This window comes from Peromyscus californicus, unplaced genomic scaffold (genome assembly GCF_007827085.1).
Source record: "Peromyscus californicus insignis strain IS unplaced genomic scaffold, ASM782708v3 Scaffold_6__1_contigs__length_162567912, whole genome shotgun sequence".
Lineage (NCBI taxonomy): Eukaryota > Metazoa > Chordata > Mammalia > Rodentia > Cricetidae > Peromyscus > Peromyscus californicus.
In genome coordinates this window covers 74,994,591-75,096,254 of record NW_026294584.1, presented here as the reverse complement: position 1 = coordinate 75,096,254, position 101,664 = coordinate 74,994,591, and the positions used below count along the sequence as shown (strand labels likewise).

Sequence of the window (101,664 nt, the reverse complement as noted above, 5' to 3'; positions counted from 1 at the left end):
CTTGTCTGCCCGTCTGCTGCCAAATCCTTCCCACTGTGACTGTGATGGACTCTCTTATCCCTCTGGGACTATAGCTCCAAATAAACCCTTCCTTCTATAAGCTGCCTTGTTTGTGATGTTTTATCATAGCAATAGAAAAGTACTAATACAGGGGGCTTATATGCACTGATTATGTGACTCACTTTGAATATAGAGTGAAAGAGACAGTGTAAAGTAAAAAAAAAAATGTACAGGTCAGTAGGTCACATAGAACAGAACTGGAAAGTCAGAAATAAGTCCAACCACACATGGACAACCAAGACCTCCTTTCCTTCCACCAATGAGTAAAACCTAGAACTCTGTACATGGTAGGGCAAGTAGTCTGCCACTGAATTATATGGCCTTACCCTTGGTAAGAGCACAGGCCTGTATCTTTCAGCCAGATCCTACAACCTGAATCAGACCACACCTCCCTGAAGCTCTCTCTGGGCCACAGAGTGAGCATGTAGTCTGTGCTGTGGCCTAACAGCAACTCCTGATTTATGGTCCCCACCAGTCAGTACCTGGCTTCTCCATGCTTTTTTTTTTTTTATATCACATACACTATGCTAAACTAAACCCCAGGGTGTAAAACTTCTACCCCTAAACAGTTATAAAAAGTCAGATGTTTCCTATTTTCTGGGGATTGAGCTGATATGCTTAAGGAAGATTCTCTGGGAAAGGTTCCCCGAAAGATGCTCCCTGAAGAGGTTCTTTTGGCCTCTGCCATTATTCTTTTCATGCTCCCTACTTCTACCTATTTTGTTAATGAAGTTCCTCTCCAGGTTTTCTCATCTTCTGACTTTAACTATTTCTTATTCTCTCTCTCTCTCTCTCCCTCTCTCTCTCTCTCTCCTCTCTCTCTCTCTCTCTCTCTCTCTCTCTCTCTGTAGATATGCATGTATCTATGTAGGTATGTGAGTGTATTTGGATGTGCATGTCTGTATAGGCCAGAGGTTGAATTTTAGTGTCTTCCTCTACCATTCTCTACTAACTTTTTGAGACAGGGTCTTTATTGAACCTGGACTTCTCTAGAAGTTTCATCTAGTCTGGCTGGCCAGTGAGGTCCCAGAATCTCTCTGCTCCCCCAGCAGGCTTACAAACACACACCACTGCACCCTGGCTTTTCTGTGCGTGTTGGGGATCCAAACACAACTCCTCATACTTAGATAGCAAACATTTTTGCCTATGAATCCATCTCCCCAACTCTGAATTTTAGCATTTCTGTATATTTACAATAAGGTCTATTTATCATAAACGGCATATAGTAGAAGGGTAATTGGTTTTGTTTTAGATTATAACAAACTTTGTGTATCTGTTGTTTTTTTCTTTGAGAAAGAGTCTCCTATTTTTGTGCAGACTGGCCCTGGACTTCTGGGCTCAAGAGACCCTCTTGCCTCAGTGTCTGCGTAGCTGCTCCTACAAGTGTGTACCACCACAGCTGGCTTCTTTGAAACAACAAGTCTTTATTCTGGGAAACTTTAGAAGACTTTCCCTTAGTTTTTGATCTTCTGGTAGTTTTACTATAATGTTCTTTGGTTTTATTTCTATTTAATTCTTGCTTGATATGTTCAGTTTTGAGGAACATTGGCTTTTTCTAGTTTTCACATCTAGGTGAGTGCTGTTTTCCAGCAGGCTCTGGGTCTACCCTCTGGGACTCTAATTACATGTGCCCTCTCCAGCCTGGAGTTGTGTGTGCTCTTCTCGTGTTCCATCTTTGCTTCATGGAGTTTTCTGACACCTTCCGGTCCTCTAACCTCTTCAATACATGAGGTTCTCTGCATTTTTAACTTTGGTTGTTACATTTTTTAAGGTGTAAGTTTTTAATTTCCTCATGAGATTTTCCATATTGTCATTTTGTCTGAACTATTGATCACACTTACCTAATTTTTTTTTATTTTTTAATTGGCATATGTTACTTGTATAAAGTAATGGATTTCATGATGACACTTTCATAAATAGAAAATAGATTTTGATCATATCCAGTCCCTCTATTATCTTTTATTTTATTGGCTTGAGAGTTGGCTGGGCAGTTAAGAGTACTTATTAATCTTTCAGAGGACCTAGGTTTGATGCCCTGTACCCACATGGCAGCTGACAACCCCTTGTAACTCAAGTCCCAGGGAACCTGGTGCACTTTTCTAATGTCTCTGTGCACCAACCATGCACATGGTGCACATGCATACATGCAAACAAGACACTCATATACATAAAATAATAAATCTTTAAAAAATTAAATTTCCTTCTTACTTCCCCCTCTTTATCCTTTGTTGCCTATTTTACTTCCACGTTCTTCTTTTCACTCCCTAAATCCCATATATTAGAAGGAACATGTCACTTGCCTCTGTGAGGCTGGCTCATTTCACTTGGCATCATCACATGATGTGGTCATCATTTGACATGTCTTTGTTGTTTTCTGTGTCCCTTTTCATGGTATACTGAGTCATCAATGCAAATCTACACCTACTGAGGAGAGTTGCAGCTTTAAGGCTCAGTTCTTCCCAGTGTGCCTCCACACCTCACCTGTGGCTTTCCTGGGATTGACTCAGTGACTTTGTCAGCCTCTTACTCTGAGTCCTTACCTTTGAGAAGCAGTTATCTTCTTCTTATTATTTTTATGAATCACATGTATGTTGGAAGACACTCAGACTTGTACGGAGTCTAGTTCTGAACTCTTAGACACCTGGTCAGTCTTCTTGGAGTGTTGTATTCTCTCTGTTCGGTAGCAGATTTATACTCCAAGGAATTTATTTCTTCCATGTCTGTCTTACACCTTACATACTTTTTCTTTCTGTTTGTCTTTTCTTCAGAAGAATTAAGCACAGTAGTGTGGTTATACTTCCCATAGTTTCATTTGATGTGTAGCCTACCCACAATCCAAAAATAGTAAACAAAAATAAACATCTTATACAATTTAACATCCTAAGTAGTACGGTGTAATCAAGTGCCATCTTAATCTGTTTCATCCGAATATAAGCTATCTTCTAGTTTTCCACATTGACAGGGAGGTATCACAGTGCTTGTGTTCAAATAACAATATGAGTAGTGGTATGGGCAATTTTAATATATTTAAGTCATAAAGCACTTCCTTGAAGTAAAATTTAAATGTTTATAAAAAGTGTGCATGCATAGGAAAATACAACCTATATACAGTTTCAGACTATTGACATTCTGAGGCCTCTATGGATGCCTTTGAACACAATAACCTATAGATGAAGGGTGCTACAATATCCTGAACCAGGCTTCAAGATGCTTGAAGGCATGGAGGCCATGGCAGTGTCAGATTTTTATTTTAATACCGTCCCATTGTAATGTTTATTGTAGATTCTGCATATGGGCCCTCAAGAAAGTATTTTTGTGAATAGATGTTCACTTTTTAAAAGGAAATACTAAGCCAGTCAGTGGTGGCACATGCCTTTAATCCCAGCACTCAGGAGGCAGAGGCAGGCAGATCTCTGCAAGTTTGAGGCCAGCCTGGTCTACAGAGCGAGATCCAGGAAAGGCACAAAGCTACACAGAGAAACCCTGTCTCGAAAAACCAAAAAAGAAAAGGAAATACTAGTGTTCATGGGAATAGATCATCCAGTTATTTTTGTTGTTGTTGTTGTTGTTGTTGTTGTTTGTACAGGAACTGACAGATCACCAGTGAAAGGTTTAAAGAATATAGGACTAACATTTTGCTGTCCAGATCCTAAATATTTGAGTCCAAAGTGGGGAGGAAGCCTAACCATAACAACAACAAAAATAACAAGACTCAATAAACACTTCTCATTGTTAACTCTCAATATGAGGGTCTCAATTCCCCAGTAAAAAGACACAGACTAACCAATTGTATTAGAAAACAGAACAGTATTCATTTTTCTGTCCCATCCAAGAAACACACCCTAGCCATTACCTCAGTATAAACGAATGGAAAAAGATATTCCAAGCAAATAGACCCAAGAAGCAAGCAGGTATAGCTATCTTAACATCTGACCAAAAAAAAAAAAAAAAAAAAGACTTCAGACCAAAACTAACCAAAAGGATAGGGAAGGAAAGATACTACATACTCACCGAAGGAAGAATCCACCAAGAACATAAGAACATATTGCAATCCTAAACATTTATGCACAAAGTTAATAAAAGAAACACTACCACAGCTAAAATCACACGTTGACCCTCACGTAGTGATAGCAGGTGACTTAATCATCCCACACTCACTACTAGACAGGTCGTACAGACAAAAACTAAACAAAAAAAAATTCTGAAGTTAAATAACATCATAAAAAAATTGGACCTGTAAGACAGCTATAGAACATTCCAGCTAAACACAAAAGAATATACTGTCATCACAGCAGCTTGAAACTTTCTCCACAATTGACCACATACTTGGACATGAAACAAGACTCAACAGATGTAAGAAAACTGAGATAACACCCACAAGTTATCTGACCATAATGGATCAGCTATCGAATATCAACAGTAAGATTACAAATTCATGGACACAGAACAACTCACTACTGAATGAAAAATGGGTCAAGACACAAATTAAGGAGGAAATTAAAAACTTTTTAGAATTGAGTAAAAATGAAAACACGCCATACTGAAACCTATGGGACAGAATGAAGGAAGATCTAAGAATCAAGTTCATAGCTAAGTGCCTACATCAAAAAAAAAATTGGAGAGACTTCATATTGGTAACTTAGTAACACACCTAAAAGCTCAAAAACAACAGGAGAAATAATGCCCCAAATGACTAGATGACAAGAAACAATCAAACTCAGGGCTGAAATCAATGAAATGGCATGGGGGGGGGGCAGTGTTGGAGGAGCTAGGAAACAAAGAGTTGGTTCTTTGGGAAAATCAACAAGCTTGATGAACTCTTAGCCAAACTGATTAAAAGACTGAGAGAAAATAACCAAACTAGTAAAATTAGAAATGAAAAGGGAAGCCGGGCGGTGGTGGCGCACGCCTTTAATCCCAGCACTCGGGAGGCAGAGCCAGGCGGATCTCTGTGAGTTCGAGGCCAGCCTGGACTACCAAGTGAGTTCCAGGAAAGGCGCAAAGCTACACAGAGAAACCCTGTCTCGAAAAACCAAAAAAAAAAAAAAAAAAAGAAATGAAAAGGGAGCATTACAACAGATACCAAGGAACTCCAGAGAACCTTACAGACATACTTTAAAAACCTGTACTCCACCAAACTAGAAGACCTAAAATAAATTGGTAGATATCTTGATATATGTGAACTACTGAGGTTAAATTAAGATCAGATAAGCAACTTCCACAGAAGCAGATCCAATAGTGGAATAGAAACAGTAATTAAAAGCCCCCCCCAAAAAAACCCCAAGGAAAGATAGATTAAGTGCAGAACTGAACCAGACCTTCAAAGAAGAGTTAATACTGATACACCTGAAATTATTCTGCAAAATAGAGACTAAAGTAACATTTCATAATTCTTTTTACGAGGCTACAATTACCCTGATACTAAAACCACCACAGCAACTCAACAAAAAAAATTATAAACCAATATCCTTTATATATTAGTCAGGGTTTCCTAGAGAAACAGAAAATACCTTACAGGCATGCCCAGTCATTTAGGTTTTAGTAAATCCCAGGTATAGTCAAGTTTACAACCAAGAATAGCCATCATGCCTTATAAGTATAGATGAAAAGTTTCTCAATAAAATATTTGTAAACCAAATCCAAGAACACATCAAAAATATCATCCACCATGATCAAATAGGTTTCATGTCAGTGATGCAGGGATGGTTCAACATACTCAAATCAATAAACTACCCAACACATAAAAAAGACTGAATGATCACATGGTCATCTCATTAGATGCAGAAAAGGCCTTTGATAAAATCCAATATTCCTTCATGATAAAAGTTCTGGAGAGCTGGGTGGTGGTGGTGCATTCCTTTAATCCCAGGACTTGGGAGGCAGAGGCAGGTGGATCTCAGTGAGTTTGAGGCTAACCTGGTCTACAAAGTGAGTTCCAAGACAGCCAGAACTGTTACACAGAGAAACCCTGTCTTAAAAAAACAAAAAAAAGGGGGTCTGGAGGTACGAGGGATACAAGGACACAAGGAACATACCTCAACATAACAACATAATAAAGGCAATTTACAGCAAGCCCACCCCATCCTAAAAGAAGAGAAACTCAAAGCCCTTTCACTCAACTCAAGAACAAGACAAGAATGTCCACTCTTTCCATACCTATTCAATATAATACTTGAAGTCTTAACTAGAACAATAAGATAACTGAAGGATATTGAAGATAAACAAATAGGAAAGAAGTCAAAGTATCTTTATTTATATATCATTTGTAAATGATATGATTTTATACATAAAAGACCCTAAAAACTCCCCCAGTAAACTTCTACAGCTAATACACAGTTTCAACAAAGTAGTAGGATACAAAACTAATGCACAATCACAGTCATGTAAGAAGTAGTCTTCTGTACCCACGATGTCATGTAAGGGATAGTCTTCTCTAGCTGAAGCCACTGGCATCCCTTTTGTTACCGCTATTAGACTTACATTGCAGTTAGTTAAAACAAATCAAAGACTGAGACTTAGAAAGATGGATATCTTAGTCTATTTCCCACTGTAATAATGAGTATCACCAACTGGGAAATTTATAAACAATAGACATATGCTTGGCTTATGATTCTGAAGACTAAGAAACTCAAATACTTGATGGCAGCATCCAATAAGCACTTTCATGTTGAGTCATAACATGGTGGCTGGACAAGCTTTTAGTCAAGACAAGAACACCAGGGGGAGTTACTCCTTCTCCTGGACAATTTACTCACATTACTGAAATGGCATTAACCCGTTCCCCAGGGCAAAAGGCTTGGCCCACAGTCGTTTCAAGGAGTCACCTGGTTATATTCTTCCAATGACAACAGATTTTCACCACCAGTTTTCCATGAGACATCAAAGCACAGCCTGGTTTTATCAGGTTGTTTTAGTTGTAACAAGAGAATGGAACATAAATGAAGGTTAAAAATGGTAATCAGGAAATGTGACAGATGACAAAGATAAGATGAGAGTTTCTGAGACAATGTTGTGAACACTGAAGTTCCTGTGTGCCCATGCAGGAACACCCCCTTTGACTGTTTAGAAATAGAAGCTCAGGCTTGGACTACTTCAGTTCCTACTTCACAAACTAGGACTTGAGTTTAAAACTCTGGAATCAACTGAAATTCATTTCTCTGTCCTATGAAAAGATTGATGAATGAAGTATCATTATTTGACCTATAATTAAATAAAGACTACAGCTTGTAAAATGAAAAAAATTAATGCACAAAAATTAGTAGTCTTTCTTTATACAAATGACAAATTTACAGAAAAAGGAATCAGGGAACAATACCTTCATAATAGCATCAAAATAAAATAAAATATTATAGAGTAACTCTTACAAAGAAAATAAAAGACTTGTATAATAAAAAAAATTAAGAATTGAAGAAAGAGCCAGAAGGAGGCAGGTGTAGTGGCTCACACATTTAATCCAAGCACTTTGGAGGCCGAAACAAGTGGATCTCTATGAGTTCAAGGCTGTCTTTGTCTACATAGTAAGTTCCAGAACATCCAGAGGTATATAGTGAGATCCTGTCTCAAAAAAAAAAAAAAGAAATTGAAGAAGATATCAGAAGATGGAAATCTATGCTCATGAATTGGTAGGATTAATATGGACATCCTACCAGAAACAATCTACTGATTTGATATAATCCCCATCAAAATATCCAAACAATTCTTCACAGAAAGTGAACACACAATTTTCAACTTCATATAGAAACACAAAACTTCCATGATAGCTAAAGCAATCCTGAATAATAAAAGAACTGCTGAAAGTATTACCCAGTTGTACTTCAGAACTGTAGAAATAAAACACTTTGGTATTGGCATAAAAAGACATATTTGTAGCTGGAGTTTTCTCTCTGGGTCCCACCAAGTCCCGGCAGTTCGACAGCCCACTTATAAAATTAATACACAGACGCTTATATTATTTACAAACTGTATGACCATGGCAGGCTTCTTGCTAACTGTTCTTATATCTTAAATTAACCCATTTCTATAAATCTACACCTTGTCACGTGGTTCATGGCTTACCGGCATCTTCACATGCTGCTTGTCATGGTGGCGGCTGACAGTGTCTCCCTTCCTCAGCCTTCCGCTTCCCAGAATTCTCTTCTCTGCTTGTCCCACCTATACTTCCTGCCTGGCCACTGGCCAATCAGTGTTTTATTTATACAGAACGATATCCACAGCACACATTGATCAATGGGATTGATTTGAAGACCCAGACATAAATTTACACACCTATAGACACATGAACTTTAACAAAGAAGTCAAAAATGCACACTGAAACAAAGATAGCATCAAATGGTGCTGGTCAAACTGGGTATCTGTGTGTAGAAGAATGCAATTAGATACATATTTATCGTTCACACATAACTCAACTCTAAATGGATCAAGGACCTCACCATAAGACCAGATACCAGCCGGGTGGTAGTGCACGCCTTTAATCTCAGCACTTGGGAGGCAGAGACAGGAGGATCTCTATGAGTTCAAGGCCAGCCTAGTCTACAGAGCAAGATCCAGGGCAGGCACCAAAACTACACAGAGAAACCCTGTCTTGAAAAACCAATGCTCTGCTTGCTCACCAACTCAATATTTATATGTATAATTCAGCTATTATTTGGCTTAAAAGGGCTTTTTGAGAAGTGTTATCATTTTTACTATTTTCTACAGAGAAAATATTTTCCAGTTTCAAATAACTCTGGACTTTGGAATTATAATCTGTTTTTATGTTAAAAAAAAAAACCTTTAAGTGGAAAATGCTGAAGGACCACTGAACTCAATGTTGTACTTACATATCTATATCTGTATAAAATAACAATTATAAATGTTTGTTTAAAAAGGTGAAGTGTGCCGGGCGGTGGTGGCGCACGCCTTTAATCCCAGCACTCGGGAGGCAGAGCCAGGCGGATCTCTGTGAGTTCGAGGCCAGCCTGGGCTACCAAGTGAGTTCCAGGAAAGGCGCAAAGCTACACAGAGAAACCCTGTCTCGAAAAACCAAAAAAAAAAAAAAAAAAAAAAAAAAAAAAGGTGAAGTGCAAATGTGAATTTAACAAGAAGTTGTAGATTTTCAACACTGTACACAAACTCCTTTGTTACAAATAAATATTTATGCTTCTAAAAAAGAAAGAAAGAAAAAAACCAGGTACTCCTGAATCTGGTAGGAGAGAAGTGGGAAATAGTCTTGAACTCATTGGCACAGGAAAGGATTCTCTGAATAGGACACCAATAGCACAGACACTAAGAACAACAATTAATAAATGGGACCTCATGAAACTGCAAAGCTTTTATATGGCAAAGGATACCATCAATCAGGCAAAGTGGCTGCCTACAGAATGAGGAAAGATTATTCATCTAATAGGGGGTTAGTTTCTAAAATAATATAAATAAAATACATAAAGAACTAAAAATTATGAACATCAAGAAAACAAAAAACCAAATTAAAAACTGGTACAGAACTAAGTAGAGTTCTAAAAGATGAAACACAAATGGCTGAGAAACATTTAAAGAAATGTTCGAAATTCTTATTCACTACAGAAATACAAATTAAGACTACTTTGAGATTTTATCTGTAGCAGTCAAATGACCAAATCAATAAAACAAATGACATCACATAAAGGTGAGAATTTTGAGTAAGGGGAACACTTACTCATTGTTAGTGGCAGTGCAAACTTGTGTGGCCACTATGGACGTTAGTGTGGTGGTTCCTCAGGAAGCTGGTAATAGATTTACCTAAAGACCCACCCAGAGAATGCTTCATACTACTACAGAGACACTTGCTCAACCATGTTCATTATTGCTCTATTTATAAGAACCAGAAATTGGAAACAGCCTAGATAGTCATCAACTGATAAATGGGTAATGAAAATGTGTACATTTATATGATGAAATTTAAATATAAATATAAAAACATGTTAAAAAAAAAGAAACAACGAAATCATGAAATTTTTAGGTAAATGTATGGAGCTAGAAAAAAAATCATCCTTAGGTGACTCAGACCCAAAAAGACAAATATTGTATGTTTTCTCTTATACATGGATGTTAGCTTTTAAGCTTTCAGTATATGTGCTACAATAAATAGCCACAGACAAGGTACCTAGTAAGGGATTAAGGGGGAAGAGAGGATCCCTCAAGGAAAGGTAAATAGAATATACTGTTATGGAGAGATAAAAGGGAAATTGGAATAGCAGAATTAAATTGGGAGGGGGATGGGGAAGAACTGTAAAAGAGGGACTATGGGGAGGGACAATTAACACTAAAGGGCATTTGAAAAACCATATGGAAACCTGTTACTAGAGAAGCATCGTAAAATATGTACACATAAGAAATAAATATAAATGGAGTCACCAAATAATAGGGAGTCAATTGCCACAACTAGACATCATATGGCACCAAATAAAACCTCCAGTGCCAGAAATAGGTACATCTTGTTGATTCATTGGCCAAAGCGACCCATTAGAAAGGCCCTGTGGGGGTTTGAATGAGAATGGCCCCCATAGACTCAAATATTTGTGTAGACGAAATTCTAAACAGTCTTATTAAATAAGAAACACAGAGCCAAATACACAGTTAAAAGCCCAAGAGATCAGAGCACTAGCAAATAGCTTTTAGCTTACCACTTGCTGTTGTCCTTCGAGAGAGAGAGAGGAGAGAGAGGAGAGAGGAGAGAGGAGAGAGGAGAGAGGAGAGAGGAGAGAGAGAGAGAGAGAGAGAGAGAGAGAGAGAGAGAGAGAGAGAGAGAGAGAGAGAGAGAGAGACCTTCTCCTGTGTGGCCTGTCTTTATTGTCTTTCTGTTCTACCTTCTCATTGGCTCTAAACCCAACCACATGATTTCCCCGTCACTGCCTGTTTATACAGACCTCCAGGTCTCTATGGTTGGTACTGGGATTAAAGGTTAGGGTCACCACTTGGCTGTGCCCTTGACTACTCAGACTCTGCCTGCCATGTGATTGGATTAAGGGCATGTGCCACCACCGCTGCCGGACTTCTGCTAAATGGCTTGCTTTTAGCTCTGATCCCCAGGCAACTTTATTTATTAGCATACAAATAAAGTCACATTTCAGCACAAATAAAATATCACCATATATTTGAATGCTTAAGTCCCATTTAGTGGAACTTCCCATTTGGGAAGGATTAGGAGGTGTGGCCTTGCTAGAGAAGGTATGGCCTTATTGGAGGAGGTGTCACTGGAGGTAGGCTTGGCGGTTTCAAAAGTCATGCCAGGCCCAGTCTCACTCTCACTCTTCCTGCAACTTATGGGTCAGGTGTGAGCTCTTAGTTCCCTGCCCCAGTGCCATGCCCGCCTGCCTGCTGCCACACTCCCCACCAGAATGATCATGGACTCACCCTCTCCTCTGAAACTATAAAGAAGGCCCCAATTAAATGCTTCCTTTCGTAAGTTGCTTTGGTCACGGTCTCTCCTCACAGAAATAGAACAGTAACTAAGACATGCCCAAACATCACAGGCTCTTGGCTGCTATCTATAATGGGATGGTAAGGTTCTATTTATGAAAACACATCACTGAAGAACACAGAGAAGCTGAGCTGGTGCCTAATTAGAAGCTTCGCCCCTAGTGACTAATGTTCATGATACTGGAAGGTACTCTGTATACCTGGAATAATCACGAACAACTCTCCACTACAAACCTGGCAACCTACAACAACCACCTGCCTGCAAGATATATGGGTACAATAGCGCCACCAATATGGGAGAGACCAACTGCTTTCTGCTTAGATTTAAGGGCACTCCATGAGCTGGAATCCATACCTGACACCACTAAAGTGGCCCAGACCCTGAGACTAGATAGGTCATGGGCTTATGGGAAAACCTAAGACTATTATTACACTGCTAAAGGAACACAGCTATAAAAGAACTCCTCATGGCATCCTGCTATACCCATAGATCAGTGCCTCATTCAGGCCACATCAGAGAAGCTGCTTCTTTCAGAAGATGGGGACTGATACAGAAACTCAAATCTGGGTAGCATGCAGAGAGTCGGGTACTTTGGAGTCCTCAGTCCTAAATGGGATGTCTTCATCAGAGTCCTCCCTCAAGGCTCAGGGTTCTATGCAGAAGATGAGTGGATTGATTTGTACAAACCAGGGGTAATGAATGACTCCAAGGAAACAGTGTCCTCCAGACACGGCAGATCCTATGCACATAGGAACTCACAGGGACCATGGCAGCACACATAAAACCCGCACAAGTTTAAGCCAGAAAGGGTCCCAGCACTGACAGGGGCAAGTAGGCACAGGATACTTCCACAACCAAGAAGCCATCTGTAATTGATATCCAGTGGCAAAGGAAAAATCAATTTTTTTCCAAGGGAGTCTCACTGGGTATGTTAACCAAACTTTTGGGCAAGCCCCATACCCAACAGAGATAACCAACACAAAATTAATTCAATGGCATTCTTGTAGAGTTTTTGTTTCATTTTGCTTTGTCTGAACAATTTTTTTTTATCTTATTGGTCCTTTGCTTGCTTATTTAGATTTCCCTTTTGGTGTTTTTGTGAGTTATTTTTAAAGCAAGTATGTTTGTAGAATTGATTATATTAACTTTTTGGTTTCTGATTCTCTTCTGTGCCACTGTGAGTTCAAGTTACCCTCTGTTATCATTTGCTTGCTCTAATTACAGCTTTGCTCACATCTACTTCCCACACAGTTAATAGTAAGAGTGTTATATTATAACCTTCCAAAAGAGTTATATATAGTTTTGTTTTTTTTATAAATTTATTTATTTCTTTATTTTACATCCCCGCTGCAGTTTCCCTCCCTCCTCTCCTCCCATCCCCTCCCCCACCCCCTCTCCCTGTATATAGTTTTCTACAGTTGCCCGGTAAATCAGTTAGAGAAATGTATGTGTATGCTGTCTTTGATAATTACACAATTACTCTGGTGACCTTATCCTCCCAGGAGCTTCTTTAACCTTTACCTGAGAACTCATAGGGAAGGAGTTCTGGGTTCTTGGCTACATCCTTCTATAGTAGCCATTAGGTGGAATTCAGGGAATCCTGCAGAAAAGGGGGAGGAAGGATTGTAGGAGCCATAAGAGTCAAGACACTACAAGAAAACCCACAGAATCAACTGGCCTGGGCTCATAGTGGCTCACAGAGACTGAACTGACAACCAGGGAGCCTGCACGGGACTGACCTAGGCCCTCTGTATATATTTTACAGTTATGTAGCTTGGTCCTCTTGTGGGACTCCTAATGGAGCAGAGGTTGTCTCTAACTCTTTTACTGGCTTTTGGGACCCTAGTTCTCATGCCGGGTCACCTTGCCCAGCTTTAATATATGGGGAGGTGCTTTGTCTTACTGCAACTTGATATGCCATGTTTGGTTGATACTTACGGGAGACCTGCCCTTTCCTGAACAGAAACAGAGGAAGAGTGGATTGGGAAGTGGGAACAGAGCAGGGTGGGAAGGAGGGACCAGGAGGAGAGGAGGAAGGGGTAACTGTGGCAGGGATGTAAAATAAATAATTAAAATTAAATAAAATAGCAAACTTCTAAATACAATTAGAAAAAAAGAATTAAATGAGTTAAACATGGTGGCACATGCCTTTAACCTTCACATTCAGGAGGTAGAGGTTAGTGAATTTGAGACCAGCTTGGTCTATATAGTGTATTTCAGGATAGCCAGGGCTATCCTAAAATAGAAAAATAAATAAATAGACAAATAAATAAATAAATAAAATGATACTGATCTCTCATGTTCCCATCCCCACCCATCCTCAATCCACTCGTGAAATCTCTTCTATTTGCCCTTCCCAGGGATATCCTAGGCATTACCTAGTCTCTCTGGGTCTGTGGACTGTAGAATGGTTATCCTTTATTTTACAGCTAGTATCCACTTGTGAGTGAGTACATACCATGTTTGTCTTTCTGAGTGTGGGTTACCTCACTCAGGATGATTTTTGTTTCTAATCCCATCCATTTGCCTTCAAATTTCTTAATGTCGTTGTTTTTAACAGCCAGTTAATACTCCATTGTGTAAATGTACCACTTTTTTCTTTATCTATTCCTTGGTTGGGGGAATTTTCACATGTAAATTTCAACTTGATCCTCACAATATTTAATTTTGTGTATGTGTGTGTGTGTATGTCATGTATATGGACATGGCATGTGGACTCTCATCTGTGCCTAGGTACATGCATGCGGAGGCTGAGGCCCGTGTACGGCCTATGCTATCACTGTCTTATTGCATCGAGGCAGTCTCCACTGAATCTGGAGTTAGGCAGTAAGGCGCTAACTTCCTGTCTCTGCACTCTGAAGTGTTGGAGCTACAGCGGTGTAGGGAACTATACTCATGTTTTTAATGTGGGTTTAAGAATTTGAAATAAGGTCCTCGTGCTTGAGAAAGTACTTTACCCACTGAGCCATCTCCCTAACCCCACAACTTTATATACGCAGAAGGTTTTCTAGCTCTCAAGATGAACCTGAGATGTTAACTGGGCTGAAATGATAAGATTTCCTGGTAAGTTGCTCATGCTTATTCAGGCAGCACTAATTGAATTCAGTGGGTTATTTTTTAAAAAGAGGATATGAAGGTGGGAGGACCATGTGTTGAGTATATATGATCAAGGTACATGATATTTATCTATCTATCTATATATCTATCTTCTATCTATATACACACATATATGAAATTATCTAAGAATAAATAAAAACACTAAAAATTAGTAAGACTTGTCTGAGTCATGTGTTTGCTCAGGAAGTAACTGCCTGTTTTGTACTAAGAATTATTTTAGAAATGTCGTGACAGCCAGGCGTGATGGCTCGTGTCTGCAATCCCAGCACCCAGGAGGCAGGGGGAGTTGGATGAGCTTCAGTCTGAGCTTAGAGGCCCTGCCTCAGACAAACAAGAGGGTAGGAGAGATGCCTCAGGATTCAAGAGCACTTACTACTCTATCATAGGATCAGAGATTGGGTCCCAACAGCCACACATTGGGTGGTTCACATACACCTGAAACTCCAGGTCCAAGGGATCCAATGCACCTTTTGAGCCTCCATGCCACCTGTACACACATGTGAGCATATACACACAGATATGATAAATAAAATACATATTTAAAAATAAATAACAATGATGTAATGGTAATCTACCATACACAAGGCACTGGGGTTCAATTGAGAACCCAAAGGAAAGCAAAATTTTGGAACAAGAGTTTACTGCCTAGACCAGTGGTTCTCAATCTGTGGGTCATGACCCCTCTGGTCAAACAACCTTTTCACAGGGGTCCCCTAAGACCATAGGAATACACTGATATTTACATTACAATTCATAATAGTAGCAAAATTACAGTTATGAAACAGCAACAAAAATTGTATGGTTGGGGGTCACCACAACATGAGAAACTGTATTAAAGGGTCACAGCAGTAGGAAGGTTGGGAACCACTGCTCTAGATTGAAGACAAAAAGCAGGCAATCATACTACAATTATAATACCAAAATATAAGGTGCCTTTTAAACTGACACAAAAAATCACATACTTAAGGGGCATAATACATGTATGCATTGTACTATGATCAAAGAAGGAAACTAATTTTCCTCTCCGTGAACATTTTGTTGTTAGGGATATTCCCTGTACTTTATCAAATGCCATGAAGTTTAGTCACCCTAATGTGCCACAGGACATTATTATTTACATAGCTCATAACTGACACATATGGTACTTCAGACAGTAAAAACTCTCAGCCTAAGAAATTAGAGTCTATGCATTTTTGTTACCTTTTTTTTGTAAACAGAAATTTGCTCCAAAGGAAGAGGCATGTTAGACAGTAGTGAAGAAAACCAAATCTGACCTTCTGGATTGCTGCATTTCAGTCTAATGAGTAGATGCTATTTTGATTAAGTTAGGGGTTTTTTCCCAATAAATAAAATTTTAGTAGTCAAAAAAAAAAAAAAGGAAAGAATGTAAGCAACATTTTTGGACCTCCAGTTTTAGTCATGTAGCCATGCTACTTGAAATCATTTCTATTTCTTTCCTTGAGATCAAGCTGCAATAACACCCAGAAACCTGAATTAAGCATCCTTTGTGTGTTCCTTGTCATAAAATGTAAGAGGGATTCTGAACTTTGTTTGAACCGGATTTAAAGATAGAAAAGACAGGACAAATTAGAATACCATGTTAATGCTAATACCGAACATCTGGGCTAGTGTCGACAGATAAGAACAGCGGTTCTCAACCTTCCTAATGCTGCGACCCTTTAACATAGTTCTTCATGTTGTGGTGACCCCAACCATAAAACTACTTCGTTTTTACCTCATAACTTTGGTACTATTATGAATCGTAATGGAAATATCTGATATGCAGGATATCTGATCTCCAACCCCAAAGGGTCATGCCCCACATGTTGAGAACCACTGGGAAAGAATGAACACAGAGCATATTAACTTCCATGTAGCAACACAGGCACCTTAGCAGACATAAACCTGTGCTGTCCTGATGACTATTATTTTTGCAAAACATATTTTCTGGTACTGAATCCCCTGTGGATATATGCAGAATGTTTGTGAGAATGTAAATATATCTCTCACACTGAGAATTATGAAGCGATAAGATTTTCACTAAACACACAAGGATTACCATTAATGAGACAACAGCCACACTTTCTAGAGTTAACTTAGAGAACATTCTCCCTGATGTACAGGTGTAGAACACTAAGTATTTTTGTAGGTTATGAGGACAGAAATTCATCTACCCTGTTTATCACTTCATCGTATCATCTGTTTTACAGGGGTGCTCATTATTTGAGAAAACCCTCAAAGATTCTCACAGCCTATCCAGAGCAATAACAAGAAATCCCCTTCTCCCTTTCCAGTGGTTATGTATACTTGCATCAGATTTTAATTCTCGTGACATTTTTGTTTTAGCAAATACTTACAAAGGGCTAATGGTGAAAAATAAAAACTTTCCTGACTACCAAGAAATAAAATCATATGTTCACACATGGTATTCATTTGATGTATCTGTTAGCCTACCATTGTTATTTTTTAACTTCTAAGGCAGGGCTCATTGAGGTCTTGTTAAACAATGAACAGTGCCCTAGGTTCCTGAGGTTCTCAGAGGTCTTCCTATCAAGGAGCCTGAATGCCAATGATTAGAGGAGCTAGTTTGGGTTAGGAGAATTGGTTAAGGAAGCCCCTATTATCTCCGTCTAGTCTCAGAGTATGAAAGAATAGAATACTCAGGATTTTTAGTTCATTGGTTACATTGTTTATCACTTACATCTTCTTAGTCACTTTTGACAGTTTTTGAATAAAATATTAAAAATAATTTTAAACTGCTTACTACTGGGGCAATAAAACCATTTGAAAATCATCATAGTATTATTTAGAAAAATTATTGAATTTAATTACACCATTGTAGATGGTGTAAAAATATTTTTATTACTTGAACATAAAAGGCAACAGGCTACTCTGTGGTTATTAATGGCCCAGCCATTATCTTTATTAGGTTAGCTTGAATCTTTTTTTCTTAGAGAAGGGTCATGTTCCCCTACAAGTTTATTCAGACACATAGAAAACAATAAAGGGAAGGTAGATAGATGGGTCTGGTGTTACCCTGTGTTGGGTAGTTTTATGTCAACTTGACACAAGCTAAAGTCATCTGAGATAAAGGAACCTCAATTAAGAAAATGCTTCCATAAAATTGGGCTGTAGGCAGGCCAATAAGGCATTTTCTTAATTAGTGATTGATGGAGGAGGGCCCAGCCCATTGTGAGTGGTGTCATCCCTGGACTGGTGGTCCTGGTGGTTGAGCAAGCCATGAGAGTAATGCAGTAAGTAGCACCCCTCCATGACCTCTGCATCAGCTCCTGCCTCGAGGTTCCTGTCCCGTTTGAGTGGCTGTCTTGGCTTCCTTTGATGATAAACAGTGATACAGAAGTATAAGTCAAATAAACCCTTTCCTTCCTGTCTTAGTCTATGTTCTATTACAGTGACAAGACACCATGACCATGACAACACTTATAAAAGGAAAGCATTTAAGTGAGGCTTGCTTGGAGTTTCAGAGGTTTAATCCATTATCCTCATGGCAGTGAAGCATGGTAGCGTAGAGGCAGACATGGTAGCTGAGAACTCTACATCTGGATAGAAGGCAGAAATCTCAAAGGCTTCAAACTTTGTAGGTTTGACACACTTCCTCCAATAAGGCCACACCTACTAATCCTTTCAAATAGCACCACTTCCTGGTGACCACGCATTCAAATATATGAGCCAATGGGGGCCATTCTTAGTCAAACCACCACACTCTCTAACTTGCTTTTTGGTCATAGTGTTTCATCATAGCAATAGAAACCCTAACTAAGGCAAGTTGGTACCAGGATTGTAGGGTATTGCTGTGACAGACCTGACCATGTTGTTTTTAGGAGTGGGAAAATTGTAGAAGAACTTTGGAACTTTGGCCAAGAAGAGCAATTGAGTGTTCAATGCTTGGTGAACTGTTCTGTAGGAACTTGGGAGATAAGAATGTTGAGAGCAATGCAGATGATAGAGGCCTGGCTTGTGAAGTATCAGGGGGAAGTTTAAAGACTCTATCAGGACTCATTTGTTATTTTGAATTGAGATTCTGTGGTTCTGGTCAGCTGCAAGTAAAGAATCAGCTGTGATTAACAAGATACCAGAACCACTAAATGGAAACCTTTGCTTTGCTGGGCTACTTGATGCTGGTTGGCTGGACCTAAAAAGTTAGTGGTGATTAAGAAGACACCAGCATCACTGAGGTGAAATCTTTGGGAGAAGTTTTTCCTGAGACAGTCAGCACACAGAAGCTGTGTTCCAGAGGCAGCCAAGGTTGTACCTCACACTGGCAGCTGAACTTGATACTGTGAGAATCACCCAGGCAGTACTGGTTTGAAGGTATAAAGGGGCAATGAAAAGCAGCTGAGGCTTGGCACTGTGAGAGGTCAGGAGAAGCCATTGGTGAAGGTACAGCCTCAGTTGAAGGTCCAGGATTGAAAGGGTCATGGAAAGTTGAGGCTTGGCATCACGAAGAAAGCCAATGAGAGGCTATTGGTGAAAGTGGAGCCCAGTTGCAGCAGAAGACCCTAGCGTTTTGGAGATATCAATACCATGGGATGACCACCAAGAACAGCAGCTGTGGAGTGAAGCCAGTTGGAGCCTAGAAGACAAACTGTGTATGCATAGTGTAGAGGGTAGAGCCAGAGAAGTGACCCAAGTCCTTTGGAGGAGTCCAGAAGATTCTGAGTGAATCCCAGACATTGAATATAAAGTTTTCACTTTTGGAGTTTTGTTTTGCTTTGATTTGGTTGCGACTGTGCCCTGGTTCTTCCCTCTTGAAGTAAGAAAGTATTTTTTATTTTACAGCAGCCCACAGCTGAGAGACTTTGAATTTTAAAAGACATTAGTTTTAAGAGATTGGCCATTTTAAAAAGACTGAATTTTTACATGTTTAAATTTGTAAAGACTGGGGATTTTTTAAGTTATTTGTATTTTTAATGTGAGATCGTATGGATGAAAGAGAAAGGAAGGGGTGTGGTTTAACTGTGATGTGTTTGTGAGTCAAGCTGACACAGGATCAATTGTGCTGGATAGTTTTATGTTGACTTGACACAAGCTAAAGTCATCTAGAAGGACAGAGCCTCAATTAAGAAAATGCCTCCATAAGATTGGGCTGTCACCGGGCGGTGGTGGCGCACGGCTTTAATCCCAGCACTCGGGAGGCAGAGGCAGGCGGATCTCTGCGAGTTCGAGGCCAGCCTGGACTACAGAGTGAGTTCCAGGAAAGGCGCAAAGCTACACAGAGAAACCCTGTCTCGAAAAACCTAAAAAAAAAAAAAAAAAAAAAAAAAAAGATTGGGCTGTAGGCAAGGCTGTAAAGGATATTTTCTTAATTATTAATAATGGAGGGGGGCCCAGCACATGGTGAATGGTGCTATCCCTTGCTGGTGGTCCTAGGTTCTATTAAAAAAGCAGGCTGAGCAAAGCCATGAGAACAAGTCAGTAATCAGCACCCCTCCATGGCCTCTGCATCAGTTCCTGCCTCCAGGATCCTGCCCTGTTTGAGTTCCTGTCCTAACTTTTCTGATGATATACAGTGATATGAAGTATAAGCCGAATAGACCCTTTGCTCCCTAAATTGCTTTTGGTCATGGTGTTTCACGGCAGCAATAGAAACCCCAACCTAGACACACCTACCAACTATTATTTTCTGAGTACTTAGTAGCACATATTAATTGTGCAAAATGGACTTCATATTTTCATCCATGTATATAATGTATTTTGATCATGCTTATCCCAGTACCCTTTTAACCCCCCTCCCACTGACCCACTTCCTCTTCCCCATTCTCTTCAACTTGCTTTTCTTCTTTGGTGACCCCAGGAGCTTAATTAGGGTTTTGATAAAGGGTTCTCTAGCTCAAGCTGTTGATTGAACTCCAGATTCTGCCTGCACCTCTCAAGTCCAGAGGAACTCCCTGGCTCAGGTCAACACTGATATGATTGTTTGCCCATCTGTAAAATAGTGCTACTACCTCCTCTCTAGGTTCCGAGATCAAAGACTGTGTACTATGCCAATAACCACACCTGTGGTAGTTTGTACAAGTAGACTCCCTCAGAGACAACCTGTCAGCTTCCTAAAATGATTAAGTTAAAAAAGCTGCAACTGACTTATCAGATTAACACCAGCTTCATCAGCAAAACTGTTCATTCACATTGCCCAGTTTCCAGTTGGTTAAGTGTGAAATTCAGGGTTAAAAACTCAGCTCTGTGTTGTGACTGGATAATTTAAGAATGTGACTTATACTTAGCTATATTGACAATACAATAGGAAACATATGACAGGTTGTAATTTCCTCTTGACAGGAAGAATCACTGTAAATCTTTTATTAAACTACTTTAGGATGCTGGCTTATTATGAATCAATTAGGGGGCCAGGGAAATGATTCAGATGATAAAGGTCTCACCTCCAAGACTGGACACTCGAGTTGAAGCCCTAGTATCCACATGGTGCAAGGAAAGAATCAACCCCACAAAGCTGTCCTGTGATTTCTCCCATGCTATGCCCCTATCCCACATAAATATAGATTAGTAAATTAGGGGTAGACTATTTCTGTGGCTGCACACTTGCCTAGCATGCACAAGGCCCCGGACTGGGGTGTGTGTGTAACCAATTAAATTTATAACTAATTCTTAAGTTTCTTTAAGGTAAGGATTGAAACATTCATGCCATGCTTCCAAGTAGATACCGCATCCTCCTTGACCAATTCTGTTCCAGTTCTAGAAAACATAGGCTCAGTCCTTTAGGACTTATCAAATTTCCCAGGGCAAAAATAACTGAGTGTACCTTGAAACATGCCTCTAAACTTAAATGGACATAATTGGCTTCCCATTCCTGACCTTACCAACTAAAGGTACCTCACTTCTGAGAAATTATTCTCTTTTGAATATTAAGTGCCTCCGAAATAAAATGTAGTTACATAAAGTATTTTCACATTTTCTCTTACTACCAGACTCTTGAGACAAAAACATTCATTCAAACAGACACCCTCCCACTCCAGCAAACTGGGTTTTGTAGTAAACTGTCAACATCTTATTTTATTATTGATGTAAGCATGTGATTCCAAAGTGATGAAGGTAATTTTATACACTCAGAATTTTCTAAGTACTTAAGCTTACCATTGACCTTGAAACCAAACAAACATTTCAAATTACTAACTTTTAAATGAATGGGATGAGGAACAGGCCTCAGCGGATGACCGAAGCTGTTAATCTGCACTGAGATATTTCGCTGATATGCTTCTTCGGATACAGCAGTTACAAGTGAGAATCTTCAAAAAATGAGGACACAAAAAAGCTTCCACAGCCTGCGTCATAGTCCTCAGTCTGAAACAAGACAAGTAAATCTTTTTGTAAACCAAAGGGGTTTGTGTGTAGTTTTCAGATACTGCCTCAGACCTCTTACTAATGTATACGTCATTCTGACTCTGGCTACACTAACTATGCTTACAGAGTTTTAGACCCAACTAGGTCCGAAGGTGGAAGATCATACACACTGGCATGGTAGTTGGCAAGAGCAGACTGTAAAAGCAAAGCCTGGCTGTGCGGGTGCAGCCCTGTGGGAAATTGTCCTCCAGAAAGCATCTCAGAACAGTTCTGCTAATGAGAGTAGTGGAAGAACAGTCTAGCAGACAGACATGAATCACTGTTCTTCCCCAACTGCCCTTCCCTGTCTTTAAGGTCTACAGTATTAGAGAACTCAGCAGTTATGCTTTTAACAATCATGGTCTAATGCTGCTCAACCTCTTCTTGCTTCTTATTTTGACGTGTTGTCCTCGCTGCCTGCGGTATCATATTCGGGATCCCATCAATGATTGGATAGGCTATTCCCAACTCGTCATTAATCAGTTCATTCGTCGATGCTTCGTATCTGAGGGAGAAAAAGAACACAATGAACTATGGGAAATCAAAGCTTTAGAAGAGCTTGATAATCAATAAATACACCAGCTATCCAATTCTTGATATAGAGTTACTCTTCCAGTAGTTTTAGTCTTAAATGCATTAAGCCAACCCAACCACTGCTCTTAGAAAATCATCTTACAACTTGTAATTATTCCGACTGGAATCAGTATTTCTCATATTATCTTTTTTATAACTTTATTCCCAAGTTATGCCTTAACCTTTTCACACCAGTTAGAAAAGATGTCTACATTTCATGCCAGAATTCCTTCCTTGCTATGGTGAACCCCAAATCATCCAAAAGGAAAAACAAAAAACAAAAAGTAACTTCCTCTGTTGATGTAAATGCTAGAGAGACTTATATGAGACAACAGAAAGAAAACACTGAGAATCAAAACCTGCAAAATAAAAGCCTGGAAGATGAGAGAGCACAAAGGAGGAACTCTGGAAAGCAGCAAGTCTGCAGTGAGCTAGCTACACAGAGACAGTAAAGCAAATGGTGATTTCAAGATTTAAGAAAACCAAGTAAGTTCTTCACTATAGAGACCAATCCAGAAGGTGAAAATGAGAATAAAAATTGTTAGTAACCTGCTACCCAAAGATAACCACGTTTTATCGTTTGTTCATTTTTGAATATTAATGGTGCTGCCCATTATTCTGTTTCTGGAGTCTGGAACTGTGGATGTATTTTCCCCAAAACCCCCTGAAGGTTAAAAATGTGATTAAAAACCAGCTAGCCCACAACTGAAAGCATGAGACAATGCCAGGCATCGGGTGTAAATGTATAGCACTTCACAAGACTCTGGAAGCTACATATATATATATATATATAAATTTTGTCTTGAAGAGTGAATAGCTCTGGATTTGTCCTGTCTTTGTGGTTTATACAGGTGGCAGAGCACTGGAAACAAGAAACCAGGGGGTGGTAGTTCATTCTTGTAATCTTCTGCTCTCAGAGGGCTGAGGCAGGACGTACCACAACTTGCTAGACTGGGCAACATAAAGAGTTCCAGGGACGGCCAAACCAAATATGGAACCCTGTCTCAAAACAAACAAACAAACGCAAAGATGAAGACAAAGGCTGGGAAGATGGCTAAGTCAGTAAAATGTTTGCCCTGTAAACGCATGGGTCTGAGTTCTGATTCTCGGTAAATATGTAAGCTTATTCCTGAGCAGTGATGTGAAGCCCCCCAGCTCAATTCGCTCTAGGTCCTGTGATCCCTTCCTAAAATAAATTGGGGAGCGATTGAAGACGACAATGCACGGTGACTTTTGGCCTTTGGTGCCGCGCATGCACTCTTACACAGCAAAAAAAGAGAAAGAAAAAAGAAAAGTCCTGAGGCTGGCCCTGACACTGTGGTTCAACAGGCTCTGGAGACGCCAGTCTGAGAAACCCTGTCTTTCTTGAAGCTCTCTGGGATTGATGGTAAAAGGTAGCTACTGGAGAGCCCGAGAAGCACCCCGCTCCCGTCGTGGGCGGGACTGATCCCAGCAAGGAGGACGGCCTGGCGGGGTCGCTGGTAGGGAGTGGGCTCCGGACCCAATGGCTGTAGCCACTGGGTCACCACCACCTTCCCCGGGGAGAGGCGGCTGGTGGCTCTCACCTAAGCGGCTTCTTGGAGAGCGGACACACCAGGAACTTCAGCAGCGCCGGGTGGAAGGTGCGGGGCTCCTCCGCCCTCTCGCTCTGGTCAGCAAAGGACCTGACCCCAGGCGCCAGCAGATACCTCCTGGCGACGGCGGACGGTGAGCGCGGACCCCGCATCGCCGGGGCGAGCCTGCGGCACGTGGCGCTCAGCATGGTCGCTCCGAACTCCTCCACCGCTTGCCCGGACACCTAGCCCCCGGGTCACCCTGGCCAGGCCCGGCCCCGCCCCCTCGGTGCTCGGCCGAATGCAGCCCCAGTACAGCCGGCGTTGGCATTGTGGTTCCGGGAGCAGGACTGACGTTCCGGGGTCAGTGGCTGCGCCATCCCTTTTACGAAACTAAACGCAACCAGTGCTCATTCGGGTGTCCAACTTTTCATCAAGGCTAATCACCGGTGCCAAGGGCCAGACTCCAGTCGCAGAGCGCTAGGCTTCGACTTGCGTGGTTATTTTCAGAGTCTTCAAACACAGGCATATTGAGTGTGTTCGAAGCAACAGCTTGTTTAATGTTAATCGTACAGTATCAGTTTCTGTGACTTTCTCTGGACTCCGTCCCCCATTCAAAAAACTAAGAACCTTGAAAGAATGGCTTTGTTCTCTTATTCTGTAAACTTTTTTTTTTTTTTTTTTTTTTTTTTTTTTTTTTTTTTTTTTTTTTTTTTTTTTTTTTTTACTACTTAGACTTGTTAATTGGGAAAAAGCAAGGCTGTAAGCCAGAGATTCTCAACCTGTGGGTCGAGACCCCTGTGGGTCGAGTGGCTGTTTCGCAGGGGTTGCCTAAGACCATCAGAAAATATATTTACGTTACGATTCAAAGTGAAATTACAGTTATGAAATAGAAATGAAAATAGTTTTATGGTTGGGGGTCACCACAGCATAAAGAACTGTATCACAGGGTCGCAGCATTAGGACAGTTGAGGAACCACTGCTGTAAGTGAACCTGAAGGCTGTCTCGGAAAGTAATCAGACATATGTCCATTAGTCAAATGGTCCACTTGGATAATTCAGAGGGGTTTTGATCCCAACTTTGCATGGAAGTCATGCCTGTTTGATTTCCTTATACAGCAGTGAGGTAGATAAGAACTTGGGCCTAGACAGTTAGTTCCACATTTATAAGCCAGACAACTCAATTTCCTTATTGGTATAATAAAATAATTCAGTTTCCTTACTGGTTTAGTAAGATTAATAATTGTCCCAACTATGAACTGAAATTGGGGTGGGCATAGGGGAAGCTTTATTTATTTTAAGATTCTACAAGACTAGCCTGGCTTGGTGGTACACACCTTTAATCCCAGAACTCAGGAAGCAGAGGCTGGCAGATCTCTGAATCTGAGATTCTACAAAGCTGATTGACAGAACTCTCCATGATTGTGGAGAATTGGGATGTTACAGGTCCAGAGCCAGATTATCTTCAGTGCCTTTAGATGCCTTAATAGCCATTCATTGTCTACCTCTGTGTCTGACCTAACATCTTTGTGACTATTGGTAATTCCTTTGGGAATATACTAACAAGCCCCTAGCAGCTAATGTGAAAGAGAATTCCTGGAGAAAAGCTATGTCTGCAAAGACTGAGTGACTGGTTAGCGCTTCAGTGATGTGGAGAAGTTGGAAGGCCTCAAGTTCAGAGCCTACATGTATTGAGCATCTTTAGCCCTCTTAGTAGCCAGTTATTACCCTCCTCTGTACATGACCTGACACCTTTGTGGCCAAAAGGTAAATCCTTTGGAATATATGAACACACCCCTAGTTTCCACTGATCAGAAGGATGCTGTCAGATACCAGCTAGGGCCTATCACAACGCTCCTTGCTGTGGTGTAGCCTGCCTACCTACCTAATGTACCCACTGATATATGTTACGTGTTATTTTATGCCCTTGTAAAAGATATAAAAACGTAATAAAATTGCTACTGCGAGAGAATTGGAGAGGCATAGGTAGGTAGGGAGATGGCTCCCTAAGATGGTGGCTTCTTGTTCTGAGACAAAAATGGAATGCATAAGAGTATGAATCTAAACAGGATCAGTAGAGAAAAGGGGAGAGAGAGCCCAAGGGAGAACACCCAACTGTCTGTTTAGCACATTCCCAGCTTTGGGGCTTCTCTGTCCCAAAGGGAGCTGTTGGCAATAAAGCTGTCACGTTTGCTTTCTCCACAGCTCAGTCTTGTTTGTTTTTCCCTGACATTCAAATTATTTGTTGCCCCATGGAACGAACTCAGAGATCCCCTAAATGATTGCCAGCACCCCATTACATCTCTTGGAGGTTCATCTATGATTTGAGAAGACCTCCACTAAAGATAGCTATACCTTACTAAAAATCACAAAGGACTCAGAAGTGGCCATGATCTTCTGGCACTCCAAGGGCCTTTTCGGAGTGAGGGAACCCTGTGACCAGGACAAACACGGTTTGAACCCCAGGCCAGCCCCCGCCTCTACTAGGAATAAGGAGAATAGGGGATCTGGCTCTGATAGAGCAAACAGCACGCTTGGATCTCATATGACTAAATGGAGATTTCTTCTTCAAGTACTAGGGCAGGACTTCTATTGCCACTTAAGTCAAGTGATGTTGCAAACTGGACCCTAAGAAAACAAACATCTTTCTAGGGAAGAAAGAAGCAAGAGGGCAGATTTCTCCCTTGGTACACCTGGAAAGGCCAGGAGGGAAAGTCACACCGCTTGATTGATTCACGCCTGGCTTTTAAGCCCCTGAGACGGAACAGCTAAGTACAGGCACCTGCAGCTAGGCTGCCTGAGGGAAGGAAAGAGAACAGGAAGCTGGGTAAGGGAGACACTGCCAGCCGCCATCAGGACAAAGAAGATGTAAAATACCGGTAAGCCACAAGCCACGTGGCAAGGTATAGATTAATAGAAATGATTAATTTAAGCTGTAAGAACAGTTAGCAAGAAGCCTGCCACGGCCATACAGTTTGTAACTAATATAAGTCTCTGTGTTTATTTGGTTGGGTCTGAATGGCTGTGGGACTGGCGGGTGTGAGAGAGTTTGTCCTGACTGTGGGCCAGGCAGGAAAACTCAAGCTACAGCTAAGTACAGGCACCTGCAGCTAGGCTGCCTGAGGGAAGGAAAGATTCACTCAGTTTTCTGTTTCTTGATGCCTGGGGGAAGGAAAGACTCACCTTGAGCCACTCTAGTATGTAAGTGAAACCTGCAGTAGTCTTGAATTTATAATGTGCTGAAAAGAAAGTGATGCCAAGCTGGCTTTGGAGGTGGGGTGTGCCTGAAATTCAAATAGAGGCAGCTAAGAGTGAGCTAGTGTGTAGGAAAGCTTCCCTGGGGGCTGGCAGTCCGAAGGGGCCTTAGCTGTCTGTTGGGAACCCATACGGCTGCTGGAAACTTGTCTTTGCTCTTCCTTAGAGCTCTCAAGAAGGACAAAGTTTTGTCACTCTATGTGACATATGAGGGGAAGGGACATGGGTGTCAGGAACAGGGCTTCCCTTAGTTGGACTGTCCGGCAAATGACAACTCTGACCTTACAACTATCCCCTCCGCACATACCCTTCCTCCAGCCCAAGCTCCCCCATGTCCCTGAGCGTGTGTGTGCGACGCTCTCTGCTGTCCTTGCAAAAGACACTGGGCTCAGGAGGTTCCCCAGCTGAGGTGGGAGCGGGGAAGGAAACAGCAAGGAAAGTTAACAGTAAGGCTGTGGGTGGGACTCAGCAGAGGGCTTGCCTAACATGCCCTAAGTCCTGAGTCTAGCCCCAGCACTGAAATAAAACAAATTGCAGCAGAAGTCTCCACAGCCAGGAGCAGGTCTGGGTGTAGTTTGAGAACTAACTGAACTGGTTTCTTGCTTGGTGAAGCTTACTTGGATGCTGCAGGTCCCTGTGTTGCCTGACTGTTGTCCATAAGCGAAGCAATTTCAGAGCATCCCCCAGAAGCAATGGGGTTGGGGTACATCAGTTGTAGCAGAAACCACTCACTCCTCAAGGCTAAACACAGGGGTTAGGCTGGGTGTGGTGACGAATGGCTTTAAGGCCAGCACTGTGGAAGCAGAGGCAGGAGAATCTTTGTAAGTTTTGAGGCCAGTCTAGACTACAGAGCAAGTTCCAGGACAGCCAGGGCTATACAGAGAAACCCTGTCTCAAAAAACCAACTCCACCCTAAAACAAAACAAAAGAAACAAACCAAAATAACAACAACAAAGCCAAAACAACACTGGGGATAAGCACTCTGAAGTCAGACAGCTGTGTTCAGAGCATCTGGGATGGCTCTCCCTCCATGTGCTCACTTTCCATGGCGAAGGAGGGGGTGGGATCTAGTTTCACTACCTAAATTGTTTCTACTCTGCTCCTCATGCCACCTTCCCATCTCAAGCCTGACTCCTTAGCCTTCCCAGCCTGGTTGCTATGGCCAGGGAAAGTTGGAGGATACTGTTACCCTAGTGGCCAAGAATGCCCTAGAAGTTGACCACTGGCTGTACCGTGGGTCCTTCTATCCTCATGACCCTTAGGACTCTGGCCACTTTCCTCTCAGTTAGATACCCCCTACTATAAGGGATGGCACTAGGTCTTTCCCTGTTGAGGATCCACCCTCTCTGTGACTGATATGCTTCTTGCAAGAAATTAAATGTCAAATCTAGAGTTTTGAGGGATGGTGGCATGAAAATTATCTTGGATATAGAGGTATAGGGGACCTAGATTTGAATCCCTACAGGCAGGGACAGGAGAGTAATGTGACCCAAAGAAAAATGAAAAAAGGAAACTAGGAGGTGACCGGAGACTGAGCCATGGGTCGATGTGGAAATCCCACTACCTGGTCTGGCCTCTACCCTGGACAGACTAGGTTGCACTCAGTGCTCCCTGTTAACAGGTGGTCTAGGTAGGGAAAGGGCAACCCTGGCCCAAGACATCTCTATCTCTCCCCCTCCATCTCATTGCAGACGGGACAGACTGGTTCCAAAATTCCTCCGATGCTTCCTCTCAGCAACCTTCTCAAACAGTGCTCAGAATTAGAAACTCGGACATTCAAAACCTCTGCATTTATTTTGTCAGAAGGCATGGCTCTGAGCGGATGACAGGAAAATGGCCACCTCAATGGACCCTCAATTCTAATACTATCCTTCAAATGGGTCAATTCTTCAAAAGAAAGAGAAAATAGGCCAATGTCCCCTATGTTCGACTTTCCTTTTATCTTCAAGGCCAGCCCAAATTGGGTCACAATTATCAACTAGATCCCACTATTTTGATGGTCTATGGTTCTGCTTCTCTACCTCTGAAATAAGGCCATCACATTCATAACCATATAACCCTGCCACCTGAGTCCTCTCTCTCTGGCTCCTATAAAAACCATATATTACAGTCTGACCACCCTGGCTCTCCTGGAGCCCTAGCCACCATACACTGAAGGACCTTGGAGAATTCAACCCAGAGCTCCCAACCTCACCTCCAGAGGTCCCTGGAATGCTGCCTTTGTAGGAGATGATGGGACAATTCAGACCCTCCTATGGCAACAGTGTCTTCTCATTAGCAGAGCTTAAATAACACAAGGAATGCACTTACCAAGCCCTGCTCTGGTATTGCCCATGCAGTTCCTCTCATATGGCGACCCATTACGGACTACTTCCAACAACTCAATGATGCACTTACCAAGCCCTGCTCTGGTATTGCCCACCCAGCTCTGATTTTCTTTGTATGTCACCAAGAGAAAGGAACTTCCCTGGAAATTATGATCTAGCTAATAGGACCCATGACACAAACACTGAGATACCTTAGCAAAGAACTGAACTACTGGCTAAGGGATGGCCAGGATGCCTAAGGGCAATCAAAGCCACAGTGTTCCTGGTCCCTAGAGCATATAAATTAACTCTGGGAAATCACCTCACTGTATATACCTTCCATAACATTGGGGACATACTTAACTCAAAAGGACACTCATGGCGGTTGGACAACAGAATAGGGAAATATCAAGCTCATATAACCGAAGGATCAGAGATGACATTTCAGGTCGGCTCCTCCCTCACTCTTGTTACTTACCTTCCTGATGGGGAACATCTTGAGCATTTATGCCAGGAGGTTTTGCTAGAAATCTATGCTTCTAGACCTGACCTTAAAGACCAATCTATAGAAAACTCCATCGTCCAACTGTTTGCTGATGGGAGTTCATCCATTCAGAATAGAATTAATAAAGCAGGAAATGAATGTTGTAACAGAATACTAAACTCTTGAATCCAGCACCCTCCACGTCAATACTGCTTGTCTAGTACAGAGTTCTAGAGTTTATATTCCTCCAAAACAAACAAACAAACAAACAAACAAAAAACAGTCTGGTTCTTCACAGCAACAGTAACACTAACTTCTACATTAGTTATTTTTATATTGTTGTGATAAATCACCAGGACAAAGGAAATTCATAGGAGAAAAATTTGGGGGGAGGCTTAGTTCCAGGAGGGATAAGAGTTCATTATGGTAGGGAAGTAAGCTAATAAGCAGCTTTCCTCCATGGTTCCTGTTTCTGCTGTTCCTTGAGTTCCTGCCATGATCTCCCTTTAGGGTGGACTGTGATTAGGACGTGTAGCCAAATGAACCCTTTCCTCTCCAGGTTGATTTTGGGCATGGTGTTTACCACAGAAGTGGGAAGCAAACTGATATTTATGTATATCTGGTACTGTACACTCACACAGCTATCCGGAAGAAAACAGATGTTATTAACAGTCCTCGTGAACCCCATAAAACATTCCAAGAAAATTCTAAATCTAATACAGGCAGTTCTGCTACAGGCTTTATTATGTTGTCAGGCTTCTAGCAGATTATTATCCAAATGCCAGAGCTCTGAAAGTTACAGGCATGAGGCTTTTACACATTTTCGCTTCTCTGTATATGGCTACAAACATTCTGATTGAACATTTTACAGTACTTAGCAGTAATGGCTAGAGGGATGAGGGCAAAGGAAGAGGACTGCAGGAGGGATGTGGTCAGTCCTCTTAGGGAAACTGACCAACCTGAACTTACACATGGACACTGGCCAGCTTACATGGCTGTTTCCCATTTCTTTCCACTTAGTCCTCAAAAGCCCTCTCTTCCCCTTAACACATTCCCTCATTTGATGCTCAAACCCATCTTCGTATCAAATAGCATCATTTTGGTTCGAATTTTTATACCATCATAATGGGTGGCCATATTTTTTCCCCACGGCCTCTATAAGGCTGGAGAGAAACCTTTTTGGCTGGAGAGAAACCTTGTGCCTACAGAAACTTGTGGTGATACTTTGTTTGTGCTCTACCAAATAAAACTTGCCTGGAGATCAGAGTGTGGAGATATCCACTAGTTAACCATAGAGACCGGGCAGTGGTGGCACATACTTTTATTTCTAGCACTTGGGATCTCATGCATTTGATTCCAGTTCTTGGGAGGCACACCCCTTTAATCCCAGCACTTGGGAGGAGGAAACAGGAAGTGATATGACTTGGTAGAGAAAGGAAGTGATAAGGCTGGGTAGAGACAGGAGCTTGCTTCCTTTTAGGCTGAGGAGCTGGTGAGGTAAGAAGTGGCTGTGGCTTGCTTCTTTGTCTCTCTGATCTTTCAGCATTTACCCCAATATCTGGCTCCAGGTTTTTATTATTAAGATCAGCTAGAATTTGCGCTACAGAAACTATGTAAGGTAAAATCAAGCATCCTTCCAGAATTGAAAGCAAGTAGTCATTTAGATTTTATTTATGGCTCCACATCCATCAAAAGATAATATTGGTTGTCCTGATTAATGATTTGTGTTGAGGATATGATCACCCTCCTTCTTATGGGTCCTCTAGACTGCTTGATATTTTATTTGAGGGGGTATTATGGGTCAAAACATATGTATTGTCATCCTTTGTTGTTGTAACAGAATACATGATTTTATTATGTATGCCTACTAGTTTTAGAACCCTTTCCTCATAAGAAAAATGAGTATGGTGAAATCCTGTCCTAACAGAGTGATGGAATGCATGAATAATAGGAAGAGGACTCTGACATTACAGAAGGGAAACACTCCGTCCACAAGTCACCATTACTGGATAAGTTACCTGATCCTTTTCCCATCCCTCCCACATCCCAGCTCATAGCCATATGCATACTCACAAGCCTAGCTCTAGACCCCAGGCCTGTGACCCCTCTTTGATTGTGAGTCACCTTTTCTGGGCCAGTCACTTCTTCCCTTTCCTGTAATCCCTATCTTGTGGCTATTTCCACACCTGCAGGCTTAACTCTAGACGCACAGCTCAAGAACCAAGTTTGTCCAGGAGCTGCCTTTGCTTGGTAAGTCATTTCTTCCCTTCTCCACCATTCACCTCACTTGCTGCCATCTCCACACCCACACACTTAGTTCAAGATTACTGTATAGCCTCATCAAAATGGGTAATTATACTCTATCGGTTAAAATATTGAGGCAACTCCACGTAGTTAAAAGGGAGGTTTATTTTGTGGGGTAACTTACAAGTGAAGGGATAGGTTACAGGGTCTGGGAAAAGTGTAGCACAGTCTGGCGTTGTTCTCTGGAGAACTCTGCTTGGTCTACCCCCAGCGTCCAGGGTCCAGGAACCAAGAGAGCCAGCCCATCTGGATCTCGGGTCTTCCGGGGTCCTCTCTCGGCTCTGCCTTGTAGGTATGACAGTTACTGAAGCCTCAATGGGGGTGGTACTTCCAGATCAAAGCTGGAACTGCGGCTACCCACTACAATACTCATTTGGGGGAATGGTATGTCCTGCGAGGCTTTGGTGTTCTGGAATACAAAACAATGACTTATCTTTATGCTTCCAGTCTTTAAGAGGGGTGAGACAGGTTAGATGGGGTCAAGAGCAGGATATCTGAGAGGAATTTGGGGGAAGGTCCAGTGATGATGGTGTGCCAGAGGGCTTGAACCAGACGAATGATTCATTGCAATGAACATTTTGTGGGTGGGGATGATTGGACAAAAGGGCATACTGTGACACACTACAGCACCCAACACCACTGGGATGAAGAGGTAAAGATGGAGGAGGTAGGTTTTTTCTGTTTGGTTTGGTTTTTAATTGATTTTTTGTGAGGTGGAGTTTCTTTTGGGGTGGTGCTGCAGGGGTGAGGGGAGGATATAGATGGACTGGGAGGTGAGTGGGTGAGGGGAGGATATAGATGGACTGGGAGGTGAGTGGGATTGGGGCGCATGATGTGAAATTCCTAAAGAATCAATAAAGAATTACGTTATAAAAAAAGAAAAAATTAAAACAACAACAACAAAACCCCCACATGAACTTAGAAGGGAAAAGTGGGGTGCGGGGGTTGGAGGTGAGAAAGCAGGGATATGCTACTTTCAGACTGAAAGACAAAGTTATCCATTTGCAAGACTCCCACATGGATATTTAAATAGTCAAATGGTAATATATTCAATCCTGTTCTCCCAAATTAATCAAATTGTGATTCTTTAAACATATCCTATATAGATGTTATAAGTTATGTTAAAAATTAAACATAATTAACAAAAAAGCGTGAAAACTGGGAGTAGATAATGAGGAAAAAAACGTCAATCACCACCTATAAGCTCTGGGGTATGACATGGTCATCAGATACCCAGACAGTGATAGACAAAATTATGACAATTAGGGGTACTTATATCTGAACAACCACAAAAGTTAATAGCATCTTTTTAATATTGAAGCAAACACATGCTTTATTTAAATACTATTTTGAAAACAAACCCAGATGTAACAACAGCATAAAATACATGCAATCTTAGGACTTTCCCCATGAGTCACATAATAGAGGAAGGCTGAAACCTGGTGTCAGCCAGAGGAAGAACTGTCTCCCAGTGATTTCACAGTTGTGAGGACTTGTCAGACTACCTTGCTGAAGACAGAGAAATAGATACTATGATGGGCTAGTGATGGGCCAGACCACACCTGGATCTGGGCATGCTTAATAAGGCATACAAATTTCTAGTCTACTCTTTAAACCTAAGCCTTGGGTTAGGATCTGAATAGTTGGGTAGAGGTGTGTGTGTGCGTGTGTGTGTGTGTGCGCGTGTGTGTGTCTGCCTGTCTGTCTGTCACTGGCTCTCTTTGTCCTATGGAGGATCCCAGGCTGGCTGTCCCGGTAGTGGGTAAGTCTGTCATTTTAGCTGGTACAGAGGCCACTTGATCTATATGGTCAAATGTATCCTTCTCAGATCTCTGTGATGGCCTTGATGGAGGGCCCTAGCCATGTCAGACAGTTTAACAGCCCCAAGAGGACCTCAACCAGCCCCTCCCATGAGGCTACACTGCCAGGTCAGTCCAGTCAGAGCTAAAATGGAACACTCAATTCCAAATTCTCACAGACAATAACAACTTCCGCCACTTCACAAGCAAGTGGTCCCCCAAATCACTTACATCTTGGCTTTCTCTACTCTCCACTCTTGAAAATCAAGAGCTAAAAGGTCTGTTTTCACCTTAAAAACACATTTTGGCTTTACAATGAGTTTGGGTATAAAAGACGGCATGTTAGTTGATGATACAAATTTTAAAAAAAAGTGTAAGATGTTTAAATTACTTAAGTCTCTTAAACAAAAAAAGTTTTGTGGTTTTGTGGCAGAGGCTCAATCACCTTCCTGCCTACCTACAGATCTAACTAGGTTTCATATGTAAAAAATCAGGTCTTGCTTTGCCTCCTCCTGACCCCCAGCCTTCCCCCACAACCAACTCCCCATTCCCACCTCCTCCAAGGCAAGGTCTCCCATGGGGAGTCAGCAGAGGCTAGTACATTCAGTTGAGCCAGGTCCAGGCCCCTCCACCCTGCACTAAGGCTGTGCAAAGTGTCCCACCATAGGCACTAGTATCCAAAGTGCCAGTTCATGCACCAGGGACGGGTCCCGATCCCACTGCCTGGGGGCCTCCTAAACAGTTCAAGCTAAACAACTGTCTCGCCTATCCAGAGGGCCTTGTCCAGTACCATGGGGGCTCCTCAGTTATTGGTCCATAGTTCATGTGTTTCCACTAGTTTGGCTAGTGGTCTCTGAACATTTTCCCATCATGATCTTGATGTCCCTTGCTCACAGAATCCCTCCTCTCTCTCTCATTGACTGGACTCCTGGAGCTCCACCTGGCACCCAGCCGTGGATCTCTGCATCTGCTTCCATCAGTCACTGGATGAGGGCTCTATGATGACAGTTAGGGTATTCAGCCATCTGATCACCAGAGTAGGCCAGTTCGGACACCCTTTCCATGACTGTAGGGTCTGACTTTCACAACTCTGATCTAAACTTTCATAATAAGGCTCTTGGGGTGTGTGTGTGTGTGTGTGTGTGTGTGTGTGTGTGTGTGTGTGTGTGTGTGTGTGTGTATTGCATGTATGACAAAGGACAGACATGAAAACCTAAACCTTCTCCACTTTGCTCCATTCTGAGGCTGAAGGCGGGAGTGACTGAAATCTTTGCTGTTTGGTAGTGTTCCATCATGTCACTTTTGGCATTATATCAAACATGTACCTTGCTTGGACTCGAAAAATTACACAGTTAGGCTGCTCTTGATTCTTGGCTTTCTTGCGTACTAACTTGATTTCTCCAGGGGGCAGAAACATTTTGTTATCAAGTACCAAAGTTTATTAAATGAAATAGAAATGAAATAAGATATTTCCTTTCAAATCATTACACAGATTTGGTCCTAGGTAAACGGTGCAAAACACACAGAACCAGTAAAGGCTGTGACTTTACATATTGTGGTTATAGAAATGCAAAGATCTATTTGCTTGTGTCCGGTTTGCCATCCATGTTATTCTGCTGGCCAATTATGTGAATCGCGTGATTATGGGATTCTCTGGTCTATACAATATTTAGATGATTAATAAACCTTCTTCCATATGAATTCTCCTTACCAAAGATGTGCATTTACTCAAAACAAAAAGAATGAAAATAAAACATAACAAAACAAAACAAAGGCCTGTGGCTCCTCCTCCAAGCAACCCCCCTCCCAGTGGTGATGAATGGGAGGGACTGTATGCCCCCTCCCTCGGGAGGCTATCCTTTCCCTGTTTTAGGCCGTTTTGAAATTCTTTTCTTTAGAAGAGATATTTTTTTTTTTTAATCAAACAAAGCAGCGGCTGTTCCTGTGATTGGCGCACGACCAGGGGCCGAGGACACGGACGGGTGGCAAGGCTGGGCTGGTGAAAATGCAGTCCGTTTGATGCTGGAGCCTCCGGAAGATGCGCTTTTCCCTGGTCTGCGAACCGCTCACACTCTGAATGAACCCATCTTTACAGGCTTTCCCTACCGGAACGTGAGCTTCGCGGGGCGAGCGGTTTTCTCTAGAACCTCTCGGAAGGACACAGCCGCCGGAGAGACGACGGTCACCGGGAGACTTTGCGGTTCAGCCGGCCGGTCCGGCAGGCTGCGAGCAGCTGCCGGGAGGGCGTGACGGGCCAAGGCTGGAGGAGGTTCGGCTTCTTCGCGCCGGCGGCCTCCAGATGTGCAAGCCACCGGCCGCCAGGCAGGCTTCGCCGCGCAGCCCCGGCCCAAACGCCTTCCAGGAGGTTTGTCCCTGCCTGCGCGCCGTGCCCTGAAGCTCTCGGGCAGGGAAAGCGCGCGGACATGGGCGAGACCATGTCAAAGAGACTCAAGTTGCACCTCGGAGGAGAGGCGGAGATGGAGGAGCGGGCGTTCCCCAACCCCTTCCCCGACTATGAGGCCGCCCTCTCCGCCGCGGGGCTCGCCGCTGGAGCTGCGGAGGAAACAGGCCGTGCTTGCCCTCTCCCCACCACTGAGGACCCGGGCCTCCCTTTCCAGCCCAACGGGAAGGTGAGTCGGCTGCCAGGGCCCGGCCCAGCAGCGGTTGGGAGGGTGAGGCCACCTCCGCCAATGGTAGCGTCCGGCGGTCACGCCCTGGGGTGCGATGACGTCATCGGCGTGCGTCCCGCCCGGTGTCGGTCCAGCCCGAGAGGCTGGGAAAAGGCGGCAGGGCAGCGCGCCCCATCTGATAGACGCTACTGGGCTCTTTTTGTCACTGAACCACTCTGATGGAGCACTTTGATGTTTCTTGGGACTAAAAAGTGAATTTGTTGTTTGCCGTTAGTTAGGTAGATTTTTTTTTTTTTAATCACACCTGCCTGTGGGCACGCCCTTACTTGGAGAAAGGCTAAAGTCACACCTTATTCAATCTTTTAAATTAATCTTGTTCTTTAATACTCTCATACATGCATTTAATTCATTCTGGTTGCTCCCACCCCACTGTCTCTCATCTCCTTAACCCCTCTACAGCTACCTCCCCTACTAATTGCTCCCTCCACCTTTATGTCCTGTTTGCTTCTGTCTGCCTGGGCTTGACCAGGACCGTCTGTGTGAATTATCCTTTGGAACCCGGTGGGTTCGCTAGGGTCCACAACTGAAGACAATGGCTACTTCTCTTCCAGAGTCGGTCTGTAGCTAATGCATTAAGGGTTAGGGTCCCATGAGTCCCTCCTCATTCATGACTGACTGTTGGGAGGGCTCTTCTTGTTCACTTCCAGTGCAAATAATTATAACAGTTCTGAGCTCTTGGCTACATTGGCTTCGTCGTGTCTTGGAGGCCAGAATTTTCCCGTTCTTCTTCCCTATCTTCTGGCTCTTACATTTTTTTCTGACCATTCTTCCTCAGCGTTCCCAAATCTTAGAAGGTGTAGTACACATGGCTTGTTTAGGACCAAGCTCTCACCTGTTACTTATAGTGATATGGAACCTCTGGGTATATGCCCAGGAGTGTTATGGCTGTATTAAAGCATTATTTATTTATTTTTGAAACAGGGTCTCTCTATGTAGCCCCTAGCTGGCCTGGAATTCACAGATATCCACTTGCCTCGCCTCTGCCCCCTGAGTGCTGGGATTAAAGATATGCTCCATCATGCTCAGCATATTAGGTATTTTTATTTCTAACTTTTGAGGACCCTCTAGATTGATTTCCAAATTGGCTGCACCGGGTTACACTCTCACCAACAGAGTAAAAGGATACCCTTTTCTCCACAACCATGCTAGCATTTGTTATTTGTATTGATGATGGGCATTCTGACTGGGATGAGATGGAATATTAAGGTAATTTTAATTTGCATGTCACTCATTGCTGAGGATATTAAACCCTTTTAAAATGTTTACTATTTGTAGTACTTGTCTTGAGAAACTTTTTTTTTTTTCTGGTTGCATAGGCCCCTCCACCTTAAAAAAAATCATTTTGTGAAAGTGTTTTCCCTGCATGTGTACCATGTGCATGCCTAGTACTGAGGAGGTAAGAAGAGGGTGCTGCATCCTCTGCAAATGTAGTTGTGGACAGTTGTGAGCAACTGTTCGGTTGCTAGGAACCAAACCTGGATCCTCTGCAGGAGCAACAAATGCTCTTAATTGTTGAATTATCGCTCTGGTCCTATGTAGCCCATTAAAAAAAAAAAATGTCTGTTTTCTTGATGCCTAGGATGATTTTTTTGTTTTGTTTTGTTTTTTAGGTCTTTGTATATTCTAGGAACTAGACACAAATCTGTTGAGTGTGTCGCTAGAAAAGATTTTCTCCTATTCCATGGGCTGCCTTTGAGATCCATCCCATTTGCTGACTGTGGCCATGATGCCTATGCTACAGGAGCCCTATTTAAAAAGTCCTTACCCATGCCTATACATTGAAGTATACTGCCTGCTCTTTCCTCTAGTAGTTTTAAAGTATCAAATCTTACGTTGAGGTAGTTTTGTGCAGGGTGGCAGATGAAGATCTAGTTTCTTTCTTTTGAAAGTTGATACCCAATATTCCCAGCACAACCATGACCTGCACAGCTTTGGGATTGACCCGATGGGGCAATGGAGGAATGAAGAAACAACAGACATACTACGGAAAAGCCGGTATCTGGTGAGCTGTTTTCAGCAGCCCAAACTCAATGCATTTATTATAGAGCTGAGTGTGGAGGTGGGTTATTACATTCAGCTGAATGAGGAGGTGGGTTGGCTAGTCTTTGTAGGGATTCTCTGCCAGGGAACAATCTCAGGTTGCAGTCATTCAGGGAGGAAGATATTGTTGATCTTTGCAATACTATCAGCATCAGTACTTGGAATAGGGAAAGCTTTGCTAGTTCCTTGATCCTGACCTGGGAAAGGGTGTGCACTTTTCGTGATCTGAATCACTGGGGTCTTTGACATGGCCATGCTCATGACAATAATACACATTCACTCTGGACTTCATCTGCTCTCCACATGGCACCATTTGTTTAAGAAGCCTTCTTTTTTTCAGTGAGATTTTTGGCATTTTTGTCAAAAACAAACAACAACAACAAAACCCATGTAGATGTAGTAGCATGGATTTATACCTGGGTTCTCAATTATATTCCATTGACCTACATGTCTGTTGTGTTCAGGCATCATGACGTTTCTATTAATATGGATCTGTAGTAAAACTGAAATCAGGTGTGGTGTTGCTGCCAGCAGTCCCCTTTTTGTCCAGGATTGGTTTGGCTGTCCTGTCTTGTTTGTGTTTCCATATGAGATTTAGCATTATGTTTTCTATTACAGTAAAGTATTGCTTGCAATTTTGATAAGGATTGCATTGAATGTATAGATTGCTTTTGGTAGGATGGCCATTTTCACAATATTTATTTTCCCAATCCATATGCATGAGGGATATTCCCATTTTCTAGTATCTTCTTCAGTTTCTTTCTTTGGGGCCTTAAAGTTTTCACTGTAGAGGTCTTTACTGCTTGTCTGAATTTATTCCGGGGTATTTTGTACGTGCGTGCCTGTATGTGTATTGTGAATGAATTTCATTACCTGGTTTTCTTTTCAGTACTTTTGTCGTTGGTACACAGAGAGGCTACTGATTTTCCTATGTTAGTTGTGTATACTGCCACATTGCCGGAAGTGCTTATCCGCTCTGAGGAGATTTTGATGGAGTCTCTAAGGGTCTCTCTTGTGTGGGATTTCATCATCTGCTAATAGAGATACTTTTGACTTTTCTTAATTGGTCTCCCTTTGTTTTGTTCTTTGTCATTTTACTCCTAGCTAAGAATTCAAGCACTCTGTTGAGGAGGACTGTAGAACATGGGAGTCTTTTGTCTTATTCATGTTTTTTGTGGTTATGCTTTGAGTTTTTCTCATTTAGTTTGATGTTGGATTTAGGTTTATCATATATAGCTTTGAGGTTTCAAAAGCTCAGGCCAGGCCCAGTCTCACTCTTTCTCTGCCTTCTGCCTGTGGATTAGGTTGTAAGGTCTCAGCTACTTCTCTAGCACCGTGCCTGCCTGCCATGCTCTCTGCCATAATGGGAAGCCTACTGAGCTTCTGAAACTGTAGCCAACCCCCAGTTAAAGGCTTTTATAACTAGCCTTAGTCATGCTGTCTTTTCACAGCAATAGAACAGTAATGAAGACAGTGTCATACCAGTGTTGTGATTATGTGATTAGCTAAAGAAAAAGTGAAATGGAAATTGTGTTGTCTTTGAAAATGAAAAGGAGACATTCCAAGGGGATGGGTCCAAATATTGTGAAAGCAGTGATCTGATGTAGTAGTGGTTTCTCTCCGTTACACTTTTAATACTTATCTTAACAGCCCTTTATCTGAAATTGCTGTGTCCATTCAGTTCAGAGTTACTGAGCCCAGCTCCAGGAGCTGGGTTATGGTAAGTAATCCAGTAGTTGTGACGTGTAGATGGTTATTTAACTAGCAGCATCAGTTTTATGTGGCATTTTGTGAGGGTCCAATCAGAGAAGGAAAACTACTAAATTTGATAGAGGAAAATTAATGTAAAAGGATTGTTATTAACTGTAATGAGAAATGTCTCATAAGAAGTAAAGAGAACTCCAGAGAATATAGGAATAGCAGCTATGAGGAACAGGCTGTACAGCTAGAACTGAAAGAGCACTTAAGGACAAGGCTCTGGGTAGTAGCTGTCCAATGCTGGATAATAAATTACCCTGAATTTAGCTACTTTAAAACACTTATCTCACACAGTGTCAGAGGGTGAGGAATCCAGATCCTCATAATATTGCAGTTAGCCGTATGCTTCTGACTCAGGGTTTGTCATGAAAATGCAGTCATTTCAGAGCTCAGTGAGGTAAAGATAATCTTCTCACCTCCTTCACATAGTTGTTGGCAGGCCTGACTAGCTCCTGGTTGGAGGCTTCAGTTAAGTTTTTTTTTCCCTTTCATATTTGTGCATGTGTGCGTGTGTGTGTGTGTGTGTGTGTGTGTGTGTGTGTGTGTGTGTGTGCGCACGCGCGTGTGCACTCACACACACATACATGCATGCGTCATGGTTCTCTCCCTTCCATCATGTGATTTCTGGGAATTGACTTCAGGTTGCTGGGTTTGGCAGCAAGTGTCTTTACCAGCTTACCCCTCTCACCATCCCAAAGGGTTCAGTTTCTCACCACAGTAGGTCTTGCCATAGGGCTGCCTTCATGACACAGCAGATAGCCACCCTGTCCTGACAGTCAGTGGTCAAGGAGACACAAAATGTTAAAGCATGTTCTCACAGAATTTGAGACTGAAAAGGAAATAGGGCCAGTTTTGAATGACTTGATTAATCTGAAGAAAAAGAAATGAAATTAGAGAAACTTTTTCTTTGTATTTGTAATTTGACCATCTTGAACTATTGGTAATGATTTATTTTATGGTTACTTAATTTCCATAGCTTAAAAAATTGATGGATTCTCTTTTATTTCAAATGTATTTGACATCTTAACGTATTATAATAATATAAAGAAATCTCAATTGTCAAGAGAATGTAATTCATTCAGAATGAACAATTGGATACCTGAACCTCTAGCTACCCAAGCAGCTGAAGCAGAAAGATGGCTTAACCTCAGGGTTGGAATCCAGCATGAGAAACTTAAATGAGATTCCACGTCTTAAAGACAAATAAATTGAAGTACAAAGTGAACAAGAGTAGTGTGTGGGTGTAGGGTTATGGATGGAAGGATGTCATCTGCAATGCTTGTCAGAGTGAGGTTTATGTGTCAAGGACACTTCCTGGATACCTGTTAGGAATGCAAATCTCATTCCAAACCTAGTAAACTACAATCTCCTTAATTATTCTTGCGAGGCACATAGGAAAAAATAATATCTTGAATCCTTTTCAAGTACATAACCGGGATGATTTGTATGCTTAAGCGCCATACAAGTCTATATGTCCATCCTACCTCTATCCCTTTTGATACCATCAAGGTGGTGTTGATCAGGATTGCAGGAATGGGTTTTTTCCTTTTACCTATTTAAAGAGTAAAACTCAGCCACATGCTATTGAAAACAGAAACACACATGCATATACATAGTCCTTCACACATGGCAAAGAGACAGACTCTCCGGAGTGGGGAGGTGTCCCAATTTGGAAAATCAGAGCTGTTCTGTTGGGAGTGGAATAGCTTCCTTTTTTCCTCCTGAATTGGCTGGTTTGGGCTATTTTGGGGAATTGGATAATCCAGACAAAGAAAAGGAAGCTAATTTCTTCCTACCACAAGAGCTCCACCCACCCTGCCCCTCAATGGGAGACTTGAAATTCCCACAACATTTCCTTTGGTGGGAAAAAGCCCACAAGGCTTCCATCTTGAAGAAGGAGAATAGTCCGGAAATTGGCCATTTAAAGTGTTTTAGTAAAAATACATCAATCTGCTCAGATTCTTTTCCCCTTGTCTGTGTGCCAGGAGTCTCTCTGACTCCTGGTTCCTAGCCTTTTTCTGCTGTGGAATAATCTTTTTGTACACTGTGAAGATATGTCTTTGCCAAAGCGCCTTCTGATTGGTTTAATAAAGAGCTGAGTGGCCAATAGCTCGGCAGGAAAAGGTTAGGCGGGACAGAGAGAGAGAGAGAGAGAGAGAGAGAGAGAGAGAGAGAGAGAGAGAGAGAGAGAGAGAGAGAGAGGAGACAAATCGAATCTAGGTGCCAGAGAGACAACAGAGGACGTGGAGAGGAACCAGGAGGTGGAAGATGGAAGAGAGGTAAAAAGCCACAAGGCAAAATGTAGATTAATATAAATGGGTTAATTTAATTTATAAGAGCTGTGGGACAAGTCTAAGCAGTAGGCTGAGCTTTCATAATTAATAATAAGTCTCAGCTGTGGATTTCGCTCTGTATAAATAAAATGCTCATTGGCCAGTAGCTAGGCAGGAAGTATAGGCGGGACAAGCAGGGAAGAGAACTCTAGGAACAAGAAAGCTGAGAGGGAAGCCGCCGCCAGCCACTGCCATGAGTACCAACATGTAAGATACCGGTAAGCCATGAGCCATGTGGCAAGGTATAGATTTATAGAAATTGGTTAATTTAAGATATAAGAACTAGATAGTTAGAAGCCTGAGCCATTAGGCCAAACAGTTTAAATAATGTAAGAGTCTGTGTGTTTGTTTTATAAGTGGGCTGCGGGACTGCCGGGTCTTGGCGGGACCTGGAGAGAAGCTCTCCAGCTACACGTCTCTGTGTTGTTTTTTTGTGAGCTGGCAGCCCAAAGAAGTCCAGCTACATTTCCCCCTTTTTTTTTCCTATCCCTGTCTCAGCCTCCCCACCCCACCCCCTGAATTCTAAGATTCATTACTCTGAAAAAACACTAAGAGAATGAGACTAAGTGACTCTTGCTTTAAGCATACACTATGTGTCATATGACACCAGGTGCAGGTACACCTTGGCCATGTGCACACACTGTGCATCATTTGTTACACCAGGTGCAGGGACATTTTGGCCATGCGCACACACTGTGCATCATTTGTTACACCAGGTGCAGTGACACCTTGGCCATGCGCACACACTGTGCATCATTTGTTACACCAGGTGCAGTGACACTTTGGCCATGCGCACACACTGCATCGTTTGTTACACCAGGTGCAGTGACGCCTTAAAGGAGTTTTCCAGGGACTGATTGTGTTTTTCTTTTATATCATGGCAGGAGAATAGGGAGACTGAAACATCAAGATTAACATATGAATAAAGCCAGTTTACAGAGGAAGACTGGAAGCCCTTTGCCTGGGCTTCCTCTGAAATAGACCATGAGAGAGAAAAACCTCCAATATACAAACTTGAGGGAGGCCAGTGTTATATAAATGTCCTAGAAAGGGTCTTGGCTGCATGGCCCAGTGCATCTGGAACTCTTTTGGATCTTTACCCCATTTCCATTCTTGGGAGTACTTTGACTGTCTTAATCATATCTTTTTTCTAACCATGTGCCCCTGGTACAGTCCTTTGCCCTGAAACACAGGAGTCTGGAATCAGTGCCCTCTGAACTCAGATCCACAGCTTTGCACTTGACACCATGATGTGTAGGGGTTGAGGTACCTGCCCTCAGCCCCTACCCAGGGTCTGCTGAGAAATGCTTCCCAGGAGCGAGGGAAAAGCGAAAGATTTCTATAACTTCACACACATGGGCCAATGCTCTTCATTCTATGTGCTCTTTATTGTTGTGTTCTTTGTTTCTTCCATCTTTATTCTACTACATCTTTATTCTATGACATCTCTATTCTACTACTCATTACAAATTCCCAAGCATATATGTATCCATTCATTAACAATTGGTTAGTAAAAACTACAAGGCAAACTTTCAGGGACAAGCATTCTGATAAGAGTCACACTTGGCAAAGACTTGGTTAACTTAATTGGTTGCTGACAACAGCTGTAGGTTTGTAAAAAGTTCTGGCTATCTCTTAAAGGGATAGCTACAAGGGTTCCAAGGGAAGAAACTGAACCAGTGGGAGATCTAAGGAAGAAGCAAAGAATACTTGTGCTATTTTATGTGATTAATAATATCAGGACATGGTTAGTCAGTTAACAGCCTTTTTTCTGTTAATCACCTGAATCTCAGGACCTATACATAGTTAGTCTACTGAGCCTAAAATCTTGCATTAAAAACTGGTGCAGAAATAAATACAAAGTGTTAGTTGTTTTTGAGTCAGAGTTGGGAGGTGATGGTGGAGGAAGCTTAGGGTAGCAAAGGTGCTATTGATCTCTTGAAGGACTGAGATATACCAAGGCCAGACACCTGCACTGCCACTTCTAGTTTGTTATAATTCTTCTGAGGGGTTTTGATCTAACAAAGCCAGGCACCTGCAATTCCACTCTGTGAAAGTTCTACGAGGACACTTTGGCCAGTTTTGCCTTGTCAGTGCCTAAGGATGGAGAACAAGACCTCTAGGTGTCTACAGTCCACATGGAACAATAGACCTAGTATAAAGCATACTTTAGTATGTTTCTATTCATAAAAATTGTACAGTTAAATAAGAAATCATCATCTTGACTATCCACAATTATGTGTGTCCATAAGATTGAGATGTAGCCAGGCGGTGGTGGCTCACGCCTTTAATCCCAGCACTCGGGAGGCAGAGGCAGGCAGATCTTTGTGAGTTCGAGGCCAGCCTGATCTACACAGAGAGATCCAGGAAAGGCGCAAAGCTACACAGAGAAACCCTGTCTCGAAAAACCAAAAAAAAAAAAAAAAAGAGATGTAATCATGAGATTACATGTACACATTATGGTAAATGGGAAGATACCATAGCTGTTCTTAAGGAAGGAATGCAGTTTTTAGGAAGAAATGAAGTGGCACAGGAGAGATACACAGACAAGGAGCAACTGGTCATTTATAGTCAGTAACCTCATGGCCTTGCCAGGTGAGGCTTCCCATCAAAGAGTCATTCATTTGGTGGGTTGACATATGAACACTAGTTATCACCTGCTGTATACTCTCATGGCCCGTGACAATGGTGTGAACTGAAGTTCCCAGAAGGAGAAAAAAGGAAAAGAAATGTGTGTGGGGGAGGGGCGGGGGCAAATTAACTGCACCTGGAGAGAAAAGCTGCACCATTGTTCAAGATTCTATAAGGCCAGATGAAATGATTGGACTTTAAGATTATGGAGAGTTAAGATGTTGCAGACAGGAGACAAATTATCTTGGGCTATTTTTAGTCCCTTTGAAAGCTGCTTAGAGTTCACGTCTGTGTCTGACCTAATAATAGCCTGTAACTATCAAACCTTACAATAGCTTTCACCAGTTCAAAAACTGAGAATGTCAACAGATAGTGTCTGAACCTGACAGAGTTTTCCCAATTTTGCTGTAACCTGCCTACCAGTGGCTCCCACTAATGTATTTGAAACTGCTTTCATTTATAACTTTCTTTATTATATACCCAAAAAAAATCTCGTGTAACTACTTTCACAGTGAAACATGATGTTTGGGGAGACCTGAATCCATGTTCCTTGTCCCTGGTCACTCACATTTGGCAGCAGAATAAATGCTCTTTTATTCTCTTTGAGGTGAGAACTTTGGTTTTGAATCAGTAGTTATGGTTCCCAGATGTGGGGCCCCAAGGACAATCCATTTTTCATTGGAGGAGTTACTGGGCTTGGTGTCAGAGACTAATATGAGGTCCTATATTTCCAAGTATCTGGCATGCCTCCTCAGTTGAATACTGGTGCGTTCTTCATGGGTGATGGGATACTGGTGAGTTCTTCATGGGGCTCAGCTCTCCCTTGTTTGGTTGATGGTCCGTGTGTTTATTGTGAGATGGTGTAGGATATTGTTGAATACCCTTTTGGTTTGCCTTCAAACTGTTTAATTGAAGGAATTCATTTTATTTGATTGCTTTGAAAGCCTTTTAGTGTCTGGCCATTCCATTTTTTATGTTTTCAGACCTCTGAAATCATGCTTGTTTGATAATTTGCTGTAAGTCTTCCCCACCCCACCCCCACTGGACATTCCTCCCATATCTAATCTGAAGAAAGGAGAGACATGTCCAGAAAAACGGATTATTTGTTATACTAGCTGAATTTGATAAATGTTTTAATTCAACTCACAATTATTTTTAAAGGGAAAATCTAATTAAAGAAAACTTGAATTTATATTTCCCTTAATGGGTAATATTAACTGTCTCCAAATTGACTAATTTTGCACATTTTAACAAGCTTTCCTAGGCAGTACAATTTTTAAAAATGTCATAAATGGGCAGAATGATTTAATTGGAATTTAAAATCATCTAAAATAATTAAACTTGGTAATTTACAAAAATTAATAGGACCTCTGCAAGTACATCTAAATTAAAAGATGTTAAATACAAAAGTAATTAAAATTTTAAGAGATTATGTCAGAATTAAAGAAAAATGCTAAGAAATATATTGTCGAAGCTCTTATTCTCTTCTGCCCTTCTCTGCCCATGTCTCTTCCTTGTTTATTCCTAAACAGAAGAAAATTCTGTGTCAAAGAAAAGGGTTGTTCTGGCTTGTTCCAGGATAAAGCCCAGAAGCAATCCCATTCTACATTTAAAATTCCCATTTGTAATGACAACTCAGGTGATTAACTCTTAAGCAGGGATGATAATCTAATTTAAATAACAGACATTCTAGTTGCCTTTCTGTCATGATAAAACACTCTGATCAAAAGCTGTCTGGGGAGGAAAGTGTTTATTTAGCCTATATTTGCAGGTCACAGTCCATCATTGAAGGAAGTCAAGGCAGGAACTCCAGCAGGATCTTGAAGCAGTAACTTTGACGGAACAGCTGTTTGCTAGCTTGTTCCCAGGCTCATGCTTGGCCAGCTTTAATACCTGCCCAGGGAATGGTGCTGCCCACAGTAGGCTAGGCACTTCTGCATCAGTTAACTGTCAAGATAACCCTCTGTGGATGTGACCACATGCCAGTCTGGTTAATCTTTCAGGTGAGAGACTCCCTTCTCTGGTGATGCTAGGCTGGGTCAAGTTGCTAGTTAAAGCTAATTATGACAGCAAGCTTCAGCTTTGATCCCCGCCCCTCCTCCCACAAGCTTTCTTATGTCTTAGAAATAAAATGATGTGAAATTTCTTGCTTTGTTTGACTTCATTCTTGAGAGAAGGTTTCACTGTGTAGTCTTGGCGGACTTAGAACTCACGCAGCTCAACCTGCCTCTTGAATATTGTTAGTGCTGTGATTAAAGGCATGTACCACCACACCCAGATGCTTTGCTTTATTAGAAATTACACTCTAAGTATGTTGAGAGTCCCATGCGTTACCATTTGAGCTAGCTGCGTACCTTCATGGTGACTGTCTTTGTCATCTTGTATCCTAAGAAAAAACCGAGTAACAAAATCATTTTTGATAATTGCATATTTTCAAGGCTCTTGAGCACTATGAATTTAAGATATGTGTATATGTCTGTATATTTATTATTTCATATATATGTGACTATAAGCATTTTAGCATTATTTTTCACTATTGCTACCTCTTTTGAAAAATAAGTTTTATAAGGTCCTTATATTTGACAAGCTGCAGTAGATACAGTTCTAAAACATTATAGAGAAAAAGGTGATTTTACACCTGCTTAAAACCTTACAAAGCTCATCCTAATGTGTCTGATTACTTTAAAAATATAACTTTTCTATTGCATGCATTTGTGACAGCAGCTTACATAAACAGATGACCCAAAAGCAAATAAGATACAGCTATGCCTGACTTTAATTCTGCTTTTTGGTTGAATTGTGGACTCAAATGAAAGGTCAGTGAATTTGAAACAAAGACAGTTTCTAATTGACTGTCATAATATGACTTAACTCTTTAGAAAATAATTTAAATTTAGTAAAAAAAAAACAAACATAGCACTGCCAACGAATTGTATCTGTTGGATATTTAAGAGGTTATGAGCATGCTCTCTGTGTTTCTGATATAATTTCCTTAGTTTTTGTTTGAATATAATTATTAAAAATACTTTATAAGTTTTATTAAAAATACAGAAAAGGAACCATCAAGTAAGAAAAAGATATAAATGTAGATGTATCCAACCTTCTTATTAAATAATAAACACAGAACCAATGCAAAGAAGAAAGCCAAGAGGTCAGAGCTAAGAGCTAAAACCTTACCCTTCCTCCTGTGGTGGTCCTACCTCTCTGAACCAGAGCTACCCCTGTGTTAAAGTCTTTATATAGAGTTCCTGTCCTGCCTTCTCATTGGTTGTAAACCCAACCACATGACCGCCTCCTCACAGCCTGTCTGTATAGGCCTCCAGGTTTTCCATGATTGGTATTAAGATTAAAAGCATGTGTATCCAATAATGGCTGTATCCCTGAACACACAGAGACTTACCCATCTCTGCCTACCAAGTGCTGGAATTACAAGCGTACGCTACCACTGCCCTGCTTTCCTATGGCTTGCTAATAGCTCTGACCCCCGGGCAACTTTATTTATTAACATACAAATAATATTTTAATACAAATAAAATATCACCATATATAAAAGTTCTAAAAATATTTTTGGTAAAGTCCTGGAGAGACTAGAGACTATAAAGGCAGTTTACAGAAAGCACATAGCCAACATCAAAATAAATGGAGAGAAACTCAAAGCATTTCCATTAAAATCAGGAACAAGACAGTTCCTGATTCACTCTCTCCAAATCTATTCAGTATAGTAGTTGAAGTTTTAGCTAGAGCAATAAGACAACTGAAGGAGATCTGGGGGAACAAGTAGTAAGGGAAGAAGTCCAAGTGTCTGTATTTGCAGATGATATGATAGTATACATAAGTGACCCTAAAAGTTCCACCAGGAAACTTCTGCAGCTGACAGCAAAGTAGCAGGATACAAAATTAACACACAAAAATCAGTAGTCTTCCTGTATACAAAGGACAAATGAACTAAGAAAGAAATCGGGAAACCACCTTTTATAAAAGCTTCAAAAATTTAAAATATCTTGGGGTAACTAACCAAACAAATGAAAGACTTGTATGTAAAAACTTTAAGGCATTGAATACAGAAATTGAAGAAAACATCAGAAGATGGAAAGATCTTTCATGCACAGAGATCAGTAGGATTAATATAGTAAAAATGGTCATACTACCAAAAGCAATCTACAGATTCAGTGCAATCCCCAACAAAAATCCAACACAATTCTTCACAGAACTTGAAAGGATAGTTTTCAGCTTCATATGGAAATACAGAAACAAAACAAAAAGCCCCAACAACACATAGGATAGCTGAAACAATTCTGATAAAAGAACTGCTGGAAGCATCTCCATTACTGACCTCCAGTTGTGCTTTGGAGCTATGGTATGAGAAACAGCACAGTATTGGCATCAAAATAGACCATGTTGATCACTGAAATTGAACTGGAGACCCAGACATAAAAGTCCACATACCCATGGACACCTGAGATCTGATAAAAGAGCCAGAACATACACTAGAAAAAAGACAGCCTATTCAGCAAATGGTGCTGTCAAACTGGATGGCTGTATGTAGAAGAATGCAAATAGATCCATACTTGTCACCCTGTACAAAGCTCAACTCCAAATGGATCAAAGATCTCAACTTAAGACTAGATATACTGAATGTGATAGAAGAGAAAGTGGTGAATAGTCTTGAACTCAGTGACACAGAAAAGTACTTTCTGAACAGAAGAACATCAATAGTACAGGCACTAAGAATAACAGTTAATAAACAGCATCTCATGAAACTGAAAAGCTACAGTATAGTAAAGGACATCATTTTTAGACAAAGCAGCAGGCTGCAGAATGGGAAAAGATTTTCTAACTACATATCTGATAGAGGGCTAATATCTAAAAATGTGTGAAGAACTAAAAAAAAAGTGCACATTAAGAAAATAAATAATGACACTCTGAACCTTGCTCAGCCATTATTAGAGACTCCTCCTCTTGCAACAGATGGGAACAAATACAGAGACCCCCCCCCAGACAAACAATATGCAGAGAGTGAGAGACCATGACACTCAGCCCTAAATGGAATGTCCCCATCAAATCCCACCCCTTGGGGCTCATGGGAATTTCACAGAAAGGAAGTGGAAAGAGTGTAAGAACCAGAGGGGTTGGAGGACATCAATAAATCAAGGCCTTCTAGACACATCAGGAGTAGTGCACATATAAACTCACAGAGACTGAGGCAGCATGCATAGGTCCTGCATGGGTTTGCACCATATGGATCCCTAGAGATTAAAGGAGAAATGGACAGATACATGGCTCCATCTCTAACCCAGAGTCTATTTCCAACTGATAGCCACTTGCAAATGAAAAATTAGTTTTCTTCAAGGGAGTCTCATTAGGGAAACAAACTACTGCTAAGGGTAGGCTGTATGCCCGGCAGTAGATGCCAATGCAAAATTAACTCAGCAGCATCTTTGGAGGTTCTTTGTCTCATAATGTTAAGTCAGGGCTTTGGAGTGGGGCACTTTACAGTTCCTTTGCATACTTATTATGGCTTTTGTTTTTGTGGTTTTTGGCGGATTCCTGTGTGTATGAACGTGTGTGTGTGTGTGTGTGTGTGTGTGTGTGTGTGTGTGTGTGTGTGTGTGTCTGCATATATATGTAATTTCTTATGCTTTTTTCTTATTTGGTTGTTTTGTTCTATTCCAATTGTTTGTTTTTGTTTTATCTTATTGTATTTCATTATTATTCCTTAGATACCTGTTTGTTTTCTAACAAGAGACAGAAAGGGACTGGATCCACATGGGAGATAAATGGGGAGGAAGTGGGGAGAAGGGAACTAATTAGAATATATTGTCTGAAAAAAAATCTATTTTGAATAAAAGGAAAACAATAACCCAATTAAAAATGGGGTACAGATCTAAACAGTATTCTCAAAAAGAGGAAACACATATGGCTGAGAAACAAAGAAATGTTCAACATCCTTAGTCATCAGGGAAATGCAAATCAAAACTACTTTGAGATTCCATCTTACACTAGTCAGAATGGCCAAGATCAATAAAACAAATGTCAGCTCATGTTGGCAAAGATGTGGAGTAAGGCGAACAGTCATCCATTGCTGTTGGGAGTTCAAACTTTTACAGCCAGCATGGGAATCAGTGTGGCAGTGCCTCAAGAAGCTGGGAATAGATCTACCTCAAAGTCCAGCTATACCACTTTTGGGCATATACCCAAAGGATGCTTCATCCTTCTACAGAGATACTTGATCAACCATATTCATTGCTGCTCTATTCATAATAACCAGAAATTGGAAAGAGACTAGATGTCTGTCAGCAGATGAGTGGATAAAATAATGTGATATATTTACACAATAGAGTATTACTTAGTTAAAAAATGGAATCATGAAATTCGTAGGTAAATGGATAGAACTAGAAAAAAAAATTGTTCTGAGTGAAGTAACTCATACCCCAAACACAAATATGGTATATATTCACTTATATGTGGATGCTAGCTCTAAGTCTTTGATAAGCAGGCTATAATGCATATAACCACAGAAGTTATATATAGAATAGGGGACTAGTGGGGGATTGGATCACCCTGGAAAGAAGAAATAGTTATGGATAGATGAGGGTGGGATGGGTTAGAAGAATCAAACAGGGAGGGGAGGGATGAAAGGGGGAGGGAGGGATTAAGTGAGAGACAGTTAAAATTAAGGGCCATTTGAGGGGGTGTATGGAAACCTAATATAGTAGAGGCTTCCCAAAATATATGCATATATGTTAGTGATCTAAATGAAACACCACATAAAGGAGATGGAATCCCAACTGGACATCTCTTGTCACCAAAAGAAGCTTCCAGTTCCAGGAATTGGTTACATCTAATTGAGTTGTTGGCCAAAAGGGCCCCATGGCAACCCCCTAATAATCCAGGCTATTGCCAAAGTTATTTGTTGCTCTTCATGAACTGATGTCCTATAGCTGAAGACCACACCTACACAACTTACTGAAGATGGAGAAGGTGCCTGTCTAGAGCCTTCACCCCTATGGACTAGTTAGTGTTCATAGTATAGAAGATAGTCTGCATGCTACCAAAGGAGAAAAGTACACAAATGCCAACCCAGCTACAAAACCTCTGATCTACAATGGTGGCCTGCATGCAAGTACATCAGTGCAGTAGCAGCACAAAGCTCATGGGACTAGCCTCCCAATGTCTGATTCAAGGACCACTCCATGAGATGGAACCCATACCCAAATCTGCTCTAGTGGCCAAGAACACTAGGGCATGGCCCAAGGGGAAAACTTAATACTACAATTCTGCTAAAGCTTTGATTCTCAACCTGTGGGCGAGACCCCTTTAGGGGTTGAATGACCCTTTCACAGGTGTCACATATCAAATATTCTGCATATCTGATATTTATACTAAGATTCATAACAGTAGAAAAATTACAGTTATGAAGTAGCAACAAAATAATTTTATGGCTAGGGATCACCACAACATGAGGAACTGTATTAAAGGGTCACAGCATTAGGAAGGTTCAGAACCACTGTGCTTAAGAAATCTAGTAACTAAATGATCCCTAACAACATTATGCTATACTCATAGATCAATGTATTATTTATTGCTCAGCCATCATCAGCTTTTTCCAGCAGTAGATGGGAATAAATACAGACTCAGAGCTAGACAATGTGTAGGGAATGAGAGACATTAGAACACTTGGTTATAAATGAGATGTCTTCATCCATTTCCTCCCCACAGAGCTTAGGTTCCGGCCTTAAGTGTGTGCCCCAACTTCCCTTCATGATGGACTTAAAGGCTGTAAGATAAACCCTTTCCTAACCAACTTGCTTTAGGCCATGGTGTTTATCACATCAGCATAAACCAAACTTAATACAATATGTTTTTGTATTGGGTAAAGCTTTCACTTACTATATTACTACTACATTAACAATAGAAACAAATTGTATTAAAATAATTCATACCAGAGGCATTACTGCTAAATTTTGTAAGAAAAAAACCTTATTTTATTAAAATTATTTAATAATCACAAACTTATTCTGTGGGACAAATATTTAGATCTATACTTGGCCCATTATATAAAAAAGTTACACTGTGATTCTGATGATCTTCATTCATGTAAATTGATGACTAAACAACTACCACTAATTATAAAAGTCAACTCAAGCCTTTGACCTCCTCGGCCTAAGATATTTCTATTAGTTCTTCTAAATCTGAGATATAACACTTTTAAACAATATTCTTATGTCTATATGAAGTAAGCACTAAAGCTATTTTAAAATTTTAAGTAAAAAAACTACATGAGAGGGGCTGGAGAGATATTGGGAGCATTGGCTAGAGAACCTAGGTTCAATTCCCAGCACCCTTATGGTGGCTCACAACCACCTGTAACTCTAGTCCCAAAGGACTGGTTGCTCTCCTCCAGACTCTACAGGCACTGCACAGACACGATGCGCAGACATGCAATGAAGCAAATAATTATATAGGAGCCATCTCTATTAAAGGGAGACGAATACTATTATAAGGGTTGTTTTTAAATGAGATAATTAGAAGTTAAAATTGGTTACAGTGTTTCTCCATGGGGAGCTCCCAAGATGAGAAGAAAACTAGGTGATTTCATCAACTGAAATCAAAGATACCACAGCCAGGACTCCATTCAGCCAGGAGGAAAAGAACTATTACTAGGCCCTTCACTTGAAATTTGTGTCATCTTCTGAAGACACATTCCTGTGAAATTCAAAAAAGTTGGATGGCACTCATCTTCCACTACATTGTATCCCGTCACTAAACTTTTCCAACTCTCACTTTGCATTTCTTAATTTTTTTATATTTATACACTTTTGGAATTTAAGGTAGTTCATATTTAGCTTGGTATGCTCCTAAGTAATAAAAGTAAGACTAATCTTGATTTTAGTAATTTTACAAAATGGATACTATTATGTCCTTTTATTAAACATGTTTTTGTAATTACTGTTTGTTTACCCCAAACCCCTACCTTACTTGAACTTTTCATGTTAAAAAAAAAAGATTCTAATGCTTTCACTGCCATTGTAAAAGAAATTTCTCATTATTCAGTATAATTTGGATAAGAGAAATACAGGTTTTAAGTAGACAAAAACATGTTTTATACCCCCTCCCAATTTTGAGAATACCTATATTAATTTTTTTTAATTTTTACTTATTTATGTGTGTGGGTGTTTTGTCTGCATGTATGTCTGTGTACCATGTGTGTGCCTGGTGCCTGCAGAAGCCAAGAGAGGAGGCTGAGTCTCCCCTGGGAATGGAGTTACAGAAGGTGGTGAGCCATCATGTGGGTGCTAGGAATCAAACCTTGGTTCTCACAAAGAGCAACCAGTGCTCTTAACTGCAGAGCCATCTCTCCATCCTTGGATATCTATATTTTAAATCCACCTTAGACAAATACACCTTTTTTCCTTAAGGAAGAAAAGAAAAATTATTGGGTCTAACCAATTACAGGATTGCTGTGTTTCTAATAATGTTAAAATACTAAGATGCAGTGAATTAAACACTGTTAATGGCATTTTAACATCCTCAGATGTTTGATAAAGTTAAATAGTTAAAACTCCATTTATACTAGTTAGAGATGCTGAAAGATTTAGGTTAACTCTTCTTATCCAAATTATATAAAAGACACTGGTATCTAATAGTATCAATATCTGTGGTGTTTAGATCTTAGGAGTTGATAGTTCTTGATTGAATATTTAAACTGTTCTATAGTACACTTAGTAAGGGTTTAAATATTAATTCAATAAATTCATATTTTACTACAAAAAGGTAGAAAGAAACTATTAGGATAAAAATAATTTTTATTTATGCAGGGCCTATAAAGTTAAGATTTCTAGAGGTCTGACCTACTTTCTACTACTGTTGGTCATGCTTAGGACTTGGGAAAGACAATTTTGTTAAAAGAAAATAATTCTAAATACTGTTTTAACTTAATTTCTCCTGTGATATAACTGTCCATTTACTTCCTGAAACTAAAATCTTCTGTAATAGCAAGGTAATAAAACAAATCAATTTAGTACCCCAAAGTAGGAATTATAATAATGTAGTATCAAGTACCAATTGCTCATAAAAATGAAAGCTAGCCACTCCACGTGAAGTTATAGATATAAAATCATACTGGGCAACAGAAAAACTAATATTTAAAATAATAAGTTCTTCCAAATACTCCAAACAAATAAAGTCCTTGATAAGGTACAGATGACTGTAGACATGGGGGAACTGAGCATGCATTCTGGTGAAGGAGTATGTAACACATACAGAGGGTTGGCTGTTGTTAGCTATGCCCCTCATGCATTACCTCTACTTTCTTAGGCTATACTGTGTTTTAACTTGATATATAAAAAACACATATTATATCTCGCATATAAATATTATGTCAGATACTGCTGTGGAACAGTCCTTTTCTATACTATAAATATGATGTATTACTATCATTTGCTAATAAAAAGCTGATGAAGAGTTTGAGCACAAGTATGGTGATATTTTTTTTTGTGCTGAAATGTGATTTTATTTGTATATTAATAAATAAAATTGCCTGGGGATCAGAGCTAAAAGCAAGCCATTTAGCAGAAGTCTGGTGGTGGCACACGCCCTTAATCCGATCACATGGCAGGCAGAGTCTCAGCGTAGTCAAGGACACAGCCAATCAGTGACCCTAACCTTTAATCCCAGTACCAACCATAGAGACCTGGAGGTCTGTATAGACAGGCAGTGATGAGGAAATCATGTGGTTGGGTTTAGAGCCAATGAGAAGGTACAACAGAAAGGCAATAAAAGACAAGTCACACAGGAGAAGGTCTCTCTCTTAGGAGAAGCGACGGCAGCAACTGGTGAGCTAAAGGTAGTCTTGGACTTTGCTAGTGGTCTGATCTCTTAGGCTTTAACTCTATATTTGGCTCTGCATTTCTTATTTACTAAGACTTTAGAATTTCATCTACACACAAGAGCCAGACTAGGGGAATTCTGAGAACAGAAAAGGTGGAGTCAGAGAGTTGCTGACAAACTCAGAAAAGCAAGATGAGAATGTCATACTGAGAAAAGATACCAAGTCACGTGACTAAACATAGATAAGACTTATGAGTTACCTTAAGTGTAAGAGTTAACTAGTAACAAGCCTGAGTAATCAGCTGAGCATTTATAATTAATATAAGCCTCTGTGTGGTAATTTGGGAAGCGGCTTCTGGGTATTTGAGAACAGGTAGTCGGGACAGGAAACATCTGGTTACAAGATATAGAGGAAAAAGTAAAACCTCATATCTTGATCATTATGTCCTGTAGATTTGATGATAGGATCCAGGGATTTTTCTATTAAAGCTTTTACCAAATTTTTCTCTCTGCTACTGTCTACTTCCTTGCCCAATCATCATCACCTCTACCTGACCCTAGATGAGCCTTCCTAGTACTGTGGGACACTAAGCAGTATTTGGCCTTTACACATACAAACTGTGATGCCTAGCTAATATGAAAAGTGTGAACTGAAGTTTACAGCAGGAAAAGAAACCTTACAACATGTTTTTTTTGCAGACCACTGGCTTTCATCAATCTAAAAGCTAAGAGTTTCCCCCTCTTTATTGTAACCAGTCTGCCTATGACCTCTCCTCTGAGGTGTTTGATAAATACTTTGATTTATAACTGTGTTCTGTAACTAATAAAAATCCCACATTAACATTTCTGCAGTGGGACATAGTATTTGAGGGAACCTGAAGCTGTGTCCCCGGGCCATGGCCACTCATATTTGGCTCTAGTATAAACTATCTCTTACTGTTTTTGAGGTGAGAACTGTGTTTTGTGTTGACGTTGGGCCTTCTTGCTGTTTCTCTGACCTGTATACACAACTTGAAAGACATGACTTTCACCCTATCTCCCCTGCTCCTGGTCAAAACAATGGTATCTGAACTCCATTTTTGGCTCTGTAACACAGTCTCACAGCAGATTCCCTGTTCCTCTGGCTCTTACAATGTTTCCTTCTCTTATCCCATGATGTTCCATGAGCCTTAGGTACAGGAGTTGGGATGTGCATATCCATGAGGACTAGGACTTCATAATCAGTTATTCTTTACATTTTGACCAGTTACAGTTTTATGTAATGCTCTCCATCTGCTTCAAAGAAGCTTCTTTGATAACAGGTGAGAGCTATCTGTGAGTGTAAGGATAAATATTCAGAATGCAGTTAGGAATTATGCTCGTTTAGTAAAGTGGTCTCTCTCTGAAGATCCATGACTTCACTATTCCCAAGTAGTTGCCAGGGTTTCCAGTACCAGTCATGATTTCCCACCTGTTGAACAGGCCTTAAGTTCACTTAGACAACTGTTGGTTACCTCTAAAATTTGAGTGCCACTATTGCACCCCCTATTTCTAGCTCTATCCACTTATCTGCAAATGTCACAATGCCATTTTTATTTATAGCTGAATAGTATTCCATCTTGTATATAGACCATTTTATTATCCATTCATTGGTTTAAGGACATTTGAGTTGTTTTCATTCCCTAGCTATTTTAAGTAGAGTGGCAATGAACATGGTTAAGCAAGGATCTATAGAGTAGGATGTGGAGTCCTTGGGGCATATGCCAAGAAGTGGCCTAACTGGGTCATATGGGAGATTTATTGTTAGCTTTCTGAGATTTCTCCACCCTGATTTCCATAGTGGCTGCATCAGTTTGCACTCCCACCAGCTGTGGTTGAGGGTTCCTGTTTCCCTACATCCTCTCCAGCATTTGTTGTAGGTGGTTTTGTTGATGTTACCCATACTGACTAGGGTAAGATGAAATCTCAAAGTTGTTTTAATTTCTATTTCCCTAGTTGCTAAGAACAATGAACATGTTAAAGATATTTCTTTGTCATTTTTATTTATTCTTTTGAGAACTCTATTCAGATCCATAGTCTATTTTTCAGTTGATTTATTTTTTTTATTCTCTGTATTTTGTAGGCAGAGTTTTCCTGTGCTGGCAGCTGCTCTTGAATAACCACTCAGAGTCTTAATATTAATTATAAATGCTCGGTCAATAGCTCAGGCTTGTTACTAACTAACTCTTACATTTTAAATTAACCCATATTTCTTATCTATGCTTTGCCACGTGGCTTAGTACCTTTTTTCAGTACGGAATGCCCATCTTGCTTCTCTCTGAGTCTGCTGATGACTCCTGACTCTGCCCTTCTTCCTTCCAGCATTCTCAGTTTGGCTCTCCTGCCTAACCTTATCCTGTTCGGCTATTGGCTTTAAATTATTTATTAAATCAATCACAGTGACATATATTGACACAGTATAAAGAAATATTCTACAATATTTAGTTCTTTGTACATTCTGGATATTAATCCTCTGTCAGCTGTATAGCTGGCAAAGATTCTTGCCCACTCTGTGACCTTCTTTATTGTTTGCTTGCTTGTTTCCTTAACTGTCCAGAAGCTTTTTAGTTATGTGATGTTTCTCTTGTCAGTTGTTGGCCTCAATTCCTGGGCAAATGGAGTCCTATTCAGAAAGTCCTTTCTTACACCTGTTTCATGTAAGGTAGTGCCTATGGTGTTCGTTTGTTTGTGTGTTTTTCCCCCTAGGAGTTTAAGTATTTCAGGTTTCACAGTGAAGTCATTGATCCATTTGGAGTTAGGCTTGTGCATGGTGATAGATAGGGTCTAATTTCATTCTTCTACATGTGGACATCCAGTGTTCCCAGAACCATTTTTGGAAGATGCTATCTTTTCTCCAGTGTATGTTTGTCAAATATCAGGTGGCTGTAGTTAGTTATGTGTACACATACACTATTTTGTTTATTGGTCTGTATGTCTGTTTTTATGCAATAACATGATATTTTTATTACTATGGCTCTATAATATAACTTGATATCTGGAATGGTAATCCCTCCAGCATTGCTTATTGCTCAAGATTGTTTTAAGTAAGTCTTACATTTTTCTTGCATTCTCATCAGCATCTGCTATCATTTGTTTATTGATTTTGGCCATCAGACTGGTGTAACATGTAATGTGATTTTGATTTGCATTTCCCTGGTGGTTAAAGATGTTGAACATTTAAGTGTTTCTAGGTCATTTGTGTTTCATCTTTGAGAAATCTCTGGTTAATTATGTATCTCATTTTTTAATTCAGTTGTTTTCTTAATGTTTAATTTTTCTTTATATGTTTTAGATACCAACCTATTAGATGAATAATTGATAAAGATATTTTCCCATTCTGTAGGCTGCTGCATTGTCCAAATGCTGTGCAGAAGCTTTTCAACTTCATGAAGTATCATTCATTGTTATTCTTAGTGCCTGTGATATTGTGTCCTGTTCAGAAATCCCTTTCCTGTGCCAATGAGTTCAAGACTATTTGCCACTTTCTTCTCTTCTATCAGGTTCAGTGTATCTGACCTTATGTTGAGATCTATGATCTATCTGAAGTTGAGTTTTGTGCAGGGTGATAAGCATTGGTCTATTTGCATATTTCTACATGCAGCCATCCTGTTTGGCAAGCAACATTTGTTGAAGATGCTGTCTTCTTTTTGCACTGTGTACTTCTTTATCAAACCTCAGATGTCCATAGGATTCATATCTGGGTCTTGATTGTCCATAGGATTCATATCTGAGTCTTCAATTTGATTCCAGTAATCAACATGTCTGTTTTTATGCCAATACCATGCTGTTTTTATTACTATATCTCCATAGTACAGTTTGAGGTCAGGGATAGCAATACTGAACAGCAGTTCTTTTATTATTCAGGATTGTTTAGCCATCCTCAATTTTGTATTTCCATATGAAGTTAAAAATTGTTTTTTAAGTTTCTGTGAAAAATTATCTTGGAATTTTTATAGAGAGTGCACTGAATTTGTAGATTGCTTTTAGTAGGATGGCCATTTTTACTGTATTAGTTCTATCTACCTATGAGCACAGGGATCTTCCCATCCTCTGGTGTCTTCTTCGCAGCTGTTTTTTTGCACTGGGACTTTTACTCGGGAATTTGTTATTTGGTTGTTATTTGTTAGGTCTCATTTCTTCTTTTAGGTGGGTATGTTTGTAATGAAGACTAGTTAAGTTGTCATTTTCCATATTCAGACCATATTCAAGGTACCATGACGTATCACTAGACCTTCCCCTAGGGTAATTTACTGACTCCAGCAGTAGGACCCCTGATTGCTTGGTTTTACCTGACATTCTGCATATTCTTTTTTCTACTTCCTAGAAGTCTTGACTCACTGCCAGGAGTTCCTCTGTGTTGGATGGTCTCATACTTATATTCTCTATTTCTAAGGACTATTCTGGATGAGTGTCCATGTTGTGTTCCATTTCTGGCCCTTACTCCTGATTTGGTTTTGGCTCTGCTCTGTCTTTGGTTCAAACTTTTTCTGGGTGGTGCTTCTATTTGGAACTTACTCTGCATGTGGGTTCCTCTTACCTTTTTTTTTTTTTTTTGGTTTTTCGAGGCAGGGTTTCTCTGTAGCTTTGCGCCTTTCCTGGGACTCACTTGGTAGCCCAGGCTGGCCTCGAACTCGCAGAGATCCGCCTGCCTCTGCCTCCCGAGTGCTGGGATTAAAGGCGTGCGCCACCACCGCCCGGCTTTTTTTTTTTTTTTTTTTTGGTTTTTCCTCTTACCTTTTTGAATGAGTTCCTGGCATTTCTGTGTTCAGTATGTGTTTGTGCTTTGTGTTCTTTGTGGACTTAGCTTCTTTTGGCTTGGTTAGGTACTATGTAAAATTAAGCTGTAGAGAAATTGTGGAGTGTTTACTTGTAGGTAAGTAGCTGTAGTTACAACTAAGTGATCTTGCTTAGTTAGTTGTAGAATAGTCTCGAACCTCAACGGAATCTTTGTTGATGGGGCACAGATCAGTGTGAGCCAGGGGACAGGTTTCTTTTCATGGGGGTGTTTCAAGGCTCGATGGATTGGGGAGACTCCGGGTGCAGGCAAGCATTTCTGGACTCACAGGCTTGGTCTGATGGGATGTGGGGGTGGTGGAAATTAATAGCTGTGTGGGTACATTATCTGGTCTCACTGGGATATCCCAAGTGCATGTGTGAGCTGGTGGGCATACAGTCTCTGACCTCACTGAGGTTGTCCAATGGCACATGGGTTGAAAGGACCTTGAGGGTGTGTGGGTGTGCAATCCCTGACCAAAAGGGGATAGTCGGACAGTGGATGGGACAGGAGGAGCCTTTTATTTGTTTGTTGTTTTTAATTTGAGGCGGGGCCTGGCAGAGCCCAGGGTAGCCTTGAACTTACTATATAGCTAAAACTGGCACTGAGCTCTTTGTCTTCACCTACCACGTCTGGCTTTGTTTGCTATTTTTCTTTAAGAGTCATGGCAAGAACATGTTACTGGGAGAGTGATAGTTTGAGATGGCTTGTCACATTGAGTCCTCGGTCACAGAGGGAGAAGAATGCTGGCATTCAGCTGACTTTCTCCTTTTCCCTTTCGAACCTAGTTATGGAACCTAGTTCCTGGGTTGGTGCCACCCACACTTAGGGTAGGTTTCCTCTCACTTAAACCTGTTTAGAACTGTCCTCACAGACACACTCATTGGCATGTCTCCTAGATGACTCTAAATCAAGTCAAGTTGGCGACCTGAATTGCTATCACCCAGTTTTTCTTATGTTCTTTATATGATCAAAAATGTTTGTGTAGTCAGATCTTTTGTTCCTTTGCTTTTCTTTTCTTCTCTGTCCTTGATTTCTGTAAGTTATTCTTTATGATACTATTTGTGAATGGTAATCCGTATGTGGCATTGTTTCATTAAAACATTAACTCCAAAAAGCCAGAATAGACTCTGGGTACCTGAGATGTGCCAAATAAGGCCATTTTCTCTGTTGTGTCCAGAGCAGCTTTCCACTGCTTCCATGAAGTTCTCTTCTTGTACAATTTAATTTATTTCTTCCTTTAATTTTTAGATTGTTCCTAACTTCACAAAGCGTATCCAGACCAAAATCAAAGATCTTCTTCAGCAAATGGAAGAAGGACTGAAGACAGCTGATCCTCATGATTGCTCTGCGTATACTGGCTGGACAGGTGGAGTACATTATGTTCCATTCCTGAACTAGTGTATGCAAGCTGAGACTTTGACATTTTCTTCTACTTTAAAATGGTGACATTTATACCCTTGAATCATTAGACAGTTTTATTATGAGCTGTTTTATAATTTTGTTTCTGAAGAAATACTGTCTGAAGGTTTGATCTTTAATATGTAGTATATTTTTATAGCATTATTTAACTTCATACACAGCTATGCAAATGTGTGACAAGAAAAGGTCTACCTTATGATTTGCTTTGTTGGGTCTGTCATTATATTTTTCTTTCTGACAGGTTGTGATGAAATGGTATCTGGTGTGCTTCATAAATAATTACCTTGTTGGTTATACTTAATTTGATTCAAATAATTTTAATTAAATTATTTATATACATAAATATTTTATTTTAATATTAGATTTGTTTATTATATCATTTAAACAAAAAGTCATATAATTCAGAACAAAAAAAGTATGATCTCAAAATTAACTTGCCTTAACTAATTTTACATTTTTGCTGTTGTTCTAACACTGGGATCTTTTCTTCCTGGTTCCCATGATCTATGATGAAGGAACTCAGATGAGATACACAGAGCATGGTTTAGGAAATAGCAAGTATTTATTACAGATTAAAGCGGAGCATGTTGTCAAGGGCTGAAAGTGGATAGTGGCCACAGGAATCACTTTGTAGTATAACCTATTGTTAAAGGGTCCGAGTGAACAATGGACAAAGTGGTCAGTGTGCAACCTGTGTTTTAGGCCAAATTTACACTATTTCTAGAACAGATAGCTTTTTCTGAGTGCCTTTTCACCTTCAGGGTATTGGCAGTCTGTTTGGAGAAAGGAGACTAGTGGAGAAAGGGACATGGGGCTATTTTTGTCCTTTATGAGGATGTCCAATAGCTAGTAATCCTACTAGGTTTAGGACTCCTAGAACAAGGTTTAGATAATTATCTGTTAATGGTATGACTCAAGTCTCATTCTTTTGACTAATAATTAGTTTTAGACCTTGATTGTACAAGTTCTAAATTAGGGAGTGGGCAGCTCCAAGTGCCCCAGGCCTATAATATCTAACGGGCTACTTCACACTACCAGGTAGTCAGAACATTTTCATAGCTATATATGAGGTATGTAAATGAACAGACCTTGTTCTCTGGAATTACAGGAAAGGCTGACAATCATGCTAGTAATTCACATACAAATTTAGAGACTTTCCTTGTTAGCTTTAACATAATATTTTTACTTATTCTTTGAGAATTTTATACATGCATACAACATATTTTGATCATATATACCCCCTACTTCCTCTCTCCAACTCCCCAGGACCCCAAACCCATCTTCCTCCCAACTCTGTGTATTCTTTTATATTATTAATAATAATGATAATACCCCCTGAGTCAAATTCATGTTGAGTATCTGTGCATGGGTTCGGGGTCAACCATTAGGGCAAGGACAATCTACCAGCAGCCACCACATCTGCAAAGTGACCCAGGGCAGCCCTTCCCCGTCTATCAACCAATCAACCAGCTGGAGTTTGGGCTGGTTTCATCATGTAGAGATGTTGTGCAGGCGACCAAAGCTGCCCTGAGTTGCTGTATGAAATAGCCACGTCATCTCCAGAAGACAGCATTTCATAACTCCTCCCCATCCTCTAGCTCTCTAGCTCTTACATTCTTTCAGCCTCATCTTCTGTGATGTTTCCTCAGACATGTAAGGGAGGAGTTTGCTATAGATAACCTATCTCAACCTGAATGCTGACAGTTACTTATTCTCGGCACTTTGATCAGTTACGAGTTTCTGCATTTTTCACTGCAGATAAATAAACAAAAAGCTTCTCAATCCAGGTTAACATCAGCACAGATCTATTTACACAAACATAAATCTTTATAAGGCACTTTGAAAATATGACCATCCAGTGAAATCAAAATAGTACATTATTCCTAGGGCCTATAGCCTTCCCATTCATGGTCTTTTGACTGAGTTTTTAGTGGGGTATTGCTAATGTTTTCTTCTAGCAGTTCCAATGTTTCAGGTTTCACATTAAGGTCTTTGATCCATTTAAAGTTAGATTTTGTTCAAGGTGATAGATACAGGTCTAATGTCATTCTGTTGCATGTGGATGTCCAGTTTTTCTAGCACCACTTCTCTTCGGCTTATGTTTTTGGCATCTTTGTCAACTATAAATGGCTGAAGTTACATGTACTCATGTTTGGGTCTTCGGTTTTGTTTCATTGGTCTACATGTCTGTTTTTGGACCAGTATCATAATGTTTTGTAATCCCTTCAGAATTATTCTTTTTGTTCAGGTTGTTTTGGCTATCCTTAGTCTTTTGTGGTTCTAGTTGAATTTTAGGATAGATTTTTTTCTGTTTCTGTGTTGAGTGAGATAGGGATTATATTGAGTCTGTAAACAGCTTTTTAGAAAAATGGTCATTTTTACAATATTAATTCTATAAATCCGTGAACATGCCTCTTTCTTCAGCAGTTTAAAGTTGTTTTTTTTTTACTTTATTTTTATTTATTCTTTGTGTCTTTCACATCATGTGTCTCAATCAGATTAATTTCCCCCTGATTCTTAGTATCCACCATCTTCCCTTGCAACCCTCCCCCACAAATAAAATAAAATTTAAAAGAAAAAAATGGAAAAAAGGAAAAATCTCATCATGGAAGCTGTGGTGTAACACAGTCATGCAGTAAACCCTTTTGTCCCTATATCTTGCAAGTGTTCAGTGCAAAGAGTCATTGGTCTGCTTTGAGACCTCTAGTTTCTGCTACACTATCAATGCTGGGCCTTCACTGGGACTCTTCTTGCATATCCTGTCGTTGTCCTGTGTCATGGAGATCCTACAGCTTTGGGTCTACAGAAGTGGCCCCTTCACATGCTCCTGCAGATCATAAATGGGGTGGATGTTGAGGTGGGCCAATTCATAATCCTGGTTCTGGGCCTGGATAGTTACAGAATTGGCCAGTCTGCCAGCTCTCCCCTGTCTTTACCACCAGGGTGAGGTCTCTAGCATTGCCCTGGCTAGGTCACCCTTGTAGCAATGAACAAGGGACAGGGCCAGTTCTCCTGCTTTCACACCCCCAGGGTCGGTTCTCCCACACCTAGACAATCAGTGCCAGCTCTACTTTGTTGCCCAGGCAAGGTGCAGTGGCCATTCTCCCAAGTGCTGCATCTGGTGCAGGGGCAAGGACAGCTCTCCTGCTCTTGTGACACAGGTGGTGAGGGGGATATCTCTCCCCACCCACACCATCATATGGCAGATGAGGGGCAGGGCCAGATCTATGTTCACGGTCTCAGAGGTGGTTCACCTGCACCCCTGTCAATAGGTTCAGCTCTGCTGTGCTGCCCAGGTGAGGTGTAGGGCCCACTTTCCTGAGTGCTGCAGCTGGTAAGGGGGAGGGTCAGCTCCCTTGCCCATCACAGGTGGCAGGGGCAAGGTGGGGAGGGCATCTTTTCCTGGCTCTCTCCACTACATGGCTGATGAGGGGGTGTGGCCAGCTATCCCACTCTCACACCTTCAAGGCCAGCTCACCCCTGCCTCTGTCAACAGGGTCAACTCTACTGTGCTGCCCTGGTGAGGGCCTGCTTTCCTGTGTGCTGCAGCTGGTAAGTGGGAGGGTTGGCTCCCTCATCTGTTGCAGGCAGAGAAGGGAGAGGGGTAAGGGGTACATCTCTTCCTTGCCTATACTGCCACATAACAGACAAATAGTGGGGACAGTTCTCACAGCTTTGGGGCTGGCTCACCCACACCTCCAGCAACAAGCAAGGTGCAGGGCCTGCTCTCCCAAGTGCTGCAGCTGGTGAGGGATGGGGCTGACTTTGTACAGTCCTATATTTTCAGCCTTTGGTGTTATCAGGAGCCACCAACATCAACAGAAAATGTGGCTGCATCAGGGCCATGAACCCAGACATGGGCCCCTGCAGCAGCCCAGGCCCAGACCTCACTATGGCCCTGGGTAGCAATCAAGCCACCCATGTCAGCCCCTTCCTCACCACTTTCACCTCTTCTGATATGTCTGTGTCCATAGGACAGGAGCCATTTTGTCTCTTTCTCCCATACCACACCATACATTTGCTTATCATAATAGTGCCATTCTGCCTGGCACAGCAAGGTGCAGGGTGGACTCATGTTTTCTCCTCAGAGCCCATGGCAGACCACCCCAGACCTGCGTGTGGGTCTCCTTGTCCCACTCAGTCTGTCACGGCACTGGATAGGACCATGCTTCCTCCTCACAAAGAGATCATAATAGTGCCCAACTGCCTGGTACTTCTGGGCTCCTGGTTAGTGGGCAGGTATTGTTGGAATCCTCTCAGGGGCTTGGGCTAGAAAGCCTGGTCTACATTTGGTTGAGTTCCACCAGCCCTAGCTGCATGGTGTGGGATGGAGCTGTTGCTGGAGCTCTCTTACCTGAAGTTTTCATTGTAGAGGTTTCACTTCTTTGGTAGGTTCAATCCTAGATACTTTATTTTCTTTGAGGCTATTGTGAATGGTAATGTGTCCATGATCTCCTTCTTTGTATGTTGTTGATGTATAGAAAGGCTACTGATTTGTTCAAATTGCTTCTGTATTCTGCCACATTGCTTATTTTTTTTTGTCATTTCTAGAAATTTTCTGGTAGAATTTGTGAGATTTTTAATGTATAGTCCTTACCTTCTGAAAACAGGGATAGTTTGACTTCTTTATAATTGTCCATTTAATTTCCATTTTTAATGAAATTGGTTGCACTAAAGTTTGGTGCATATATGTTGAGGATAATAATTACTTGGTTAATTGTTTCCTTAATTATAATGAAGTGTCTTTCTTTAACTTTTCTGATTAATTTTAAATTGAAGTCTATTTTGTCAGACATCAGGATAGCAATGCCTGCTTATTTTCTAGACATGTTTGATTGGAGTACATTTAGCCACCATTTTCTCTTAAAATTGTTTCTGTCTTTAAAGCTAAGGTGTGTTTCTTGTAGATAACAGATACATTGATTTTGTTTCTTGGTCCATTCATGCAGCCTATGTCTTTTGATTGGAGAATTGAGTCTATTCATATTTAAAGTCAGTATTGAAATATTTGTGTTAGTTCCCATCATTGTGTTGCTGAGTTTTGGTGTTATGTTTTCAGTGGTACTTTTGTTTTAGTAATTATGGCATCTTGTATCAGTCTATGGTCTTTCTCCTTTGCTCATCCCTTTCTTCAGCCTGAATTCAATACTGCTTGTAATTCCTTTAGGTTTGGTTTGTTGGACATACATTTGTTTAGCCTATTTATATCATGGAAAGTTTTTCGTTCTTTCACCTATAACAGGTAGTTTTGCTGGGTATTACTCTAGGTTGTCTGTCATGGTCTTTTATGACTTGGGATGTGTTGCTTCAGGCTCCTCTGACTTTCATAGTTTCCACTGAGAAATCAGCTGTTATTTTGATGGGTTTTCCTTTATATGTCTGTGGTGATATATTGTGTATCAAATGAAGCTTGCCTGAGGATCAGAGGACAAAGCCAGCCACTAGATTAAACATAGAAGGCAGGAAATGGTGGCACATACCTTTAATCCTAGCACTCGGGAGGCAAAGATCTGTCTGGATCTCTGTGAGTTCAACGCCTATAGATTCAGTCTAGGAGAGAAATAGAGCCAGGCAGTGGTGGCACATACCTTTAATCCCAGCACTTGAAATCTCATACCTTTGCTACCAGTATTTGCACTAGGAAGGAAGTGAAATATCTGGGCAGAGAAAGGTATATAAGGTGTGAGGAGACAGGAACTAGAAGCCCTTTCTGCTGAGGACTCAGAAGGATTCAGTCAGAGGATTTATGGAGATAGGATCTCGACCTCCAGTCAGCCTGAGGATTTGGTAGTGGTGAGAAGTTTCTCTAGTGGCTTGTTCCTTTGTCTCTCTGATCTTTCAGCATTTACCCCAATATCTGGCTCAGGGTTTTTATCATAAGACCATTTAGGATTCGTGTTACATATGTCATTTGTATTTTTTCTCTTGAAGCTCTTAATATTTCTTTCTTTGTTCTATATTATTAGGGTTTTAACTATGATATGCTTTGGGGTGTTTTTTTTTCTGGTTTTGTCTATTCGGTGTTCTATGTGCTTCTTGCATGGGTATATCTTTCCTTAGATTGAGTGAAATTTTCTTCTGTGATCTTACTGAAAATCTTGCCTATACCATTGATTTGGGGTTGTTCTCCCTCATTTATTCTTGTCATTTGAAGGTTTGCTCTTTGCATGGTATCACACATTTCCTCTTTGTTCCTTTCTATGTGTTTTTTAATTTTTTTATATTCTTTGCTTTTTGAACTAGATCTTCTGCTTTATCTCTGAGTCCTGACAGTCTGTCTGCCTTCTACTTGATTCATTCTACTTGTAAGGCTTTCCTTTGAATTTTCTAGTTGAGTTATGGGTTGTCCCATTTCATCTTCATTTTGACTTGAGTCTTTTTCAGTGTTTCTATCTATTCACTGGATTCTGTTTTAAAGTCCTGGATTGTTTTTGTAATTTCCCATCAGCCTTATGTTTGTGTTTTCTTGGGCATCACCAGGGCATTTATTTTCCTTATGTTCCTTCTCTTTAATTTCATTGAGCTGTTTCATTGTGTCTTCTAATACTTAAGGCAATCTCTTAACTTTAACCCCTTGTAAAAGCAAAAATCAGATCACATCCTTCCAACATACAATGACATAGAATATGTATTCCTATTCCAAAAGGGGGAGAAAGGGGGCATAGTGAAGAAACACTGAATCAAAGAAATACTGAAACCCAGCAGGGCGAATTCCAAATTCTGTGTCTCTATATCTGATATCTAGAGGCACTTATGACTCTTCAGATCTTCCACTCCTTCCAGCTTTACTGACTGCAACACACTTTTCTTTCTGGAGCTGTATCCACTTTCTGTATTCAGTTCTCCTTGGCAGTATCCCATGGCTCTGGCACCTGCAACAACTTGGGGTCTCCAATGTAAGTTCACAGCTTCATGCCTCTCTGGGCCTCCATGCCGGGACTCCTCTGCCACACACCTGACTGTAACTGTGGAGGAAGATTCCAAACCCCTTTACACTTGTATCCTTAAATCCAGAATCATTTAGCCAAGCAGCCAAATTTGCTGCTTTCTGGGGCTAGAACATTGCCTCCTTTTTAAATGACCTTTGCATAAGCTTTGACATGTTAATATTTTTTAGGCTGGGGAAATCCCTTGGCCTTTTCATGTCATAGAAAACAGGATAGCCTGGGTGGGATTTCACCCCGAGGGCACAACTTCATTTAGCTTCAGGCATTTCTTTAAATTTATCTCCTTGAGCACAGAATTTGGTCCCAATATTACATCCCCTAGTGCTCTTTTTCTCCTCAAAGTAGACATTTTATTGTTTCTATTTGCCTGCTTACTCTTTTTCATTACAGATCTGCATAAAAATGGTTACTAATAAGCATACAACAGTCAATACTAAGTTGTTTTGAAATCTCCTCTGCCATTGCTATTACTCCAAAACTCTTCAATTTGAACTCTGGAAAATTTTTAGAACAAGGCCAAAAAGCAGCCAAATTTTTGCCAAAATATTCCAAGCATGGTTTGTAGTCCAGTTGCTATTATTCCCATCTGAAACCTCTTGAGCTGGGCCCCCATAGCCCAAAATGCTGTCACCACTACTGCCTTCTAAACTCCTTCTAGGGTGGCCCGTTAAGACCTACTTACAGTGTTCAACTGCCTTCCTAATCCAAAGTCCCAAAGTCTTCCACAGTCCTCTAAACCAGTGGTTCTCAACCTTCCTAAGGCTGCAACCCTTTAATACCGTTTCTCATGTTGTGGTGATCCCCAATCATAAAATTATTCTCGTTGCTACTTCATAACTGTAATTTTGCTATTATAAATCACAACATAAATAAATATCTAATATGCAGGATATCTGATAATGTGACCCCTGTGAAAGGGTCGTTTGTACCCTCACAGGGGTCACCACTCATAGATTGAGAACTACTGCTCTAAACAATAGCGTGGTCAGTATTGTCACAGCAATATCCCAGTCCCTAGTACCAACTTCTACCTTAGCTGCTTGTGGCAGGGTCCTGTGTTGTTGTTCCCTTTGGGGGAGGGGGCCAAGTAGGCAACACAGACTCTGGGAGAATGTTGAAACAATAAGCTCAGTTTATTCAGGAAGAGTCAAGCCTTATATACCCTCCACCCCACCCTGGGGGAATGTCTGATGAATATGCACCTGCTGGTGTGACATGGCTGCCTCTCATTGGTCCAGGTCATCTCCAGATCATGTCTCAGCTACTGTTGCTAAGGCCCTTAGGCAGACCCAGGTTGGCTCTCAGAAAGTATCTTTTTTACTGGTTTGGGCCAGCTGGCCCTCAAGCTTATTAGGGATGAGTCATCCCACAGCTGTTGTTCTTTTGTCAAGAGACCCCACGACCAAGGCAACTTATAGAAAGAATCATTTAATTGAGGGCTTGCTTATAGTTTCATAGGGTTAGTTCATGATCATCGTCATAGGGAGCATGGTGGCAGGCAGGCAGGTATGGCACTAAAGCAGAGGTTAAAAAGCTTACATCCTGATCCATAGGCAGGTAGTAGAGAGACAGTGAGACTGGGCCTGGTATGGGCTTTTGAAACCTCCAAGTACACCCCAGTGACATACCATCTCCAACATGACCACATGTTCTAATCCTTCCTAAACAATTCTACTAACTGGGGTCCAAGCATTCACACAGAAATTGTGTCAGCTTGGAGATTCTCTCTGGTGATCCTTAGAAATCTGTAGAGAGCTCACTGGATTCTACAGGTTCTCCACAGGGGTTAGTCACAAGTGGAGGTGGTTGTGGTAGAAGCCAGATTTGGTGACTTATTAGGGCCAAGGACTCAGAATGCTACATTGGTCCTGGGGATTCTTGGTGGGTGCGTTTATAGACTGTTTCTGGGGTCTTCTACCTGGAGTTCCAGGTCAGATTTCACACAGTTGGTTCTAGTACCACAGTAAGTAGGATGGCTGATAGGTAGGCGGTCGAGCAGAATGTGTCTGGGGGTCCTATTTGGAATTCTGGGTCAGAATTCATGCAAGACCAGTGCCAGGTGAAGCTGTGGATAGGTGAGTAGAAAGCAGGTGGAGAAATGGGTCTGTGGGAACTACCTGGATTTTCAGGTCAGACTCCACATGGTACCAGGTGGGGTGTGGTTAAAGTGACTTCCTGGAGTTCTAGGTCAGACTGCATGAAGTGTCATTGCTAGGTAGGTTGGTGAATGTGGTGATAGACAAACAGGCAGGCAGGCAGGGGAATGTGTCTGGGGACCTATCTCTCAAATTATTTTTATGTAGGCAGTTACCACTAGAAACTTCCCTCTTAGGACTGCCTTCACTTTGCCCCAAAGAATTTGGTGTGCTTTGTTTTAATTTTCATTAAATTTTAGGAATTTTTCTATTTCTTTCTTGATTTCTTCAGTGGTCTATTTATCATTCAATAGTGTGTTGTTTAATTTCCATGAGACTATACTTTTTGTGGTTTCTGTTGCTGTTGATGTCTAGCTTTATCTCATTGTAGTCAGTGGGAGTACAGGATGTTACTTCAATTTTTCTATATTTATCAGTAATTGCTTATGTTCAAATATAGGGCCATTTTTGGAAAATGTTCCATAGCCTGCTAATGAGAATATATATTCTTTAGTGTTTGGGTGGAATGTCCTGTAGAGTTTGTTAGGTCCATTTGATTTGTTATTCTATTTAATTCCAGTGATTTTCTGTTGTTTTCTCTGGATGGTTTGTGTGTTGGTGAGAATGGGGTATTGAAGTTACCTACTGTATGTGGAATTTTCTGTCCCACCAGCCAGCTCCCAAATAACCACACAGAGACTTATTATTAATCATAAATGCCCAGGTGATAGCTTAGGCTTGTTACTGACTTGCTCTTACAACTTAAATTAACCCATTTTTATCAGTCTACATGTTGTTACATGACTCGGCTTTTACCTGCCCTCTTGTATGTCTTGCTTCCTGTCTTTCTAGCTGGTGACTCTGCCCTTCTTCTTCCCAGAGTTCTTTCTCTCTGGCTCTCCCACCTATACCTTCTCCTGTCTAGCTATTGGCCATTTGGCTTATCAACAGTGAGATATTTTCATGGAGGCAAGAAAGATGGATTATATTTCCTAATCCAGTACACTAACCTCTTTTGAGAGTGGGGTGGATTGAGACCATTAATGTTAAGGGTTACTACTGAAAGATGTGTACTAATACCTGCCATTTTGTTGATTTTATGGTGGTTTTCTTTTTCTCCTCCTTAGATTAACCTCTTCTGCTTGGCATTGCAGAGCTTCTTCAATTTCAATAGCTAGTTTTGTTGAGCATAGTAGTCTGGATTGACAGTTGTGGTATTTCAAGATTTAGAATACATCTTACCAGGACTTTCTGGCTTTAAAGTTTTCTGTCTAATAATCAAATATTATTCTAGTGGGCTCAACTGTATAAGATACTTGACCACATCCTTCTCCCAGCTTTCAATGCCCTTTCTTTATGTTTTTAGTATTTAAGCTATAATATGTCATAGTGAAGTTTTGTGTTGTTTATTTTCTGGCCTGGTCTCTGTGTGTATGTGCCTGTTTTTCTATGGCCCTGGTGTTCTATGTGTTTGTTATTCCTGGATAAACATGTTTTTCTATAGATTTGGGAAATTTTCTTCTCTAATTTTATTACAATTAGCTTCTATGGCTTTGGTATGTATTCTTCTTCTTCTTTGCCCATAATTCTAAATTTTCATGGTGTCCCAAAGTTCTTCCATGTTCCATTCACATTTTAAAAAAATTATCATGGACCTTTGCTGAGTGATCCAATTCCTCTACCTTGTCTTCCAGTACCAATACTGTGTTTTCCACCTGATTTATTCTAATAGTGCAATTTTCCACTGAGATAATTTGATTATTAAGTTTTTTTCATTTCTAGCTTATTTCAATATAATTTTCCCAACAATTCTATTTCCTTATTGAATTCTGTTTTCATATTTTGTAGTGATTTCCTCATTTTATTAGTTCTTTGTTTTTGTTCTCCTGGGCTGTATTCACATCTTTTCTGAGTTGTTCAAGCAGAGCTATAATCATTCTTTTGAATTTTTTGCTGAGATTTCTTCCAGTTCGTTCTCATTGGGAACCATTACTGTCTTATTAGTAACTTTTTGAAGTGATATGATGTCTTGGTCTTTCTTGTCACTTTTGTTTTACTGCTGGGACTTGGTGTCATTTATTGGTAGAGTTTTTCTTTTCCCTTCCTTCCTTCCTTCCTTCCTTCCTTCCTTCCTTCCTTCCTTCCTTCCTTCCTTTTGTCTTTCCTTCCTTTCAAATTACCCTCTTTCTGTGGAGGCTGTACAACATTCAGGGGTGGATTATGTTATAGATGGGTTGGGATGTTTACTTCTGTCCTTAACACTCCCCTCCCTAGAAAGGAAATATTCCTAGAAGGGATGGTATACCCTGAGAAGAAACTTTTATGAGTGAAAAGTTGGCAAAATAATGTTCAGAGTGGCAGAGAAGAAAAGGCAAGAAAGTGTGTAGAGAGCAGCATACAAACCTCTTTATAAGGCATTACTAAATAGGAGAGGTTGACCTGTGAGGAGAATTGGTATTATAAGCCCACCATCTCAGATTCCATGCTTTCCATAGGCATCAGGTCACAGAAATTGGTAAAGCAAAATGGAGTCATTTACTGTTTGGGCAAGGTGGGTGGTCTGATTTATTACCCACTCTCCTTATCTTACAATTTATAGAAATCTGTGAGACAAAGGTTAGAACTGTGTCTCTTCATCTGTAAATGGTTCTTTCCTAGGGATAATGGGGCATGGGCCAAGGCTACCCTCCTTGTGTCCATTTTGATATAGAGTTGGCTCTTCTTTGTAGTTTGGGTAAAGGAAAATGAGATCTTACAGATCCCCTAGTTTTTAAATTGGCATATAGTCATTGTAATTTTGAAATAAGTTTAAGATAAACTTGAAGGTGTGAAGTACCCTGAATTAACTACTAAAGAAATAAGCCACTAAATATTTAGAGAAATTTAAAAATTAAAATAAAAGGAAGAAAAATCAGATTATTAGGTAAATTAGATGAAGTCTAGACTATTAAAGAACCTCAGTTTTAGATTAAGTGAATGTCTTATTTGACCTAGTTACTGTCAACATTTATTTCAGTACACTCTTGTACAGTGTGCTTTATTTATATTGTTTCCTTTTTTACTTAGCTGTCATGCTGACTTCTTTTTTTACTAACATATATTAATTGAACATATTAATGGGGTTCAGTGTGACCCACTGCATGCGCTGATCAATTCAAGTACTCTTTGCCCATAGCTCAGGAGTCAGAGTATGCTTTCAGAGTGAGTCATTCTCCAGAGGGTTTCTCCAAAGAGCTCTCAGCAGAACTCCTGGCTCTCGTCCATTGTGAGGGAAGACTGACAGAGAATCTAGTGTAGCCTGCTCTGGCCTCAGAGTCACTGTCATATAGCTGCGAACATCTTTGAATTCCTGACACTGCTGTGTCCATCTGCCAGATGCTGGGATCACAGACATGAGCTCCCACACCTGCTCCGGATTTCTATTTCTGTTTTAGAAGAGGTTGGTGACAGGCTGCTCCTGCTGTCCCGGTTCTGCCAGGTCATGTGATGTTCCCTAAGTGTGGGTCTGACTTACTGGTTAGATGCCCAATTGCTTGATGAGGAATGAAAAAAAAAAATGAAACACTGTAGAAAATATAAAAATGAGAAAGGAGGCAGAAAATCCATAAAGATAATCACTTACTGTGGAATCACATAGAAGGACATGACTGGAGGAGAAGCAGAGAAGAGTTCCATTAGCTTGACTGAGGATAAGCTGGGCATGAGCAAGACCTGGGAGGAGAAGGAGCAGTAGTGTGTCTGTGTCTTCTTTTCTAAGTGGAAGTTGCTGACTCACCACGTTGGGCTAGTTAACAGATTGATAAATTTTAACCTGTTTCATGGCCTTTTCCACCCTAATTTTTATGTCTTTTCAGCAGTTTCAATTATGCTTTTTGTTGCTATTGTTTCTGTTGTCCATTTCTAAATACATAGTCTTTGTAGAGGATGTTTTGTGTAATTACAGATTACACAAATTACAACCCCTCCCTGAAGGTAAAAGGGAGGTAGTAATGCTTTTCTTTTGGGGCGGGCCTCCTTCCAGGCATAGCACTTCTGTACCTGCAGCTGTCCCGGGTCACTGGTGACCAGACCTACCTGCTGCGATCCCTGGACTACGTGAAGAGAACACTCCGGAACCTGAGTGGTCGCAGAGTCACTTTCCTCTGCGGAGATGCTGGGCCCCTTGCTGTGGGCGCTGTGATATATCATAAACTCAAAAGTGAATGTGAGTCCCAGGAGTGCATCACAAAGTGAGTTTTAAAAATTGAGAATGTCTCCAAATGTTTTGCTGAAGAATTACTGAGCAAAGATGTTCAACGTTTAACTTATTTTCTAATTTGCATTTTCTAACAGGTCTCTCTGAAAAGTGAAGTATGTTTGTCTTAGTGGTGGGATCATGTGTTCTTTTCCTATGCATGCATGAGTGTGCCTTAATTTCAGTAGGACTTTAATAATCATTCTAAACAAGTTTTGATTGCCTTCAATGCATGAAAGTGAGTTCACATCCAGGAAAATAGTTTGAGAATAACTAACCCTGAGTTCAGTTTTTAGCTCTTAGTTTCAGTGAGGAGGGAATGATGATGGACTGTGAAGGTTTTTACAGTGGTTAGTTTATAATCTTCTTGAACAAGCAGGAAGCAAGGTCCCTTCCTTGGATATGGTAGAGTATCTGGCACATGAGGACATTGATGTTTTTGAAAGATGGAGTGACTGAGTCTTGCCTAAGCAGTAACTGTCTCTCAGCTCCATCTTAGATTTTCCATCACTTTCTTCTAATACTAGATTGTAAAGTGTGAACTCTGTTTGTATTGTATTATTTAGAGCAATAGGGAGGTGGACATTTGGAGCTGAAAGAATTTTTTTCAGAGCTGGAGATTGAATCCAGGACCCCATATACTTTTTAACACTGACCTACGTCTCTAACCTGGATATTTTTGTTCTTAATTTTGTTATTTGAAACAGGAATTAGTAGAGAGGTTTTGTTTGTTTTATGAACTTGGTGTTATTTTTCAGTCATAATTGATTTTTAGACATTTTCTGGGATAATCCTTTGTCTTGTTGGTTAGACTTCTACAGATGCATAGAACTGTTGTCTGTCAAGAATCAGAGCTTCCTGATGAGCTGCTGTATGGGCGGGCAGGTTACCTGTATGCCTTACTCTACGTGAACACAGAGATTGGCCCCGGCACAGTTGGTGAGACAGCTATTAAAGAGGTATTGTGGGCCTACTGGACCTACTGATGTTCAAAGCTAGCTGACAGCATACAGTTGTATTAATACCCAGCCTCTGCTTCTAGGTGGTACTGATTTTTTAAAAAGTATGTCATAAGATGTTTTTTAGGAAATCCTACTTTTCTTCTCAAACGTATTTTAAAAATCAGTGATACATATTGGTTAGGTTATGTTTCATTGGAACTACATAGTTGAACTTCCAAAGGTTAAAGTAAGGTGATGGTAATTGGGTACCCATACTCATTTCGTTCTATTCTGCTGTCCTCTACATATACCCTATCCACACAACCAAACGTAGTTTGGCACCCTTAGCCTGCTTGGAAAGGGAAAAGAAACAGCTTCCTTTGTCAGGGTTCCATTTAGAAGGTGTCCACCTCATGCCTGCTCCTGTCTCATTCCCACAACTTAGATGACTGGCAGAGGGCCGGATGCTCATTTAAAATGCAGCACTTTACTAAAGTGAGTCTTTGCCACTGAGTCATTCCATTAGACCATAACACAGAAGACCACATTTCCTCATCACCCCTTCATCAATGAAGCTAGTGTGTATACACTGTCTTAGAGATGTACTTACTGCCTGTTAGAGAAAATGTCACAGCTTTGAAGCAAGTAGATATTTGGGATAGTTTTTAATAGGAAGGCTCTATAGAATTTAGTCAACTTTTCATACTAAGAACTTCAATTCCATAAGTAGACTTCTTAACATGTTTTCTCTCAAGCATTACTTCCTGATTTCTCTTTGATTGAATTTATTAAATGAAAGTAATTGTTAGATGCTATGGAACAATCTTTTTGTACACTATGAATGTGTATTATTGTCATTGTTAATAATAAAGCTGATTGGCAGGCAGGAAGTATGGGTGGGACAACCAAACTAAGGAAGGGAATAGAAGGGTAGAGTGAGAGAGACGCCAGCCACCCAGCTACCAAGGAAGCAAGATGTGTAGAAAGTGAGGTAACAAGCCACGAACCACATGGCAAAGCATAGATAAGAAATATGGGTTAATTTAAATGTAAGAGTTAGGTAGTAACAAGCCTGGGATATTGGTTGAATATTTGTAAGTAATATTAAGTTTCCATGTTGGTTATTTGGGAATGGTTGCACAGGACAGGAGAGAAATTTCAATTTACAGTTAGATAATGGCTGCTTAAATTTTGTTATTAAATAATATCTCTGTGTTCTCCCCCACACTAATGTTTTTAGAGTAGATTAAGATGCTTGTAAATTGTTTTGATTTCCGATGTCTCCTTGTCTCTATAGGTAGTCGCCGCTATTATTGAGTCAGGAAAGACTTTGTCAAGGGAAGAAAGGAAAACTGAGCGCTGCCCCCTGTTATATCAGTGGCACAGGAAGCAATATGTTGGAGCAGCCCACGGCATGGCTGGAATCTACTACATGTTAATGCAAGTATGTAGCAATTCTCTGGGATAATAAATATAATGACTGTATTACAATACATTAGACCAATATGAATGGGGCATTAAGTTCTTCATAGAGACCAAAGAGGCTGAATTGAAGGTTCCACTTTGACTCACAGATAATGAACTTGGCTTCACGGCAGTGAATTCCTAAAAGGACATTCTGTATATAGTTTGTACCAGAATAGTCGCTTGTCACCCACAGCTTCCTTCTGTTCTTGTCCTGCTGATGAAGCAGGAACTCTGATGGAGGTTATGTGCTTCAAATTCACACGCTTAGGTTGATTTTGTTCTTTAAGAGAAATACAAATTATGAAACCTTTACTTCGCTCTTAAGGTGAAGTACATAGAAGCACTATTTAGTAACTGCTGTTGAGAAACATGTGTCAGCTTTTACAGACAGTAAAACAGTTTAAGTAGTGAAACGGTTAAGAGCTGTATGTACATATCACATGACCACTGTCATGCCATCTCTCAGTTGTCATTTCAAAGGTTGTTGGTATAGTCCATATGAACACGTTTTCAGTTGCGTTTGAAAAATGGGAGTCCGTTTTTGCAGCAGTGGGACAAAGACAAAGTTCCCATACAAATCCTTTCTAAATAACAGGAAGAACAAAACTAGAAATTCCAACTGTTTGAGGACCCCAAAAAGAAAGGTATAAACTGAAAATAAGTGTACAAAATGGCAAGTGACCTGCAGGACAGACGATCACACAGAAATGCCAAGGAGGCTGTCAGCAAGACACGAGCCGCTTTCTCCCGCAGAACCGTAGAGCCGGGGACTTAAGTGACAGGTGCCACAGAAGCTGTACCGGGCACACATCTGTGTCGAGATGAAGCCAGCGTAGTGGAGGAAGGGGCTTCTTCACACATCCCTAAGGAGCCTTCGGATCTGTTAGACTCTTCCTTGCAGCAATTCCTACAAGCAACCAAAGGAAGTGGGGCTTGAGAAAGAAACCATCTGTTTTGATCAGAGAAGGCCAGGCTAAGAAGAGAGCAGAGGGACTTAAATTCCACATGGCACGTGGGAACACCATGTTGCACTACTGGCCTCAGACACCTCCACCTCTCACAACAATGGGCAATACATCCTCTACCCCAGGGAAGAGACTAAATTCTCCTTTTGGAGACACTGATTTTGTAACTTTTTGTTAGTTGTTGCTGTGACTCTGGGCTCTCACTCTGGACTCCCTTCAGTTCCCAAAGTCTTTGTGATCTGTTGAAAACCTTCAGATGACGCACACACAGATGTAGTATAGATAGATTATTTCAGAGAGGAGAGCACACTGGAGTTGTAGAGTGATAACAGGCAGAGGGACCATCTTCATTGTAGGTAGGTTTTATACTATTTCTGAAGTCTCTGAGACAAGCAGCTTTCCCGGGGCCTTTTGTCCTATTCAAGTGGTTAGCCCGTGCAGGAGGGAACAAAGCTATAGCTTTGTTATTTATCAAAAAGGTTCCTGTTAAACAATAATCTTATAAGGTTTAGGGACCCAGAAACCAGGTCTAGATAGATATCAATCAGTGAACTCGAGGACAGTTCAGGATGCCATGTCTGTTCTCAGGGCCAGAAATTTGACTCAGATCCCATTCCTCTGACCAGTTACTGGAGTCCTGAGGTTCTAGTTCTTAGCTTTACAAGCTGTGATTACGAGGGAGAAGTCCAGCCTTGATGTCCTAATCCTGCTTATATTTAACTAGCAGCTGTGATAAAAATTCCTGCAAAAAGCAACTTAAGGGGAAAAGGACTTATTTGACTCCCGGTTCAAGATGATACAGTCCACTGCAGTTGAGTAAAGCACGGTGTCAGGAATAGGAGGCATCAGCAGTCAGAGCTCAGGCCAGAAACAAAGCCTGCCTGCCTCTCTGTGACCCACTTCCTTTAGCGAGGGCACACCTCTTAAAGGTCCCAGGACTTCCTAAAACAGCACCACCAGCTGGGGGCAGATGTATTTCACATTCAAAACATGATACCTATCTCAGGTAGAGGATATGTAGACAACAGGTGTTTTCAAGTCCCCATTAAAAGCATTGGCTAGGCATCTGAATGATTCATTTGATGTTTACGTCTGCCTGAGCCATTATCCTGGACATTTCCTTGAGGTTGTTTTGAGATGAGATGAGATGAGATTTTGATTTAAATTGCTTCACTTTGAGTAAAGCAGCTTGTCCCTTATAATGTGGGTGAGCCCAGCTCGTCAACTGAAGTCCCTAATACAGCAAAAGGTTGACATGGGGTAAGCACAGGGTGTTCTCCAGCAGACTCACTGGACTTGGATAGCATTAGCTCTCCTGGGGACAGGGCAGACTGCCTTCAGCCTTGAACTACAACTCTTCCTTACATCTGCAGCCTGGTGGCCACCCCAGTCACATGTTAAGCTTGTAGAATATAATTTAGCAACCAGTTCCTTAATATCAAGCAGTAGTTGCATAGTTTAGTCTAGAAAGAACACAATAAGTAGGAATATAACCAAAAATGGTGAAGAGAAAATGATCTGGGGCTGATTAGAAGAGGGAAAGTGACCTTATCTGCTGAGCAAGGGAAACGCAGTGAAGTCTAAAATCCGTAGTTCAGGATGTAACGGTATGTGTTATTTAAGTCTGAAATCAGTAGGTCAGGACCTAACTGTGTGTGTTATTTAAAGAATAGTGAGGAAATCACTAAAAAAGAAAAGGCCATTTGTGTCTCATGAAGGAACATAGTTGTTGTTTTGCATAATACATTTTCTAAACATTATGCTATGTGTTTTATTTTATTTTTTAAGACAAGATCTAATGTAGCAAAGCTAGCCTTGACCTCCCTGTGTAATCAATAATAGTCTTGTACCTTGTTCTTTCTGCTGTGCCTCTGAGTGTTAGAATTAAAACCATGCATACTTAAGAATTTAGCTATATAAAAAATGATTTTCTAAGCATAATTTAGTATTTTGAAAATAAACTTCATAAACTGTAGTTAGAAAAATACCTAACACATTCTCTAAATGTATCTCAGGAAAACACCTAAAGGTTTTCTAATATGTAAATGTTTTTAAATATTAAACTAACTTTACCTCAGCAAATTTTAGAAGCAAGTGTATTCCTTGTCTTTTACTCCATGCTTAACAAAATCTTTTAGATAAGGAGATAAGATTTTATCTTACATAATAGTTATAGCTATAATAGGATAATAGCAATTTCAAAGCAATATTTCTCTTTAGTCACAATAATATTTATACCTCATCTGGAAGTTTGTTCTAAGAATCAAATGAAAATTAAGTCAACGGACAGAGACTTCTTTAGCCAGACTTTATCAGTACTGCAGATCTGTGAGGGCTTGCTAATGTGTCACAGCAAACACATTCAATTAGCCTCACTTGCACTCGGTTGCTGCCAGTTTTTTTTTTTTTTTTTTTTTGGTTTTTCGAGACAGGGTTTCTCTGTGTAGCTTTGCGCCTTTCCTGGAACTCACTTGGTAGTCCAGGCTGGCCTCGAACTCACAGAGATCCGCCTGGCTCTGCCTCCCGAGTGCTGGGATTAAAGGCGTGCGCCACCACCGCCCGGCCTGCTGCCAGTTTTTGATGAGAATCTGTATAGCATCTTGAAACCATTCGAATGTTTTATATTTCACTACTTTTATAAAAAACAAGAGTCCCTCAGAATAGTAAATATATTCCAACTGTTTGTAGTTCTAACTCTTTAGTAAAACTTTAACACAAATTTGATTCATTCTACAAGGTAACAGCTAATGAATGTTTTCAGTAATAACCATTGTACAAATTACTGAATGAAGGAGATAAGCATATACTTTTCAACGGGAGCTAATTATTCTGATTACCTTGTAAAGAAATTACAGTTCAATAATTTGCCCATAGTGGAAAAGCCAGTTGATAGATTTGGGAGGTGTGTTGTACTTGGCCTTTAGGAGGAGGCAAGAGCCACGAGGAGGAAATGAAAGGTTAGTATTTAGACAGCACACACACACACACACACACACACACACACACACACACACACACACACACACAAATCTTTCATAGTTCAGGGTTCAGTAGAGTCCCTCAGCTCTTCTCACTACTTTGTAGGATGGTTGATTTCAAGTGTTGGTCACAATTCATCAAAGAATAGAAAGTTCAACACATTGGAACACTAATACATTCGAGATTTTTGAAGAATTGAAACAAACAAAAAAGGTATGTCTGTAAAAAAAACCCCACAAGATTGAATTCTAATTTTGTATCTTCCTTAGTGTTGTGGATAATTAATGCTTTATTAGATTAGCCATGCTACAGTAGTTAAAAAAAAAAAAAAAAAACAGAAAAAATAAATTGTTTTCTTTTTGTGCCTTTAAAGCCAGAAGCAAAAGTGGACCAAGAAACCTTAACAGAAATGGTGAAACCTAGTATTGATTATGTGCGCCACAAAAAATTCCGATCTGGAAACTACCCATCTTCATTAAGCAATGAAACAGACCGATTGGTCCACTGGTGCCACGGTGCTCCAGGAGTCATCCACATGCTCTTACAGGCATATCAGGTGAGTGCTCCTGTGTCCAAGGGTAACCACAGTCTGCACCACCAAGCTCTCGGGTTGCTTCTGCAAAGCCCATGCTAGTGTACATTGAAGACTAGTTTTAAATTTTGATCTCTGTGTTAGTGTGAGTACACATGTGCCAGGTCCTATGTATAGAGCTCAGAGGGTGTAATCTCTGTGTTCATGTGAGCACGCATGTGCCAAGTGCTGTTGGTCTTTGACTTCCATCATGTCTGAGCAGGGTCTGTTTTTCTGCTGTTGTGCGTGCTAGGCTAGCTGGCCTGTGCACCTCTGAGGATTTTCTTTCCCTTGCTTCCTTTCTCCTGATAGGCGTGCTGAGATTATAGATGTGCATTACCACAGCCACCTTCACATGGATTCTGGGGGTCTGAACTCAAGGCCTCATGTTTATGCAAGAGCTTTAACTACTGACCCATCATCCCCACCTCCCTTTCCACCTTTTAATTTAATTATTTGTGTATCTGTGTACATTGTATGATCATGTATGTTTAGGTACATATGTGTATTTAGGGGCTAGTGGTTAGCCTTGCAGTACCATCCATTCGATTTTTTCTGGATTTCTCACAGCCCTGGAACACACTGACTGGCTAGACTGGCTGGCCAGTGAGCTCCGGGGGTCAGCATTTCTCCACCTCCCCAGCACCGGGATTGCAAGCCAACAAATCTCACTTATTGTTTTAATTATATATATAATTTTTGAGATTATAAAATAATGATATTATTTCCCCCCTTCCCTTTCCATACTCCAGTATCTCCTATTGTATCCCCTAGCTTTCTTTCAAATTCATGGTCTCTTTTTCCTTAATTGTTGATATATGTATATATATTCCCTAATATATAAGTACAATGGGTTCACTCTATGTGACGTTACTTGTAAATGTGTTTTAGGGGCTGACTATTTCATATCACATAATCAACTTCTGTGCTCTTCCCTGAGGAAGACTATTTCTCTTACTCTCAGCATTCCTTAGTTTAAAATCTGGAACAAGGCTGGGCATAGATAGAGGTGTACTCCCTTTATCCCAGTACAAGGGACGCAGAGGCCAGGAGATCTCTGTGAGTTCAAGGCCAGCCTGGTCTACATAGTAAATTCCAGGCCAGCCAGGACTACATAGAGAGATCCTATCTCCAAACAAAATAAATAAATAAAATCAGGACTGAGACAAGGCCGTTCACTATCCCCACTTATTTTCAATATAGTGATTGAATCACTAGTTAAAACAGCAAGAAAAAGAAACCAAAGGGACACAAGTCAGAAAAGAAGTCAAACTCTCCCCATTTGCAGATGACATGATCTCATACATAGGAGATCCCAAACATCCCACTAGAAGACTTCTAGAAATGATCAACACTTTTAGCAGTGGCAGGAGACAAAATCAACTTGTAAAAATTAGTAGCCTTTCTATACACTAACAGCAGACACATAGAGAAGGAGATCATGTAATCGATAACATTCACGATAGAAAAAAAGACAAGAAAAAGTAGTAATAAACCTAACTAAGGAGGTAAAAGACCCCTATATGAAAACTTTAAATCTCTGAATAAAGGGATCAAAGAAGATATTAGAAGATGGAAAGACCTCTTATACTGACAGATTGGTAGAATAAATATTGTGAAAATAATCATCCTACCAAAACCAATGTACTAGGAAACAAGTATATACAGATGGATGGATGGATGGATGGAGCACTATACTAGGGTGTATATAGATGGTCTAGTATATATCTCAGGGCCTCTTGCCCTCTTGAGGACTTCACACAGGAACTCCCTGCCACATGTTGCCTGGCCTTGGTGGCTCTCTGAAACTGTGGAGGATGATGCAGCAACTTCTTACCAAGCCTTGGCTGTAACTCTGTTTCCTAGTGCTCTTTTTATCTTTAAACAGCGTTTGCATTTCTTTTTGCCTCACTTCCTCTTGCTCACTGTAGAGCTGCATCATAGTCATTCATAATGACCGTACCACAGATTCAGTATTATGCTGGCTTCAAATTGCCTCTGCCAGAGAAATTAGTCTACTACTTGTTGATTCAGCCGAAGGTAAGTTGTTAAGATGAGGGCAGAAAGCACCAGCTTCTTTACCAAAATCTCGTAGGAACGGCCAATTAACTAGGAAACAAACTAGTGTATATGTATTTCTTAGTGTGTCCATAGAGTTAAATATGTAGATAGATAGATAGATAGATAGATAGATAGATAGATAGATAGATAGATGACACTAGATATACTAGTATATTTAAAGGTTCTTGCTTCCCTCTGAAGACCTCTTGAGCTCTACTGCTAGTCTACTTTTCTCTTCACAATCTCTCAAATCCTGCTAGGATGGCCCATTAAGCCCTGCTTACAGATTGAACCACTTTTCTAGTCCGAAGTCTCAAAGAGTTCACCATTCCTTGAGAAAAAGAATACAGTCAGGTTCTTTACAGCAGTACCCCATAATTCTGGTACCAGTTTCCTCTGTTAGTTACTTTTCTATTGCTGTATGAAACACCGTGACCAAGGCAACTTATAGAAGGAATGGTTTATTTGGCTTACAGTTCTTCCTGGCAAGGAAGCATGGCAGCAGGCAGCAGCAGTCATGGTAGTTGGAGCAGAAGCTGGAAGCGCCCATCTTAAACTGCAAGTAGAAAGCAGGGAGTGAACTAGGAAAGGCATATGGATTCTTAACCTTAAAGGCCACTGATGTATTTTCTTCAGCAGGGCCACTTCTCCCAAGCCTCACTGGACAGCACCCCCAAGTGGAGACCAAATATTCAAATTCCAGAGCCCACAGGGAAGATTCTCATCCAGAGTACCACAGGAAGGAATTCGTGCATGACTTGGTAAAACTAGCCTACTACCCAGGGCTGGGACCACCCAAGGACCCTAGCGAGAACCTACTATAGCCACTTCTCTAAGCCAGGGTAATTTGTAACCACATTCTAAATACCTACCTTCTACTCACAGATAAGTGTAGCTCATATCTCATTTCAAAAAGCTTCTTTTTTCAGTAGCCAAAGACCATTACAGAAAGACACACTGGTCAGAATTCAGAGAACAGCTAACTCTCTATGGGGTTCCCAACAGCAACTGATACATGTAACATGAATTGCTAAATGGTCTTATTAATAAAAAAAACAAAACCCTGGAGCCAGATATTGGGGTGAAAGCTGAAAGATCAGAGAAACAGAACAAGCCAGCCATGTTCTTACCTCTCTGAAATCCTGAGTCTCGAGAGAGACTTCCTGTTTACTTAAGCCTTATATACCTTTCTGTGCCCTGCCATCTTCCTTCCTTCCTAGTGCTGGGGTTAAAGGCATGTGCCACCATGCCTGACGCTGTTCCCAGTGTAGCCTTGAACTCACAGAGATCCAGATGGATCTCTGCCTCCTGAATGCTGGGAGTAAAGGCGTGTGCTACCACTGCCTGACCTCTGTGTTTAATATAGTGGCTGGCTTTGTCCTCTGATCCCCAGGCAAGCTTTATTGGGATACATAATATATCACCACAGATATATCCACAATACAATCCCTACATGTACCACTCAGAGAGCACCATAAAGTGGTGTTGCAAAGACTTTAAGAGCCAAAGGACCAGGACATCTGCTCTGCTGCAAGATTATTTCTTGTCTATATGATAGGGAAGCTGCACCCATGAAATCTCAACAATGTGGATTCCTAAACAAGACCTAAAAAATGACACCACCAATTGACATGCCACTGTGAATGGGAAAATCTCACAAGGTCCCATCCTTAATGAGGGAGATTAAGACTCATCCTTAATGAGTCTTTTCGTTTGTAGCCCTGGCTGTCCTGGAACTCCTTCTGTAGACCAGGCTGGCCTTGAACTCAGAGGTCTGCCTGCCTCTGCCTCCCAAGTGCTGGTAAAGGCTTAGGCCACCACTGCCCAACTGTAACAATAATAATTAATGATTTAGAGGCCATGAATCTGAGAAGGCATGGGGGTCGTGGAAGGAGTGAGAGGGAGCAGAAAAGGAAGAAATTATGTAAATACAGTACACACATGAAATTCTCAAAGATATTTTAAAAATCGACATTTAAAAATCAGATGGTATTCTGATGGGGAGCTTTTTAAAGTAACTTGATCTTTCTTACAGCTTTCAAAGTCCTTTATTCCATAAATTTAGTGTTTTGACTGTTGTATGACATGAGGACTTTCTTTTCTGGTCCTGTCTGTTCAATGTTTTTTATGCCTCTTTGACCTTAATAGGCATCTCTTTCTTTAGATGAGGCAAGTTTTCTTGTATAATTTTGTAGAAAATATTTTCTTTGACTTTGACCTGGATTTATTCTCTTTCTATACCTATTATTTGTAGGTTCAGTTTTGTTTTTTTAAATAGTGTTCTGTTCCTTCATGTTCTGTTCATGGTTTCTTTTTTTCTATTGACTCGAGATTTTCTTTGACTCGGTGATCAAATTTCTTTCCTTTGTCTTCAAAAGCCTGATATTCTCTTTTCAACTTGATCTGATCTAGGGATGAGGTTTTCCTCTGAGTTATTTCATTTTGACTTTCTTCTGAGATTCTCTTTATTAAATTATATTTTCGTATAATATTGTATTGTTTTCATCATTCCATTCACAATTTTCAGTCTTCATTCTGGTGTTTGTTTGTATCTCCTTCAAGTTCCTCATTCATATGTATTGTTGCTGTTTAAACCATCGTTTCGTGTATCATCTGAGTTGCTTTTGTTCCGGGAACATCACTGTGGGAGTACTGCGTTTTCAGTGAGGATCTCGTTTTCTCGGTTCTTTATGGGGCTTGTGCTATTGCAGCGGGACCTAGACATCTGCAGTTAGTTTATTGGTAGTGTTTCTGGGCACGGAAATCGTGTCTCTACTTTGTTGACTTGATATTTGGATCTGTGTTTCCAGTGACCTCCACTTGTCAGATTGTCTTCAGCTGAATGGGGTTTAGGGTTTGGTGTTGATGCTCAAATGGGGTAGCGGAAGTAGGCGGGGCTCAGCTCAGGCTGGGGGAAGTTTCTAAGCCCAGCAGAAGACTTTCTAGTTAAAAATCTTTGACTCTAGTTAAAAATCCTCAGGAGTCTGAGGGAGGTGCTCAGGACTTGTGGAGAGGAGAGGCCCAGCTTAGAGGTTAGCTGCCATATAGGCACAGGTGGCCAGACTAGGCCTGGACACTGGATGTGGGACCAGGGCTAGATCTGATGGATTAAGGAGGATGTGTAGGGGGACTCACTGGGCTAGACCCTGGAGGAAAAGGTTGAGCAGGACCTGACTGGGTGGAGAGGTCCTTATGTTTGTTTAACTGTAATGCCTGTTCAGTTTTTATAATGTTGTATATTTTTCTAATCAGTGGGGAAGTATTTTTCTAATTCTTTATTGAAAACATTTTGCTAACAGTTTTGTTTTCTTACTCTCCAGGTTTTTAAGGAGGAAAAATACTTGAAAGAGGCCATGGAGTGCAGTGATGTGATTTGGCAGCGAGGTCTGCTCCGGAAAGGCTATGGAATCTGCCATGGAACCTCTGGAAATGGTTATTCCTTTTTGACCCTTTACCACCTTACGCAAGATAAGAAGTACCTCTATCGAGCCTGTAAGGTGAGGTCACCGCTATCCCTGCAGCCCAGGAACTTCCCAGAACAGAGTCCAAAAGCACAACTCCTCTTCCCTCTTTGAGTCGACTCCTCCCAATCTGTGACTGAGTCTGTTTCTTCTGGCACGGCCTTGTCCTTGGCCCTGTGTCCCTTTTTGTTTGAGGGCAGCAAACATAAAGGGTACTCTGAAGAACACAAGTCCTGGAGTCATACTACTTGGCCAGAATTACTGTCCTATGTATAAGCATTATTTATGTGTTTGTTTGTTTGTTTGAAGAGTCTGAGCTAGCACAGATGGGCCTGGGTTTTGCTGTTGCCTAGGATGACCATGAACTCAGATCTTCCTGCTCCTCCCCGTCCCAAGTTCAAGGTTTACAGTTCTTTGGCATCATACCCAGCTTATACATATGATTTATTGTCTTAAAGTACATTTATTCTTCAAGCCTCCATTTCTTTATTTGAAAGAATGGGGAGAAGAGGACTACCTATCTACCAAGGATGTTTTAAGAATTAATTGAGATAACATGTAGACTGTCTACAATTGTTCCTAGTTAAATCCTGTATAAGTTTCACATGTCAAACCTACACTCCTCTCCAAGTTTCTGTAGTCCTACATCCCTTGACCCTTGCCTGTTTCTCTACCTTGTCTCATCTTATACCACTTTCAGAGATACTACCTCACTGGTCTTCCCTCTCAATAGGATGGAGTCTAAACTGTTATTACCTATTTCCTTCAGCAAAAATGTACTTTCCCCTGCAATTCAGATAGCAACTCTTTGCCATTCAGTGTTAGTTTAACTATGACATTTTTCACTTTCTTTAAGACTGCCACATGGGAGAATCATCCAGTTGTTTACTGAGTGTATTGATTGGCTCAAACTGGTGAAATATAAGCTCCATGATCGTCCTTGTCTGGGTTACTCTTCTGTCATATGTACATCAGTAGCTCATGGCCCCAAATAGAAACAATTACATATGCCTTGAATACATTTTCATGAATGGCAGGAAGCTAGACTTGGTAAATGCTTGCTTGTATTTTTGTTACTATGCATGTTTCACATGGTGTAATTATGTGCACACACACACTAAAATGATGGAAGAAAATACACCAAAATGTTTACTGTGGCTGTTGATAGAATGAGACATTATGGGTGAAATTTTTTTTTATACCATTTGGACACTGAACACCTGCTACCATTATGAGGTTTGTTTGTTTGTTTCTATCAACCCAAATAAAATGGCCTCCCCATTTTGGAATCCCTGAGGATGCATTTATCTATCGGTTGCCCACATTCATAGTTTGATCATGGGATGCTGTAGAAGCATGTAAGAGGGTAGAGCCCAATCTAGTCATGGGAGGTCAGAAAGTGGTGTGTAGGCCAAAACAGGAAGACAGCTGGAAGTTACACAGAAGGGGTTGAGCAATGTTGTAGAGAGTGGAAACTGCCTGCCCAGTGGCCTGGAGGTTGAAGCACCCAAGAAAATAATACAAAATTCATGGTTGCTAGATCATGGAGTCAGGGCAGAACAGGAGCTAGAGGCAGAGGTAAGTATAATACTAGATGGTTGCATAAATAGGGAGGCTATTTCTTCAATAATAATAGTTTGCAAGTCAGTTAGGAAGGGAGTAGCCTGAGGAAGAGGATACATTCCTTTTAGAGTAGCTAGTACAAAGCCACAGAGTCAGGAAACATCTTAGTGTGTCTTGGAGAAGGAGCATTTCAGTGCTGTGAGATGCCATGGGAGGGGGGTGTTAAGACTTAAAGTCACATATGCACAGAGCAGTTCTCAACCTTGATTACACCTGAGGACCACTGTGGCCCACTCTAGATCATTTAAATAAAGAATTCCTCTTACTAGTGATTTTCAGGACCTACAGATGATTTTTAAAAACCAGACAGCACTGAACACCAATTTGGAAAATGGAGGGTTCTTGTGGAGACTCTTTAGAAAAATCACCATGGATCTGGTTTTGAAGAATCAAGAAGAGCTTGGGTTCCCACACTGGGGTTTATTGAATCATTAGTGGGGAAGTGATGAGTTATACACCAAGGCAACATCTGTGATATAAAAAGGAAGGCGTTAACTTATTTAGGATGTAAAACCCGTAGAATAGAGAGCTAAGAACTGAGGTATTTCCACAATGGAGAATTGTTCCAGCAACAGTTTAAAAGACAGAAAAGAGACGCTGAGGAAAAAGCATCCCACTGAGCATGTTCTCCAGAAGTAACCGAGAGCAGGGGGAGCCAGCGGCCAAGTCTGAAGGCAGGTTCAGAGCAGGGATTTTGATTCAGATGGAGCAGGCGCTTGGAAGGAACAGGGTCGTGCTGTTGAGTTGTGCTTTTCTCCTCTGGGTGTCCCTGCAATGTGTGAAGGTAATGTGACCTACAGAAGCCGAAACAAGCAAGGAAAAGTCCCCAGCTCTCATCCTGCTAGGGGTTTTGTCAAACAGTAGAGTCGGGAGCCCTGGAATCACTACTGCCCAAACTGGCCTCTTTAACTAGTTTTTCAGTGTTTATTTTTATTAATTTTAACTGTGTGTCTGTGTGTGTATGTAGGAATGTGCATGTCAGTCCAGGTGCCCAAAGAGGCCAGAGGAGTCAGTTCCCAGTAAGGCTGGAGTTTCAGGTGTTTGTGAGCCACCTGACGTGGGTGCTTAGAATTGAACTAGGGTCCTCTGGAAGAGCACTCTATGCTCCTAACCACTGGGCCACTGGAGCCCTTCTTCAGTCCTTACAAAAGCATTCAAGTGTCCCATTCGTTGCCTCTTAAGAATTCTAGTCTTAAAAAGAATTGTCTTTCTTTTCAGTTTGCAGAGTGGTGTCTAGATTATGGAGCACATGGGTGTCGCATTCCTGACAGACCTTATTCCCTCTTTGAAGGTAGGAGAATATGAAAAATAAAACCATACATTTGAATATCTGGTTCCTCTGTTCTGAGGACTAGCATTAGTACATTCGATGTTGCTTGAATAACACTTCAGAACTAAAACAAAATGATAGCAAGACTGTTTATCTTGCCTGCATTTTGCTTCCACAAATGTCTTAAAAAATTATAGAACTTCTGTGAAATACATAGCAAACAAAACCTGGAAGGCTTACTGGATGGAGGGAGATAATAAGTTTTCTCTTCTTCATTTTGTCTGTAATATATATATTCTGTGTGTTCATAGGAAACTTAGTTATTTAAATACACTTAATTCTTTAAATTATATAAAGAATTACTAGTAACTAATATTAATGGAAAGTAGTAATTAGATATTAATAATTAGAAAAATATGAGTGAATACTGAAGACAGTTCAATATTTGTACTGATGGCTATAACAAGGCCATTGGTTAAAAACAACAATAATTAAGTCTGCCCAGGTTGATAAATATATAAGACAGAATGTAATATAATTAATAAGTATTATAACTATAATTGAAGTTAGAGATCCTTTTGTTTGTTTGTTTGATATTTTTCAGACAGGGTCTCTATGTAGCCTTGGCTGCCCTGGAACTTGCTAAGTAGACCAGGCTGACCTCGAACTCACAGAGGTGCCTCTGCCTCTCAAGTGCTGGGATTAAAGGCGTGCACCACCACACTGGGCTCCCAAATATCTTGTGACTGTGGGGTGTGTGTGTGTGTGTGTGTGTGTGTGTGTGTGTGTGTGTGTGTACACTTGCATGCACATGTTTTGACTAAATTGCAAAGACTTCATAGCATTAGGATAGATTGATAATAACTTTAAACCACATCCCAGAGGAAACTTCCAAAGCAGTAAGTAATTGAACTATATCAAGTCAAGTACATAGGCAATGGATTCTATCAATGCTTTTTCTGTATCAGTTGAAGTAATAAGGAAAAATATTTCCCGGAATAAAAACTTTGCTTATATAATAAAAACCTGTGGCAGGCATGGTGGTCCTTGCCTGTAATCTCATCATACTGTTGGCTAAAGCATTAGATCATGGTTAGGAGTCTGGCCTGGGATCCATATTGAAGCCCTGTTGCAGAAAAAAATAAACATGAGATGCATTTACATCAGACAACAGGAGTCAATATCTAGACTCTAAAGTGGAGCCACTGATGCTTATACATTCAAGTTTACAATAGCAACTTTTCTCATTGGATCAAAATTCCACTTTTGAACCTAGAAGCTCCCCTATGGCTAGGAAATCAACAGGTCTTGTTTGCCCTCTGCCTCTCCAATGCATGGCAGACAGAACTAGCAATAACTATTAACCAAGTTCTTATCTAGGAGTCCAGCAGACAGTACTACCCAGAGACGACACTGGGCTGTATCTGCTGCCCTCCTGAAGCACTCACCCCACCAGTGGCTTTTCTAGGGTCCTCTCAAAGGCACCAAGGGCCACTTTTTGTTTCTAATGGGTTCCAATAGGTCCATGTTCTTTTTATTCTTTAAAATCAGCTTCTAGAACTCTTTCATCAAAAAACAAACAAAAAAAAAAAACTTATAGAGAAAGCTGAGACCAACCTAAATGTTCTTCAGTAGCAAAATAAGGACACACTATTTCAGCAAGAAGGGGAGACTACTTTTACCCACAGATAGATGTGAACTGAAGGAACTTAACTCAGTGAGGAAGCCAGAGGCGGTGCATGGTTACACACACACACACACACACACACACACTCACACACACTCACACACACACACACACACACACACACACATACACTCAATAATAGAGAATGGTATAATTGCCTGTCGGGTGTTGTTTTTAATGATGTCACTTTTAATTGATGATGGTATTTTTCCTTATGTCCTTACAGCCCCCGTAGCAGAAGGGATTAAATGTCACTTTGTTTTATCAGTAACTTGTGTGGTTCTTAAAAGATGCACATTTTGCTTTGCAGGTATGGCTGGTGCTGTTCACTTTCTCTCTGATATCTTGGTACCAGAGACGTCACGGTTTCCAGCATTTGAACTTGGCTTTTTGCAGAAGGATTAAAAAGGTGCAAAAAGACAACTAACATACCCGTTGGACCAAAAGCCACCTGACTGATTAGTGCCTGACACAGAACCTACTGTAAATCCTAATAAAGGAAGGGAAAAAAAAAAGGGCAAAAACCTCCACAAGCCCCTTTTGTTGCAAAGACCCCCAAATTAGAGCATGAGTGATAGAAACCACATCATCAGCATTTTGTGACAGCGTTTCCCTTAATGGTGAAATATGAATTCTTCATATCTAGGCTCCCTGTAGTGTGCATGTTTCTTGGTGCTTGTCTGTAGATGTAAATTGACTAAATAGAAGAGCCACACTCGTCACATGAACTCTTAGCTGAGCATGTGTGAGTGTTTAAGGTGACAGCCACACATTTTTGTATATAGTATCTAAAGTAGGGTGTCATCTCTATCAACAAAGAAACAGTTGTGTGATGTCTCTTAAACATCAGCTAGCAAATCTAGATACCCTGTGAGAATACTGTGTTAGCATTTTCCGTGGGCAGTCTTCAGAAGAGCATGAGTTAAAGATAGCTTCCTGGACCAGAAGGAAAGTGGGCAAGTCAGCATGCATTGAGAGCTTGGGAGGGCACAGTTGACACCGCTTCCCTCTTTGTATCTTGTGGTCAACACAGCTAGTGACTAATATTAGCAGTTCTCAGACATTCACCCAGATACATATTATTGAAACAGGCTCCACCTGTTAGCAGTATAGCTTATTACCGTATAAAACAGAGTAGATACAATGCCAGCCGGATCCATCCATATCCCTTCAAAAATTTATTTCACATTTTGGTAAAGTCTGAATTTAAAAATAATACATTCCTTATTTTTCATACAAATTGAGGTGATAAAATAAATTCTAGGCTGAATTTATACACATAAGGAACAAAATATTCTAACTAAGACAATTATTAACTAGGTGATTTTTAAAATTATTTTTAAGGACATTAAGCTGGACTCACATATGGTTAGTAATGCTGTCACATAATTTTCCGAGTTTGATGGTTGTTCGTGATACAAGTGGGCTAGGTTTCCTGAGCGTGTTTTGATGTGGAGATACTGTCATAAGAGATAAAGCAGAATGGTGTAATCGTCTGGACCTCAGTACTTCTTTGACGTTAGCCCTAGTTTCTACTCCTCTTACAAAGCAGGAAAAATGGAGAGCATCTGAAAGAGAAGGCTTCTTCGTGCATAGACCATTTTTAGTGTTGAACCTTGCTTGTGGGGTACCCTAAACATCTGGCCTTCAGTTTCTAAGTGGTACCTCATAAGTCTCTTCATTACAGGTACTCTTGATTCTGAGTCATGACTATTCTTTTTCACCTTGGGTTGATTACTTCTCTGTGTATAAATCCCCAAGATTATCCTTTAACTCACTTCCTGAGCCTGATAGTGGGCTTCTCAGGGCTGTCCAACACCTCATTACCTGAAGGCAGGGCAAACCATCCCAAAAGGGCTAAAGGGAAGCCATTCTGCAGAACATTCTGTAGACCTCATGTGTTGTCTGGTCTCATCCGAACCGTACATTTTTCATCCTCTTGCCCATTTTATCAAAAATAATACACGGCAGAGCTAATCTTTGAGATCCTGATTGTTTATTTCTTGAAGGACGCTCCTGGGGCTGTGCAGGAAGCCCTTTTCTGACTCCAGGTGGCAGCTTGTAGGGCTCTGGCTTTGGCCAAGGCCCTCAAGGCAGCAGTGACTGCCCCCTTATGTTCACTCATACCTGTTTGACAAATGCTAGTCTCTTTCTGACCAACATGCTGAGGGAAAAACAAAATTCCCACAGGATGAATGGGGAAGGTTTTGTTGACAGATTTCCTTTCAGACCGGTGGATTGCCACCTTCCTGCTCACCACTGTGTATCAAAAGATGTGCATCTCAGTGGGTCTGCATGGACTTCCTTCCTCAGACCCACTACATGTGCTGCTGTACTACAAAATCTGCAGCCCCCATCCCATGAGGCAAAGGAGAAAAGGCGCGTGAGCCAGGACTGAGGGTTCACATAAGACCATTTGATAGTTATAAATGTTTGAAATCAAATTTAAGAACATCTCACTTTTGTTTCTTAGGCCTATTTTATGTCAACAACTGTATTCTTCTAAATGTGTTGAAAATTTAAAAATAATGTACACACAGAATACCATTTTAAAATCTGGAGGGAAAAAGTCAATGTCCACAAAGTGTTTGGGGTTCTTTGGTTTTGTTAATAAAAGACAGTTTTGTGGTGATGATTTATGGAATCTTCATATTTCTTCATTTCTGTCTCAGTTCAACAGTGTGAAAGTGGGTAATTCTGTGATTATCTTGGTCTTTACCTCTTGGTCACTGTCTAGCTTTTGTGGTTATAATGATCAAAATGATGTGACTAGGTATGTGGCAATACCAGTGATTTCAGTCCCACTCATGAGAAAGACAAATCTTTCCCAGAAACACTTAGAGGAATGTTTCCTGAATGTTTCCTAGCCAGAATTTGTCACATCACCTTCTCCCACCATAAGGACTGGGGAAATTAATATATATGGCTTTTCCTGATTATGTAAAAGGCAAGGCTGGGGTTAGGAGTGAGGGGTTGGATATACCAGGTGACCATAGAGTTGTTCCATGATTCACATAAGGAAGCATTTAAGAATGGTAGTATAGAGCAGGGTGCGGGTCTGCTTTAAATGAATTATAAGTGTCTTAGCTACTTTTCTATTGCTGTGAAAAATCACCATGGTCAAGGATAAAATAAAACGTAATGGTGTGCATGGTTCCCAGGGGTTAGAATCCATGACCATTATGGCAGGGAGCAGGACAGCAGGCATGCATGCAGGTAAGCATAGTGCTCTAGTGTGGTGATATTGTGTTCCCCAATATAATGTGTACCCTAATAAATTTATCTGGGGTCAGAGAACAGAGCAGCCACTAGACAGACATAGAGGCCAGAAAATGGTGGCACTCACACCTTTAATCCTAGCCTTCTGGAGGCAGAGATCCATCTGGATCTCTGTGAGTTCAAAGTCACACTGGAAATAGCCAGGCATGGTGACTCATGCCTTTAATCCCAGGAAGTGACGGCAGAAAGCAGAAAGGTATATAAGGTGTGAAAACCAGGAACTAGAGCTGGTTAAGCTTTTAGGCTTTTGAGCAACAGTTCAGCTGAGATTCATTCTGGATGAGGACTCAGAGGCTTCCAGTTTGAAGAAACAGGATCAGCTGAGGAATTGGCAAGGTGAGGTGACTGTGGCTTGTTCTGTTTAACTGATCATTCAGTGTTCACCCCAATACCTGGCTCTGGGTTTGTTTTTATTAATAAGAACTTTTAAGATTTGTGCTACACTCTAGCACTAGCCAAGATGTTATACCCTGATCCACAGACACAAGGAAGAGAGAACTGACTGGAAATGGTGTGGACTTTTGAAACTTCAAAGCCCATCACCAGTGACACACCTCCTCCAACAAGGCCTAATCCTTTCCAAACAGTTCTACCAACTGAGTACCAAACATTCAAATATATGAGTCTATAAGGGGCCATTCTCATTCAAACTACCACAATGAGTAAGGCTTGAAAATGATGAGTCCTATGATATCACTTGGGTCTGAGGTTGGCTCAAACACTTGACTGGTGGCATCTGCATGTCCTCAAAAGCAAGGAGTGAGTGCTGTGGGGCTGACCCTAGACACTGATGCTTCCACCTGAAATGCACTCACATGTATGTACTTGATGCTATATTTCATATATGTATATATTTCACATAGTTAATGCTATGTTTCGTATTCTCTAACCCTTATATGTTAGTCAGTTTTCCGTCACTGTGGCAAAGTACTCAAAAGAAACAATTTCAGAAAAACAAAGTTTATTTGGCTCATAACTTCATTAAGTTTCAGTGCATGATTGGCTGACTCCATTGCTATAGGCCTACGGTGAAGAAGAGCATCATGGCATTAGGAGCGTGTGACAGAGCAAAGATGGCAGCCAGGAAGCGGGGGCGGGGTGCAGTGGGGGTGAGCTGAAGATGGCAGCCAGGAAGCAGGGGTGCGGTGGGGGGGGGCAAGGACAACATATTTTCTCCCACTAGGTGCTACATTCTATGGTTTTTAACCACCATCCAGTAGTCATTAATTATAAATCCATCAATAGAAAACCCACTGATGATGTTGAGGCCCACAGGTTCTAATCACTTCCCAAAAGTCCATTTTGCTCTTATGCTTTTAACATATGGCCTCTAGAGAACATCTTAGATATGAAACATGATGCTTCTTATGACATCGTCATCTTGCCAATCTTGATTTGCCAAACCTTTTCAAGAAGGTGGTGCCCACAAGTATTGAGAGGACCATGTCATAAAGGAACATACATAGGGGCTTCTTTACCTCTCACATTGGCAATCATACATGGGCTAAATCAATATATCTCATAATTATGATGATCCTATAATTCATTCAAAATTATTATTCCTCACATTGCTACATTATTATGGCTACAATGGTTTCCATGTATAATTGTGCATAACACACAAGCAGGGCTGGCAGAGTCTGATGGGAAAAATCAGTACGCTAATGCTGAACATGGCAAAAGCCCCCAAATGAGTACTCCTACTTTGATCTAGCAACTTGTTTCTCATATTTTATTACAAAATATAGATGTTCATAAAAAGAATGAGAATTACACAGCACAATAGTAGTCACAATAAAGAAAAGGTAATGTGAGCAAAACAAATTGGAAAAATATTGATTATAAAGTTCAAAATGGAAAACAAGACAGAGCAAAGCTTAGTAAACTCATAGGTAAACTGAAGGAATTATAATCACAAAATTTGAAATAATGGTGGGCCACAAGGAGGAAGAGATCCACAGGGGCCTCAATTTATTCATGAGATAGGGCAATAGCATGTTCATGTTGTTTTATTTGGTTGGCTCGCCCATAGTAATGCCAAGAAACTGAGACAGCATGGTGAAGATTAATATTTTACTCAAGTCTGTGAGTTGGCAAGAGATCTCTGCTTCATAGACACAGGCTTCCATGGCCTGGGAATGCTCAGCCTGACACTTTGCTTCCAGACCACAGGGAGGGTGGGAGAACCTTTAGGTCCCACAAGTAGACTCTGGAAGGGTCAGCCTGGTTCACTGGTTTCCTAAATCTTTAGCCACTGTGGCCCTGGCATTCTTCCTGGGGCTGGGAAGGAGGAGGCCCACAGAGTACAAGTATTAAGGGTTAGTGAGCATTGGCCATATGTTATCCAAAAATCCCATTCATAATTTTGAATGTATAAAATATTTTACTAGTTTCAAGTAGAAAAGTGTGTTTAAAGGTCCCATCAAATGTGGCTGGGCTGCAGAGTGGCTGTGTGCTGGGATGTAGTTCAAGCATCAGAGAAGACTGTAAGAATGCTGTGAAAAGTATTGGAGGAAAATGGGCTACAGAGATCTCTGTTTTTATCCTGAGTCCCTTTAGAGAGGAGGAAGGCAGCAGAAACACCCCAAATACTACACAAACTCGGCTTCGGTGCCGTTCATGCCTCCGCTCCATGTTGTAGGTAATGACTGTGTATTATTCTCTGAATGAAAAAATAAAGTAGTTTTGTCCAGGACCGTTGGACCTTCAGACTCACGCTCCAAGGCCCCCCTCTCACGACTGTTACCTGTGCCCCTTTGGCCTCTCTGTCCACACGGTGGCCGACACTCGGAGAGCTCCGTGTACTACTCAGGGCCATGGTAGATAGTGTATGAGGAAGCCTTTGTCCCCTAGCCCTCTCACCACTGCCCAGTTGCATCTTCCCGATCATAGCACATCCCATAGTCTTCTCCACCACCTCCACCACATTGTGGTCACGCGGGATTTCAGAACTCTTCAACCCTCCCCGTGCCCATGTATCTCCTCATCCCACTTCTGTGGGAGGAGATGGAGGTACTGGGGGTTCAGTGACCAAGTAGTCCTGCTGGGCCAGCACCTCAACAGCAAGCAGGGTGTTCTTTGTCTCTGTCTGTCTGTCTCTGTCTCTGTCACACACACACACACACACACACACACACACACACACACACACACACTTTAGGAGCATCTCTTTGAACCTTTTTACTCACCCTCCAGGGGCCACCCTCAGCTGCTCTCACCATCGTTACCCGCACCCCTTTGGCCCCTCTGTCTACGTGGTGGCCAACACTTGGAGAGCTTTACGGCCTCCTGTGTACCTTTCTCAGTGCTCCTGACTTCACTGTATTTAACCCTGACACTTGTTTTCACTGTAACGCTGTGGTTCTCCCCAGTCTCTGGCCTCTATAGCTGGCACAATGAGCTGGATCTCAACTGGTGCATTAATTTTAGCTTTTTTTAAAGCTTCTAGAACCTTGAGAGAAAATTTCTGTGCTTTATAGGCTGAAAGGACTAAGATAAGAATTCAAAACACTAAGGATCGGTTTTGCTGAGAAGTGCTTCTGCATTTAGATAGGAGGGCTGGTGTAGAACAGGACAACACTTGAGGGGCAAAAAGGAGCAGGCAAGCCTCTGGACGCAGAGCCACAGTCATGTGGATGAGGTGTGGAAGGAGACAGGCAGCACAGCTGTGTCTTCTCTGGTGCCAGGAAAATCATCTGCAGGATGGAGATAAGGGACTGGGGTCACTCTCTGTAGCCCATCAGGTTTACTTTGCACAGCATCTCCCCACCCATTTGGATGACAGTCTAGTCAGCTTTGCATTACTGTAACAAATAGCAAAGAAAACCAAACTAAGAAAACAGGTTTATCTTGGCTCAGTTTTCCAGGTTTCATCTCATGATGATGGGTTGGTCTTGCTGCTCTGGACCTATGATGAGGCACTAAATCATGCAGAGGCACATGGTATAGAGCTGTTCATCTCATGGCCAAGGAGGAATATATATTTTTCAGCTTTAGGAGCTGAGGTCTCAGTACCCACTTTAAAGATGTTCCCTTAACAATCACAAGATCTCCTACCAGGTCCCCCCTCTTCGAGTTTCTACCGCCTCATAACACAAGCCAGGTGTGGACCCAACCTTTAACACATGGGCCTTGGGAGCTGTGTATTTTAGATTCTAAGTATAGCAGAGATCTAGAGATTGTGGGAACTTCATAAGAGCCCTGGGCCATGAAGATTTTTAATAGAAACATGGAGTAACAGAAAGTCACTTCTTAAGTTACTACTGGGTAACAATTCAAGTAGTCCACCTCCCAGAACCATGCAAGAGTCTCACCACTCCATGTGCACTAGGCAAGGAGTGAGCTTCTGGCCACTGGTGTGCCTGGAGCATCTCCAGGTGGAGCCCACTAAAAGCACTCTCAAGTTCTTCCTTCACCCCTGTGCGCCCTTCCTGCCCCACCTGTTCTCTGTTCTCTCCTCAGTAAATCTCACCAGCTTTATTTCAGAGACTACTCCATGCTTTTGTTCTAGTCTTGTTTGCTTTATTTGTTTTTTGTTTTGACAGACACTATGGATATTTTGAAGCTCACTGGAGTTTGGAAAGAACAGACGAAAGTGAGCTCTAGATTTTCCATCTTAAGTCATGACCTTTTCCCTAGGAGAAGTTAGCCAGAGGGGGTATCTTCCCTGCTTGAGGAAGCTGCATGCAAGCAGGCAAGCCTCTTCTGTCTTGTTTCCTGTCTACCTAAAGGGGTTTGAGATCAGAATTTGCCAAACTTACCCTTGTAATAATCCTAACCAAATAAAACTAGGCAGTCATCAAAACAAATCGTCTTAGTCAGTGTTCTGTTGCTATGAAGAGACACCATGACCACAGCAACTCTTATAAAGAAAAACATTTAATGGAGGCTGGCTTACAGTTTCAGAAGTTTAGCCCATTATAGTCACAGTGGAGAAACATGGCAGCATGCAGGCAGACATGGTGCTGGAGAAGGAGCTGAGAATTCTACATCTATTTCAGCAGGCAGCAGGAAGAGAGAGAGCCTCTGGTCCTGGCTTAAGCTCCTGAAACCTCAAAGCCCACCCCTAGTGACATACTTCCTCCAACAAGGCCACACCGCCTAATCCCTCTCAAGTAGCACCACTCTCTAATGACCAAGCATTCAAACATATAAGACTACGGTGGCATTCTTATTCAAACTACCACACAAATTAAAGGGCCTGCAAGGTGGCTCAGTGGGTAAGACACCTGCCACATAAGCCTGACAAGCCAAGTTCCATCCCTTGGAAATGTGGAAGAACTGACTCCACAAAGTGGTCAGCTC

The 101,664-nt window shown here is 41.0% G+C and overlaps 2 protein-coding genes across 3 annotated transcripts; one reads left to right on the top strand and one right to left on the bottom strand.

Moving 5' to 3' along the window:
* Nucleotides 1-21,623: 21,623 nt before the first annotated feature.
* Pyurf (PIGY upstream open reading frame) lies at nucleotides 21,624-24,401 on the bottom strand. 2 transcript variants are annotated; one of them, XM_052719777.1, is made up of 3 exons: nucleotides 24,109-24,401; nucleotides 22,349-22,475; nucleotides 21,624-21,931 (listed from the first exon to the last, which is right to left on the bottom strand). In XM_052719777.1, the coding sequence occupies exons 1-3, from the start codon at nucleotides 24,303-24,305 to the stop codon at nucleotides 21,863-21,865; spliced, it is 393 nt and encodes a 130-aa protein (XP_052575737.1). In that variant the 5' UTR covers nucleotides 24,306-24,401; the 3' UTR covers nucleotides 21,624-21,862. The 2 variants fall into 2 exon arrangements, with proteins under 2 accessions (XP_052575737.1, XP_052575738.1); XM_052719778.1 differs by having other exon boundaries at nucleotides 21,624-22,475; nucleotides 24,109-24,398.
* Nucleotides 24,402-35,684: 11,283 nt separating this feature from the next.
* On the top strand, nucleotides 35,685-95,720 carry Lancl2 (LanC like glutathione S-transferase 2). The gene is made up of 9 exons (XM_052722120.1): nucleotides 35,685-36,874; nucleotides 62,570-62,687; nucleotides 75,844-76,051; nucleotides 76,868-77,015; nucleotides 78,295-78,441; nucleotides 82,782-82,964; nucleotides 88,361-88,537; nucleotides 91,343-91,415; nucleotides 93,392-95,720. Exons 1-9 carry the CDS (start codon nucleotides 36,668-36,670, stop codon nucleotides 93,484-93,486), a joined length of 1,356 nt encoding a protein of 451 aa, XP_052578080.1. The 5' UTR covers nucleotides 35,685-36,667; the 3' UTR covers nucleotides 93,487-95,720.
* Nucleotides 95,721-101,664: the final 5,944 nt, after the last annotated feature.

Coding starts and splice junctions, on each gene's coding strand:
- Pyurf (XM_052719777.1), bottom strand. CDS start 24,305: ATGCTGAGCGCCACGTGCCGCAGGCTCGCCCCGGCGATGCGGGGTCCG. Junction 22,476..24,108: donor CTCTCCAAGAAGCCGCTTAG/GTGAGAGCCACC, acceptor TTTCTCCCTCAG/ATACGAAGCATCGACGAATG. Junction 21,932..22,348: donor AAAATAAGAAGCAAGAAGAG/GTTGAGCAGCAT, acceptor GTCTTGTTTCAG/ACTGAGGACTATGACGCAGG.
- Lancl2 (XM_052722120.1), top strand. CDS start 36,668: ATGGGCGAGACCATGTCAAAGAGACTCAAGTTGCACCTCGGAGGAGAG. Junction 78,442..82,781: donor TCTACTACATGTTAATGCAA/GTATGTAGCAAT, acceptor GTGCCTTTAAAG/CCAGAAGCAAAAGTGGACCA. Junction 88,538..91,342: donor ACCTCTATCGAGCCTGTAAG/GTGAGGTCACCG, acceptor CTTTCTTTTCAG/TTTGCAGAGTGGTGTCTAGA.